This window comes from Dendropsophus ebraccatus, chromosome 8 (genome assembly GCF_027789765.1).
Source record: "Dendropsophus ebraccatus isolate aDenEbr1 chromosome 8, aDenEbr1.pat, whole genome shotgun sequence".
NCBI classification, from domain to species: domain Eukaryota; kingdom Metazoa; phylum Chordata; class Amphibia; order Anura; family Hylidae; genus Dendropsophus; species Dendropsophus ebraccatus.
The window spans coordinates 107488619-107632797 of record NC_091461.1 but is presented as its reverse complement, the minus strand read 5'-3'; the positions used below and the strand labels follow the sequence as shown (position 1 = coordinate 107632797).

Sequence of the window (144179 nt, the reverse complement as noted above, 5' to 3'; positions counted from 1 at the left end):
TAAGTTTCGTAGTAATCACGGCCGTTGTTGAAAATCGGCAACAACGTCCGTGATTACTATGGAACTTTCATTGTGCTGTACACACTCCGTCCGGGATCCCCAGCGGCGCCGCAAAAAACTGACATGTCAGTTTTCTGCGGCCGCCATTCATTGAATAGCGACCGCAGGAGACATGTCAGTGCACACAATGAAGCGTGCGCATCCGAATTCAGCAGCAGTGAAGATCATCCCGGCCGGTACTGCAGTACCGGCCGGGATGATCTTCTCTGACACCGGCTGTTCCATGACCCGGGCCTGCATGTGAACATGGCCTTAAGGTGAAAACCATTTGTTATCATCTATCTTCTATCCTGAGATATAATCATTTGAAGTTACAGGCCGAAAGCCTGAGGCTGCACTACTGAATCAAATGACAACGTGCCATCAGTCTGCTTTCTGGTAGATTCAAAGATGTCAACATCCACATCAATGTCCATACATATTTACCATTACTGAAACCAGTGTAAATGTGACGTTACATTGGGGGGGGGTCTCAGTAGTGCAGCCTCAGGGCTTTATTCTATACATTCAGCTGCTCATATGTCAGGAAGGACATGGTGAGATATTAAGATTTTTATTAAGACATTTTTAAAATGAACAAGAAACTACTAAGGTCCCTGATCTGAATGGTGGTCAGACATAAAAGTGGGGCAGCTTTTGGGGCCCTAGCTTATACATAATAAAGAGGTTCATCTGTAAGAATAGTCGGCATGCTGGGGTATCATATTACTAGTATTCAATGGACAAATACCACCATACTGTTACTGAATATAATCCTATACCATGCCAGGGCCAATGTTCCTCTATATGACCATATATTGGTAGATACTCAGCTCTACGCAGACTCTCTGCAGACTGTTTAGAACCACAGTGACTTACAGGGGTTGTCTTATCGAAATCGTTCACTTTTCTTTCTTTTTTTTCTTTTCCATCCGTCCTGGGCCACAATGTTTTTCTGTCCTCCATCTTCCAGAAAGCATATTAGGTTCATTGCTCCAGCACATATAATATTAGGTCTTCTTTGTGCCCCCACATAGTAATTAGGCCCCCTCTATACCCCCCAAATATTAGTTAGGTTCCCTCTGTGATTATATATAGTAATTAGGTCCCCACTGTGCTCCCATATAGTAAGTCACCTTTTTTCCCACATATAGAATTTTGGTCCCTCTGTGTCCCAGTAGAGTAGTAAGGCCAACTTTGTGCATCTGTATAGTAGTAGTCTGTGTCCCCATAACCCCATATAAGATCTGTAAATGGCGTGCCAGTGACTCTGCCTGAGCACTGAATGTGAGAGAGCGGCCTCTTCTGACTGCAACCAATGGCTCCTCACTCAGTCACTGCATGTAACTGTAGGAGGTCATTATAAGTGCTTATAGTTAGAGCACCCAGCTATCTATCTATCTATCTATCTATCTATCTATCTATCTATCTATCTATCTATCTATCTGTCTGTCTCCTATTTATCTAGCTCCTATCTATCTATCTCCTATCTATCTATCTATCATCGATTATCTAACTAGTTAAGGATATAGTTAAAGGGTTTATCCAGGAATGGAAAAACACAGCTCCACCCCTTTCCTCAGGTTGTGTGCGGTATTGCAACAGTTTCACTGCAGTGAATGGAGCCAAGTTGTAATAATAATATATAATAATAATTACAACAGATTCCTCAGCGCTTCTACTATGACACACAATCTGATTTCTGAATAGTTCAAGTCTCTAATTTTCCAGTTCCTGGATAACCCCTTTAAGCACAGAAGATAGAGGCAATATCCCTCAGTCCCTAATGATCACTATCCCGCAGAGCTTACACTCTACCCTACCGGGCCTATATAACCCCCCACGCTTCATCTCCATTAATTTATCTCATCATTACCGGTGCCTCCATTAACAACGCCACATTGGTGACAAGCAATCAATCGGGATCAGGCCGGCCCCAACGTCAGACAAGTCTTCCAATTCTGAAGACAGATCCATTCCTGCCCGCTCGGTTATTGCAGATATTCAGGTAGAGCCGGCGATGTGCTGATGACAACAGAATTGAAAAGAAAGACGGTAATAATTCTGAGCGGTTTTCACTGCTGGAGATATTGATTATTTGTGTGTGGTGAGAGATTTGGAAAATTCAATTAAAGAAGTTGTACAAAGGTTTCATAAATTTTCTGGGGGGAGCGTGTACACAGACATTGATGCGTATTAAATCAATGCAGCACTTCACAATATATTTCCTATGAAGCATAAAAATAAATAATATTTAAACAGTTCTGCTTACTACAGAAACAAATTTTATTTTCTCTGAAGCATTTAGTCATAGGACATCAGCGAGTCGTGCGCGCTCGGCAGCCGCAACAAATTTTATAGACCTTCTCCCCGGGAGACACATCTCGTGTACTATGAATTTCTAAATGAGCGAATGGTAAAGATGGGATGTCAGCAGTATAAAAATTGATCAGCGAAGAGATAGAGGCGTAAGGAAAGAGATTTGTATGGAAGCTCTAATAGGTTTTATTAAATAAAAATACTATAAAAGACAGTAATGAATAGACTGGAGGATTCTAGCCGAGGCTGAGGCGAGAAAAAAATTATTCTGACCCAGATTGGATTTATATTACCATAGACTTTTTATTGACGCGTCCTCTTTTTTTTTTTAAATAAAATGTTTTGGGGGGGTGGAGTGTCGGCCTGAGAATATTAGCTTGTTATAGCGGTTACAGGGTAGAGTTTGTCTTTGAGCTGCATTCATATTTCTGCAGGCTTCAGAGCAGCGCTCCTTGCTTGCTTAGGCCATGTTGACATGGCGTCAGACACCAGCCGTTCTGTGTTGCCGGTGTCAGAGAAGATCATCCCGGCCGGTACTGCAGCACTACGTAAGCTATATAGTAATCACGGCCATTGTTACAAATTAGCATTACGTAACTTACGTAGTGTGAACATAGCCTTAGTGTGTATAGCAGTTTTTTCTGAGTTGTCGCAAAACTAGTCCGATCGGATCTTGTGTTGGTTTTCTAGAGTGCAATAGGATGTTGCTTTAGATCGGGGGATTTTTTTAAGCTTCCTTAAAGGAGATGTCCCACAATTTGAAACGTTTTTCATCCAGGGGGAGGGGGGGGACATAACAAACAATCCAAACTTACCTCTCCGTGTCTCTCCAGCGCTGGATTGTTTCTCCAGGATCTCCTGCACAGCCGACTTCACAACCTGGTTGACTGACCGCCCGCTCAGCCGGCCAGTGATTGCTGCCTCATTCACAGATTGGCTGATCGTGCAATCCATCACCCGGGTCGGGGTCATGACGGAAAATGCCTTCTGGTGGGGTTCCCTCAGCCTGTGATTTGGGCTTCGCAGGTACAGGGTGAGGTAAGTAATGACGGTTTATTATGTTCTACCCACCCCCTGCCTACTGTGAAATTTTTCAAATCGAAGGAATTCTCCTTTTAGCCTCCTGGATTTGTCCTTGGCCATTTTTACGGTCAGGAAATACTGATCAGGAAACTTTTCAGGAGGCTTCAGGAAACTGTTAGCATTCCTTACTGTAAAAAAACTTACAGTTAAAAGCTCAGTGTCAGCACCCTTTGGCACTTGCCCAGGTGCTGAAGCTGGCCCGCTCTGGCTAGGAATGCATCCAGAATTCTGGCTAGATTCCTGATGTGCATCCAGAGCTGTCCAGAATTCCAGATGCTCCCATAGGGTTCTGCACAATTATTGGACATGTCCTATAATTTCCTGGTCTATTTTTCAGCACAGACACCCTTCAGGAAAAATCCTGAAGGGTGCCTATGCTTATAGAACCCTATGGGTCAGGAAGTCCATCCAGATATAAGAAATACGGATAGAATTTCCTGAGGCTGCCTTAAGGGGGTATAGCCATTTGAGATACTTATGGCATAGCCACAGGATTTGTTACTGTATAAATGTTCCCTAGATCTGGCTCCCACTTCTGGGGCCAGCATCTATCGTCAGATCATTGGCTTTCCGGCCTACTGATTCCAAAGAGTTACATAAGCATACATAAGCAGCATATCACACAAGCAACACTTTACACAGCTACAGGAGTAACACAAACAGCATAGCTAGCAGAGAAATGCCATTTGCGCAACTTCCATTAAAGTCAATGGGAGTTATACAAATTGTGTAACTTGTTGGACTGGACACTCACTCCTAGTTTTCTCTACAGATTACAGCTATGCCGGCTATCAGGGAATGCTGGGAGATGTGGTTCCACAATCAGAGGTGTTAGAATCCAGCTCCTAGATAAACATCCTTCTTATTGTTTTCCTTTCATCCTTTCGACTAATGTGGAACTACAACTCCCAGCATGCCCTGACTACTACCGTCCACCATGTTTTGTTTTTTATTACCTAATGCAAAAGCTTAAAGGAGTAGTCTATTCTTTAAATCTGAATCTTCAGCTCCCAGCATGTCCTATTACAGGAAATCAGGATATGCTGGGGGTTGTAGTTCCTTAACCAGAAGTATCAGAATCCATCTGGTTTCTCACTGACTGCCGTCACTGATACTGATTATCCTTTCAGCTAATGTAGTACTACAATTCTCAGCATGCACTGGCTGCCATAGGTTTACCTAATTCAAATCTATAAAATGAGTATATCCAAGTAACAACAACTGACAAGAAACTACAACTCCCAGCATGCCTTGACTGTCGCTTATTTTGATTACCTGTCTACCCTTTTAACTGATATGGAACTACAACTCCCAGCATAGTAGGTGCTAATAGATCAATATCCTCCATATTGTGTGCCTTTTACCACTTCAACTGATGTGGGACTACCACTCCCAGCATACCCACCAGCTGCTATTTTTGTTTTGATTACCTGATGCAATAATATATTAGTCTTTCCTTTCAACTTTTGTGGATCCACAACTGCCTTATAAAGTCAAAGCCTGATAAGAGTTGTAGTTCCATATAACAAGGTACCAGAATCTGTTTAGTTGTTGCATTTTTTGGCCTTTTTCTTTTTTAGATGATGAATATTCTCCATATTGTTCCTCACATCCCTTCAACTAATGTGGAGCTACAACTCCCATTCTTATTTTGGTTACCTAAGTGTATCCTTTCAGCTCATGTGGAACTACAACCCCCAACATGCCCCAGCTGCCATTTTATTTTTATACAACATGGGGGAGATTTATCAAACATGGTGTAAAGTGAAACTGGCTCAGTTGCCCCTAGCAACCAATCAGATTCCACCTTTCATTTTCCAAAGAGTCTGTGAGGAATGAAAGGTGGAATCTGATTGGTTGCTAGGGGCAACTGAGCCAGTTTCACTTTACACCATGTTTGATAAATCTCCTCCTATGAGTCTATCTTTCCAACCATTATGAAGCGGAAACTCCCAGCATGTTGGGAGTTGTAGTTCCACAGCCCAAGATGCCAGAATGCGTCTGGTTGCTGCAATGTAGCGACCGCCTTGTCTCGCCGATGATGATGAATCTCCTCCATATTGTCTTTTATAATGTCACCATCTCGCTGAACGCCCTTTAAGTGAGATAACATGAGGTACGGTTATTTGCTGTATCGGATTGTGTGAGTAAACACAGTAATTCAGATTTATTTAACTGGAAGCTTTGTTAGTGTTGTCTTATGATGGAGTGTTACGGAGGCGTCACGGATAAGGCCGAGCTCGCACACAATTGCGCCTTGTGTTTGTATAGCTCCAGGGTTCCCGTGTATTTCACAAGGATGCAGCGACTAATATTATCCCAGCTCTTCTTCTTCTTCTCGCTCCTCCTTCTCCTACGTGTGGTCTCCTTTATTGGATCGGTCACTTTCAGCTGTCGCTCAGCAGGTTCAAAAACATCAACTTTTCCCACAGTTACGGAATAAACCTGCAGAAATGGCTCCTGGTAAAACAACTGTTTTCCTATCTACATTAAAGGAGCCTTTGAGTCTGTGGGGCATTTAGAGGGCATCTGTCACCCGCCCCTTTAAGAGATCCTAATAGAGGTGAATTAGGGGACAATGAATTTTCACCCTCTAAGCAACCCTCAAAGTGTGAATTCTGGAGGTGCTGTAACACTATGGGAATAGGGGCCTCTATTGGGAGACGAGTAGAGACTCTTGGGAGGAGTTTGTCAATGCTTTACACTAGAAAGCTGAACGGCAAATTTCAAACGTTTTCCACACAAATTTGACATTTTTATGCCAGAATTCTGGTGTCATCATTGATTGCCCCCATCACTCTTTAAATTTTTCATACAAAAAACACCTGAAAATTTTGGTTGGTGTTTTGTAGCCATTTTTCCAAGTTAGATTTTTTTTTTTTTACAAACTTTTTTTTACAGCCCCCCAAAAAGTGCTATTGAAATGTAACTATATTTATTATATTATATATTATTTTTTATAGATCCTATCCTATTTTCATCTGGTATTCTGTCGTGGATGCCCCATAGAACCCAATGGGAGCACCCAAAATTCTGGACAGCTCTAGATGCGCACCCAGAAACTGGCCAGAATTCATGGCAGCCTGGGCTAGTGTTGTAGGGGGCTGATGCTGGCCCTTTAACTGTATGCATTCCTAATCAGTTAAATATGGCACTGTGTTTGACCAGCATCCATAAGAGTGACTGTGATTCATTCTTCTTGGTGGAGGCAGCATTATTCCTCCAGCCACAAGAGGCCGCTCTCTTCCCCCTAGCCCTGCAGCACATGAGTGACAGAAGACAGAGGGAGAAGCTGGCTGGGAGCACTACGGCATCTGTGCAATAAGTGAGTATGTATAATTTTTTTCTCCTCCATTTTTATGGTCACTGAGAGTAAAAATGGCCATCAAAATGTGCTGCTTATATTTATTTTATTTTTTTTTTCAATTTTTTTTTTCTCTACAGCCCGAAAAAGTGCTATTGAAATTTTTATTTATTTTTTGTAGATCCTATCCTATTTTCGTCTGGAATTCCGTCATGAATGCCCCATAGAACAATATCAGAGTGTCCAGAGTTCTGGACAGCTCTAGATGCACATCCAGAGACCATCTGGAATTCCGGACATGCTGCTAGCAAACCCAGGCCAGCACGTGTTGGCAGGTGCTGCGCTGACCCTTTACCTGTATGCTTTTCTAATCAGGAGCACACACAGTTAAATGGATTATCCAGTATTAGAAAAAAACACAACTACTTTCTTGCAAAAGCAGCGCCATCCCTGCCCTCAGGTTGTGTGTGGTATTACAATTCAGCTCCATTCACTTCAATAGAACTCACCTGTAAAACTACACCCAAACTGAGGGCTAGAGTGGTTCTGTTTTTCTGAGCCTGAATAGCCCCTTTAAATGGGGTGCTGTGTTTTACAGGGCAAGGAGCCATTGGCTCCCAGCCCCGTCAAACACTCTTTTGGACAAAGGCAGCATTATGCCTCTGGCCACAAGAAGCTGCACTCTGACGTCACTCATGCAATCACAGTGCAGGAAGGGGGAGGGAAAAGCCGGAGGTGAGCACCGCTGCAGCCAGGCAGAAGGTGAGTATGCTTGTTTTTTCTCTTTTCTCTTAAATATCTTACATTAAAGTAGCAGCAGTCATATACATATAGGCAGTGGCGTAGCTATAGGGGTCGCCATGGTCGCCATGGCGACCGGGCCCCTAGCTACAGGGGGCCCGCTGGGCTCCCTCGCCACTTCCTGCCTCTCCTGCTTACTGCTGCCTAACGCTGCAGTGTGGGGTCCCTGATTCCTCCCAATCACCTGCTTCCTGCTCTCCTCTGAAGTCGTGCAGGGAGGAGGGGGAGGGACGGGAGAGCATGGTCCGGCACCAGGAGGAAGAGGAGGGAGGAGGAGGGAGGCCAGGAGCTGCTGAAAAGTGGATTTTCCTTATAATAAGTAAGTGTTTCTGTGCTGTGTGTTTGGCTGCCTGGCTGTGCTTCCAGTATTTAGTATTGCACTTCCTGGCAAAACATCCTCCAGCAAGGTGGGTTTTTTTTATGAGCCTCTGTTGAGAGTTGTGGATTGTCTGCAGGGTTCTCACATGCATGGATTTTTATCAGGACTTTGACTTGGCCAATCAGGAATCTTTTTCTTTTTTCTAAGTTCCTTAATGAATCTCCTATCTTGGCTATAGTCATGTTGCAAATTGCATTTTTGCTGAACCTAAAAATCCAGTATCACCATGGTAGGGTCCAACACCCATTACTTCAATACTGTCTCTGACTATGGACATACTGTGCAAAAGTCACTATTCATATCTGAAAATGTTAAAATGTTCAGACCCTAACCAATCACTAGAAGTGGTGTTTCCTCATAATAAGTGTGTGTGTGTGCGTGCGTGCGTGCATGCGCACACCTGCATGTCTGTGTATGAGAACTGTGGATGTAAATGTGCAGTGTGCAAGTGTATATGTATAAAGTGTGTTTCTGTATGTAATGTGTATTGTATGTGTAAAGGATTTACAGTATGTGTGTATATGATGCATGTGCAGTATGGGTGTGTATATGATGCATGTATATGTGTATGCATGTACAGTATGTGTGTATATGATGCATGTGCAGTATGGGTGTGTATATGATGCATGTATATGTGTATGCATGTACAGTATGTGTGTAGGTGATACATGTGCAGTATGTATATGTGTAGTCTATATAACAGTGTGAACAGGATCCTATGTTGTACCTGGGTGTTGGGTGTGTTTCACTACAGCCGCTCCACAGTTTTCACAATCACGTATTCGTCCATAAAGAAACACATACAATACTTCTTTTCAAATGGGCAAATTTTCATTATTAGCAAATTCCAGCAGCACATACAGATGTACATTAGTAATAACATCCATGTATATCACCCAGTCCATACACCGCGGCTTCAGAGAACATCTATTCCTCCAAGTTCAGTCTCTGACATCTCAGGCGTTATTCACAGAGGTGAGATGATCCATGATACATGTGCAATGTTTAAAGCCTTGACAAAAAGAGTTTTTTCCCTTACTGTACATACTGTACATGCATACACATACATCATATACACACACTGTACATGCATACACATACATCATATACACACATACTGTACATGTATACACATACATCATATACACACACTGTACATGCATACACATACATCATACACACACACTGTACATGCATACACATACATCATATACACACACTGTACATGCATACACATACATCATATACACACATACTGTACATGTATACACATACATCATATACACACACTGTACATGCATACACATACATCATACACACACACTGTACATGCATACACATACATCATATACACACACTGTACATGCATACACATACATCATATACACACATACTGTACATGCATACACATACATCATATACACACACTGTACATGCATACACATACATCATATACACACATACTGTACATGTATACACACACATACGACGCAGCTTCAGAGAAAATCTATTCCTCCAAGTTCAGTCTCTGACATCTCAGGCGTTATTCACAGAGGTGAGATGATCCATGATACATGTGCAATGTTTCAAGGGAAAAAACTCTTTTTGTCAAGGCTTTAAACATTGCACATGTATCATGGATCATCTCACCTCTGTGAATAACGCCTGAGATGTCAGAGACTGAACTTGGAGGAATAGATTTTCTCTGAAGCTGCGTCGTATGTGTGTGTATACATGTACAGTATGTGTGTATATGATGTATGTGTATGCATGTACAGTGTGTGTATATGATGTATGTGTATGCATGTACAGTATGTGTGTATATGATGTATGTGTATGCATGTACAGTGTGTGTATATGATGTATGTGTATGCATGTACAGTGTGTGTATGATGTATGTGTATGCATGTACAGTGTGTGTATATGATGTATGTGTATACATGTACAGTATGTGTGTATATGATGTATGTGTATGCATGTACAGTGTGTGTATATGATGTATGTGTATGCATGTACAGTATGTGTGTATATGATGTATGTGTATGCATGTACAGTGTGTGTGTGTGCATGTACAGTATGTGTGTATATGATGTATGTAGGGGGGTCCAGTATACCTGTAGTGTAGTTGTAGTTTTCAGCTAGAGAGTCAAAGATTGGTACACAATGATTACAGAATGTCACAGTACAGTCCATTAACTATAGGGGACAGTGGTACAGTACATGAGGGGGAGGCAGTGGTACAGTACATGAGGGGGAGGCAGTGGTACGGTACATGAGGGGAAGGCAGTGGTACGGTACATGAGGGGGAGGCAGTGGTACAGTACATGAGGGGGAGGCAGTGGTACGGTACATGAGGGGGAGGCAGTGGTACGGTACATGAGGGGGAGGCAGTGGTACGGTACATGAGGGGGAGGCAGTGGTACGGTACATGAGGGGGAGGCAGTGGTACGGTACATGAGGGGGAGGCAGTGGTACGGTACATGAGGGGGAGGCAGTGGTACGGTACATGAGGAGGAGGCAGTGGTACGGTACATGAGGGGGAGGCAGTGGTACGGTACATGAGGGGGAGGCAGTGGTACGGTACATGAGGGGGAGGCAGTGGTACGGTACATGAGGGGAAGGCAGTGGTACGGTACATGAGGGGGAGGCAGTGGTACGGTACATGAGGGGGAGGCAGTGGTACGGTACATGAGGGGGAGGCAGTGGTACGGTACATGAGGGGGAGGCAGTGGTACGGTACATGAGGGGGAGGCAGTGGTACGGTACATGAGGGGGAGGCAGTGGTACGGTACATGAGGGGGAGGCAGTGGTACGGTACATGAGGGGGAGGCAGTGGTACAGTACATGAGGGGGAGGCAGTGGTACGGTACATGAGGGGAGGCAGTGGTACGGTACATGAGGGGGAGGCAGTGACAGATTATTAAGACACGGTAGCACATTAGAGGGTGTCACCTTAGAGTCATCTGATAGACCTTTTTTTGTTCTCTGACTGCGCTCATCTGATGGGTATGGGGGGGCCCAAGCTAAAATTTTGCACCAGGGCCCATCAGCCTTTAGCTACGCCCCTGCATATAGGGGTAGATTTATCAAACATGGTGTACAGTGAAACTGGCTCAGTTGGCCCTAGCAACCAATCAGATTCTACCTTTCATTCCTCACAGACTCTTTGGAAAATGAAAGGTGGAATCTGATTGGTTGCTAGGGGCAACTGAGCCAGTTTCACTTTACACCATGTTTGATAAATCTCCCCCATAGATTTTAAGTTCACACAGCAGGTACAGTATTTCCACAGAATTTAAAGGCATACCCCAGATTATGCTGCAGCTTTGAACACAGCTTATTCCATGCAATTGAGCAAATCTGCATCCTGGCTACCATAAGTGACATTTTATTTTTTCCCCTCAGGAATTTCTCTGGGAAAATACTTTTCTGCTGGATATGAATGTGCCCTGAAACTCATTCATGGAATTGCTGCTTTAGAAGTGGAGGGCACCTGCATGGGAGTCCTCTGAGAGAGGCTTTTGCACTATTGCCTATAGTATTTACCTCAAGCCAGCAGAATCGTTTAGTTACCTAAAGGGGTTTTAAAGGATTGGAAATACATGGCTGCTGTCTTCCAGAAACAGCTCCAACCCTTTGCATGAGTTATGGTATTGCAGCTTAGTTCCACTGAAGCAAATAGGGCCAAGTTGCAATACCACAGACAACCTGTGTATAGGAAATGCACTGCTTTTTGAAAGAAAAAACTGCCGGTAATTTGTCTGAGTGGGCACTTACTAGAGGAGCAGGGACTCCTGCCAAAATGACAGGAGTCCCTGCACTTTCGTCTGCAGTGTCTGTGAGTAGGCCCAGGTTAGGGTTTTCCGCTGTAGCCTTTAGTGCCCACAGATCATAGCATAATCTTGGCCATGTACATGAGCAGGGACTCCTGTTTGATAGGTTTCCCTGCTCCTGTATTACAGTAGCCCAAATTAATTAAAAAAATAGTTTTTTTTTTTTGCAAAATTCCAAATGAATTCACTTGCTGCAAACTTTTGGAAACTTTTTTGCTCTATGTTCTAGAATTACCAGATGCAATCAGTGTTCAGTAATCCACAGGACTGTGTCCTTCCACGGTCAGCCCCTTAAGGAGTTAACCCAGCATGGTGCCCTTTAAAGAGGATTCCTTGCAATGTCCTGACTACAAGCAGAATGCCTTCATAGTGTAAATATTATCTGTGTGCCGAGCACCTTCTGTGTTCGCAGCACTTCATGTGCACATGCTTCCTTGGCCCGCAATAACTTATTTCATTGACCATATTTTATATCAAACGGATCCGAGGAGAAAAAAAAAAACGAAGGGGGGGTCAGCGATCACTAGGACATAAAACCGCATCTGCCTCGATCATCTTAAAAGAGAAGTTTAAATGCTTGTAAATCTATCTGCCCGGCGAATACCAGTTCTGGATGGCTGCGAGCACTGGGCAGGTGTTTGGCTAGATTTAGTTTCTTGCGTCTAATTTAAACTTAACACTGTACTCAAGCAGCTAATCTCAATGTAAATAGCACATTTCAGAGATGTGAGGCCGCGAGGCCTGCGCCCATCCATACATCACATCTGGAGCGCTCTAGAATTGCGCACGGTCAACGGAAGATAGATACCCCATACATGTGGAATTTTTAGTCTGGCTAAGAGGCCATCTTGTCAGGTTAAAAGGACACTACATGACACTGTAAGGACACTTCTTCATCTGCTGTGCCGATGAGATTTATTTATTGTCCTCTGTTATCAGCCAGTTCAGGATTTGAGGGGGGGGAGGGGGGTTGATTGTAGTGTTCATTGATATGGAATTTTGCTGATCTTTAAAAGCAGACAGGCAGTGGAGGTACAGGTTGCCTTCAGAGCACTTCTCGTTAAAAAAAAAAATATATATATATATATTTATTTATTTTTTTCCAATGAGTAGCGCATGGTAGACTATATGTGTATATATATATATATATATATATATATATATATATATATATAATGTCATTCAACATGAAACATGAAATTGTATTATACAATTTTGCCAGGACAATCCCACTGATAAAGAGGAGGGAATTGTATAATCTAAGACTCCTCAGGGGCAGGGCTTATATTTCTTATATTTACTCATTTGTACTTTTAAAATATTTAGATTTGCTCTAGAGTCTCTCAAGCACAAAGACAACCAATATCTAGATAGATAGTCAATTTGGAGATGCTTAGGTGATCCCTTGGTCCTCCCTCTATTTAGACTAGCCTCATGATTATCCAATTATAGTCACAGATTGGCGACAGTGTTGCTGATGCAGCCAGTATTGTAGAAAAGGCTAAGCATCAGGAAATAGAACCACAGGTACTTGGAAGATGATCAAAAGGACAAGGCAGGCAAAAGCTGAGACAGCAGCAACACAGAGAAACAAGAGCAGGAGAAGGGGCCCTTCTGGACGGAGCAGATTTTAAAAAAGGTCAATTGTCATGCAAGCCAGGCTGCACAAACGATCACAGGATTGTTTGTGTGGCCCTATAATTTCCCAGTTGTAGGACACACATTCGCCATTTACACAGGTTGATGTGTGTCTAATACTGATGATTTTCTGCCATTTAAGATCAGCCATATCAACAGGCAAAGCATGGCAGGATGCTTCCCCTTATTAGACCACCAAGTCTGATGCCATCTTTGCCAGCCAATTGCCTACACATCAGGGCACCACTATAAATCCAGAGCAGCCGCCTCTGAAGTAGGAGCGGAAGAAGCATCCAGTTGCATAGCAGACAAACAAGGCCATTGGCAGGAGTAGTAAAGGCCATTAGAGTACTGGAACTTGTCTCTGGAACCTGGAGACTAACACGGTCCTTTAAGTTTTTTTTTCTACTGGATAGATGGTTCGGTGTTCTGGCCATGAAAGAACAATAAAAACCTGTTAAAGGGGGTGTTCACCCCAAAAAAATTTTTCTTTCAAATAAACTGGTGGCAGAAAGTGCCAAAAATTTGTAATTTACTTCTAAATAAAAAAAAAATCTTAAGTCTTCCAGTACTTAACAGCTGCTGTAGGTCCTGCAGGAAGTGGTGTATTCTCACCAGTCTGACACAGTGCTCTCTGCTGCCACCTCTGTCCATGTCAGGAACTATCCAGAGCAGTAGCAAATCCTCTCAGAAAACCTCTCCTGCTCTCCAGACTGGAAAGAATACATGACTTTCCGCAGGACATACAGCAGCTGATAAGTACTGGAAGACTTGAGATTTTTTTATAGAAGTAAATTACAAATCTCTGGCACCAGTTGATTTGAAACCATTTTTTTTTAATCTATCACAATTGTAAACAGAACCTAAGTTTCATCCTGTGCCTGTAGCCAGGGCTGCATCTGACATGAGGTGAGATGAGTATCTTGCCTCAGGTGGCAGATTGCAGTGTTCCAGAGGGGCAGCACTGATGCCTACAAAGTAAAGGACCAGAAGCACTTCATTGTTTGTCTCAGATGCATTATAATATGGGCAGTTTGAATGACTATTACATAGAGGTATACACTATAGAGGTATACAGTTCACTTTGCTGCTTTTGTTACATACTACACATTTTTTGTGCACGAACATTACATACAGGGGCAGAGAAGCTATTATAGTTATCAACTGCCAGGTGGGTGAAGCCTCAGATTTGGGCCCAGGAGCTTGACATTATACACCTGCAGGCAACTTTCACTTTTCCCTATGGTTCTGTTCTCTTGCTGTTCAGACCTGGCCTTCTCTGTGGTTACTGTGAGGTTTATCTCGGAGCAGCACTGGCTATCTCATATTCTCTCGGAGGTCATCACTGTCAGAGCAAGATAGGTTGGAAAACGCAGCCTTGTACAATGAGTGACATTGTCAAGGCATGCTGGGAGTTGTAGTTCTACAACAGCTGGAGAGCCTCCGCTTGGCAAACACTGATCTATAGAGTTAGCTAACGTCTGCATTCTCCATTAATTGGTTTTTGCAGCCATTACGGAGTGATACAGAATACGGTGGGCGGTAAGGTGCTCGCTGAGTGAGGAGCGCTGACACAGGCTCCATCTCCATGCTTGACCTTGCAGGTCACATGTAATACAGAAAGGTCACAGGCCCCATATAGCATATATCTGCTGTGTACATGGTGACAGGATAATGTTCCCAGTAATGTCCAGCTATTAGCGCACATCCCTATTTATCACATTTCCTTGTTAATATATTAATTTTAATTGATTTTTTTTTTTTTTTACCATGAAACGACTTTACATTTACAGCTGACAATGTGAGTTATGTTTCATAATGATTGGAAAGGAGTGACGCTGACAGATTATTAGCAAATGCTACACCAGTGGGTGCGGATTATCAGATAAGTCTGGATTATCAGGTTCTCACTGGTAAGGGAATAGAACAAGTAACACTGGCAAGATAGAATTACAAGACCCAGAACGGCCTCCGGGTCATAGGGCCCTATTCCACCGGACGATTATCGTTCGCATAATCGTTAACGATTAACGATCTCAAACGACTGCTATAGCGAAAGACCTGAAAACGTTCACTCATTTCCATGGAACGATAATCGTTACTTATGATCGTATTTGCGATCGTTTTTTCTTAGCTATTGCGCTCGTATCTACTGTGAATGACCGAACGACGTCTTACTCAATGCGAACGATTTGCGAACGAGCAACGATAAAAATAGGTCCAGGTCTTATAAAGCGATCAACGATTTCTCGTTCGGTCGTTAATCCTTAACTGCATTTCAATTGAACGATTATCGTTTAGATTCAAACAATTTAACGATAATCCGAACAATAATCGTCCGGTGGAATAGGGCCCTTAGTCTCATAGTAGTTATCAAATCCTATCCTAATCCTTACAATATACATTACAGGCTATGACTAGGCCCCCTGGTCATGCTAATTTTGCCAAAAACGATAACAGGACATTGAGTTGTTAGCTTTCTGCCGTCAGCCAATCAGGAGGCTCAGTTTACCAGTGACATCAGAACAGCCAGCAGGAACCGCAATGATGACGATATCCTTATATGCTAAATTATCTTGGTAGTGGTATCTTAAAAAAAAAAAAAAAAAGAAAGTTGCATGATGGCGCATTCAGTAGAAAAGATAGAGACCTGCTGAGGGTACTATTATAATAACTACACTACAGATGGAGATTTCCATTTATAAATGATCCAGATAAAAATAAAAACATGTCTCAAAATGCATTGGTCACATATTATCATTATTATTATTATTTAGTAGTGACACATTTAATAATTCCCATTGTTTTCAGATTCACATAGAATTTTTTTTTACAAAAACCAACATTGTGTGTATGCAGACTCAGAATACCGTACATGTGTGTTAGAACATAAATTTGCATGATGGCGCTTCCCATATAAATAATACAAAGGCCTTATAATAATACAAATCACTTTTATATTGTGTTGCAATTGGTAAATCCTAACCAAATAATGGTGATTTCCATATATAAGGCTGGGTTCACACTACGTTTTTGCAATCCCTTTTTTCATCCCTTTTTGTGCAAAAAAAACAAACAAAAAACGGATGAAAAAAACGGATGCGTTTTTTTCCATTGACTTCCATTATAAAAGAGACGTACACAACGAACACAAAAACGTTTTTGACCTCACTTTTTTGTTTGTTAAAAAAAAAACAACACTGATCCGTTTTTTTTTTTTAAAAGGGAGGTGGAAAAACGGATGAAAACGGGTGCACACAAATGCATCTGTTTATTTCATCTGTTTTTCATTCTTTTTTTCTCTCCAAAAAACAGATGAAAAAAACGGCTTGCAAAAAGCGTAGTGTGAACCCAGCCTAAGTGGAAGACAAAGAAGGAAGAGACTCAAAATACGAGTATCAGTCTTCATATACTTCTAGCCACATTTAGCAAATAGTCATACATTAGCTGGATCAGCATGTAATGGTTGATGGTGGGGTTCTTGTAAAAACATTGGTTCAAACCAATATAGATGTGTGTTGAGATGCACAAAGATGTATGATGACGCATTATATATATGAAGATGAAAAAAACTAACTTCACGAACCGAGAAACGATTTTTTTTTTTTGCAAAGTTCTTAACAAGTTTGTAAAGATGGTGGCTGCACAATGTAATACACATTTAAAAAAAGCCTATGCTTACCTGTACCTGTTGCTGTTGGAAACGAAAACATGTGATAAGGCTGTGATAAGTAAATATACACAAAACAAGCTGGCGTGCTAGAAAGCAATTGACATACACGTCTATGCAAAGTTAGCACACAGAAATAACTTATGCAATTGCTCAAAAGGGAACAGATTTGTCTAACCCGCTGATAGCCCCCTATTGCATAGGAGGGACAGAGGATGAAGGTATGCCTCTTACCTAATCCTCAGTGCCGTTCACGGGCAGTTATTCATTTGGTGTAGTAGGATCGTTTGGAGCACGGGGGCACAGTAGTGCCAACAGCCCCCATAGTGCCAATCCGTCTCATGGCCGTCTAGCCCCTTATAATGATTATCAATGGAGCGGGACTGATCGACGCTATGGGGGCGGGGCAGTGTTCCAAACAGTCTTACCTGACCGAGGAGTAAACTACTAACTGAAGGGAACAGTGCCGAGGATGGAGGTAAGACACATACCTTCATCCTCAGTGCCTCCTGCACAATAGTGAACTATCAGCAGGTTAGATTCTTATAGAAGAAAAGAGAAAACCGTCCTGGAATCACGTTTCCCGTAGTCAGACATCAGCAATAATCAGCCGGCTCAGCATTTCCATCATGTGACCATTGCTTTCAGACTCACATAGAAGTAAATGACAAAAACCATTGCCCATTGTTCCCCGTTTCGTCGTCTTTCTCCCTCGCTTGTTGTTTTGTATCATTTACAGTAAAGTTTATTATTTTACAAATCCTCCTCCGCCGCCAGTGAGTCAGGCCCAATTTCTCTATCTGTTGCATGGTACACAGGCACCCACACGTCCCCTGTGGAATAATGTCACCCATTGTAGATGAAAGACGGACAGTGGGAGCCCGGGCCGAAAGTGCTGAGGGTTTGTGGAACAGACATTTCTTTTCTGGACAACATGATGAAAACAAACGGGCCCTGATGTCTCCGAAAGGCCTGACTCTGAGATCACACAGCCCACGCTCGGGGGGTTTATGTACGCCCGACTACAAAACCCTCATTATTGCCGCAGATTAAACAATTGTCTTTATGCTCCTTGTGGTAACAATACGTCGGTTGTTGGACACCCGGAGGTGTCTGTACACAGGGGCTACCAGAAACATGAAACAGTTGACTTTAGTGGAAGCGCCCACCCGAAGGCCTGGAAGAAGAAGCCCTATGGAGCCACTCGGACCTTTCCAGGCTCCTGCTGATCTGGGAAATCATTCCCACCAGACGCTCACTAGTAGGTCCCATAAGTATTTGCATAGAAATTGTATCAACTTTTAATTAGATTTTTTGAATTTATTTGAAATAATTTTTCAGTTTATTTTTTACTGCTTTAGGGTGCGTTCACACCTACAGGATCTGCAGCAGATCTGCAGCAGATTTGATGCTGTGTTCAGTTATTTAAATGAAATCTGCTGCAGAAAATCAGCTGCAGATCCTGTAGGTGTGAACGCACCATTAAAATTATTTTTAATTTATATTTCATTACTTTTAACTTTTTTTTTATTTAATTTTAATAAATTTGAGTTAATATCTTTGTAGATACTTTTTTATTAGATATGTATGTGGGTAGACATCTATTAAAGCTGAGCAAGAGCTGAAATTTAAAGGGGTACTCTGGTAAAAAAAAAAAGTGTTTATAAATCAGCTGGTGTCATAAAGTTATACAGAATTGAAAATTACTGCTATTTAAAAATATCCAGTCTTCCAGTACTTATCAGCTGCTGTTTGTCCTGTAGAAAAAAAGGGCTCTGCTGCCACCTCTGTCCATGTCAGGAACTGTCCAGAGCAGGAGAGGTTTTCTATGGGGATTTGCTACTGCTCTGGTCAGTCCCTGTCACAGACAGAGGTGGCAGCAGAGAGCACCCTGTTGGCCTGGAAAGAAAACTCCTGCAGGACATACAGCAGTTGATAAGTACAGAAATACTTGAGAAATCAAAGTAATTGATTTAAAAACATTTTTTTCTCCGGAGTACCTCTTTAGAATTACGGGATTAACTGCCATGCACCCCTGTAGATCCCACAACAAACAGCACAAACCTTGGAGGACTCAGGATGTCCCTGTATGATATGATTACCCATTCATTAGATTAGGTGACCTACATTACCACAATTGTCCTACAGAGGTCACCGCAGAGCTTTGGCTGCCAAGTCAATAGCGATCATCTGATCAGTAGCTGGTCCAGATTCAGCACCAAACCCACAAGACATTAGTGAGGCTCCTTAGTACCAGTATTTGGGCCCCTACAGGCCTCTCGTCACAGGTATAAAATATTATTAGTGTAGTATAAAATAGCAATGCACCATCTCTGCCTCAGTTATAATATTAGTAACAATGTTTTTTTTTTTTTAAGTTCCATTTTTAGAAGCAAATCTAATTTTACAAGATGATATCTCGATGACACAATTACAATATTCTTAGTCACAATGTTTTTCGGCACTGCTCTGCTCCTTGAGACCTAAAATCATAAAACATCAAAGAAATGTGACACTAATTTCCACTTAAAGCAGGCCTGACGTATTGTGCTTCATGACCTTGGGTCCTAACGGCAGCTTTGTCCTTTTAAAATAGCCTCAAAACACTTTAGATCTGTGTTGGGCTATATAACACAAAGTTGCACGAGGGTGCATCCCATAGATTTTGTACAGACAACTCCCAGAGGGTTGTACCTGACTTTTTTCATTTGCTTTAATAGAAATATCCCAATAAAAACATGGGAGACAAGTGAGAAAAAAATATAACCTGACATGTAACACAAAGTTGCATGATGGTGCATTCCATAGAAATAATACAAAGTCGTTTTAGAGGACGGATAGGCAACCTTCAACCCTCCAGCTGCCTGGCCGTAATGGAAATTGTAGTTTTGCAACAGTCAGAGGAGAGCCGTAATGGAATTCTGGCTGTTACATTTTGCAGCAATGCCGAAAAGACATCTGGTTGCTATAGGTAACACCCTTATTTATGTATTTTTTGCTTTGCAGCAGTTTTCTGTCGCCATTTTTCAGCCTCAGTCACACTTTCTGTGAAATCCGTGCATTTTATTGGCAGCGGCGTATTGATATTGATAAGTACGTGGCGTTCGGACGCTGCCAGAAGATGATTAGATCAGCATGTGCCTCAATACACACACTAGTTATTACTAGAACGGCCTTGGAGACTTCAGACGTACAATACAGAGCCGCCATACTGGACGTGATAAATGGCCTTTTGTAAATTTATACCATTGACAATAGGAGAGGGAGCTCAGGATACAAGTGTAAATGAAGGTGATCTGTTCTTGAGAATCCAATGAATGTAAGGGAAGAAAAAATAAATAATAAATTGGACAAAATTTAAATAAAAAAATATCTTTAGCATTTGCTAATTCTGGACAGGGATTTACTTATGACAAAACAGTTGTAGTCTTTGAAGAAGTTTATCAGCAAGTGTTCAATTTTCCTGCAGCGCCACCGCAGGAGAGATAGGGAATTACAAAGGGGGAGATTTATCAAACATGGTGTAAAGTGAAACTGGCTCAGTTGCCCCTAGCAACCAGATTCCACCTTTCATTCCTCACAGACACTTTGGAAAATTAAAGGTGGAATCTGATTGGTTGCCGGGGGCAACTGGGCCAGTCTCACTTTACACCATGTTTGATAAATCTCCCCCAAAGTGTCCAATGAAATCAATGTCATGGACTGGCTGGATGCTCCAGAGAAAGGGAACGTTTACACAGAGAAATTTATCTGACAGATTTTTAAAGCCAAAGCCAGGAATGGATTTGAAAATTGGAGAAATCTCAATCTTTCCTTTGTGACCCGTTCTCAGTTTATAGTCTTGTCCTGGCTTTGGCTTCAAAAATCTGTCAGATAAATCTCTCTGTGTAAATGCACCATCAGGGTTCTATTACAAGGGCCGACTTCAGCCCAATCAGTTTAGTAAAGTGCCGATCTGCTAGACCGGCGTTTGTTTACTGGGCCTATTAGACGGCCTGATATTTGGGCAGTAAGGACTAAATGGACATCGTTAGCGATGTCCATGCAGCCTTTACCCAAACACCTGATATCTTACCTCTCCCCACTCCCGGTCTTCTCTCCTGTGCTCTGCAGCTTCCCAGTCCTGGCGGCTGCAGCGTCTAAGTAGGCCGCTCAGATGCTGCTGCCGTCAGAACCGGGAAGCTGCAGAGCACAGGAGAGAAGACCGGGAGTGGGGAGAGGGACCGCCCAAGTCCCTCTCCGCTAGGACCCTGAGAGCCCTTTTACACACACAGATTTATCTGACAGATTTTTGTAGCCAAAGCCAGAGAACAGGTCACAAAGGAAAAACTGAGATTTCTCTTCTTTACAAATCCATTCCTGGCTTTGGCTTTAATAATGTCAGATAATGTGTGTGTGTGTGTAAAAGAACCCTAACAGCTCTTTGTTACATTGATTTGGGTGCAAAACCAGCAGTATGGCCATTGAGGAGTGTATTATTTCTGTACCATATGACATGGCTATTAAAAACGCAATCCACAGTTCTTTAAATCCCTCCCCCCGCTGCTTGCTGGCACATATACTTCAATAGATCTGTAGAAAAAAGGGGGATCAGAAGAGCCATGAAGTCACCGACCGCGGGATATGAACAGAGATGTAGGACTGGACTGAAGCAGCGCCGTGGGACACCGATCATCATTGGTAAGTATATGGTGCAGCCTGCAGCCTGCAGCGGGGGGGGGGGGGGGGGGGGGGGGACAGATTAAAAAAAATGTGGACTGTTTCTTTAAGAAACACTGATAAATATGTATAAAATAGTCCTATGGTGTACCATAGTAGATGAATGATAAAAAAAAATACTTAATTTCAGCAACAAATCTGCCCCATGTGACTCCCCCAGCGCTTGTACATGATCAATATCCAATGTGAAGGTGGTCACACTACATTAGGATTTTCAATATGTTCCATTTCATTATGAGCAGCTCATTCCAGTGGAAGGTCTCTGCTATTCCTGCTGTAGATGAACAGTCCCAGGACCTTGTGAGGCCAAGTACTGGAGTCCCTGTGTTATCTATAACAACAATATCAATGCTTAGCAGCCAGCACACTGAGAAACAGCAAGAAACATATATGAAAGCAGGATACAGATGGACGACTCTTCCTCCTGGAGATTCTGGCTTGAGTTATATATGCCCGGTTGAGTTAAAAGTCTCTTAAGGGGTTAAAAATTGTTTTCAAATTAACTGGTGTCAGCAAGTTATACAGATTTGTAATTTAATTCTATTTAAAAATCTCCAGTCTTTCAGTACTTATCAGCTGCTGTATGTCCTGCAGGAAGTGGTGTACCAGTCTGACACAGTGCTCTCTGCTGCCACCTCTGTCCGTGTCAGGTACTGTCCAGAGCACCAGCAAATCCCCACTGCCTCCAATAGGTGGCAACAGAGAAACAGCTACTTTAAGAGCTACATTACATATATTCTTCCCAATAAAACAATGGACGACCTATGAGACTCTAGGCGCCTTTTTTGTGCCCTCCCCAAGGAAATCTTTAACCCTTTAGTTCCCTTTTTTAGCAGATTTAATGTTACTAAAAGAGTTGAGCGAACTCGAACTAAGATGGAGACAGCCACTAGGTCATAGGCTGTATCCCTGTTTTCCAGGCAGGACTCGGTTGGTCTCTACCTTCCCCGCGGAAAGAGAAGACAGCAGGATTCAATACATTGTACATGCTGAAAAAATGTGTATAAAGATTTTAGAAGTTTTTGAGCATCATTGTACAGAGTAAAGGCCTATTCGACGCTTGTTCCCAGCTAGCGGGTGAGTCCGGGGGCCGCCGCGGAGAGGCTGCCCGGGTGATCGCTAGATCATCCGGGCAGCCCATAGGGATAGCAGCGGTCTGCTGCTGACGCTCCTATTCCACGGAGCGACAGCAGCATATCGCTGCTATCCCAGTCGTTTGTCTTTCAACATGTTTGAAAGACAAACGACGCAACGATCAGCAGACATGATCGATGTTGGCTGATCGTTGCCTTCTATTCCACAGGACGATTATCGGCCTTGTTCCGTGGAATAGGGCCTTAACCTTCTCTGCTCATGCTTCTCTGCTTTAATACTTACACTGTCCTGTAGGTCTCCACGCCAGCCACTATCTATACTGAGGAAGAACGCCAGCTAGGTGCCACAAGGGTCCGCACCAGCTGGCTGTCACATATAACCACAATATTCTTAAATTCAACAAAATATTTTTATTTAAAAAATTCTTTTAAATTATACAAAACACAGCAATGGCTGAGCTCAGGGAGACCATCGACAAAAAAAATCAAATGGAGTACTCACTGAAGAGTCTCCACTGATGCATTGCCCCCTATAAATTTAAATATGCAAAAGAAGGGTCCGTGGAGTCTCAGTTACGAGTCTCAAAACTCCACACTGACGAGGGGCAACTACCCCGAAACGATCGTCTGTGGATGGATGCCTGCCTTGGTAAACCCTTGTCATGTCGCAATACTCGCCACAGAGTTAGACTTTGACGTAAAAGGGGCCATCCTGGTATTTCCCTATTTATGTTCCAATACTCGCAACCGAGTGGGGCTTAAGGGGCTACATATCAGGGTGGTTTGGTGATCTCCCCACTGGGAGGCACCCCCTTGGCAATAGGCTTCCCTCCACTGGAGGGATATCTGGCTATTCCAGTGTTTTGAGACTCGTAACTGAGACTCCACGGACTCTTCTTTTGCATATTTAAATTTATAGGGGGCAATGCATCAGTGGAGACTCTTCAGTGAGTACTCCATTTGATTTATTTGTCGCTGGTCTCCCTGAGCTCAGCGATTGCTGTGTTTTGTTGGTCTATTTTTCATTGCCCCGGTTAGCCAGAATCCTACTCCACACTGACGAGGGGCAAATACCCCGAAACGATAGTCTGTGGATGGATGCCTGCCTTGGTAAACCCTTGTCATGTCGCAATACTCGCCACAGAGTTAGACTTTGACGTAAAAGGGGCCACCCTGGTATGTTCCAATACTCGCAACCGAGTGGGACTTAGGCTGCATTCACACGTTCAGTGTTTTTCCCGATCCGTGATTGTGGTCTGGCAGCCACCTACGTGATCCGTGCAAAACAGTCCGTTTTTCATCCGTTTTGTAACCGTGTCCGTTTTTTCATGGATCTGTGTTAAAGCATTTTAAATTGCATTGATTACAACACATCCGTGTTTTTCACGGATGAACACGGATGTCACATCCGTGAAAAACACGGATCGCGTTGATTTCTATGGGGAATCCTTTCCGTGCATCCGTTCCGAGTAATGACATGTCCTATTTTTTAACGGAATGGATCACGGAACATCTGAATAGCCAAATAGAAAGCAATGGGCTGTAAAATTGTCCGTGCGCACGGACTTCCCGGAACGTGTGAATGCAGCCTAAGGAGCTACGAATCAGGGTGGTTTGGTGATCTCCCCACTGGGAGGCACCCCCTTGGCAATAGGCTTCCCTCCCCTGGAGTTTTACATTATACAAAAAAACATTTCACAGAAGAAATCCGCCCCTCACCGACCGAGTGCCGCACATTGTAGCAGCCTTTATGGCAGGTGCCGAAAACTAATGTTTTATTAAGCCAGTATAGCATCTGTCAGCGAGGTCGGGAAAGGTGGAGTATGAAGAGACCCCGCCATAGTTTTACCCTTATATAACGCCTTACCACGAGCCTCTTTTTACAGCCCTGTAATGTTTTCACACCGCTCCAATAAACTGTATAACACACTGTAAGGAATGTAAGGAACTTCAGATCAATTGCTGAAGGCACCGAGTCACATGGAAGTATAGGACTGTCATACCGAGAAGTAGAAGGCTATGTTCACACAGTGCCGTAATTTTTTTTTCCTTTTTATGCAACCTATTTGTTTCACTGATTTTATGGAACTCAGAAAATATTTTTTTTTGCCTGTAAAATTGCCGTCTCATGTTCAATAATTGTACCAAGCTCTGCCACCTGTAATAATTACATGTAAACTGTGCCTCATTTTTCCATTGAATTTAATAGTAAAAAAAAAAAATAACATATAAAGGCTATCTTCACACAAAATAACGTCCGTTGTTGCATTAAAAACCGCACTGAAATCAATGGATCATGGATATTATTTCTGTTGTCTATTGACTTCAAATGCAGCACATTTCTCTATGGCAAAAACAGCTGTTGTTTTAATTGACAACGGCCGTTCTTGTCATAAAAATAATGTTGTGTGAACCTAGCCAAAAACAAGATTTCGAGGGATAAAACGGACATTCTACACCTTAAAATACAGTGTGGTGCAAACTAGTCCTTTTATGGTTTCAGGGTAGCTTCACACGCAACGGAATCATAGTGGATTTCACGCTGCGAGTTTGCAGAGAAATCCACTGTGATTCCCCTCCTGTCACGTTCAATAGGATTACATATTTGCAGCGGAACCGTCATCCCGCTGTGAGTATGTGATGAGCAGCCCCCTTAATCCCCCACGGCCGGGTGCATACATCACCCAGAATCACAGAACTTCTGGCATCATGATTAATTAAGGTGCCCACAGCTCCGAATCAGTTTAAATCTTTAAGCTGCAGTACTGACTGTGCATGGAACATGTGAGCGCCCCCTTACAACTCAGCTGCAATACCACATACAAACTGAGAACACCAGTGGCGCTGTTTTACTAATCCTGGCAAGTCCCCTTAAGATGAGCTATTGTGCACCAAAATTCTAGTGCAATCCTAACTTTAGCTTATAGACAGTCTAAGCGTGCCAAAATTTAATAAACAACTTAAACCACCATGATAGATCTGGTGCATTCTTAGACTGTCTAATCCAAAGTGTCAAACCAGCAGCTCTTCAGCTGTTACAAAACTACAATTCCCATCATGCCTGGATAGCCAAAGCCAAGCGTCAGCTGTCCAGACATGATGGGGATTAAGACATTTCTACTTTACACCAGTTTAATAAATCTCCCCCTATGTGTATAACATCGCACACAAAGCTGCAAATAATAAACCTACCCCATGTGTGAACACAGCCTTACATTGACAGACGAGTACATTGCCAATATTTTTTCTCAAACATTTACATATAATAGTCAAATAAGATTTATTCCACAATGATGATTTTTCAAAGTATATTTTATATTTAAAAAAATTGCAAACTGTGAATGTACATACAAAAAAAGATATTCTCTGTTGGCGAATTACCAAACTATATTATATAAAAAAAAATAATAAATTTTTACATTCTTACAAAAATTATCCCTGAACAATGAACTGGAAAAAAAAAACCTCTAGGAATTTTTCTTCTTCTTTCTTTCATCCACTTTATCCCAAAGCTGAATGATACTGAAGTAGGAGAAGAACATTAGAAAGTGAATGCAGGAAACGGTAGATATCAGGACGGAGTAGAGGTCGGGGAGTGTGGGGGGAGGAGCCAAGGTGCAGCTTGCAGCTGTCAGCGCCGTCATTGCCAGCATGGAGGAGAAGAACTGCCAACGACAGAGCATCCAATCAGATTGTAGTGTTCTCCAACCTGCGGCCCTCCAGCTGTTCCACAACTACAATTCCCATCATGCCCTGACAGACAGTCAGGGCATGATGGGAATTATTGTTTTGCAAGAGTTGGCGAGCCGGTGAGTAGTTATAGAGTAATTAAACATTACAAATTAGATGACTAAATTAGGTTATGGACTGAAGGGGTTAAACCCGAGGCATTTACACATCACACATAGTTCTGACATAAATATATAGCACTCATGAGGCAGATTTAGCCGTCTCATGTGCCGTTCTCCAGTGACCTCCAAGCATTTCGCACATCATCCAAGAAGCATTTCAGGGGCCAAGATGATTTACCGAAGCATCTCGTCTTGTCAGATCACTGGATCTTAGACGCCGCGGGGAGGTTTTAAGATACAAGGAAATTGTAGAGTCAATGGCAAATGATACATAATAATCCGATGGGCTATACATGTGGCGTGTTACATAGGAATAATCAATGTACATAATCAAAGGTCAATTCCCAGCCAGCGCTCCGTGCATGACACCAGCCCGGGGTAATTAAGGGTCATGACGGGGTCATCAATACATGGGGGCTATATGTGCTTCCTCTCCCACCCAACAGCTTGTGGTGACATCAGTCCATACATATGACTATAGCATGGATATATACAGTAACTACAGGTCATCCTGGACTATGTGGTGCAGGTACAAATGACAGATGCCAAGGCCTATGTGCAACACAATGACAATGCCCTTCCATGCCCATTGCACACTGACTAACTATGATGACCTAAAAGCTTGCCATCTATCAGTCCAATGGGATCCCCAATATCGAAGGTCTATAGGACAAGACAGACCCCCTCTATAGGGATAGGGGTTGAAATACAACCTATCTGCCCTCACACCTGTGAACATATAGGAAAAGCACATGTCTGATGCGAAAACATCATTAAAGTAATGAAAAAGGAGAAGTCCGGGCTTTCTGAAAATCTGGCAACCAACAGGGGGCGGAATTTGATAACAAGTATAAACTTACCTCTTCCCGTGCCCCCGGCGAGTGGTGTGAACAGGGCTCCCCTGAGTTATGATGACGTTGCGACTCGGGGAAACTGCCTTTCCTGGCTGATGGACTGGCCGCTCAGCCAATCAGTGACTGGAGCAACGTCCAGTCCATCAGCCGGGTTGTGACGTGTACACCCCGGAGATCCCAGAGCCCGGCAGGGATCCCAAGGCTGGTCCCGCCGCTAACCACGGATATAGAGAGAGGGAAGTTTGTACTTGTTATCAAATTCCCCCCTGCCGGATTTTCAAAAAGGCCAGACTTTTCCTTTAAGAAAGAAACCACAAAACTATTTTGTGTATACAGCTCCTATGCAGACTCATGGGTTTCCATAGCTACAGACTACAAACAAAACCTGTGTAGTCTGAGTCTATAGTGAAGTGTTTTTCAGTCCCTCCACTTTTATTAGTGTCTAGAAGGAAAGGCAGAGGTAGTGGGCTGCAGGATCAGACTACAATGGTCTGTAACCATGGACACATAGGTCTGTACAGGTGCTGTATACGGAAAACAGCAAGAAATTTTTAACCAACATCTAGCAGTACTGGAGCATTAGCAGATAGAATTACGTACCAGCATCTTCACCAGTGATTCCTGAAGTCTAAACCAGGGAATGTATTTCCTTACAGAAGCGCAGAACGGCTTCATCTGAAGGCAATCCTCGGATGTCTTCTCGTGAAACGACAGGAAGGCTACGCTCCCCAAGAGAAACATTAGAGTTGTGATCACGTACGGCATCACTAAACCATCTTTCTGTAGAAGCGGCAGCATGCTGTACAGGGAAATATAGTAAGATGTCAGGAGACCTGTTGATAGTAAGACTCTGTTCACACTACAGTACAGCATTCCCTGATACACCCATACTAAGGCATACATCAGTCATTGGCCACAGTGTTAAAAACAGCATATTGTATGGCAGAATTCCCCAACCACTACAAAACTACAACTCCCAACATGCTCTTCTAGCTATAGACTGCATCTGTGATTGCTATCGGCATGCACTACAGCAATTCCCCAACTTGTGGCTATCCAGAAACTACAAAACTACAACTCCCAGCATGCCCTGACAACCAGCAGCTACAGCCTTTTGCACAAGCTAAAGGAACACAGATAGGAAATCACTGCTATAGACGGTACAGAGCTGATAAAGGCATGATGGGAGTTATAGTTCTGCAGTTGCTGGATAGACACAGGTTGGCATCCACTACTATCGAGGTTTCAGAGTTGATAGGGCATAATAGGAGTCAATGGAGGACCACAGGTTGGGAAAAACGTTGTGATATGTATACTACTGTACTCTTTTGGTCTTCAGGGGGTTAACAGGGATCTATGGCTATGTCTGGCATATACATATTCAGACTGTGTTTACGTGGCATGGTGTGAACAGAGCTTTACTACAGAAATTGTAGAACTTACCTGAATGTGGATGTGAGCAGAAACCAGGTCGCCATCAGAGGAAGCTCATTGAGGAGTAAACAGGCCGGCCTGTAATATAAGGAGTGTTATAGGGTCACCAGGTGAGGACGACTTCTCTATACACTGACAATGGACCTGACCATGAAACCTTCATCTCAGCCCTCTTATTCCTACAAGATCCTGGCTAGGAGAAGTTCGTAAGAGGCGGTGGGGGAGAAGGTGTCACGACATCAGTTAATGTCTATGGCAGGGATGGGGAACCTTTGGCCCTCCAGCTGTTGCCAAACTACAATTACCATCATGCCTGGACAGCCAAAGCGAAGCATGATGGGAATTGTAGTTTGGCAACAGCTGGAGGGCCAAAGGTTCCCCATTCTTGGTCCATCTACCAAAGTATACAGAAATATATGTATATTCTGCAAAACTAGGCGACAGTCACTGTGCAATCTATAATGGCCGCTAAATGGCTTGTCACCCAACTTTCCCAGGAGCAGATATAGCATGAAATATGACTGAACTAAAAACACGGTTAATTTCTTCCAGTAACAGCGCTGCTGTTGAATATGGAGGGTGTTTACTATGGTGTGTCAGCCTTATCTAAAAGAATAGGGCTGAACTGCAATACCTGACATAGCCTGTGGAAGATGGTGATAAGTATCTGATGTGTCAGGTGTAGCCACTGAAAACCCCACAATCACGAGAATAGGGGTCCTGTGACCCCCTTTTGTTAATGAAGCGATGGTTAATTAAAGTGTCCATTCACTTTCTATGGGACAGCAGTAAAGTGTATGCCTGACCCCCACTCGATTCATCTTAGGGGTCTCAGCTGGACCTGATACATCAGATACTTATTACCTATAACTTAGGGAAATCTCTACGTTAGTAAAAGTCTCTGTGTGTCATGCTGGTACCTGTAGTCCCACACCAGCCAGCTACGGATTACTAAGAAACTTCTGGCCAATTTCCTCGGCACAACAAAGCCAGGCGTCACTTCCTCCTGTGTTATCTGCGTGTAAGTAGCCCCTCTTTGTGGTAATCCGGCCTGTGAAGTGTTGTGTAAACAGGGCGACGCGGGCCGCGCTGCAGACAATTACCGCAGAATTACCACAGATTAGGCCGTTCACATCTCATTGATAACCAGTCAATGAAACTCAGCAGTGGTCTGCAAGAAAGCCCCCTCCCCGGCCGCCCCACACATCCTCACACCGCTCATTACAATGACAAACCTCTGAAAGGAGTGGAAAAATATTTGCAGAGCAGGTTTCCTGTGTAAGACAGTGAAGCCCCCTGACCCCCCTCTGGGTGAAGGCCGGACCCTCAGACACTTAACCTACGCTGACATTGTATGGTGTCTTGGATGGGACTGGGACCAGAACATGACAAGATGCTATATGTGTGTAGTGGGGGTCAGTGTCAGACAGGAGCTCCAGCATACATTATGGGATTTATCAAACTGGTGTGAGGTAGAATTGTCTTAGTTGCCCCTAGCAACCAATAAGATTCCATCTGTTATTTTTTAAAGAATCTGTGAGAAATAGAAAGTGGAATCTGATTGGTTGCTAGGGGCAACTGAGCCAGTTCTACTTTACACCTGTTTGATAAATCTCCCCCTATATGTATTTCTGTATAAGATATAGAGACAATCACTTACAAGGACGCAAGCAGGATGGATTTCTCATGGACTTGGAAGGAAAACAAGAAAAATGATAAAGCGCAGGTTACCTGGAAATAAGGAAACAGTATAAGTTATAAGGGTGGTCCCTGAATTATACCTGAATCTGTTAATGAGCTATGGAGCAAGGTCCTGAGTTTTGCGGTGATACTTGAGCTATATGGGAAATCCCTGAACTAAAGGGGTCATCCCCGAGCTATAAGGTATGGGGATAATTCCTGAACTATGGGGTGTCATTGTAGGGCTATGTGGTAGATGCCAGAGATATAAGGGTAAAGCAGCGAGAGTGTAGGTGAGAAGGAGATGCCCAAGTCTTTAATGTAAGGCCCCTTGAACACATCTGTGTTTATTTTGTTTACTCGCCGCACGTCCTGGACTGAAAACGTCTATATGAATTAAGATGAATTAAGCTCAGGAGCTGTTAGATGTTACTCTGAACCCATTGTATAGTATAGAATACATTATAATGCAGAGAGTCCTATTCACAGGGACAGAACACAGCAGTGTACAAGGGGGCTAAAAGTGTAAAAAAAAAAAAAGTAATAAAATGAAATAAAAAAAATTAGGTAATAGGTAAATAGGTAACAGCCATCATCAAATAATCCAAGACAGATTCCAGAACTTACCAAAGACAGTTTAAAGCCCCTGATGGTCGGCCGGGCGGTGAGCTGGATACAGGATGGTAACACACCCAGCACGGTGCAGGCAAAACTGAGAGGGAAAACAGGGAAGAAATGTTGCTATAAGAAGCTATGGAGCCCCTGACCCCTGCAAACTACTGTCATAGTTGAATAGGGCAGAATCCAAATCTAGAATTGTCAATAATTTTTTTTATAAAGCGCCCTAAATTCCAGAGCGCTAGCATTTAGTGATCAGCCTATGAACGGGTACTAGCTGGTCACAGAGACTTTTACACAGTCAGAATGTTAATTCTGATTATTTTCTTGTGTAGAAGGTCTGCAAATAATCTGTGCAATCCGGGATTAAAAGATAGCAGCTTTATTGCAGAAACAGCACCCCCCTTGTCCTTAGTTTGTATATGGTAATGCAGCTCAGTTTCACTGAAGTGATTGGAGATGGCTAGTAATACCAGACACAACCTGAGGACAGGGGTGGCGTTGTTTTTTGGAATCCTGGATCCCAAGACTATTAGCAGGTGATGATTATCTGATCAGTAGGGAACAGACCAATGGCACCCCATCAGTTACAAGCAAGGGGATCCCTCGCCTCCTGAAAGCACTCACGCTCAACCGCCACTTTATTTAGCCTTGTGAATGGGTGAGAGGTGTGTTCAGCCAACAGACGCATTTGGGAAAGAAGCGACCATCCTTCTGGTGATGAGAGATCCCAGAGGTCGGACCCCTATTATCCCCCTTTAGCAGGTGTCTATTGCCATTATGCTGATGAACCATTCACCTGAGCTGGAGCTGAGCCCCAGGAGACAAGACGTTCTTGACTTTGAACAGGACGCTGAGACTGCACCAGACATTGGCCACTTTATCCTGAAAGAAAAGGGGAATGTTCAGGGCATCAATATCTATGGTGAACCGATATACTGTGCGCTCTATTGCTCCCTGTTATCAGCCTTTAGAGGCTGAGGAAATGCTGACTGTAGTGTTTTCTATAGAAGTCAGTTATGTCCCCATAATCGCTATAGGTCACATATCTCCAGTGCTCAGAATCCAGGATACTTTCACCCCGATAGGTGTGATGACATCAGCAGCGCCTCTTATAACACTTCTGCACTATTATAAGGGATACCGGACCTTTAAAACGTCTATGGTCATAGTAAATTCATGGAGCTGTATTATAGGTGAATATTCGTGCTGAACCTGCAGAATTTCCCAGAAGTCTGAGCTGACACTTGCATAGCGCTGCTCAGCCGAGCTCCATTACAGTGTCACATACCCCCGGCGGTGAGGGGGTTAACAAGTCATAAATCAGGAGCGGTAAAGACATTAACAGTTGTGCTAGGATCGCTTTCAAAATTAAATTTGTAACCACAGCGATCGTGTTAGTGTAACCCATCCGCCGGCAGCTGCTAATTCACAGCTGTGTGGACGCGGGGAGCGAGCGGCCTCCACTACACACACATGGGCGCAAGCACACATCCTTGGCACACGAGGCACAAGAGGTGCTCACAAAGGAATTGCTTCCGTGAGACACAAAAGTTAAAGGCCCTTAAAGGAGTCACTACAAGCACTAGCAAAAGTCACAAAAGTTACTCATAGGAGAGCCCCAGGAGACGCTGCCCTAGAATACCAGGAGTCACCTGTGCGACAGGCGCTCGGGCAGGGGTCCAAGGGGACACTCATCCAAGAGCCCCGGAGAGGCGCCTGCTAAACAGCCCCCAAGAGGCGGAAGCACAAGAGCCCCCGAGAGTTGCCCGCTCAAGAGCCCCCCCCTGCCCCCCCCCCCAGAGGCGCCCGATCAAGAGCCCCCCCCCCCCCCCCCCGAGAGGCACCCGATCAAGAGCCCCCACAGGGGTCCAAGAGGATGCTCGCTACGTGCCTGCTCAAGAGACACCACAGGGGTCCAAGGGGACACTCGCTATGCGGCTGCTCAAGAGACACCATAAGGGGATGCTCGCTCAAGAGCCCGAAGAGGCGCCTGCTCAAGAGACACCATAGGGGTGTGCAGGAGTCTTATAAAGCGCTCACGCAAGAGTGCGCCCCCCTTAGTTCCGGCTGAGAACTGAGCTAATGTACCTTACATATAGCAGCTATTTAGGGCTTACAGTGGCCTTCCTACATTGGCACACTGTAACAAACCAAGCCAGCAGAAGAGATAGATAGGATTCCTTTAATCTGGCATCAATGGGACCTGATACTGGGCTATCACATGCCGGAGTCCAGGAATGTGAGTGAGAAGGTGTGTGAGTAAATCTTCCCAGCAGCCGGTTTTACAGCAGCCGCGTCCTCCCTGCCCCGCTCAGCCTCTCTCTCTTTACAGCCCTGACACTAGAAAGCAGATTTGCAGCCAAGACGGACAAGGAAAAAAAAAATGAAATTGCAAATCAATTTTTCTAGAAAATAATTGCGGCATTAAAGCAGCAGAATGATTCCGATAAAAAATAATTATGGCTTTAAAAGGCAAACAATTAGCATAGCACATTACAGGCCGAAGACAAGAGCGCGGCTAATGGCTGCTGCCTTTATGAGGCCTCGCTGGCACGCCGATTACTACCGGAGCTAGCTCACTGCAAAATATGGAAACGCAGCTTTTATGATGCCATAAGCAGAATATACTGGCACAATCCACAGTGCCAGGGGTTAAACACTAAGCAGAGGGCTGGCAAGTGACATCTGTGGGCCAGGGCCACTTATTATAACCCCCCCACCTTGCAGCCAAATCCCTAAAGGTCACTGGCAAGTGGATGTGAAACAGAACAGAGAACACTTCACCCACCTCAAAGAGTCCGCGGCCCACGGGGAAAAGTCTTCTGAGGACTTGCAGGATTTGTTCTATGTCTGTCAAGAAAGGGATCCAACAGAGGCTGAAGGCGGCAATTACCGTCACCCCGATCTTCAGCAGCAGCAGGAGCCTGCCAGGAGAGAGAGCGGACACTGTCAGATAAGTCGCAAACCTCTGGATATCTGAGCATTTCAGGTGACAAAACACGACGCGGTGTCAGGATTAAGTGGACGAGGAACAGTCGGAGACGCGCTCTGGGACGTGAAAACGAAGCAGGGGAGGAAGGGGGGAGATGTGAGGGCCCTGTGAGTGAGATCCTAGAGGGCTGAAAATAACATTGATGTGCGTTCACTGCCAGGACGTGGAGGGACAAAGAATCACACTCAAAATGTACTTTTTTAGGGTGCCTTCACATGTACCGTATCGATGCGTATTTATCGCTGCGTGTTTGGTGCGATTTTTACATGCAAGTTTTGATTTTCACATGAAAATCACGTAGAAATTAAAACTCACATGTAAAAATCGCACCAAACACGCAGCGATAAAAACGCAGCGATACGGTACGTGTGAAGCTACCCTTATAAGTAATAATTTTGATCAATTTTAAATTAAGAAAAAAAAAAAAAAACTGGCATTCTGATCATTTTTTATTTTGAATATATTATATATCTAAATGCCAATCAGATCAATAAATAAATAAATAAATAAATAAAAACAACCGCTGATCTGATCAGATCATTGAATAAAAATGGTTAGAAAAAAAAAAAAAAAGTAAAGTAAACACACGGAGTGCCTTGTTTGACCCTATTATATGGGGTGATTATTGTGGGAAATAATAGTTTTGTGTAATTGCAGGCAAAGACCAAATGACCAACGAGAAATTGTTCATGTGTCGTTGATCGGTGATTTTGTGCTGAAACCAAAATCATTGTTAGTCGTTTGCTAATCAGTGTAAGGCTGGGTTCACACGACGTATATTTCAGTCAGTATTGTGGTCCTCATATTGCAACCAAAACCAGGAGTGGATTAAAAACACAGAAAGGCTCTGTCCACACAATGTTGAAATTGAGTGGATGGCCACCATATAACAGTAAATAACGGCCATTGTTTCAATATAACAGCCGTTGTTTTAAAATAACAGCAAATATTTGCCATTAAATGGCGGCCATCCACTCAATTTCACCATTGTGTGAACAGATCCTTTCTGTGTTTTTAATCCACTCCTGGTTTTGGTTGCAATATGAGGACCACAATACTGACTGAAATATACGTAGTGTGAACCCAGCCTAATGGTGCGTTTACACAGACAGATTTATCTGACAGATTATTGAAGCCAAAGCCAGGAACAGATTATAAACAGAGAACAGGTCATAAAGGAAAGACTGAGATTTCTCCTCTTTTCAGATCCATTCCTGGCTTTGGCTTCAAGAATTTGTCAGATAAATCTGTCTGTGTAAACGCACCATTATTCCACATCGTTTCCTCTTTTGCTGGGATCAGATGGACTAAATGATCTAATTCTGTGTAATATGGTGAACGATTTCAGGCAGCTCTCGTTTGCGATCATTAAAAAAAAAAAAAAAAAAAAAAAAAAAAAAAAAAAAAAAAAAATCGATTTGTCTAATAGAGCCCTTAGTTATTACAAAGAGACAATGTTATAGTGGATGTACCAGACCTATGTGATACCAAGGGATATTTTATACTGCTAATAAAGGCCACATTAGGCCTCATGCACACTCTGCCTCTGCCCCCATTACCATAATACATTAGGATACAGGCTGAACATACTTACTTGTGCTCTATAGGGGAAGATTTCTTTAAAGGTATAAAATATAGACTGGTGTAGACTGCCCACAGCAACCAATCACAGCACCTTTTATTTTACCAGAGCTGAAAGCTGAGTTGTGATTGGCTGCTGTGGGCAGTTTACACCAGTCTATATGGGCCCTAATACATGGAGCGATAATCGGCTGATTATCGCTACGTGTAAGGGTCCATTTACACAGAAAGATTATCTAACAGATTATCTGCCAAAGATTTGAAGCCAAAGCCAGGAACAGACTATAAACAGAGATCAGGTCAAAAAGGAGAGCCTGAGATTTCTCCTCTTTTCAAATCCATTCCTGGCTTTGGCTTTAAATCTGTCAGATAATCTGTCAGATTATCTTCCTGTGTAAATGGACCCTAATAGAGACAACGATAAGCCGATGACAACGATCATCAGCTGATGGTTGGTTTAGGTTTGGACATAAAATAGTCGGGCGCTGTTCGCTCATCGCTACGCACGTCCGACAGCTAACAATTGTCCAAACACTTGACACCTTACCTCTCCCGGTCTTCTCTCCTGTGCTCAGCTTCCCAGTCCCGGCGGCCTGTCAGCCGCTCAGATGCTGTAGATCACAGGAGAGAAGACTGTGCTCCCGGGCAGTGGTAAGGGATCAGGTGTTTGGCCAAGGGCTGCAAGGACAAGGGATGTCCATGCAGCCCTTGCTGCCCGATAATTGGTCTAATAGGTCCAGTAAACGAGCGCCGATCTAGCATATCAGCACTCGTTTACTAAAGCGATCGGGCCATATTCAGCCCGTGTAATAGTGCCCTATCTTACACCCTTTGATAAATCTGGGCCTATGTTTGGTCTATGGTTTGGTTCATGGTGATTGGCAGCAAAAATGAGACATTGATGGGGCCTTAGTTATACTTAGGGCTGTGTGAGTGATACAGTGTAGCAAATTACCAGGACAGGAGAAAAATGAGTGCTGCAAAATAGGGTCTGATCGTGCTTTGTCACAATTATAGACAAACACAATGGGGGAGATCTAGCAAACATGGTGTAAAGTGAAACTGGCTCAGTTGCCCCTAGCAACCAATCAGATTCTAACTTTCATTTTCCAAAGTGTCTGTGAGGAATGATAGGTGGAATCTGATTGGTTGCTAGGGGCAACTGAGCCAGTTTCACTTTACACCATGTTTGAAAAATTTCCCCCAACGTAACTAAACTAATATCAATCAATATCAAACAGTATGTGAACCTGCTGAAATCCCCTTGATTTTTACATAGATTACTAATAAATTAAAATCTGATTGTTTTTTAAGTTACTGTTGTAGACAAACACAATATAATTAAACTAATAACACTTACACAGTTGTGCATTTCATGTCTTTCATTGAGCACACTGAGCAAACATCAACAGTGCAGGGAGAAATATGAAGTGAACCCTCTGTACCTGGATTTCAGCATTGATTACCAAGAAAACACATCCTTATTGGTCTCCATATCACAATTTTAGACAAACACAATGTAACTAAACTAATACCTCACAGACAGTTATGCACTGCATGTCTTTTGTTGAGTAAACATCCACAATTCAGGGGGAAAGTGAACAATGGTTATAGCAGATATAGCAGACAGGTTAACCATAGGATGCCCCATCCTCTATATAACAGTACACTCACTTACCCCCAGCCTGTGATGCCTTGCTTGAAGCATTTACCCAGGAGGAAGCAGAAGAACGGGAGTGAGTGGTAAAGTTCCATTTGTTTATAGTTAAGGGCGAGGCAAAATGCCAGTGACCCCAGAGCCTCGTAGCCACACGACAATGCGAGGATCCCCCATAGGGCGAAGCCAAGACTGACAGAGTTGTATGTGTGTCTGTGTTAAGTGAAACTTCATTATACTGTATGCATGTGGAAAAACAGAAGCCTGCAAGGGGCAGCACAGTCATGGCGCAGCAAGTGCACACCTTGTTTGGTGGCTATGGGAAGGCTCTACAGCTGCTTTAGAACTACAAATCTCAACTACAAGACACACCAAGGAGCAGGAGTGATCAGCACTGGTTTACAGAGCTCTTTCTGGCAATCAGCCGTCAGCTAAACATCTCCTATTACACGGGGAGACAGCCGACAGTGCAACTGACAGCCGATTTTTCATTATGTCAGAATGGCCCACAGATTGAGCTATACCCTAGCACCCTATTACACACGGCGACATAAACCTGTCTGTTGTAATATGGCACTAGGGCGATTCCTCTGGGATCCCAATGCATGCACCCTTGGTTTTTGATTGACAGTCTTATGTCGCCAAGCCCTTCTTAACCCTCGAGTGCATTTGGATCACAGAGGTGTAAGTTGGCACAGAACACCCTTAGCTCCTCCTCTTTGACGCTAGCATGGCTGGTATGAAAGCATTTTGTATGGAAATAAAGACACGCAGATGTGCATGCAAGATATAAAAGAGTAAAAAGGATATTGAAAATGTCCATAGTCAATCAGGATGAGCCCTGGATAAAGCAAAATGCAGGACAGAGACAGCGCCTAAAGGGATGAAACAAACATCAAAAAGCAACATGAGACAATGTAATGTGATAATGGAAGAGTTGTCCAGTCCAGAACCCGTTAATGGCGTCTATAGAAATACAAGTCATTATAGTAAGTACAGTATATAACGTATAGCGGTGGAGCTGCTGTACTACATGGCGCTCATTCTACTCTATGGAAAAACTTATGCATATTACATTAGGGGTTTGTTGTCCCAGTATCCCTCCCCCCACAGTTATCAGCTTATAACAAGTCTGTCTGATGTATTGGACATTAAATAGTCCTCTCCATTATGTGCATGAGCCCAGTAGTCCTGGATATTCATGAGAACGAGAAAACTCCGCCCACCCCCTGCTGATTGGCAGTTATCTATCCATGCTGTGTATAGGCAGTCACCTGCCAATCAGCAGCTGGAGGCGGGTGGAGAGATGTGGCAAGAATCCTATTCTCCTGCATATTAGAAGAACGGCTGAACAGAATGATGTAAGTAATACACCAATCTGTTCAGCATTTCTGTCACTAGTTTATGGTGCCCTCATTGAAGGCAGCATAAACCTAATGAAAACCAGTATCCCACAGATGCCTGTGATAGGACAGGCCCTTTAAAGGAACTACGTAAGCAAAACTGATTTGCTGTATTATGTCTAGGGTAGGGCCTGAGGGAGTGGCGCATGACACAGAAACGGCTGCTGTTGCTTATTCGACCCCTATGTCAAGACATAACACAGTGTATCAGTTCCACCTACAATGTTCCTTTAAACTACTGTTGGCCACGTTGTGGTTCTCTGGCTGTTACAAAACTACAACTCCCAGCATGTCAGTCAGCCTTAGGAAGATTTCATTTTTTACCTACAAAAACAGCACCACCCCTGTCCTCAGGTTGTAAGTGGGATTGTAATTTACCTTCATTTGCTGCAAAACCCACATCGAAATAGAGAACAAGAGCGGTGCTGTTTCTACAGGAAAGCGGCCATGTTTTTCTAAGCCTGGATAACTCCATTAACCCACCATGACATTGCAATATTCCATATTCACAATCCATCCTCAATTTTCAGCATGCAGTAAATCACATCCAAAGAATGCCTATTCCAGGCCGACTCTTACCTTTCTTTTTGCCGATGTTTCTTGCAGGTGTGAACAGTACAAGAGAACGGCGGGGATGTAAATGACCAGATCTGCAACTAAAACTACAAAGATGGCGCATATTAATATTGCATGGGCATCATCTGTATACACATATGCGCCCGCAGAAATTAATGGGGGGGGACGCGTCATCTGACAAGGAGTCACCTTAGAGGTTAAAAAGCTAAATGTACCCATAATTCATCAGGAATAATTGTTAGTCATCGGCCAACAGGCAGAGGGAAGACGTGTCAGGCAGATTCATAAAACCGTGAGTGATAGGAGAGTTCTTCCGGAATAAATCAAGTGCGAGAAATGTCCGAGATGTGATTGTTTTCTTAAAATAGAACTGACATGTACAGCCAAGGCATGATGTCAGGGCATGCTGGGAGTTGTAGTTCTGCAACAGCTGGAGACCAATGCTTAAAAGAGTATGGTGGGTCAGTGCATGCTGGGACTTGTAGTTTTGCAACAACTGGAGACCACAGATTGGGGAATACTGCTTTAGGGGGTGGAATGGGGTACTGATGGCTGTCAGGGCATGCTGGGAGTTGTAGTTTTTACAGCTGCTGGAGTTTATTCACTTTAAGAAAACTACACACTACGACCACAAACAGACTGAGAAATGCTGAGGGCTGTAGCTTGTACGGCAGTTCTGGGGATCTTCTTCGTGACAAACTGATACGCTGTTATTCCTAGCACAGGACCTGAGGGGCACAGCACGACACAGAGGTTCAAGCATCACAGATAAATCTTGTGTCATGCTCCGCCAACTTAGGAATAACACAGTGTATCACATTTACATAAGTGTTCCTTTAAAAGGGTTGTCCAGGATTAGAAAAAAACAAAAAAAACATGGCTGATTTCTAGCATGAACAGCTCCACTCCTGTCCATGGGTGGTACTGCAGCCATGCTCTATTTAAAGTGTCACTGTCATTTACAATTTTTTTTCCAGAAATCAATAGTACAGGCGATTTGAAGAAACTTTGTAATTGGGTTTATTAGCCGAAAAATGCATTTTTATCATGAAAAAGCAGTTTGAAGCTCTCCCCCTCTCTCCATAGTTCTCTTATGGAGAGGGGAGGGGTGGAAGGAGATGAGGCACCAAAACAGGACAACAAAGAGTTAATTTAAAGCTACATCCCCGGGCTCTCTCCTCTGAAGTCAGCACTGACCTCTCTGACCTCCGAATACCACTTTCACACAGGTCCCACTGTGTAAACCTTTGTTCTCTGCTGCCGACTAATCTCCCTCCTCCCCCTCTCCTCTCCATAGGTAACACAGGGCCCGACTGATGAAAAAGAGTCAAGATTTCCTGATAATGAGCAGTGGATGAGAGAGAGGAGGGAGGGGGGACCTGGGGAAAGTCTTTTTGAATGCAGATAATTGCATATTCGCCTAATAAACCAAATTACAAAATTTCTTAAAATCGCCTGTACTATTGATTTCTGCAAAAAAAAAAAAAAAATTAATAATAATAATAATAATAATAATAATAATTATACAACAGTGACACTTTAAGTAAACGCAACTGTAATATCACAAGCAACCTGCAGACAGGTGAGGCTCTGTTTTTGGCTAAAGGTAGATACGTTTGTCTAATGATGGACAACCCTTTTAAATCATCAGTCACAGTCTTCAATCTCAGAACTGGTAGGAGTACTACAATTTGCACCCCCTTTTTTAAAGATAAGAATACCCATGTAAGCAATCGTCTTGCATGTTCTGTAATGTACCTAGGACTGTGCGTAAATCTACTGCATTATATTAGCTGATGGAGGTAACTTCAGGTGCAACCTAGTTAAGAAAAACATGGCCGCTTTCTTTCAGAAACAGCAGCACTCGTCTCCTGTTTGGATGTGGAACTGCAGTCAATTCCATTGAATGGAGCCGAGTTGTAACACCACACACAACCTGAGGACAGGGGTGGTGCTGTTTTAGCAATAAAGTATCTATGTTTTTTCTAATCCTGGATAACCCCTTTAATAAACAGAATTCAGCCCTCTAAAACAGACAATATGATTTATACCAGTTCAATGTTAGTAACAGATAAAGACAATAGTATCACACAGGAATCACGTACCAGTCGCTCGCATGAACAGCTTGTGGTGATGGCTCTCGTATCCCCGCGACGAGTTCAGCACCACCCAGTCTGGATTGATCATGTGAGCTCTACAACGGAATACGCCACATGGTGAGTAATCACATACAGGGAAATTCTATTATTCCTATAGCCAATGGCGTGAAAGTTCCACTAATGCGGAATACAAAAAAAACATGTAAGCACACTGGGAAATGATGTCACACTTACACGTAACCGCAGAGAAGACTGTGATAGGCTGTCAGAGGGGGGTAGTCAAGACCCCAGTACAGAAGGTCATTGTCTGTGGAATTGAAGTACCTGGAAAACAAATTCTTTATTACCACTTAAAAGGGAAACTATCAGCAGGTTAGACTAATATAACCTGCTGATATGTCCCTATTGCGCACAGAGCACTGAGGATACAGGAAAGTTTCATCTTTGGCGCAGTATTACAAAATGACGGAATCCTGTGCCCAATAAGAGGAAAAGGAAGTACGGTAGTTGGGGTCCATGCACACCGTACGCCTTCCATTCCCTACCGCAACTTTGTCAGGGATGGAATTTTTAAATGTTTTTAAGGCCGAATCACACTACGTTTTTGCAATGAAAAACAGATGGTAAAAAAGGATGCATGTGTGCATCCATTTTGATCCGTTTTCCCATTGAATTCCATTATAAAAAAAAACGGACACAAAAATGAGGTCGCCTATGTTTTTATGTACGTTAAAAAAAACATCCGTTTTGATCCTTTTTTTTTTATAATAGAATTCAATGAAAAAACGGATGCACACCCATGCATCCATTTTTTCCATCCGTTTTTAAAAAAAAAAAAACAGATTGCAAAAACGTAGTGTGAACCCCGCCTTACTGGGTATGGGAATTGGTGTCCATTTTTTGCTTTTTGCAATTTTTTTCCCAATATTTCTTTTGATATTTTGTATTGTATTAATAAAGATTTGTTTATACTTGAAAATATAGTTTTTTGGGGTTTTTTTGGTGTGCGTTACGATACTATGACATACCCCTTTTTCTGGTTGTTTGTGTCAATAGGGACACATCAGCAGGTTGGAATTCCGCTAGTTTTGCTCAGTGGGAACGGGGCCATAGTTAGGAGACTCCCATCAGCATTAGCAGGGGGCCAATTCCACCAAATTTTATTTTTTTATTTTTTTTATTTACTGTTTAAGGTCAAAATAGTAAACCTGCCACCTGTGCAAAGTATCCATTATATGCACGCCCATAAGAATTCCCTAAGACTGTATACTCAATGCCAGGCAGCTGCTCTACTAGGAAGATGTGTAAAGGCCCTACTACACCAAGCGATAATCAGGCAGATTCGAACGATTATCACTCCGTGTATTAGAATCAACGATTAGTCGAAACGGCTGATCGTTGGTTTAGGTTTGGACCTAAAATCATCGGGCGCTGACCGCACATTGCTACGTGTAATAGTGATGTGTGGCTGATGGCTGAACATTGTCCAAACACCAGATACCTTACCTGTCCCCACTGTCCTGTCCTGTGATTGGCTGACAGGCTGCTCAGACCTTGCAGCCGCCGGGAAGCTGGGGAGCACAGGTAAGAAGACCGGGTGCGGGGAGAGGTGAGGTATCAGGTGTTTGGGCAAGAGCTGCATGGACATCGCTAACGATGTGCATGCCGCCCTTGCTGCCTGATTATCGGGCCGTCTAATAGGTCCAGTAAACAAATACCGATCTAGCATCTGATTGGGCCGTAGTCGGCCCGTGTAATAGGACCTTAGTTCTCTCCTGGAACCCCTATGGGTGCCATAAAGTAAATCAGACATGGTGGTGGTCCCATTGATGATAGTGGATCCCAGTGAATGATAGTGCTTGATCTCAGCCATACAATCGTTCAACATATCAGCCAAATATAATAAAAATAAATATTAAATTTTTTATATATATATTTTTTTTAAGTTTACAAAAACATTTTTTTCCAAAATTCTACAAACCATTGCTTCACTGGGAGACCGAGGGTTACTTCCTGCCAATGCCTCTGGGCTTCGTAGTCTCCGTACATCGGTGGTTTCCTGGCCCCTGTAATGATCAGAAATCCCTTTACGATAAGGTGGAACTGTCACTTAAAGGGCTAATCCAGCGCTACAAAAACACGGCCACTTTTCCCCCCTCTCTTGTCTCTAGATTGGGTGGGGTTTCAAACTCAGTTCCATTGAAGTAAATGGAGCTTAATTACAAACCGCACCTGAACTAGAGACAAGAGAGGGGGAAAAGTGGCCATGTTTTTGTAATACTGGATAACCCCTTTAAGCGATTGCTTCCTAGATTCCTTTAAGTATTGCAATTCCTAGCTAAGCAATCTCCTTCTATACTGAGCACATGACGTTACAATGTAACAGGATCACTAAATATGATGACACAGCTAAGAGGGAACATGACAACACCGCCGGGCCTCACTATTCTGGCTTGTGGTTATTCATGGAATATCTGGAAATTCTTCTGTGTTGTAAATCTGTCCAAAATTAACTCTTTCCTTTGGTGGGGCCCCCTCAGAAATAGTAACACAGCCCCCCCAGTGTGGCAGCTCTTAAGATGCATTGGGTGGTCTTAGGTTCGGCGGTCTGCAGATTTCCCCTAGAGGGTGCGTACATTGTGTGGTATCCCATTGACACAGTGAGAGTGTAACCTTTATAAGGCTCTCATGCCCCACCAGAGCCAGGCTAAAAATTTCAATTGCCCCGGCTGCAGTCAGCGGCCGTAAATCATGTATGGTGGGGGGGCTTGTCACATGCTGAGGGGGGCACAGGGGGCCGCACCTGTTCCAGCACAACATACATGTCCCTCTGACCACTAAGTAAAACACCACTAATAGGATTAACTTCCCCGTCCTTTCCTTTTTGTAAATGGATCGCGCCGTCCCAGAATAAATATTTACTATGTGGGCGGAGCCTGTGGAATCCTGAGATTGATACAAAGTAACTATAACTGCTGGTACTGCTCCTGACTGTAACAATGTATCCAGGGGCAAAACAAGAACAACACTGCCTAATTCTACGTATAAAACCTGTTCTTAATATAAGGCTGGGTTCACACTGAGGTTTTGCAAGGTTTTGAGTTTATTTTTTTTTCTTCAAAACTGGATTTAAAAAAACGGATGCAATTGTGTGAAACCGTTTTGATCCGTTTTTCTATTGACCTTCTTTATAAAAAAAAAAAAACGGAACAACGGACACAAAAACATAGTCAACCTCATTTTTGTGTCCATAAAAAAAAATGGATTCATTTTTGTGCTTTTTTTTATAATGGAAGTCATGGAAAAACTGATCAGAAGGGATGCACACAAATGCATCAGTTTTTTTCATCCGTTTTTTTTTTTTTTTAACAATTTCAAAATGCAGTGTGAACCCAGCCCTATAAAAGTTTTCTAACATACTATGTGTATCATTTGATCTCTTCTTAGGCTGGGTTCACACTACGTTTTTGCAATCCATGTTTTCATCTTTTTTTTTTTTTTTGCGGAAAGGGATAAAAAAAATGTATGCCTTTGTAAGCATCCGTTTTTCCATTGACTTCTATTATAAAAAGAAAAACAGATCTGTTTTTTATTTTAACGTACACAACGTAGTCAACCTCATTTTCATGTCTGTTAAAAAAAAAGTGGATCTGTTTTGATGCATTTTTTTAAATAATGGAAGTCAATGGAAAAATGAATCAAAACGGAGGCACACAAAGGCATATGTTTTTTTCATCCGTTTTTTTTTTTTGCAAAAAAAGGGTGAAAAAAAATGGATTGCAAAAGTATAGTGTGAACCCAGCCTTACAGTCATTCTCTCAGAACCTCCATGGCTTACTCTTTAGGGGCCCTTGCACACTACGGAAATAACTTGCCGCGGATTCCGTCTCTCGCCCCCCTGTGGTTGAAATTCCGTCTGTCCCATAGGCTCCATTCTATGGTCAGGTGGATTCCGTCATCCGTCTGAAGAAGTAACATGTGAATTCTTTCGGCAGCCGGCGGAATCCACCAGAGCCAAGAATGAAGTCTATGGGACGGCCAGGTGTTCAAGCTAGCGTGCACAGAATCCGCGGCAAGTAATCCGCATGATTTGTGGCGATCTGTGGCTTTCCATCTGTCAGTGCTTGGAGTCGTGGTTTCTCTGACAGATTGGGGAACACTGCTCTCAGGCACGAAATGGGGAGCCACAGATTGTCAGGGCATGCTGGGAGTTGTAGTTTTGCAGCTGCTGCAAAGCCACAGGTTGGAGATCACATATTTAAAGGGATTATCCAGTGTTAGAAAAACATGGCACTATCTTCCAGAGACATCACCACTCTTGTCTCCAGTTTGTGTGTGGGTTTTGCAGTTCTGTGAATGGAGCTATACTGTAATACCACACACAACCTGGGGACAGGGGTGGCACTGTTTTAGTAAAAAAAAAAGTTAATATGCTTTTTATTCTGGATAACCCCTTCAAGATCATGCTCTAGTCAAGTAATTAACATACAGTGAACAATGACGGTTCCTATTAAATGACAGCAAGCGGAGTTCTTGAAAACTGTAAGGAATCCATATAGAAAATTTATTGTAAAATTGTAGTGTATTCTTTCCAGTCTGACACTGTGCTCTCTGCTGCCACCTCTGTCCATGTCAGGAACTGTCCAGGGCTGCAGCAAATCCCCATAGAAAACCTCTCCTGCTCTGGAAGTTCCTGACATAGACAAAGGTGGCAGCAGAGAGCACTGTGTCATGGAAAGAATACACCACTTCCTGCAGCAGTTGATAAGTATGGGGCGACTTGAGATTTTTAAATAGAAGTAAATTACAAATCTATATAACTTTCTGAAACCAGTTATTATTAAAGAAAAAGGATTTTCACTGGCGTACCCCTTTAACGGCGCATAGGAAACTGATTGGAGTGCTAAAGGCCCCCCCTAGGTTAATTGTTACCCCCAAATGGACGGAATGCACTGTGTGTTTAGGCCAGCACTCCATTCATTTCATTGGGGGCCTTCAATCATTGCTGAGCGGCTGGAAGAATCCCTTTAAGAGGGATTTTTAATTTCACAATGACACACCCTGCAGCTTCTCACCACCTTCAGCACTCTCTGCTTGCTGTCATTGAATGGGGACATCAGAAGGCAAATAAAACTCTAACCTCCAGCATGCTGTGCATAGTGGGAGTTGTAGCTATGCAACAGCTGGGCATCCACAGGTTGGGGGGGGGGGTAAGCTGCTCCCATATAAGGAGACTGCAGGGCATGCTGGGAGTTGTAGTTTTGCAGCAGCTGGAAAGCACTGATGCACAGTATACTGGTGAAGTGCCCTGTATATGAATGGGAGGACTACTGCCGAGTATGATGGAGTGTTACCTGAGTACGGGTAGAGGGACACAGCCCAGCGCACAGTGACAGCCAGCAGGACACTCAGCGCTGTCATAGGACCCTCCATAGCCGCAGTGCAGCTCGGGAAATGCCAGCATGGAGTTGTTAGACGGAGGTGTGACGTCAGCAGTCACATGGTCAAGGTCATGTGACAAGCCTCTTGTGTGGGCGGGGCTATGCTCAGTCAGACCGTCTTCCCGGGCTTTTCTAGCAGCACAGGCGAGCATAATAGGGGATTACAGTGCGTGCTCCTGAGGTGGTAGCCACACTATGTTCTGCAGGGACAGGGGGCTGTGGCTGTACTTATATACAGTGTGCAGGAGGAGGGGGCTATGAGGGGCTTCAGGTCTGCATGTGGGATCAGGGGGTCCGAGTCTGGATTTAGAGGAGGAGGCGGGGCGGAGGGGTTACTATGAGGGGGTCCTGGCCTGGACTGGGGGAGGTTACTATCAGGGTGTCCAAGTCTGTATTGGGGTGGGATCAGGGGGTCCAAGTCTGTATTGGGGGGGGGGGGTTACTATCAGGGGGTCCAAGTCTGCATGGGGGGTCCAAGTCTGGATTGGGGGGGGGGGGGGGTTACTATCAGGGGGTCCAAGTCTGCATGTGTGTGGAATGAGGGGGCTGGAACCTAAACTCTTGGATATTATAGGTTTGGCTGTTATATTCACCTCATAGATGTTTTGGAGGAGAAGGAGAGCAGCACTGGTGTTCCTACTGCTTGAGGCCCCTTGCAGACTACAGAAATCACACGGATTCCGTTGCTCTCCCGCTTAAAGTTCCACCAGTCCCATGGGCTCCATTCTATGGTCAGGTGGATTCCGCCGTCTGCCCAAAGAATTGACATGTGAGCCTAGAATGAAGCTAGGCGTTATTTCCGTAGTGTGCAAGGACCCTTAAGGCCCTATTCCACGGAACAAATTATCGGCTGATAATCGTCCCGTGGAATAGAAGGCAACGATCGCGTTGCTTGTCTTTCAAACATGTTGAAAGACAAACGACACATACAGCATACGATCTGCTGCCGTCGCTCCGTGGAATAGGAGCAGCGTCAGCAGATCGCTGCTATCTGCTATGGGCTGCCCGGGCGATCTAGCAATCACTTAGGCAGGCCCCCCCCCCCCCCCCCCCCCTGCCGGACTCACCCGCTCGCTGCTGCCACCACGTGTAATATTGCTCGTTTGCTCCTCTTAGTCGGCCTGTGGAATAGGGGCTTTACAGAGAGCGGAATCTGATAGCTGTAAGTATGCACAAGCCTAGAAGCACCCATGGCTGGTATGAAAGCCTATCAGCTACATTAAAAACCATCAGACGTTAGTATATAATTTGATCAAACCATATTGCCTCATGTACCACATGCAGGTCTCTGATACACATGAGTCCCTACACTAAACGACACTGTAAGAATGATGTATGGAAGTTGTAGCTAGTCACTACATAAAAGGGGTTGTCCCATTGGAATGCTGCAAATGGTCATTAGAAAACCTTTCCTAAAGATGCAGCAAAACGCATTGCATCAGAAAAGCTGCATGGAATTGTCCCAGAGGGGGACGTTAAAAAAATTTACTTGACACAGCAACTTTCCCCAAGTTTAAATTACCCTTCTTTTCTATTTTAAAAATTATATATTGTAGCATGTATACTTGTCTGATCAAGTAAAATATAACAATATTATTCACACACTGTAAAACGTGTAAACAAAAATAAAAATCCAAACATTGGAGGTTTCTGGTCACATTATCCATCATAAATTAAAAAAAAAAAAAAAAAAGTCCCTTCTACACTAATGATTTTAATAAAAAGTAGAGGAAAAATGATGCCCCAACCAGCCCAGTAGGTGGAAAAATAAAAGCGCTATTGCTCTTGGAAGGCGGGAGGGGGAGGGGAGGGGGGAATTACAGTAATGAGCAGGTTATGTCAGATCATATGCTTGAAGCCATTCATGGGCACCAGAAATCGAAGATCAACATCTCTGGATAGATTTCTACTATTATTCCCATTTTAAGGTTATGCTAACCTTATATTCAGTTATATGAAGAAAATAAAATTAAAGCCCTCTGTCCACCCAAAACACCAGAAGAAGTGCTCGCAGTTTAGTAAACTCCTGCCTCGTATGGAATTTAAAGGTTTGTTGGTTTAATGGGACCTAAGGGGGTGTGACATCACCAGGCTTTATGTGGGGACATTGGTACATATGTGAAGTGATGTCATTTAAAGGAGTTTTTCAACGAAGGATCCTTATCGATAAGAGTTTCTATTCAGTGGGGGTCTGATTCATGGAGACCACGGAGATCACTACAAGTGGCATATTGTGTGCTCTGTTTGAAAGGAGAGGCGGTGGGACAGGTGTGCTGCCACTTCGCTGGGCCAGTTGAAGGTAGCTGAGCCCTGTACATGGCTATCTTCCTGCAATTGTCTAGCTTTGAAAATCCATTTTCACATAGGAAATGAGGGGAGATTCTCTTTTCAGGATCCTCATCTCACAGCTAGTGGGGAGAGAGGCTACAAAGAGGGTCTCTTCATGTGGTGGACCTGTCCTGCATTATACAGATACCCTATGAATGTGAATGGGCATTGTGTAATTCTTCATTCCCGCTGTGGTGGCGCTACAGAAACACTAAACACTGACTGCAATATTGTCCTATAGAATACAGCAACATTTAGGATCTCAACAGGGGGACACATGATCAGCTTATTGGCAAGAAAAGCTTCTAACAAATAGAGTTTTCCAAAGTTAAGAAAGTCTGCTGTTTCAAGGTGGGGTCTACCAAGGGACCCCATACTCTGGTTGGGTCAGAGGAGCCTTACCACCCTCTAACTGCAAGGCCCTTAGCCTATGGCTTCACATACAGCACTTTCTACTACTTTTACACCCACCCAGTACTATGTGGGAAGTGCCATTGACACCAGTATGTAAATAAGAGGGTGGGCACACATTCGCCTGCCTATAAATAACCCTTGAGCTGAGACCCTCGTAGGGTTAACAGTTAGTCATGTCAAGGTTGTCGGGTATGGCGTTGGGTGAAACTCCCCCGTCACTGAGTGCCAAGGAACGCACACAAGGGTCTCTACTGCACGTTCTAGGGTTTCGAGCCTTGTAAGCCACATAGTGTTCTCCGGGAAGACGTAAAAAAAAAGAGTGTACAATTTCAAAGAGCAAAATCCTGATATGACATCAAAGGCCACTAGAGATGACCCACACATACATAGCTCTAATAAACAACGCCAAACTCTGCCCACTGCTCCCTGTGAATGGGGATCGCTCTGCCCTCCGGAATAGTGGGATCAGGCTACGTGAAAAGTAGTTAGAGGGAGAGGAGAGGATGGGCACCGACGTTGCTGTCCTGGGTCACAGTAAGACTATTGCACCGTGTGAGAAGCAGCTATCTGCATTAACCACATTTACTAATGGCTGATCAATACAGGCTAAAAACCAATAACAGGCTGGCGAGCAATGCCACATAGGATGGGACGGCATGTAGGGGGGTGGTATAGGGGAATTTACGTGTAGTATGATGAAGGGCATATAAAGTGATGGTATAGGGGTATTCATATGTGTGATGATGGGCATGTAGGGGGGTGGTATAAGGGTATTCATATGTAGAGTGATGGTATAGGGGTATTCATATGTATGATGAAGGGCATGTAGGGGATGGTTTAAGAGTAATCATATGTAGGATGAAGGGCATGTAGGGGGATGGTATAGGGGCATGCATATGTAGTATGATGAAAGGCATATAGGGGCATGGCATAGGGGAACTTACATATCGTATAATGAATGGTATGTAGGGTGATGGTATTGGGGAAATTACATGTAGTATGATGAAGGGCGTGTAGGGTGATGGTATAGGGGCAGTCACATGTATAATGAATGGTATGTAGGGTGATGGTATATGTAGTATGATGAACAACATGTCTGTGTGGCAAATTCAACAATTTAGGCTTTGTTGGGATAAATGTGTTATTCTTTTTTTGTGATGCCAGACTATGGAAAATATTAGTATGATACCAGTATGGCTCATCAGTCAACGTAACATAAGAACTCTAGAAAGTGCGAAAAAAGACAGATTTTGGGTAGTGAAAAGTTCTAAAACTCTCTAATATACTCTATGATGGGAGTTGTAGAAGTAGGCAGCCTCAGGTTGGGGGTCACTGGATTATTAGAAAGTTGATGATCTGATTAATACATTTTATACTTAGAAAAGCCCCTTTTAAATTTAAAAATTAAAACTTATAGTGGGAGTTTTAGTTTTGCAACAACCGGGAAGCCACAGGTTTGAAAAGACTGCTATGGAAGGTGCAGAGCTGCCAGTGCATGATGGGAGTTGTAGTGTTGAAACATCTGTAGGGTCACAAGCTTGAGGAGACAGCTATGGAGGGTGCAGAGCTGCCAGTGCATGATGGGAGTTGTAGTTTAGTTGGAGGGTCCCAGGTTTGAGAACACTGCTATAGAGGGTGCGGTTTCACATAAACATTGGGAATCTGTCAGCTACTGTATTACAGTAGCTACAAACCAGTAACTACTATGGCATCCACCAAACACCAGATCGTACACAAAACAGTATGTCCCTATTGGCTCCTTGGGATCAAGTGACCTATCTATGGTGTGTTTCCTGTAGAGGAGCTTAATAGCACAGGACCATGCAGCATTAGCATCCACTGCTGACTTTTACTAGGGCATCTATGGGGAATGACAGCTATCAAAGTAAACCCCTACTTATCTTTTCTACTATTGGGGGAGGGTCCTCTTCTTGAATCTTTACCCATTGTAATCAAATGACAGCAGTGGACATCTAGTAACACCAATGGATGCCTGGTTTTGGAAATAGAGGATGGGTGCACCTTCTCCTAGTGGGCGCATATACCTTATCTTCAGGGGCGTAACTAGAAATGGCTGGGCCCCATAGCAAACTTTTGATTGCCCCCCCCCCCCCGACTGACCACTAAACGGTCAAGTGAAGTCATAACTACATAACTGCTAGCTCTGGTCAGGAGTGCTTGCAGTTAAAGGGACATTTGTAAAACCCAGGAGACCAGCAGGGCCACCCGGTGCTGCAAATGATGACGGCTCAGGGGTCCCAGAGTATTGCAGGAGCAGGCCATGGGGCCCCCTGATGCGGCGGGCCCCATAGCAGCCGCTATGGCTGCTATAGTGGTAGTTACGCCCCTGCTTATCTTTATTATTAGTAACATTCAATCATAATTGTAAAGTATTGCTTATGGTGTTAAAACTGTGTTGACAGACTGGTACCAAACGCATGTATCTCCGTAGGTGCCTCATAGATGGAATGGCTCCATCTATATTCAGACAGTGTATAGATATGCCTATTTCTTCCCCTACAACATGTGGAGATTAAATTGCCACATGGTGCCTATGAGGGTATATAGCACAGCTTGTTCCCCTATAGCGATACATCTTACATTCTGGAAACCCTTAGCTGCCAGAATTGTGCACATTGCATAACCATACGGAATTCATACAGAGCTTCTATATGGTGCCATAGCTTTATCTACAAGAAATGACACCACAGAAGTATAGTGCAATAATATGGAGCATGAAGTAGCGGATTATAATTGGTCTGTTTCGGGCTATGAAATACTGAGGGGCCCATGGCCCCCAAACAGACTTATGTTCAGCCATGATTTACATAAAAATTGCTGCTTTTTACCGCAATTTTGCACAAATCAGGGCAAAAATGCAGCCAGGAGACAATGCAGTAACATTAGAGAATATATTAAAGAACCTTATCATGAGACAATGATGTCACCACAGGTTCTTTACAAGCTGCATTATGTAGGAAAAAGACTTGTTAGTGCCACCATAGATACAGTGGGTTGGGGAGGCCCAAGCTTGGTGAACAGCCCAGGGCCCATAGTAAATTCATGCCCCTGGGAGCATGACTCTGCTCTTCACAAACATGGACAGTAGGGGCCTATAGTGGCATCATAGGCGCCATATGGCAGAACCTTGGGTGTCTGTTTTCTAGTCTTAAACCAAAGTGAATAGGAATGTAGATCTTGTAGTTTTAGATGGACGGTTACAGCCAAACACAATAGTGTTCCAATATGTAGCATTCATTGTTGCCTTTCCATTAGTCTGTTCACTAGAGGTCTGACCTACAGGCCCTCTCTATGATGCTAAACCCCAATGTGGTGACCCCCAGCTTGTAAGCAGCAGTGTCTGTTATTTACACCATAAAACACTACATGTTTATGGTCGTGAGGAGGCATTATTGCCATTGACCAAAATTATTCCGCAATTACCGATTGTATTTAGGGCCGTCTTTCCCATTGGGCAGAGTATGCAACTTTCTGTAGGCAGAGAGGGGCAACAACATGGCCTGTACATACTTAAAGTCAAAAGGCAAGAACATGGGTGGGGGGGGGGGGGGGGTCGGTTGGGTAGCTCATAGCCTGGGGTCCATAATGCTGTTAAGACGGCCCTGCAGATTTGCAATGGATATCACCCTGTTTCTTTGCAAATGAATGAGCCAGCGACAAATTCTAAAGACTTCCTGCTTTCCAGGAGAATTTTTTGAAAACTACTGCAGATTTTTAGATCCAGGAGCCAAGGCAAATCCATCACGTCTGAACAAAGCCTAACAGGCAGTAAAAGTGGGACTGCTGAAAGGTGAAAAATACATATACACTAATAATATACATCTTGGGGCTGGGTTCACACTATGTATATTTCAGTCAGTATTGTGGTCCTCATATTGCAACCAAAACCAGGAGTGGATTAAAAACACAGAAAGGATCTGTTCACACAATGTTATAATTGAGTGAATGGCCGCCATATAATGGCAAATATTTGCTGTTATTTTAGAACAATGGCTGTTATATTGAAATAATGGCCGTTATTTACTGTTATATGGCGGCCATCCACTCAATTTCACCATTGTGTGAACAGATCCTTTCTGTGTTTTTAATCCACTCCTGGTTTTGGTTGCAATATGAGGACCACAATACTGACTGAAATATACGTAGTGTGAACCCAGCCTAAAGATTCATGCTCTCTATGAAAAAAAAATTATATAACCACAGGTGCAATTGCAAAAAAATAAAAAATAAATTATAAAAGTAAAATTTTCAAAATTAAATTAGAAAAGTAAAAATCTCAAAATAAATGGTAGCAGCCATCAAGTATAAGCGTCTATGGTTTGTTAAAATTTAGTATTGAGCATTTTTTGACACCAAAATTTCACACTTTTGCCTCTTTTAGTAGTCTCAGCAAGTTCTGTTCTGTTCCGGACCCGCACGGTAAAATGTTTCTTGGCCCTTGGTATTTATTGAGACTTAATGTCATCCTGAACTCCGTTTGACATTAAGATGTAATATTTGGCATGTGATACTTTATTCATGAGTGAATTCCGTTAAAATGTCATACCACTGTCTCGGAGATAAGTTGCACAGGCGATGGCGTACAGAATTACACTGCCCGCGTGGAATCAGAATGACACTTCACCAGATGCCGTAACAACTTGTGCAGAGCATTAGCTAATGTTACGTGATCAAAGGCACAGACAGTTACACAAAAAATGTTAAATAATTTTTTTTTTTAATTTTAAAAATATATTTAGTGCAGTTATCAAGTGTTATTATTGCTTCTTCATTTATATTTACTTATTTCAAATTGTTTAATGGAAGTTTTTTTTTCTTTTTAGTTGGTGGTATAATTTTATTTGATTTTTTACTTATCATAGTAGCGTGGTAAGTCTCAGAAAGACGCAGGTCCTTCTTGTTCAACCATATGGGTTAGATTTGCTGCCAAAGATTTTACCAATCCACAGGGAAATTTGCGATTCCTGCAGTGCTCAAACTTTCAATCTACGACAGAAACTAAAAAAAAAATTGCATCGCTGCTTCAGCAGTATTTTCCAGTTTTTTTTACAGAAAAATTAGCAGCTTTTCTTCTCATGTGAGTTTACCCACAATTCCAAAAGAATGATCAAAAAGAAGTTGACATCAATTGACCTAGATGGACTTAGAGCAGGGTTACAATGATTCGGCGATCTATAGCAAAATGCCAATGGGAAATGGATCTTTCATCTGATCCCATTCATTTCAATGGGACAGTTCAAAGCACCCAGCGATTTAATTTTGCCACCGTATCACTGGACAGCCTATACGGTGGAACACGTCTTGAAGCTTCCTGCCATACGGCCCGATAACGAATGGAAAAAAGGATAGAACAAATGATGCATGTAAAAGAAGGATGCCAGACCACCTTTTGGCTAGGTTCACACACCGTCTTTTTTTTTGCCTCTTTGACGGACATCTTTTTTAATGTCTGTCATTTTTAAGCCAAGTAACATCTCTTATGACGTCCGTTATTTTGTAAATCAGGCATGTCATTGCAAAATAGCGGCTGTTTTTCGACCTCAAAATGATAGTCGTTCTAAAAGATGGTTGTCAAATAGCCAAAAAAAGATGGTGTGTGAACCTAGCCTATGAATGTAAACCTGGCCTTATATATTTTATTAATTCTACTCCGTGACTTGAGCTCTTTCCAGGGTAGATGCCAATTCTCATGTTAGGGGGAACAATTTCTTCCACTTGTGACAGTCCATGGAAATATCCACGGACTGCAGTGAAATCTCAATGTCTGTTTGACCTAATCATGAAATCTGGGCCCTCAAAAGTTGTAAAAGCTTTACCATGGAACTAGCTTACAAATCCCTTGTGCTACCTGCAGACTTTGTCACAGATTTTGCTATAGCCACGGATTTCACTTTGCACATTGCTATAAATTAAATCTGCAGCCCATTGATTAACTACATTAGGGCTCATCCATGCTGGCCCTAAGCCCATACAGCAGTGCACCAAGCCTGTTGGACATACAGCAGTGCACCAAGCCTGTTGGACATACAGCAGTGCACCAAGCCTGTTGGACATACAGCAGTGCACCAAGCCTGTTGGACATACAGCAGTGCACCAAGCCTGTTGGACATACAGCAGTGCACCAAGCCTGTTGGACATACAGCAGTGCACCAAGCCTGTTGGACATACAGCAGTGCACCAAGCCTGTTGGACATACAGCAGTGCACCAAGCCTATTGGACATACAGCAGTGCACCAAGCCTGTTGGACATACAGCAGTGCACCAAGCCTGTTGCACATACAGCAGTGCACCAAGCCTGTTGGACATACAGCAGTGCACCAAGCCTGTTGGACATACAGCAGAGTTCCATTGGATATGGGAGCATTTTTGTCCCATTCATGCAGTAGAGGCCTCATGCATTTCTATGGCTTATTTGCTGGGAATTTCCATGCATCAAACCTGCAGCATTTTCAGCAGCAGCTTCAGTAGCGTGATTGAAAAAAAATCTCATTTACTTTCTGTGGGGGATTGCACAACATTGACAAATTTTTTGATCTTCAGCTTATCAATTTCTGTGTTGCAAAGCCGTTTTTTTTTGCCACATTTTTTCCCTTCCGATTAGTCATACTCTGCAACAAATTTGCGATGTTGTGGATTTTGCTGCAGAAACTTATTTTTTTTAATTTGCATAACCTACACTTAAAACCTCGGCAAAAAATCTGCACGATTTGGTGCAAATTTTCTGCGACATGTTGGAAATTTGCATTGTTCCTGCTGCCTGTGGCTGTCCCACTATTACTCCATATAAAAAAGCCATATATGAGCGTAAGACCATACAGGGCTGTCATATCAAGCTGTATAAAATATAATGTCTAACTTTTTATATGTGTAGATGTGGGCATGATCTAAGAATGCTGGGATTTGTAGTTTTGCAATAACTGGAGAACCACAGGTTGGGGATCACTGCCTAGAAAAAATGACAGTTAAATATTTTTTTATATGTATTTTATATATTTTTTTTACCTTTTTTATTGTACTGACTTTTTACTTAATATGTTTAGCTTATTTGTAGGGTTTTTTATGATGCTTATTTCTGAGGTAATTTCCTGTAATTAAACACAAGCCGGGACCTCTGAGTGATTTTCTAGTAATTGTTAATCAATGCCGATTCATGTCATTTCAATAGGCTATTAAATGTGTAACGCTGACTTTATTATAGCAGCTCGGCCGTGGAGAACTACGGCCATGTCTAAGAAAGCAACAAGTAGTGTAAAAATATGAAAGATTTTAAAAAATCTCCATACAGGCTACTTAGTCTTTGTTTATTTGTTTTTTTAATCTGTTGATTTCTTGGTATAATTTTTAAATTATTTTATACAGAAAATTTTATATAAATGTAGTTAAAATAATTTTACAAAGTGTTATATATATATAAAGTAATATAATAAATAATTGACAGAGTACTTTTTTAGATGTATATATATATATATTTAAAGTTTAAGTAAAGTAGTTAATTAAAAGGCAAAGTGAAGGAGATCACCTTTGTATCACCAATATTGTAGAGGTGTATTATCTCTAATATAGAGGACTTCATTAGAACCTGTTGCTTCTAATGAATTGATGTGAATCTTTAAAAATAAATAATAATAATAAAAAAATATATATATATATAATTAATATATTATTAATAGCATAAAAGGAAAAATTAAAATGTAAAATTTCAGTTTACTGGTAAAAACCACAATGGTAACAAAAATAGAATAAAATATAAAAATAAAAGAAATTAAGCACTATTTTTTTTTTTTTTTAAATGATTCCTGTTTTTTTCCCCCAAGACTTTTTATTTCGGGCTGAGTCATAAGAACCAGGGACTGTGATTTATTATGTCACCAGAGGAAATGTGTACTTCTGAAAGTATTACCTCCTAATATGGTGAGAGATCTGGTGGGCCAAGGTGTAAAGCTAACTACCCTCTTGCCAGGAGACCATATAAGGATGCCACCTGGTCGGTAATTTGTGGGACTGGACGTGATGCGTATTAAGTGCCAACACTATTAATAGGCCCGAAAGCGATATATGGAGGACGACATTTTAATTTATTTATGCAAAAGTTGCCAATTGCAAGCCGGGAGATGTAGAGGACGAGTGATACAGTGGTGGCATATACTGAACTGTACATTGCACCGTATTAGTTTATCAGTCCAATTTCTGCTAACATGACTGGTAGGCATAATATACATATATTTTTTTGGCCGTACCATGCTTATAGATGTTATATCAGTGCAGGATCTATGTGTTGTCTATATTAATCAACCATATCATTAAAACCTAAACCTAATAATTGTGTGGCCGGGGCATTGTCATGCTGACCACTGCCATTAAGGTGGGTAATTGATGTGTACCAAGGTTAGGTAGGTGCCCCCACCATATTGTCTTCTCCCTATAGTGCATCCTGGTGCCATCTCTTCCCCGGGTAAGTGACGCACATGCACCCAGCTGCCCACATGATGTAGGACATGATTGCTCTCTGTGATCTGACTGCTTTGTTTGCTTTACAGCAGCTCTTCTTCAAAATTGGACCAGACAGGCTATTCTTAACCCCACACACATTAATGACCCTTGGTCCCCATGACCCTGTTCCTGCTCACCGGCCAAGGTGAGTTTATAATTTGGCATAATTCATAGTAAAATTACCATGTGTTCATCCTGCAGTCTCCTGTCTATTAGTTGTTGGAGGTGCTTGGAATGCAACTATATTACAACTAATCCATTGCTCTGGATCAGCTATCTGCACTGCCAGCCCTGGATAGTTTAGAATGGAGTTCCTATTGGTTAGTCTCTTTGAATATCCCGATCTATGCAGTTCTGTGAGAATTATAGTGTCTTTCTTGTAGTTTCTTGTTTCTTTGTATTATCATGTGTCTTGTATGTTGTAGTTGCTGCTGTTTCACTCAGTTTGTCTTGTTACAACTTTCAGTTTTTCAGGTTCTGATTATATCTTTGCGTCTCTGGGTCCTAAAGCCATCTTGTTATTTTTTATAAGTAAAGTTAGTTCAGGGTGTCTATAGGAACATTGCAGGGACAGTGAGGGCTAAAGTTCAGAGAATAGGTCAAAGCTTAGGGTTGGTCCTTTATCCCTCACTACCATTATCATCTTTTGTCACTTATCCATTCCATCATCTATAGTTGAGTTGCTACTCTTGTACATGTTACCTGTTAGGAGCCGGCCATCGCACTTGGCTCCCAACATCGCCGGAGCGTACGGCCGTCCCAGCCAGTTGCTAGGGACGGGGTGGCATCGCATTTGTTGTTCCTGCGGCCGGCGCTTCACCGTCCCCGGCCGATCGGCCCAGGTGTAATGTGTTTTCATTGACTGACTGGCGGCTTTGCATAAATATCCTCCCCTGTGTGTCCTTCCTTGCCTGTGATAGACCCTCCCTGTGAGAGAGACTAAGCTAGCGTTTATCCTGATTAAATTCCCTGGTCTCTTGATTCTGGTTTTTGGCTGCCCGACTTTCCCTTTGTCTTACGACTCTGTACCGCACCAACTGTCTGTTACCGACCTTGCTAATTGACCCTGTTTTTTTTGTGTATGTTCATTTTGTTCGCATTTTGTGTCTTCATCTACTCAGACTTGAGACTGTCTCCCAGTTATCTGCTGCCACTTAGGGCAGTTGAGGTAAGCAGGCAGGGATAGCGGGGCGGCTGCTAGTGCGAAAGCCTCACCTGTCTTGTGTGCTTCAGCCCCAAACCTGACATTACCTTCCAGTATTGATACGTGCTTTGTATGTTTTCTTACCATGTTGTAGTATTTGGCCCTACTGTAAGTCCTTGGGTTATCTGAGTACTGGGAACAACAGTTAGGACCCAGGAAAGGCGACTGCTATAGACAAAGCCCAGTTCTTGTGCCATAAAGCACCGTACACCAACTAGGTGAATAATTCCAATTTAATATGCAAATTTCATAGTCCTTTTTCCAGGCCGTGTCCCACTGGGCCAACGCTCAGCAACTCTGTGTGGTGTTCATTCATCCGTGGTCTGCTGAGATATTGGAAAACAATCAGGAAAGTTAAATATCCAAATAAATGGCTGTCCGCATGTAAATACAAGGACAATTAACACACGGCTCATCGGTCACTAAGTGCTCTTCTCCAGGTCTCGGGCAGTAGCAGCAACAATGGCCGCCTTTTAGTGTTACACAGGTTTTGTTGCTTAGGGGCTATTACTCCTTTGCTGTAGGTAAAGCCTGAAGGTGGCAGTTTAGTTAATTCATGGGTACACTTAATGATCCATTGCGGAGCACCGGGATATTACTGTGTGCCACCTCACCGGCATACGCCATAGGCCCATAATGTTCATGAACCTGACAAGCCCTCCCCGCTGCACCCGGACCGTCTCATCTTGCTTACTGAATCCGGAATAAAATTAAGCGAAGTTTACTTACTTGTTTAAATAAGAATAAATGTCAAATTTCAGAGAGAAGGAGAGAATTCTGCCTGCCGCTGACCTATTTTCCCTCTGTGATTTCGGAAAAGGCGAGATTAGCATGGATATTGCATTTTCAAGGACCTCGCCACTATTAAATAGACTGTTAAGTGCATTTTATGGCTTGAGAGTCTGTTCCCTGCTCAGTACAGGAGACGCGCTAAGTTCATCTCTAGCTGCTACATTGAACATTCAGTGAATAAAAATCCTTCCCTGGGAGGTTAATACCTGGTGTAGCCCAAGTACATAATGCAGATCACCTTAACCCTTCCAACGCCGTGGCATTCCGTTTTGGGGACGCAATAGTGATTCGGGATGGTGGGTACTAATAGCACTTTCTCTGCCATCTGTTGATGCACATCAGGTTTTGGTAGGAGATGAGGATCTACAATGTGGCCGCTATGGTGTCCATGCTTCCTCGGTTCCTCTATGGGTGGGTTCACATTGAGGAATTCTCGCGGATAAACTCTGCGGAATTCCGCCGGCTGTACGCGCTCACGGACGCGCGCCTTTTCGCCGGCTCCATAAACACCATTCTATGGGCCGGCTGATTCCGCATTCCGCCAAAAGAATTGACATGTCAGTTCTTTCGGCGGAATGTGGAATCAGCCGGCCCATAGAATGGTGTCTATGGAGCCGGCGGAAAGGCGCGCATCCATGAGCGCATACAGCCGCCGGAATTCCGCTGAGTTTATCCGCGAGAATTCCTCAGTGTGAACCCACCCTCAGGGTGTAGATAGAGGACTCAGCAAACAAAAGGGTGAAAAAGTTTTGGATGTCGCAAAAAAATGCCAGGACGTTCTGTCTGGGGTGGCCCAATGGAGCAAAGAGCGACAATTCTGTACTTTTTAGAAGTGACAGTGGATGAGGGTGAAGGATGTGGGTGAACAAGGGGGTTAAAGGGATTATCCAGCGAAAATCTTTTTCTTTCAAATCAACTGGTTTCAGAAAGTTATACAGATTTGTAATTTACTTCTATTTAAAAATATCCAGTCTTTCCATACCTATCAGCTGCTTTATGTCCTGAAGGAAATGTTGTTTTCTTTTCAGTCTGACACAGTGCTCTTTGCTGACATCTATGGCCAAGAAAGGAACTGTTCAGAGCGGGAGAGGTTTTCTACTGCTCTAGACATGGATAAGAGGGGAGCTGTGTTGTATAATGGATTATATAGGCCCCTTGGCATTGCTCATCAGTGGGGATGTGGGGTTTATTTTTGTTAGGCTATGTTCACACAAAGTATTTCCGTCAGTCTTTTTTCAACCAAAATTAGATGTGGAACTGACAGGGCAAAGCTACAATGGAAAAATTTGTCCAGTTTCTGTGTTTTCAACCCAATCCTGGTTTTGGTTGAGAAAGACTGACCAAAAGACTGATATACTATGTGTGATCATAGCCTTATACTTGACTAATGGTGGATTGCTCTTATGTAGTAATTTAATGGTAAGGGCAGCACGGTGGCTCAGTGGTTAGCACTGTAGCCTTGACGTGCTGGGGTTCTGGGTTCAAATCCCACCAAGGGCAACATCTGCAAAGAGTTTGTGTTTGCGTGGGTTTCCTCTGGGTACTCCGGTTTCTTCCCACACCCAAAACATACAGATAGGTGGATTTAGATTGTGAGCCCTAATGGGGACAGGGACAAATAATTGGCAAAAGTGTAAAGTGCTGCGGAATCTGTGTTTGCTATACAAATAAAAGCATTATTATTATTATTATTATTATTATTATTATTATTATTATTATTATTATTATTATTATTATTATTATTATTATTATCATCCTAGGGCTAGGTTCACACTATGTAAAAATGATGTCCGTTTTTTTATAACAATGGCTGTCATTGAGCAAATAATGTCTGTTATTTACACAAAGACAACATTATTTATGCAATGACGGACGTTGTTATGAAAGATGGACGTCATTTTTACACAGTGTGAACCTAGCCTAGTAGTGGCAGACAACATAAACTTCTGTATAACATACATGTTGCCTTGTAGGAAAGGAGGGGGACTCTGCAATCATTGGTGTGATTCTCTAGAGAACTGTATAGGTTTCTGTACGACATAGCATACCCTGGGTGAGGCCAGCAGCTGCATGTGCTGCTTGTTTACACTGTCACACGTATAGGCTGTATGTCGGGAGAAGTACCTGATGTATACCGCAGATAACCTGTAAGAAATTGCATCAGCCATTTTATACATTTATACATATATTGGGGTGGGCTGGCTTCTATATAAGAGACCAATTGGAGGGCTGGCTACTATATCAGACACTTGGGAGGACTGGCTACTATATAGGACACTATAAGGTGGGCTGGCTACTATATAAGACACTATCGGGAGGGCTGGGTACTATATAAGACACTATTGGGAGAGCTGGGTACTATATAAGAGACCATTTGGAGGGCTGGCTACTATATCAGACACTTGGGAGGGCTGGCTACTATATAAGAGACTATTTAGAGGGCTGGCTACTATATAAGAGACTATTTAGAGGGCTGGCTACTTTATCAGACACTTGGGAGGACTTGCTACTATAAAAGACACTATTGGGAGAGCTGGGTACTATATCAGACACTATTGGGAGGGCTGGCTACTATATAAGACACTATTGGGAGGGCTGGCCACTATATAGGACACTATCGGGAGGGCTGGCTACTATATAAGAGACTATGGGGGGCTGGCTACTATATCAGACACTATTGGGAGGGCTGGCTACTATATAGGACACTATCGGGAGGGCTGGCTACTATATAAGAGACTATGGGGGGCTGGCTACTATATAAGACACTATTGGGAAGGCTGACTATTATATTGGGCACTATTAGGTGTGCTGGCTACTATATGGGTCACTTTTGGGAGGACTAACTACTATGTGGGGCTCTAATAGTATGCCTGGCTAATATGTGGGACACTATTAGGGGGGGCTTCTACATGGGGTACAATTATGGGATTACCTACTGCTTGAGGGATAGAATGGGTAACTACCATGTGGGGACAATTACTTTAGGATAGACAGGATAGGCAGTGCCAGGAACGGAAGGTTGGTCCACGACTTTGTATAATTTTATTAATTTTGGCCCACTTTTTTCAGGGCTGATATCTCCCAGCATTACCTGCTTGTTCAGTGTCAGCACAGAGCTTACTCTAGTTATCGTTATTCTGGGTGGTGTCCTCTTTACTCCAGACAGTGTAGAGTCATATGATTCTGCTAAGCTGCTAGGAACATATCTGTTGGCAAAGTTGTTAACTCCACTATCAGAACGAACGGTGAATGCAGCTCTGAAGTATATTAAAGATTGTAGCACAGAATGAGGATACGATAAGTAATGTAATGTATAGCGAGCAGAATAGCAGAATAGCGAGTGCAGCTCTGGAGTATAATACAGGATGTAACTCAGGATCAGTACAGGATAAGTAATGTAATGTATGTACACAGTGACCCCACCAGCAGAATAGTGAGTGCAGCTCTGAGGTATAAGCCTATGTTCACACAACGTATTTTTTTGTATTTATAAGGCCGTTGTTGCCGATTGCAACAATGGCCGTATAAATACGAAAAAATTTGTTGGCTGGGTGTCTATGGGATCCCGGCTGGAGTGTATACACTTAGTATACGCTCCGGCCGGGACCCCTAGCAGCAAACAACTGACATGTCAGTTTTCTGCGGCCGCTATTCAGTGAATTTCGGCCGTAAGAAACCATGTCAGTGCACACTGTGAAGAGAGCGGCCGCAGCATAATGTGCTGTGGGGAGTTCTGATGCGGGCGCATGCTGATGCGCCCACATCAGAACTCTGCGGCGGTAAAGATCATCCGGCTGGTACTGCAGTACCGGCCAGGATGATCTTTGCAGAGATCGGCCGCTCCGTGACCCGCCGTGTAAACATATCCTAATACAGGATGTAACTTAGGATGGGTATGTACACAGTGACCCCACCAGCAGAATAGTGAGTGCAGTTCTGGAGTATAAGACTTCGTTCCCACTGAGCAAAACTAACGGAATTGTCCGCCGCGGAATGCCGTTAGCCTCCCTCTCATAATGGGAGTCTATGGGAGGCGCGGGCTCCTGCTCTGTCCGCACTGAAGAATGAACATGTTGCGCTGCGGAATTCCGCTAGTTTTGCTCAGTGGGAACAAAGCGTAATACAGGATCAGTACAGGATCAGTAATGTAATGTATGTACACAGTGACTCCACCAGCAGAATAGTGAGTGCAGCTCTGGAGTATAATGCAGGATGTAATTCAGGATCAGTACAGGATCAGTAAAGCTGATTATTACCAATGCTGCTGTTTCTATGTTCTACAGATGTATTCCTCTATAGCCTGCTAGGGCCAAAACACAGCTCAGATCTCCTTCTTTATACATTGCAGCTGAAGCCCCCTCTCTGGCATTTCCCATCATCAAACATTGGATTTATCATATCCAACAAAACTGTTACTCCTTCCAATTTATATTTTGGAGACAAATGTTAAATTGAATGGACTGTATTGGTCATAGCCAGTAGTCATGGGGAAATAGCTTATAAAATATAAATCCCTATATTACAATGAGTCACAGTGAGTAGGAGGGTGCGGAGGAGAGGGCGCTCATAGATCAGCCCGCCACCTTACATACGCCCTACAAAACTTTAGGCCTTCTGCCATCCTTCACTTGTATATTGTCGTCATAGGGAGAAGGATTCGGCCCGGCCGGCTGACATTCCGTATAAATAGTGGATATTCCTGTGATTACACATCCGCTGTATATTATAAAGACATGAAATATTCAGGGAACAGCATTGTATATTTCATGTATTTTCACTCCCGGACTCCGGTAATATCAGATTCTGTGCATTTCCATATAATTGATTTAACCCTACCGCGGATTCTACACAGGCTCATTGCCCATAGTTTTGTCATAAATCTTCATGAACGCATATGTTATTTATTTAAAGTGATAGTAAGCCTATCTATAACATTTAATGCATAATTCTATCCATAGACTCCATGGTCAGTGGACACTGGTATCTGTGCTACATCCACAATGCAAACAGAGCCTAAAGCACTGAATAATAGATGGGAATATAAAGTAAAACTGGCTCAGTTGCCCCTAGCAACCAATCAGATTCCACCTTTCATTCCTCATAGATCCTTTGGAAAATAAAAGGGGGCATTTGATTGGTTGCTAGGGGCAACAAAGCCAATTCTACCTTACACCATGTTTGATAAATCTCCCCCTACGGGGGAGATTTATCAGACATGGTGTAAGGTAGAATTGGCTTAGTTGCCCCATGGGGGAGATTTATCAAACATGGTATAAGGTATAAGGCCCCTAGCAACCAATCAGATAGCACCTTTCATTTTCCAAAGGATCTATGAGAAATGAAAGGTGGAATCTGGTTGGTTGCTAGGGGCAACTGAGCCAGTTCTGCTTTACACCATGTTTGATAAATCACTTCATTCTTTTCACCTTTACATTTCAAATTTTTACCATTTTTGGGGTATTTCCATTGCACTACATTAGAGTTGTGGTCTGGGGAGCCCTGTTATCTTGGCTATAGCACTTTATCCTTTGTGCACTTTGTGATATTGTTTGTATGGTATTTTTACTGTGGCTGCCACTTGGACATGTGCATTAGTGGGTCAGGGATCACTAGGCCGCATAATGGTCAGTGAGAGGTCATACCTGTTTTGTAATGTTTTTATATGTCTATCCCCATCATTTATGTTAATAAATTCATACTTTTTGATTAAAGGGGTACTCTAGTGAAAATCTTTTTCTTTTAAATCAACTGGTTTCTGGAAGTTATATATATTTGTAATTTCTTTCTATTTAAATTTAAATTAAATGTCAAGTCTTCTGGTACTGATCAGCTGCTGTATGTCCTGCAGGAAAATTGTGTTTTCTTTCCAGTCTGACACAGTGCTCTCTACTGCCACCTCTGTCCATGTCAGGAACTGTTAAGAGCAGCAATTCCCCACAGAAAACCTTTCCTGCTCTGGACAGTTCCTGACATGGACAGAGGTGGCAGGAGAGAGCACTGTGTCGGACTAGAAAAATAACACCATTTCCTGCAGGACATACAGCAACTGATAAGTACTGGAATACTTACAATTTTTAAATAAAAGTAAATTACAAAAAAAGTTAATGAAACCAGTTGATTTGAAAGAAAAATATTTTTGCTGGAGTACCCCTTTAAGTTATATTTGTGAGGTGCAGCCCATTTTTTTAAAACTCGGGTATTGGTTTGTGTTTCTGTTTGCTATTGTGCCATAAAGCACCATGTCCCTGTCTGTTTGGCAGTAGGTCTCCATAGTGTATAACAATGTATGAATTGTCACGCGTTTCAAACCGGCTCCAGTGTCCACCTATAGCTTTCAATGGATCCTGTCTTCAGAATCCATGTGATCCATCCTGCTTATGGCCATGTGTATGATCTATTCAATCTAATACAGTCTTACCCAACCTGTGGCTTTTCAGCTGTTGCAAAACTATAACTCTCATCATGCCTGCCCCCCCCCCCCTATGCAGTTCACACCACTATATATACTTCTCACTCTTGCACCACCACCTTGCTGTAATACATATATTCTGGTGTGGATATCCAGCCAACACCTTTTGCACTCTGGCCCATGAAAGTTCACTGAGATGTGTACAGTGTACAGTAGTTTTTATATATAGGTAGATATTAGTTTTTCCAAAGCCAAGCGTGCGTCATTAAAGGAGTATTTTACTCAAATATAACTTTTTTTGTTGTTGGTAAGTCTATGTTTATTAAAAGTTTTCAATTTTGGCAAGAAAGGAATATAGCATGAAAATATAGACACTACAAGAACACAAAAACAGGTTGCATCACTTATACATACGCAAATATGAAAAGTAGCATTGTTTCATAATAACCGCTCTAACAGCATCGGTCAATGGGTACAGCTCAATAAAGGGTGAGGCTGAATGCGTTAAGAAGCCAAAAATAAAGTATGCATGCAGAAAATACAAGAATCAGACTTCCTACCAGGTAGTTCGCTAGGCCTCTCCATCATGAGAAATAGCCGATATTATCTTTAAAGCAATATTAATAAATGCAAAGACATAACTAAGGCGTCCATTATGCGCCAAAACAACAGAGAACAACAAACGTTCTTGTGCTGACAGGCAAAGAAAAGAATCAGAAAAAGTCAGGAAAGTAGTAAGAAGAGAGAAATTAAAAGAAAAGGAGAAAAACAAAGGAGCAGGAGAGTAGACCCATGGGGGCTACTATATCATAGTTAGGGGCCTATTCCATGGAGAGATAATCGGCCGAATTGGCCCGATTCGGACGATTATCGCTCCATGGAATAGAGAGAACGATCAGCCGATGATCGTGTTATCGACTGATCGTTCATTTAGGTTCAACCCTTCAGCCTTCTCTGTCACTTCAAAGATGGGTCCCAAAACGGTATCAAGACTAGACAGCTCCACCAGTTTTTTTACCTTTGAGTGAACCCATCTCTCTCTCGCACCTCCAACAGGTATCAGAGACTTTAGGGTAGCATCGGTGCAGAAATTGTGGATATCTGTACCACCGAGATAGAATTTTAAAATTCTTCTCCTGTGCTTAGCAAGCTACCAGCATCTTAGGTGTCAGCAAGAAATTTTTTTGCTTGTCCAAATCAGAGAACTTAACATTTAGCTCATTTTCCCAAGCAGCAATATATGAAGGCTCCGAATCCGCATCGGCATCTAAAAGGATGCAATATAGTTGGGATAGCACTCGTGTTGGGGAAGAAGACTCCAAGAGGAGCAATCTCAGCTCTGTAGGCGAGGTGGCGGGGATACCTGGTGGAAAGCTGTCAGCCAGAAAGGCTTTTAGCTGGCCATATTCCAGCCATGATAAGGTCTTATCCGGGCAGGCTTCTTGTAGCTCAGTCAACTGAGCAAGGGTTGTTCCTGCACCTAGGACCTGGCACACCCTGACCCCCTTGGACCAGGACCACCCCAGAAAATGCTCTCTCCCACATGCCGGCTGGACGCTGGGTTATCAAACAAAGGACTCATAATCCCAATCCGATGTGAAACGGTGAGAAAGAGTAGTAATCTATCCCACAGTGGCAGAAAACATCTGGTTAGATAGGTAAAAGTGTCCAGCTGAGGGTGGTAGACTGGAAGAATCCATGGTAAAGATTTTAAGGCAATAGGCGACTATTCGCCCTTGATCGTAACCCACTGCTTACTGTCAGCATAGTGGAACCAGTCCACCACTCTCAGCAGAACAGAAGCTTTGTGATATAAGGAAAAGTCCGGCAACCCAGCACCTCCAGCAAACCTGTTCCGAGGGAATGTCTGTAATGCGCGGTCGAATTGGACCCCACACAAATTTCCTCAACACACTCTTCAATTGTTTAAAGAAGGCAACAGGGACAGATATAAGGAGCGCCTGAAAGAGCTTTGCTGGATCCAAGAATCTGGGTGTGTTGCATCTGGTGTTTTATGGTGTTCCTTATAATAGAATGGGGTAGAGTCCAGCACAACATCTCAGGAGGAGAGAAAACTGCTAAGAATCGCCAAACATATATAAACCCACTATTACAGAACCCTATGGAAGCCATAATACTGCTCCATACTACTAATACAGCTGTGTATGAGCCCATATATCTTATATAGGACATTGATGAACCTATAAAGGGTTATTCCCTCATTGATATATACACTTTTCATTAGTGGTCCCCAGGCAGTGGCTTGGGAGCCATATTGTGCGTTTAAACCGCATGTTGTGTGTCTTCCCATAGGAGTCCTGTGTTATGGTCATAAGTACTGACATAACCTATCCACCAAACAGTGTCAAATACAGGATATAATACTACTAATTCAATTTGTATTGCCACACTCTAGAAATTCTTGATTTTATAGATCTATCTATCTATCTATCTATCTATCTATCTATCTATCTATCTATTTATCTCTATCTACTATCTATCTATCTCCTATCTGTCTGTCTGTCTATCTATCTATTATCTATCTCTCTCTCTGTTTCTTCTATCTATCTATCTATCTATCTATCTATCTATCTATCTATCTATCTATCTATCTATAGTGGTAAACTCCACAGCACTCAGGTTCAAGTTGAACAAAAAGGTGAATTTATTTGTGCATAAGTACAGCAATACTTGCAATTGCTGTACTTATGCACAAATAAATTCACCTTTTTGTTCAACTTGAACCTGAGTGCTGTGGAGTTTACCACTATATATATCGTTGGAATCCTTGGTCAGGACCCTCCGCTGGCACCGCCGACATCTACTGCTGTGCTGCTCAATTTGCTTCTTTATCTATCTATCTATCTATTTATCTCTCTATCTCCTATCTATCTATCTATCTATCTATCTATCTATCTATCTCCTATCTATCTATCTATCTATCTATCTCTATTATCTATCTATCTCTCTATTATCTATCTATCTATCTATCAATATCTATTTATCTCTCTCTCTATCTCCTATCTATCTATCTATCTATCTATCTATCTATCTCTCTCTCTCTCTCTCTCTCTCTCTCTATCTTTTATCTATCTATCTATTATCTATTTATCTCTCTATCATCTATCTATCTATTTATCTCTCTATCTCCTATCTATTATCTATCTATCTATCTATCTCTCTCTATCTATCTATCTATCTATCTATCTATCTATCTATCTGTCTATCTATCTATATATCTCAGTTGCACAGTTGCAGTTTTGATACAATTTATCCACAATGAATGATTGAAATCTCAGAATTGAATGTATATTAAGAATCCACTTCTTTGCTTTGATTTTTGCCTTTCATTTCAATTATTCATCCTAAAGTTTTGTAAGTAAAGTTCTATTTGTGTCATACTGTGCACATATACATTACTTACCTGCAGTGTAACCAGACCTGATGCAGGTTTATAGCTTAGATAGGGAATCCTGAGCGCCTAGTCTTTTAGATCTGCAGCCACACACAGAGGTGACAATATGGCGGCACATGATAAGGTGACATGGAGGCAGCTGACTGATCCACTTTCAGACAGGCTCTTATTGTACACCTATGTGTTGGTTTTTGTACACCTTATTGTACACCTATTATTGTACACCTATGCTCTTATTGTACACCTATGTGTAGGGCTCTTATTGTACACCTATGTGTTGGTTTTTGTACACCTTATTGTACACCTATTATTGTACACCTATGCTCTTATTGTACACCTATGTGTTGGGCTCTTATTGTACACCTATGTGTTGGGCTCTTATTGTACACCTATGTGTTGGGCTCTTATTGTACACCTATGTGTTGGGCTCTTATTGTACACCTATGTGTTGGGCTCTTATTGTACACCTATGTGTTGCAGCCTGTGTGAAGCATAACAGATTCTCTATGATCCAGAGCCAATGTAGGGAATCTATAGGCACCACGCTACCACCTCAAGCTCAGAAAAAGTTGAAGAATGGACACATAGGGGGAGATTTATGAAAGGGTGTAAATATACATCTGGTGTAAACTGTCCACAGCAACCAATCACAGCTCAGCTTTCAGCTCTGGGAAAATATAGTGCACAATGCCCAAACTACAATAGAAAGCTTCACAATAATTTTATAATTATAATATATATATATATATATATATATATATATATATATATATATATATATATTTATCTATTTTATATCTCTCATATCTATTTGGTTATTGTAGCTATCTATATATCCACTGATTTCACTGTTCTCCCTGAGTTCAGTGATTGTTGTGTTTTGTTGGTCTATCTATATATCCATCCATCCACTATATAGCTCTTTATTTGATATTCATGTATTTTTTATCTGTCTTCTATCAATCTATCTCCTATCTATCTATCTATCTATCTATATTGTATCTAGTTCACTATCTATACATGCAAAAAACTTAATTTTTTATTCGTATTGTATAACGTTTTCAGTTGAAAATTTTCCACTCGTACATCTTATAATTACACGCAACCACACACCCTGAACAATCGACTGAACTATTCAATGTTATTAATAATAATAATAATAATAATAATAATAAAACACAAATACACTTTATTTTCTTTATTTTTCCCATCTATAATTTTGGCACGTTCCCATACCATGCCTCCCCTGCCGGCTGTTGCTCTCTGTTATCAGGCGGTGCACCCTGGCTGCTGCTGCTGGGCTTTGCTGTGTTCTGGGGAGGGCACAGGATACTTTTTCCATTGTTGTAAATCACCAGTGAAGTGTTGGCCCTGGATGATCGTCCAGCAACTGTTCAGGGCAGAGCCTGGTCATTTCCCCAATGTTTAGGATCCGGTTACGTCTAATACCCCCACAGGACAAGCTGCTCTGCTTTATCCTAATAGACATCTGTCACTACCGGCTCAGCTTCTCCCATGTGTGACAAATAGTTTATTGAAGCTGAGAGAAAAGCACAAAACCGTCCGGGGTGACACGGAGGAGGCTGCACTTGTACCTGACATTAGCAGCCTAAGCCCTGCCCTGCCTGCTCCAGCCAAAGCCATTACAGGGAGTAGGGGCCAGTGGCCAACATTGCAGGGCAGCACAGCAAGAACTGAGACAGAATCATTCCTTAACAAAATGTCTTCTTTATCTTTTTATGCTATTAATGCACTTTTTTATGACGTATAATTTTATTAGAATACATATGCATTTCATATGCTATATGTTTTTTTCTCAAAAAGACTAAATGTGTTAAGTGTTTACTATAAAGATTACATATATAAGTAGTAATAATAATAATAAAAAAATAACAATAGATAGATAACAATCTATATATATATATATTTCTATCTAACTCATATCTATTTATCTATCTATCTTCTATCTATCTATCTATCTTCTATCTATCTGGCTATGTTCACACATAGTATTTCTATCAGCCTTTTTTTTCACCCAAATCAGGAGTGGGTTTCACTCCTGATTTTGGTGGAAAAAATATTGACTGAAAAGCTGACAGAAATTATATATATAAATCAGATAGATAGATAGATAATAAATAGATAGGTAGATAGATACATATCTGTATGTACTAATATAATGTATAACAATAACTCCAATGTCCATTGTACAACAAATGTCACCAGTACTTACGAAAAGTTAAACAAAGCACTGGAAAACGGTAACAATTATCCTGAAAGATTAATTATTTTTTTTAGAATTTGGTTAGAATAAAAAAAACCTTGTGAACTGGTTACAGAGGAAGCGATTACTAAGGATGACAAATCCCAGTTTGCAGCATTGCTGCTCTGCCACCTACAGGACAGCGCTGGTACTACAAAAGACCCCACAAGTGACAATGAGATGATGTGCTACTGTACCTCTTTACTGGTGGGTTTCTTCTTCCTTTTTTATAACAATATTTTATTTGCTTCGATATCATGTCACAAGATAGTTACAAATTGCTAAAATATCCAAGTTTCTTAAGACATTGTATATTATATTTTTTCTGCGTCTTGCGGTAAACTTTGAGGGAAAGCATCATAGATATAGCATAAGAAGCTTTTTCTAATATCTTAAATATGACAAGTATATCATTATAAATATATATCTATATATATTAACATATTTAACAACTCTTTAACCACAACTATTGTACGTCTGAAGTTTGAAATGGGACTCTCTTTCCAATCTTCATTGGTTATTAAGTTATATACTTTACATATAACTTTCAGAATTTAAATTTTTACATTTGTTCAAAACCAGTATTATTTGTTTTCTTCATTACTTGGTCTAGATATCTGATAGGGATCATTTTTTTTATTTTTCTTTCCAATTAAATCATCAAAAGGTCCCAGCTTTTCCACTATTGCAAAGTTACGGATTGATGGCTTTCAAAAATTTAAAACTTGACAGTACTGGTAAAAAAAAAATGTTTAATATATTGTATTTCACTCGGATGTTGTTAGTATTTTACCTACTGTTGCGTTACGAGCCCTCCCACCATCTCTAACCCTCCCCCCCCCCCCCCCCCCCCTTTCTGCAAATGTTTTTCTGTGTTGTCTTGGTTTAAATAGGGTAAAAAATTTTGAGAGTCAATAGGAAAGCTGAAATAATTTCCTTACTGCTTTCCATGTAGCCATGGTATGCTTGGTTATGGGGCAGTTTTTGACTTAATGTGGGAGGAGACTCATTTTGGTGTGTAATAAAGCCCCAAGATGATACCAAATTCTTTTCTTATGATATTTTTGAAAAAGAGGATGTTTCCAGACATCAGTCTCTTACATGTCTCCATAATAAGGCTAAGTTATATAAACTTATATTAGGGAATGGCGCCCCACCATTCTTTCTGGCAAGGGAATTCCTGGACGTTCTCCTTTCCAAATGAATTTTATGAAAGCAGATTGTAGCCTTTTATGTTGCAGTAATAGAGGAATGGTCGGCATTGGGTATAATAATTTGGAGAAGGACAGCATTTTTATTAAATGTATTCTACCCATCAATGATAATGGAGATCCATCTCTCAAGTTCTGAAATATTTTAGGAAATTAGAGGGATATCATTTAATTTATATAAGGAGTTGGACGACCTTCCAATTTTATGCCTCGATAAGTAAAATGGTGGGGTGCAGTTGTTACTTTAGATGTAGAGGGGATAGATGACCCTGATGGTTTAAGAAATAGATACGTTCTACCTTACATCCAAAGATCCAAAATGTTGAAACGTGTCTAATACCTGTTGTAAGTGTAAGTGTAAATCTGGCAAATCTAGAAATAATAAAGTGTCGTCTGCAAAACATTGAAGTTCTTTACCTACTTTTATATCTTTAAAGGTATCTAAAGATTTTAAAGAAGAGGGAAAAGAAAAAAAAATGGGGGGGGGGGGGGTAAAATTTGGGAAGGAGGAGGATAAAAATTAAGTAAAAAAAAATGGAGGGGGAGGGGTTATGAAGTAATGGAGGAGCATTAAATCATAATAAAGTAATATTTCATTATATAGAAATTAACAGAAAGTGAGTCTCAGTATATCAGGAGTAGATATTATAGGAGGAGTTGATATTATATTTTTTTCTACTAAATAACTTTTACATAATGTATTAATTCCTGAGTTTTTATTGGAGTGTCCATTTCCTCTTGTACTGCTTATGGGCTAGTGGTCCTACCGCATTTGCATTTTTCTCCTTGTGTAGCCTCTGTAATTTTGAGAGAGTCAATCAATTTTTTTTGCGGATTCTGGCATATGGTATACTTTCACAGAGCCATCAGATTTAAATACGTGTAAAAACGCTGAAAATTTTTATTTTATTTTTCACAAGAAAAGAGCAAATCTCTGAAAATTCACACCTTTTCTTTGCCACCTCAGCAACTTTTTAAAAGCTTGAACAAAATTTTAAAATTAAAATTTTTAAAATTTTGCTATGGTGTGACGTGGTTTTTGGAATAATCTTTTATCTTGAGTAGAGGTGTAATTCTGTGGAGGTCTCAGCCTATGTGGGCGTTCCACAGTGCAGCTCCTTGTAAGCCTAAAGCTTGTGGTAAATCGGTTGCAGCAAATCTGAAGCTGCTTTCTCAGGAGGACCCGAAATGCGTAGGTTATTATGGCGCCACCTATTTTCCAGGTCATCTGTTTTTTCTTTAAGCGCATTATTTTCAGTCACAACTTTTGATAAAGTCATTTTTTGTCAAATCTCCCATCTCCCACCTCTTGTCTCTGTGAGGTACGTGTGAGAACCTCTTGTTGTATTTGTGACTATGCAATGGATGCTGTACTGTCCGGTGAGGCTATTATATCTGGAGCTATTATTTTAGCCAAGTCTAAAGCCAGTGTTTTACATGACAAATGAAGTCCAGGAATAATTTGGTCTCCTTGCTGAGACTCACTCCAGTTTCCCCTTCATTGTGAGAGAGGTTCAGAGTAATATCACTGTTGTCGGGATTCCCCTCAGACGCCATGTTTATATTTTCTCCTCACACTTAGTTGCCCTGTGGATTATATTGTGGATTATATTGTCTCCTAAAACCCCTTGCTATGTAGGGAGGGTTTGGGAAGTTTTTATTTTGGAGGGGTCTGGTGAATAAACTGAGCTTGGGGAACACTGTTTAATGGAAGGAGCTGCTTCACCTTCGTGGGCTGAAACCGGAAGTCGTCGTCTTCTTCCTTTGACACCATAATAGCAAAGATACAGCTGTCCAAACTCTCCTAACCCTGTTATATTCCTATGGCCAGAGCTGTCATCTGCTCATTATATGTTTTATACATATCGATAGATTTATAGATTGGTTATGGACAAACTGGCTTGGCTTGAACAAAACAAATGGAAAATTCCTAAATTCTATTAAAACTGTATTCTTTTTTTTTGTCTTTGATGTAAAAAACAAAAAAAAAGAAATTATAAATGATTTACAAAAATAATAAAAATATACAGAAATAAATAAATTTTTATAAAATCTAAATCCTGAAAGTGTCATTTAAAAGTCTAAATAAAAAAAAAATGCAAGAAATGTAAGAAAATGTAATTCAAATTTAAGTTAGTAAATTTTAAGTAGTAAGGTAAATATTTTTTTTTTTTTTTAAAGTAGATGCAAAAATTTTTTTTTAAAATTTTATATATATATTATAATTTTAATATATATATATATATATCTATATATATGATAAATAAAATACAGCAGGCACTTAGAATATCACTGTAATACAAATAAGATTATCCAAAATGATCCAGTAAGGCAATAATAATATAAAATTATAATTATATACTAATAAAATATTAATAAAACAATAAGAAAATAAAACAAATAAGTCTAAAGTACTAATAGTAATGTAAAAAAATAATAATAATGTTCTGAGAATACGATACAACTTTTACTAGAGTAGTCATGGGTAACCGCAAAATCGTAACAGTATAAAATAATAATACTAAAATTTGAGTATAATAAAGTGCTAAAATATTATAATAATATTAGTAGTAATAATCATAATAAATAAAATGATAGATAAGTATATAGAAATATAAATGATATTAAGTAATAAAATTCATAATTATAAATGTATGTTATTATGATGATTATGATGATGATTGTTATTATTATTATTATAATATTTGGCCTCTTCTTTTGCCTGCTGTGTGCCCTGTTCCAGTCCTGGTTTGCAGCCCTCTCCTCCTCCCAGGGTGAATGGCCTGAGCCAGCTCCTGTCAGCCTGAGGTATTACTGCTATGTACTGAGATATGAAGAAGTAATTTTATAAGTAACAAAGGATCAGGACTGGAATGAGACCCTGTTATCCAATGCCATTTAGAAGCATCGGATCAGCAGCTTCTTGAGCCTAAAAGTGAATTCAAGAAGACAAGTCCTTTCCCTTTTTCCCAGGGGGATCTGCTATATTTAGTCCTAACCTCCCTCTTGTACAAATGAAGGACCATTTGCTGTTTACTCAGAACCGATTAACCAGACACAACTGTGAAGCGAGTTTTATCACCGCAGCAGCCGCAGCCACGGCCGCACATGGAGGAGCCGTGTAATGTGCCCTGTGCTCTATGTGATACCTAATCCCCCCTGTATTCAGGTGACTCCTCTTATTTATAAACTCCCTGCTCTCTCATCGGCTTTTATTCCCATATATTTATACAGGAGCATAAATGTTTACTCAGTGCAGGGATAATATTACCCCAGCCCTAAAAGTCACACTCAGCCCTGCTCCAAATATCCTCCTCCTCCTCCTTAGGAGGACACCCGAGCCGCTGCCACCACTGCCCGTCCTGTCTCATACACTAGAATTATCCATGGGCAGGAAAAAGGGATTCTTTCTTATCTTATTAATATGTGTTAATTAGGGTAAACCAGAAGAGAACAGGGGGAGGAGATTAGAAAAGAGACGAATAGCAAATATGTTTTTAGGAATATATTTAAATACTTCTTAATGAATTTATTCTTTATATATATCTCTATCTATCTGATATTTATATGTTTATAAAAGCAACGAAAAATTATAATTATTGTTATTATTTCTTTGTCATTAAGAATAAAACTAACAATATAGTAAATATGATTGATAGATAGATAGATGATAGATAGATAGATAGATAGATAGGAGATAAATAGATAGATAGGAGATAGAAGAGAGAGAGAGAATACATGATATCAAAACTGATATCAAATAATTATAGATACATACTTACTAGTTATTAGATGAATGGCCAGATAGATACTGTAGTTAAAAAATAATACATATATATATATATATATATATATATATATATATATATATATATATATTTGTATAGATATGAGATGTTTTGAGGGATTGTTCAATAAATAAAAGTAGGAAATAGATAGATAGGAGATAGATGATAGATAGATAGATAGATAGATAGATTGATAGATGATAGATAGGAGATAGATAGATAGATAGATAGATAGACATATAAGATGGATGAATAAATAGGTGTGAAATAAACACAAGATATATAATAGATATTATAGATAATTAGAATACAGGTACATAGAGAGAAGTGCAGAGATTATATATATGAAAGAAGGAGATGGATAAATTACATAAAAATAAATAAATACATATGAGATAGAATAGATATTAGTTAGGTCAGCATAATCGGAAACAGACAAATGAATGGATGGATAGATAATAGATATTCCTATAGAAGAAATGTATGTACAGTATATGCATACGTAGGGAGACATGCAAGTCACATATAGGATATAATAAACCAACATCAATCGAGTCTATAATTATAGACAGTGGGATCTGCAGAGTCCGGTCACGCTCGGTACATCACGAGCTCGCGCTCTCGGCCGGTACAGAACCCCTGACAATTCCAGAATAACAGAAACATTCGGAGACAATGTAACATTTAAAAAAAAATTTATTTACAAAATAGTGAACAACACGAAAGGTTAACGCTTAGATACATAGAATCTTCATTCATATAGAAACAGACTTCTTTTTTTTTAGAGATTCGCCTTTTTTGTACAATTGTCTTGAAAATGTATTATTTAAAATTTTCCTTTTTTTTTTAAAGTTTTCATAAAGTAAGTGAACCTTCAACAAAAATGAAAGCTCAGTGCTCTAAATCTACAATTTTCTTACAAAAATAAAAACCCCAAGAAAGGAAAAATCAATCAAATATAAGTATTTCTTGTCTTTTTTCTGATACAAATATTTACAAATAATCTATAGGTTGTTACCTGTACACAATGCATTCCAGGGATGTACAGATACAATACAGCAGTTCCCTTCTTAACGTTTTTTTGTTTTTTTTTGCGGTTCGTTCAGTCTTTTTGCGCTTGCCCGGGATTATTGCGCTGGCCATTTGGCTACTGTTGTGGCTGTGGGCAGAAACTGTCCTGATAGGAGATTTGTGGGGACGCTTAGTATTGGGGTGATTGTGGCAGCGCTTCTGCTGAGTGACAGGGGCTGGTGGCTCATCAGGGCTGATTGTACAGTCACTGGGGGTCTCAGGAAAGTTTGTGCCCCTGCAGAGGAGGCCGCTGACACCCCAATAATGTTCTCTATGCTGAAGGAAGGTCTGCTGCTGGGCTCTGACTTTATGATAGACGCTGCAGTGCTCAGACTGTTCAGCTGCAACTGGAGGCTGGGACTGAGCTGGGAGTTGAAGGTTTTCCTGCTGAGTTCAGTGGAAGGCAATAGGGGGACAGCTGGGGGCAGCATGGGCCCTACAGGGGGTATATAGGGGTATTGCAATGCAGCTGGGTGATGGTAGGCTGCAGGGTGAAGTCCATAGGGTCTGCCATAGGGACTGGCTAGGCTGTAAGCCCCAAAACTCTGCATCATAAGTGCAGTCTGGTCCCTCAAGTTGTCGGGTTGGTGTCTTTTAAACCTTTTCCTTCTCCGCAAGAAGCTGCCGTTGTCAAACATGTCTTCAGATTGGGGGTCCAGGGTCCAGTAGTTTCCCTTGCCCGGGTTGCCAGGTTCTCTGGGGATCTTGACGAAGCAGTCGTTGAGGGACAGGTTGTGTCGGATAGAGTTTTGCCAGGCTGGGAACTTCTCTCTGTAGTAAGGGAAGCGATTGCTGATGAACTCACAGATCCCACTGAGGGTCAGCTTCTTCTGGGGGCTCTGCAGGATAGCCATGGTGATGAGGGCAATGTAGGAGTAGGGGGGCTTCACCAGGCTGCTCTTGGGTTTGCTCTGGATGCTTGCATTGCCCTCCTGGAGGTCTCCTTTGCCCTCTGCTTCATTGGCGCTGTCGGAGGGGCTTCTTAGCAGTTCCTTCCCCCCCAGATCCTCCACGTCCTCCATATGTTCATGGTGGCTCTCACAGTCACTATCCTTGTCCAGGGACTCGTCTCCTTCTCCCACCACATCAATGTCCACATCTTCAGCGGTCAGCACAGTCTGGCCGGACATGTCACTGGCACTGCTGCCTCCAGATAGGGTCATCACAGCTTTTGGGCCCGGCTGACCTGCTAGGAACGCAGTGCAAAGGCAACAAATGACTGCAAAAAGGCTAGCAAATCTCCAAAAAGTCCTCAGTGGAGTCTTCAGGCCACCCAACTTGCATGGAGCGAGTCAGCCAGCCAGTGCTGAGATCCTCCTGTGCACTCAGACACAGCCTTGTGCTGATCTCCTCTAGTGCTCCTGTGCCCCCTCCCTCTCTCTCGCTCTCGCTCTCTCTTTTCAGTCTTGGAGGTAGCGGATTGTCCAGGGGATTGGGAGGGGAATGTAGCAGTGTCCAGAGTAGACACTATCTGAGGGTCCAGTGAAAGGCTGGAGCTAGGACAGTGTCCACACAGTAGCAGGGGGTGGTGTCCAGGTGATAGCTGGCTTAGCCACACAGCCACTTTTAAAGTCCCCTTTGCAAAGACTGCCTGATAGATTACTTTCCAGTTAAAGATATACTAGCAGGGGGGTCACATGACCACCTGACGCCACCCCCCCTTGCCTGCCTCCCCCCTCCAGCTAAACCATGCACAACTCAAGTTGTTTCATGAAATTGTCAACAAAGAGACATCAGTAGCACTGACTCCCATCATCTGCAAGAATGAGGACAGCCTGGCATCACCCTGGCACAGGAGCTACCACCCTCACCATGCCTACCATTGGCAGTGCATGCACCCTGGCTGTAAACCCTTACTGCATGTTACCTGGGCAGGGTGTAGGATAAGGGGTCATAAGGGACAGGTAGCATAATCTCTGCAGAAGACAGCAGCACAGAGTATTTTTGGGGCATGAATTGTAGTGTTTGGGTAAATTAGGAATGGATCCAAATTCCCACCAGCTACCTGAGACAGGTGATAGGAAGGCAATGGGTGGGCAGGGGCACCCAGCAGCTGGGAAGGGAGCTGAGAAAACATCTATTGATGACTGTATTAGATGTAAAGAAGTCATCACAACAAAGGCACTAGAGATGTATAGAAGTGGAGCGCAGGGTGATAACGAGGCAATCATGGCGCTCTTAGCATATGAAAGCCGAGGAAATGAGGCGCAAGGACGCAAGGAGCTCCGAAATCTCCATTTATATTCACAGCAAGAAGGCAGGATCGGAAACCGAGATGTACAGGTTAATTGTTCCTGAGCCCATTGTGTAATATCAACCCGAGGATTCCAAATGAACTGCAAATGATCCGTCTACCTATTTACTATCTATCTATCTATCTATCTATCTATCTATCTATCTATCTATCTATCTATCTATCATCTATCTCTCTCTCTCTCTCTATTTATATATATATATATATATATATATATAGATAATCTATCTCCTATCTATCTATCCATCTATCTATCTTTTTCCTATTTATCTATCTATCTATCTATCTATCTATCGCATATCTATGTATCTATTATCTGTCTATCATCTCTATAACTCCTATCTATCCATCTCTCTATCATCTATCCATCTCCTATCTATCTATCTATCTATCTATCTATCTATCTATCTATCTATCTATCTATCTATCTATCTATCTATCTATCTCCTATCTATGTAGCTATCATCTATTTATCTATCTATCCCCTATCAATCTATCTATCTCCTATCTATCTATCTATCTATCTATCGATTTTTCAACTTTCTTTCGTTTGTCTACCTATTTTTTTTGCCATGTACTAAATAGACTCATTACCCCCCCCCCCCCCTTCTATCTCTTTCCCCCCTTTTGCATTGATGCTAATATCCACACTTGACACCCGGATCAATTCCTTTCTCCACATCTGTGTTAACAAGTAACAGCTAAGTGTGAATGTGTGTAAATAATCCTGTAACTCTCATCATCATCATCATCACAAAGCATGGTCCTCACCCCCACCATAGTGTGTGGTATTATTGGTGTATCTCATCACACTGCTGGTGTTACACACCCATTAATAAATTTTAGCTTCCATAGAATTATCAGATCTTTCTATCCTTATATTTCGTTATTTCCCTTCACTCCACTGCTTTATTTTGCTATTGTTTTTCCACCTGTTTGTGTTATTTTATGTGTGACAAATATTCGCATTAGAGCGACAATTGTGTAGCAAACAGTAGCCGGAATCTGTCTAAATAATTATCACATCTCTAATTGGTCTCTTTATTAATTGTCTGTCAGCTTCTTGTAGGCGATGATCCCGGTCACCGTCACCCGTTTAGGGTGTAGGGTCACCTGACTTGTGTTTTTTTTTTTTTTTTTGGGGGGGGGGGGGGCAGATTCATGGATTCGTTTGTTGCTGTTTTTGTGAACACAATAAAAGTCAAATTAATTGATTCATATCATTAATTACGCTGCTTGGTGTGAACAGGAGCCTTTCACGTCTATTAGGGAATCTTTGTGGATGAATCCGTGTAATCTCTTGTTCAATCAGTCAAGCGGCTCCTCAGGATACAACACTGGACACCAAAGCCGGCACTACACCCAGGGGTTAACCCCTGACCTGACATATGTAGCAGAGCTGAAAGTGTTTTTTTATATTTTTCTATAGGGCAACGAAGATATCGGTGGAAGTTTGCCTGCAGTCCCATGTAAAGACCTGATATCCACTTTACCTATTATCTAATTATCCATTCCATTTTCACATTTAATATCTATCTATCTATCTATCTATCTATCTATCTATCTATCTATCTATCTCCGTCCTATCTATATTTATCTATCTATCTATCTATCTATCTATCTCCTATCTATCTATCTATCTATCTATCCATCTATCTATCTATTATCTATCTCCTATCTATCTATCTATCTCCTATCTATCTATCTATCTATCTATCCATCTATCTATCTATTATCTATCCCTACCTATTTTATGTTTGTTATTTATATATCACTTTATTTCTTTCATATCTATTATTCTCTTTCCGCTATTTCTATTTATTCATTCATTCATTCATTCATTCATTCATTCATTCTTTCTTTCATTCTTTCTTTCTTTCTTTCTTTCTTTCTTTCTTTCTTTCTTTCTCTTTTCCTCTTTTATATCTGTTTAACCATTTAAAAAAAACAACAATATATCTATCTTATCTCTATATCTATCTATTTCGTTTCTCTGTATTTTTCTAGCTATCCGTCTAATATTTAAGATTTTTTTCCAATCACTCCCATTAGAGAGTAATACACAAATTCTTGTATTTCTGAGCAGACCTGTAAGTGTATATTGCTGTACATGGCGGTGGTGTGTGGAGTCAGCTGGGGCTCTGGGGGGAGGCATTCATGGACTTGTTGTGTTTGCTCTGTAAAGATTTGCTTTGCTCTCTTGTCCATCTGACTGGGATCTGGTGTTAGGTAAATCCTGCTCTAAACCTAATTGCAATTGGCTATAAAACTCCCAAGTATTTAATCAGAAGTGCACAGAGGCTCTCTCTCCATAATAGGATCAGGAGCTCAGAGGAGACTGAGTATCAAAGCGAGGAAATGTCTATATGTCATGTGTGCACTGCAACCAAGTGGGTGTCTTATGTATCAGTGTACAACTAAATGTCTGTATAGCAGAGCTGAGGGTGTCACTTGGCTCAGTTCATGCTGGGTGTGCATTGACTTACACTTACACCTTATACTGTACCTTAACCCAGTGATGATATGATTTGAGGTCAAAATTTATCTATCTATATATATATATATATATATATATATATATATATATATATATATATATATATAATTGAGCATTGGCTATTACATATTAATTTATTCTACTCTCTTTTTCTAGTCTCTCTTTTACTATATTCTATCTATGTTCTCTCTTTCTTCCTCATATCTATTTATCTATCCATCCGTCTTCTATCCATTTATTTATCCATCTATCCGCCTTCTATCTATCTATCTATCTATCTATCTCATATCTATCTATTATCTATCTATCTATTTATCTATCTATCTATCTTTCTATCTATCTATCCATCTATCTATCATCTATCTATCTTCTATTTATCTATCTATTTATCTATCTATCTATCTATTTATCTACTATCTATCTGTCTTTTATCTATCTATCTATCTATCTATCTATCTATCTATCTATCTATCTATCTATCTCCTATCTGTCTATCTACAGACAGTGGGATTATAGGGATTGCAGGAATCAGGGGAATCAGTGATGTCCGCTTTTAACCCTATAATCTTATTACTTTCACCAGTGAATGATCCTAATCCTATGAGCTTTGATGCAATAATCTTTATTTGCCCTGTGTATACAGGATTCTCCCTCTCTACATATATCCTATGTATACCATGTTCCTAATACTGATCAGAATCAATTCTTTTCCAGGTTAACTCTTTCTAAATCTCTCAGCCCAGATTAACCCTTCTAGTGCTGATCTGCATATTCTCTTCTGCTGCTCTAGTACATCTATTGTTCTAGTGGTGACTAGGTCGAGTTGGCTGGAAGCAAAAATCGAACTAGATCCTTTTTCTATGTATATTATCATTCTATTATCTTCTTAATATTCCGATGAAATGCTTAATATTAGTCTAGTTTTTATTCCGTTGTCTTCTATTGCTGCACGCATTACTCACGTGCTGCTGCTGTTATTATTATTAGATATTTCACTCTTATTATGCCCTGTATTATTATAATGGTGATCATCCCCATCATCACATTTCCTGCTCTCTATTATATTTTTCTATTATCATCATGATTTGCGCGGTGCAGATAATGAATGGCGGACACCTCCAGACTCCTCCAGGTCCCTTCTCTTCCTTCCATCCATCCAGGATTTGTGGGATTTATTTTTGCTGGAATGGCGCACACATCCATCGCGCAGGAGGCCCCAGGTTTAATGGACGATGAGAGAGCATTTAGGGGCAGTGAGACAGTAACACTCCATGATATATTTATGGCCTTGTTAGCGTGCATTTAATTACAGCTATTATGTTAATTATTGCACATTAGTATGGAGTGATCTGCATGTCAGCTTTCATCACAACCAGCTGAATGCAGGGAGAGAAGAGGAGGAGGAGGAGGCTGCTGCTCATGGAGGCTCCTCATCCCTCCAGGCTGCAGCTTACAAGGGAGAATCCAGCATTGTTACCCCCTCTGGAGAAGCTGCTTTATCATCCTGGATCATTCTGTCAAACACTATGATGGGAGTCATTTTTATCCCCCCCCCCCCCCCCCCCCCTCACCTCTGTGCACATTTACAGGACAGGGAGGGTGTTCTGGCCAAGCTCATCCCTTCTCCTGTACTGTGACTGGAGCTCACACCTTGCTCTATGCCCATAACCCCTCCTGCATCCCCTCTCCCCACCTATGGCTTCAGGTATTGAGGAGGCACACTATAGAATAAAGAATACAGCCCCAGAGCTAAAGGGTTAATGATTGGACACCATCCTGGGGCCCTTGTCTTATGTTGCTCTAGAGCTGAGTGAGCAAATGGCGCAATTTTTACAGTATGTTCTTGTTTAACATGGTGCAATCTACAAAGTATATATAAAGTGTTGGTGTCCTATGTGCTAACTAGAAAGAGTCTTTACTATTATATTTATTTGTAATAATATTTGTTTATTCTTTAATTTATATAATGGAGACACAATTCTAGTTAAGGGGGAAGGTGGAAACAAAAGCTGAAAATCCTCAAAAACAACAATGCAAAAATGTAAAATAATAATAATAATAATGTCCTATTATATACATTTTAATAAATGGATACTTAATTAGTAAATTTATTCCAGTGTCGGTGTGTGTGGCTAGAAAAATGTAGCAAAATTTATGAATCCATTTCCGCCAATTTTCAATCTGTTATTGATAGCACGGGCTTTGATATATTTATTGAAGTAATTAATGTATTTTTATAATTATTTTATTTAGTTTGGTAATTCTATTCAAATAATTTTTGGATCAGATTTATCCCCCATTTATCAGATTTATCCCCCATTTTTCCTCTTCTCATTAGATTTATCCCCCATTTATCAGATTTATTCCCCATTTCCCCTTTTCTCATTGATTGATCCCCTCTCCATTTCCCATTTTCTCATCTTATTTATCCCCCTTTCCCCTTCTAAATAGATTTATCCCCCTTTATTTCTCCTCTACTCATCAGATCCCCCCCTCCCTCCATTTCCCATTTTCTCATTAGATTTATCCCCCTTTATTTCCCCTTCTTCTCATCAGATTTATTCCCCATTTCCCATTTTCTCATACCCCCTCCATTTAATTGTTTCTCATCAGATTTTGCTTCCTTTTCCAGTTTCCTCATCAGATTTATCCCCCGTTATTTCCTATTTTCCCATCAGATTTATCCCCCATTCTTTCCTATTTTCCCATCAGATTTATCCCCCATTGTTTCCTATTTTCCCATCAGATTTATACCCCGTTATTTCGTATTTTCCCATCAGATTTATCCCCCATTATTTCCTATTTTCCCATCAGATTTATCCCCATTTCCTATTTTCCCATCAGATTTACCCCTCCTCATTTCCCCACTTCTCTCTGACTAAACAATATATTCAACAGGCCAGACTATCCACTCAGAATTGGATCCAACAAGCTTAATGGGGCCATCAGAATGGAATAAAATACGCAGTACATAGACCCTCACAACATTATCAACAATGTCCATGTTCCTTTAAGTCTCTGCCATTAGGTTCCAATTTATTCCAAAGTCTCTCTCTTTAATGCATCCCATAGCAACCACTGATCTTCATCCCATAGAAGCCCAGGTCAATGTCATTTCAATGACTGCAGTACATAGACTCTATTAGGTTATGTGCACATAGTTCCACACATAGCAGTGGGATCAATAAAGTATATTTTATAATAATCTCCTATTTCAGAGCGCTAGCTATAGTGGAGCAGCCTGCACAGAGTTCTGCTCTCTCACATATAACGCTTGAGTGCAGTCTGTTTTGGCATAGGCCAGCGCACCAGATTGTGGGTTTATGACTGGCCAGGGGTACCGGATCCAATGGAAGCCTAAATAACTTAGCCAAAATATTTGTTGTTGGAATTCTATACAAACAAGCTGGTCTTCTGTCCAGTCTGGCTACCCAGGAGAAGGTTGGCAGTGCCCGACTTGGAAGTAATTTCATTGGATTCTAGGCCCGAAATACATAGCGCCTTCTGCTTGTATGAAATCTGCTATGTCTATATATCGGTGTCTTTGCTGCACTTTTTGTGAACACATCAGAAGTATAACATTTTAAACTTTGTAAAATTTTTCTAGGGAGCAAATGGCTCCTTCCCCGATGTCCAGTAGCCTGTAGTTCCCTTCTCCCTGCAGAATATCTGTAAATGTTATGCCTCCATAACTCTGCTGTAGTATTACTATAGTTATAACACAAGAGCTGGGTGTAGTGTATGAACACAGACCAGACTTTAAGGCTGCTTACTTTATTCCATGCAGGTTAGGCGAGTTAACACATTACTTTCCAACATACTACAATGGGGAGAGGAGGGGGATGCAGCTGCAGTTTTGTACCTATGAGATTTAATGCTGTGAGAGGGGGAGCATTGCAGACATTACACAAGGAGGTGCCTTTCTATTAAAGAAAGAATGTGTTTTCAAAGGGGGATAGAAGGATCCCGCAAAACATTATATACACAATATCTGGCTGCACTACCTCCCATATACATCTACAGCTGCCTAGGCCTAGATTGCAGTTTTCCTACTATTACATTTGCCTCCTTACAATCACCCAGTGATCTGTCTCAATTACTTTTGCTTTTCCCAGATAGGGTTGCTTAGAGATAGTAAGATGAATCTTGCATGATGGGTTCATCATCATAGAAGCCATATTGGCCCGCCAAGCCTAGAAGGGTCAGTGGCTGTTACATTGAGTAAGATGTAAAACCACACATGAGTTCTGGTATTACCGGCTAAATAATGACCAGCTAGTCTAACAACCTATAAACGTGCAATAAAATATTTACTTATATTCTTACTTGTTGGAAATGAACCTTATCCAACCTATGTGCTGAACTGTAAATCAAATATGTTGTGCCAATGCCTAATGTCTATACAGTGAACTCGGTTATTAAACTGAGTAGCCACCTTTTAACACCATGTCACTTTGGGTTTAGTATTCTGTGCTGATAAGTTTTAATTTCTAGTGTTTGAAACTGTAATGATAAAATTCTGTTTACCAGCAGCCACCACTAGGGGAGCTCATGAGGTTACTGCATACTGTCTATACACTGAACGATAAAACAGTATGCAGTAATCTACTCCTAATATCTATCTATCTATCTATCTATCTATCTATCTATCTATCTATCTCCAATGTTTCGGCTCCACTTTAGGGTTCTAATATGCAGCTGAAATGTCAGTTTTTTTTGTAAATAAAACACCACACTTGAGTGCTGTGGTTCCTTGTTATCTATCTCCTATCTATCTCCTATCTATCTATCTATCTCCTATCTATCTATCTATCTATCTATCTATCTCCTATCTATCTATCTCCTATCTATCTATCTATCTATCTATCTATCTATCTATCTCCTATCTATCTATCTATCTATCTATCTATCTATCTATCTATCTATCTATCTATCTCCTATCTATCTATCTATCTCCTATCTATCTATCTATCTATCTATCTATCTATCTCCTATCTATCTATCTATCTATCTATCTATTTTAGTAAAAAATAAACAAATGTGGTTGAAATAGCTTTGCGCACATGTCTGGTACTCGACGTCATAAATACTTTATAGGTGGTAGTGCTTCATAAATATATTTTCCACCTGTATCTGTTTTTCCGTGTAGGATGGATAGATAGATAAATGGAAAGATCAAACATGAATTAATTTTACATTTTTTTATTTCTTTTCAAACACAGTAAAAAAGAAAACCACAAAAACCCACAAAGCAAAGTAAAAAAAAACAAGAAATATTTGTTGGTGATGGAGTAAAGCGCTAAGAATGATTGTACAATAAACGTATTAAAATACTTTCTCCATTTTCGGCTCCTACAAGGCTGCGTCCTGTTAATTTACAGCAGAATAACACAATTGTTTATATAGAGGTCCTAAAAAATAAAAAACAGATCATGTCACCGAACTGGCAGTGTATCCGGCGAAGTTACAATCACGTAAATCTCGGCTGGAGGCGAGCGTCCTTGAGCAGAACGCTATGTCAGGCCTCCTCTTCTTCAGGCTCGGACACTCGGATTACTCCTTCCAGTACAGAAATGCTCTGCTGATTTCTCTTTTCATTGTCCTGTCACTCGGGTTGGGTGCAATATGGCCTTATAGTAGCCACCACAATATGGTCGTAAATCCATGGATTGAAACTTTGTGGAAGTTACCTTTAATGTTTTTTATTTATTTATTTTATTTATTTTTACATAACATTGGAAAGTTTTTGAATGTTTTTATATAGCTGTGGCATTGACCATAGATGTATTATTTTTTTTTTTCAAAAGAACCAGAAAGTGCCAGAGACTTTTTATTTTGCTTCCAGTACTTATCAGCTGCTGTATGTCCTGCAGGAAGTGGTGTATTCTTTCCAGTCTGACACAGTGCTCTCTGCTGCCACCCCTGTCCATGTCAGGAACTGTCCAGAGCAGGAGCAAATCCCCATAGGAAACCTCTCCTGCTCTCCAGACTGGAGAGAATACACCACTCCCTGCAGGACATACAGCAGCTGATAACTACTGGAAGGCTTAATGTTTTTGAATAGAAGTAAAATACAAATCTCAGGCTCTTTCTGACACCAGATGTTTTTTGCTGAACTACCCCTTAAACCTAACAGCTACAGTGTCAGCACTTTGGAGCATGAATTGCAGCTGACAGATCGGGTTTAATGTCACATGTGTAACATTGTTGCCACAAAAAATCAATCCCCTCCCTTCTGTCACTGATGGCTTCCAGCCATGATGTGCTGCCTTTTTGCAGGATTATGGCTGCTGATGGGGCAGTGGTGTAACTACCGGGGTCGCAGCGGTCGCCGCTGCGACCCGGCCCGCGCTGATGTGCGGATGCCGGGGGTGTCTGGTCCTATCCCCGCCAGCGCGCGCATCTGAACTCCCTGTGCCGCCTGGGGCCCTGACTTCCGGTACAGAGAGCGTCTTGCTTCCTGTGCTGGAAGTCCCAGCCCCGGCATACAAGGAGTTCAGATGCGCGCTGCCGGGGATAGGACCGGACACCCCCGGCAGCTGCACATCAGCCGGGGGGAAGACGGAAGCTGCAGGAGGAGCGAGGATCGACGGGGAGCGGGTTGTAGGGTGAGTTGTATGTTTTTGTTGTTTTTTTTAATCTGTCTGCACTGAGGGGGGCATCTATAGAGAGGGGGCTATGAGGGGAGAGGGGATTATCTATAGAGAGGGGGGAGAGAGGGCTATCTATGAGGGGAGAGGGGGGCATCTATTAAGAGGGGGCTATCTATTAGGGGAAAGGGGGTTATCTATAGAGGGGGAGAGGGGCTATCTATAGAGGGGGGAGGGGGGGCTATCTATGGGGGGGAGAGGGGGCTATCTTTAGAGGGGGAGAGGGGGCCATCTATAGAAAGGGGGCTATCTATGAGGGGAGAGGGGGGCATCTATAAAGGGGGGGAGAGGGGGCATCTATAGGGGGCTATCTGTAAGGGTGAAAGGGGGCCATCTATGAATGGGAGAGGGGGCCATCTAGAGGGGGGCATCTATAAGGGGGGAGAACATGTGGGGATCTATAAGGGGGACAACATAGGTGGCCATTTATAAGGGGGACAACATAGGTGGCCATTTATAAGGGGGACAAGATGGGGGGGCTTCTATGAGGGGGACAACACAGGGGGGGCATCTATGAGAGGGAATACACGGGGGGGCATATACTATATGGGATACACAGAGGGGGACCATCTATACGGAGGCTACACAGAGGGGCATATACTATAAGGGGGTCACAGAGTCAGCCTACCCACTAAATGAGGGTGTAAAGGGGCCAGCACAGATGTGCAGTGTGTATAGTGATGAATATGGTGCCAGAGTGAGAAGCCTAATATGACTGTCTGGCAGTGGCTCGGAGAAGTTCTCATAACGGCCCAGGACAGATGGAGAAGATGAAAAGGGAAGAACTCCGATCAGAGAAGACGTCCCCTGTGAGTCACCTGATGTAACTGCACTGTAATGTATATGGTTTATACAACCTGTGTAGAGCTGGGTCTGCCTCTATTTGCCTGGATGAGGTGATGGTGATCTGTGTACTGTGGATCTTGCAGTGGATGCAGTAGCAGCGGTGGTGGTATCAGTCAGTATGTGGTAATGTTAGTATGTGGTGATGTTTGTTACTTGTAATCTGGTACTGTGTTTTATTGGATTTAGTATACTGGATTTGGTCAGTAACAATATGGTGGTGATGGTAGTGGTTGTGGTGTGGCAGTAACATTCCCTTCCTATATACTGGTAATATTGGTCTCAGTGTACAGTATTTGGTCAGTAACAGTATGGTGGTAATATGTATGGTGATAATATTTTCTCTTCCTATATGCAGGTGTTATTGGTAATATCTGTCTTGGTGTGTGTGTATATAAAATTATATATATATATATATATATATATATATATATATATATATAATACCAATAGCATCACTTGGTTGTGAAAGGGGGGGGGGGGGGGGAAGCTGACCTCTCGCACCAGGGCCCAGGAGACATTAGCTACACCCCTGGGCAGTGGTGACACATGACCCTCTTTGACGTCACTGTACCGAGAATGGGGCCACAAGTCATTGTAGCAAAAGTTGCAGGAAAACAGAGAAATACAAAAGTTACAGACACGGGATTCAATATCACATCTCATATACGATAGGTGTATACAGTGTTATTATACAGGTCAGTGTATGCAATAGGCGTAAGAGCTCCCCTAGTGGTCACCGTAAACAGCAAGAAATCTATCATTTACTGGGAATTGAACGGCAGGGCTGTAGTCCCGCCCCTCGTGCACAGAACTGCCTTACTAACATAATAAAATGAAGGACTTAATTAAAACAGCGCTGAGGGTGAAGGTAAGAAAAGTTAAAGTTGGTCTAAAATTAGAGTGTTAGTGGTATTCATATTCACAAATGGGTTGTCTGGATTTAAAAAAAAAAATTGCTTTCTTTCTATATACAGCGCCACTTTTGTCTATAGATTGTATCAGGTATTACAGCCTAGTACCATTCACTTGAATGATGGTGAGTTGCAATACCAGACACAGCCACACACCGGAGCGGCACTGTTTCAAAGCAGTGAAAGATTATTTGTAACATTTTGTACACTAGTCTTGAGATGAACATGGGGTATATTGTAGTGCAGTGTATAAAGGTAAAGGCTTTAACAATTGATCAACCATTGTATGGGCCACACCACTGCTACAAGGCTGTTTCATTGTAGCACATATGTGAACACAGCCTAAAGTCATTGGAAGCTATAAAAGGGAAGGCCCCATCACCCAGAGCATAATGCAAGAGATATTATTGCTGCACTGATTTATACGCTGTATTCACACTCAGAAAATGAGTTGAAGAAATTTTGGTGGCTGAAGTTCTATTTAAAACGGCTGAATGGGATTGTTTCTGCAGCAGGTGCAAAATTTTAGCATATTATTTTTTGTATTCTTTTCTCTAGAACAAGAAGGAATTAAAAACACCGGTGCATTCCTCAAAGATAACACTAGGGGGAGCAGTGCACAGCTGCCTGTAGACTTCTACTAACCTCGACACATGAGTTAATTCTTTCCCTTTGTTTATATTTGCATTATAATGTCCGGACTTTATTGATATCAATGTAATATACTCCAAAGACAGAAATACCCAGCAACTTGAAGAAAGGTAAGCAAACATACGTGAATCTCTTGAATTTTAAGGGAAAAACAGAAACAACAGGTTAGAATTAATGTAATTGTTATAAGCCATTTATATTGGAAATACATTTTTTCATAGTGATAATATATAATAATTATAGTAATAGAAAAATAAATAAAAAACAAGAATAAAATAATAATAATGATAATAATAATATGACCTTTAAACTTCCAAAACAGTATAAATTTAGTGTATTACTAGTATTGTTCAGGAAAAGTGTGAACTATCATATTTATTTGTCTCAGATCTATTTCTTTTCCTATCTATTTCCATTTACGTTTCAGGAGGGATTTCAGATATGCCGTCTGTGTGGATTTTTTGCCATGTGAACGGGCTCCTAAATGGTCATCGACGTTTCGAACACCTTTCCTCCATCTGATGTTATATGTCTATGTTATATGTAAAATATTTTAAAATCACTTTGTTTACCAAAAATGATTGCTTAGTCCAGAAAAACAGTTCCACAATCTTGACAATTAGGTGTATCAGGTCTCTGCAATGTGCTGGTCACTTCCTGTTGTTGGGGAAATTCTGTCTCTGGTAACAAAGAGACAAAGATAGAACACAATAGGTAGGGCTTAGCTACTGCTTTGTGCAGGAGGGAGAAAGCAATAGTACCTGTAAGCCTTTGCGTCCATTAAAGATAAACCAAGGCTTTCTTTTCATCTTAGCAGCTACAGCAGTTAAAGGAGAAGTACGGGGCTGCTATAATTTTTGGAAAAAGGGGCGGGGGGGACACATAATAAATAACACTACTCACCCGTTCCTGCGCCTGTCCAATGCCAAATCGTTGCTCCAAGACTTCCGCCGGCCTGATGCACAGCCAGTCAGTGACTGGGGCAGGATGCTGGTCCAGTCACTGATTGGATGAGCGAGCTATCCATCAGCCTGATCAGGACCTTCCGGCGTTGGGGCCCGAGGTTGGTCGGCAGCGCATTGTGGGCATAAGGAGAAATCAATCACAGTCATTTTCTCCCCTGCCCCTGCCGCTTGACAAAAGTTTGTTTTGGCTGGACTTCTCCTTTAAGTGCTTTATTTCTTCAACCATAGCACCTCGTATAGCTAGTGCATCAATAACCCTTCTCCCTATAGTAGTGTACTGTAAATCATCACCCAGCACAGTGCAGCCTATACAGTCCAGTGCACTGTCATCAGCACATGGTATAGCTGCGCTGTGATTGGCCAGACAACTAAGGGAAAGGTAACTCTGTGTGTGTGTGTGTGTGTGTGTGTGTGTGTGTACTACTGATAAAGTCTAACCCTGATGCTGCCCCCTGAAATGGAGGGAATAGGAAATAGCTGTGTATTAGGGTAGCTTTACACGTACCGTATCCACAGCGAATTTCACAATGAGATTGCAGCAAAATCATTCGCCAGTATGTGACCCGGTCCCTTTAAGCCCCCGCAGCCCCCCACCCGAAGCATACATAACCTGCTCAGCGCCCCTTGCTCCCCATCAGCCAATCAGTGCACGGCAGCACTAATTGGCTGATGGGGAGCCTGGAGCCTCACACAGTCGCGACTCCAAGTAGGTAATGTATGCTTCGGGCCGGGGGCTGCGGGGGGTTAAAGGGGAAAACAACATTTATACTTAAAGGGGTTGAAGGAGTAAACAACATTTATACTTTATTGTTTTTTTTTTAAAACCAGGAATACAACTTTATAATATATTTTATTTTATTTTTATATCTAATATTAGTAGCATAACCATAAGGCTGGGTTCACCCAGTGTAATTATAGCAATTTTTTTTGGATGCTTTAAATAGGTGAAATGTTTCACTTGTTACTGTCAGTAACCATGTTGAAAACCACAGAGATTTATGGTTATCAAAGCATGCAAAAGGAATGCATAAATATGTACATTAATAGTATTAACAGCAATAATAATTATAATAGTCATAAGGATAATAGCAGTAATAGTAATAGCAGTAATAAAAGTAATAGTAAGGGGTTGTCCAAAGTTAAAAAAACATGACTGCTTTCATCCAGAAACAGCACCTCTTGGTACTGTACTTAGTGTGGGTGTGAGGTTTTGCAGCTCAGTTCCATTGAAGTGAATAGAGCTGCATTGCAATACCGCAAACAACCTGAGGACAAGGGTGGCACTGTTTTTGCAAGTAAGTAGCTGTGCTTTTTGAAATCCTGGATAAACATCCAGCATACAGTAACGTTCCTTTATTCTTTTTATGTGTTTTTTTTTTCTTCTTCTTCAGCTGATGAACTTCAAAGTTCCTCAGGAATCTTAAAGACTTTGGTCACAAAGGTAAAGTGTGGAGAGGCAAAAAGACGGCGATACTAATAAAGAAAGCTTGAAATGGAAACCTATTCTGTGCGAGTAATAATCCCATCACAAGACGGTATTACAAGGCATTTAAAGCCCAGCTGGAAACACTGTGGGCCTAAGGCAGCTCTTAAAGACTTTAACCTAGCCGGGGAATTAACTGAGGGATTATCTGCCTATCTCTCCGGGAGATGACACTCTCCTAGTGCATCGCCAAATCTTCTTATTAATTGATTTTGTTAAATATTTCAATTTTTTAAAAATATTTTGGTATTTGCAGTAATATAGCGATGAATTAACTTGCTCGATGTATTTTTTTTTACATATCAATAATGAAAGTATATAACTCATGGAGTCATCCAAGCCAGACAATTTCTGTGGGTTCCGTATCTATCGCTGGGGGGTTGCACCCATTAAATCAATGGGTATTAAGGTGAGAGAATTGTTCAGATTATCGTTAAATCGTTCGAATCTAAACGATAATCGCTTGGTTGAAATGCAGTTAACGATTAACGACCGAACGAGAAATCGTTGATCGCTTTATAAGACCTGGACCTATTTTTATCGTTGCTCGTTCGCAAAATGTTCGCAAATCATTCACATTGAATAAGACGTCGTTCGCAGTAGATACGAACGCAATAGCGAAGAAATAGGGAAAAAAAACGATTGCAAATACGATCATAAATAACGATTATCAGTTCTATGGAAATGAGTGAACGTTTTCAGGTCTTTTGTAATAGCGGTCGTTTGAGATTGTTAATCGTTAACGATTATGCGAAGGATAATCGTCCGGTGGAATAGGGCCCTTAGTCTCATTAAAGAATATGTGACGGTAGGGATGCCCACATTGGCGATGTACCCATTGTGGGCATATGGAAAGTGGGTATTACCCCTCGCCACAAAATGATGTTGCAGGAACGCCATGTAAAGCAGGTAGTTCCTGGAACGTCATGTTGTCCCTGCCTCCCCCCACTGTCCCTAGAGGCAATCAGGCAGCGGAAGTAGGCTGTCTCACACAGGCGCACTCCCCCTTCAGGCAGCTAACCCTATAGGCGCCCCAGTCCATGGGACTGCAGCATCTATAGGGGATCCGGAGGGAGATCCGCTCCCTCTGACCCCTCCCCTTCACCCCGGAGCCGCACGAATGATCGCACGGCTTCGGGGGGGGGGGGGTACCCATAGCAACCCAGATGCTGCCCATTGGGTCTGGGCTGCTATGGTTGCAACGATCAGGCCCCTGCACTGAGGCAGGAGTCTGATCGTTTGAATGAGCTGTCAGCTGTAATGCTGACAGCTCATTCACTATATAATACATTACAGCACAGATCATGAGCTGTAATGTATTGTATATGTATCTGAAAAAGTGAGTTAAAAACACACACAAATACATCAATCAATAAATAAATAAGTTAAATAAACAAAAAATAAATGAATAAATATGCACATTCCCTATCCCCCTTTATAAATGATCGCCTATAGATAAAATACACATATTTGGTATAGCCGCGTCCGTAATGATCCCGTCTATTAACCCGTTATAATAATTATCCCGCCCGATTAAAATTATAAATAAAAAAACAAATAAAAAACTTACCAAACTGACATTCTTTTGTTAATCCCGCCTCCTAAAAAATAAAGAAAAAAAGCAAAAACATCAAAACAAAACATCACATGTATCCAAAAGGTGTACCGCTAAAAACGTCAGCAAAAAAAGCCCTCCCATAACGTTGATGAAAAAATAAAAATATTACTGCTCTTACAATGTGCAAGACACAAACAGTATTTATAGTATAAATACCATAAACTATACCAAAAGCTATATAAAATGGATATTACTGTAATCGTACCGACCTGACGAATAACGATAACATCTTATATGTAACGTATAGTAAACGGCGCCCAAAAAAAATGATGAAAAACAGCTGCTAAATTGTTTTTTTTATTCGTACCACCTCATAAAAAATTAAATAAAAAATTATCAGGGTGTCACATGTCCCCCAGAATGGTACAGACGGAAACATCAACCTGACTTACACAAATATTTTGGCAACGCAAGGCCTCTGTGACATGGTATAATGGCAAAAAAAAACCTAAATAAAAGAAAAGGTCTCAAAATTCACCAGGTCTCTGACATGTCTGAGGCCTGTGGTTTAGTCATGTGACGCACTGCAGCCACATATGGGGGATTTCTTAAAACATTGGAATAAGGAGAATCAATAGCGAGTGGTATTTCTCAGTTAGTATTTGCTGTGTTAGAGGAAAAAATGCATTAAAATGGAAAATCTGCCCAAAAAATGAAAATGTTAAGTTTCCCCTTTAACTTGTATAGATTTCTGTGAAACGCCTAAAGGGTTAATAAACTTATGAAATGTTACTTTAAATACTTTGAGGGGTGCAGTTTTTACAGTGGATGGATTTATGGGGGTAACTAACATACAGGCCCCACAAATCCACTTCAGAACTGAACTGGTCCCTAATAAAATCAGAATTTAAAAATTTTCCCGAAAGTTTGAAAAATCGCTGCAAAATTTTAAAGCCCTCTAACATCCTAACAAGTAAAAAGATGTTCACCAAATGACGTCACCATAAAGTCGACATGTTGTAGATGTTGCAGTAATAATTAGTTCATGTGGCATGACTATCTTTCTTAGGAAAAGAAAATTTTGAATATGAAGAAACGTAAACTTTTCAAATTTTTTTAAGCAAATGTGTTGTTTACAAAAAACTACTGAATGTATCAACCAAAGTATACCACAAACATAAAGAGGAATATGTCACAAAAAAATAAATCTCAGAATAACCTCAATAGTTAAAAGCACCGCAGAGTTATCACTACATTAAGAGAGACAGGTCTGATTTGAAAAATAGGCCCTGGGCATTAAGGCCAAAACAGGCTGCGGAGGCAAGGGGTTAAAGGAGGATACTTATCTGAAGAAGTTATGCCCTATCCTATCCAAAATGGATCCTGCAGCTGGGGACCCCCGCTACCTCGAGGCCAGGGACCCCAAAATCCCCACTGAAGGAAGCTGTGGCCCGTGCATGTGCGTTACTTCTCCATTCATTCTCTACTGAGCCACCAGATAGAGACAAATGCAGCTTTTTCTTAAAATGGTAATACTCCCTTATGGTTGACATACTTAGTTTAAATTATAAGTCCTGTAAATAGATATCATTGGAGAAGAGGAAGTTAATGCACCCAAGAGTCAGCATAGTAGGGCCACACTAACGCATTCGTTGACATGCCGGTAGCCATGGACCACAGATGTGCATCCAAAGCTATCCACAGCCTGTCCGAAAGGGAACAGACCTCTTCTTGAAGATACGGAATCCGTGTTGCAAATTCAAATGTGTGTGTGTGTATGGGGACAAAGAAATTAAGAGGGAGTTCTCTATACAAAAAATCAAAATGGTGCTCCCTTCCCGGTGCTGGTTTGTGGCATTTACCTATCTTTGGTCTCTCTACCACCCTTTCTAAATATTACCCATTCCCTTCCAAGGTTCACACCACTCAAGGTACTAGCTGTAGCTTGGCTGTATCCATGATTTCTAGACAGCCATAGGGCTGGATCCAGCTTCTTAAGCCACCGGTAATCAAATGCCACACGCTTGGGTTCGGACGTCCCTAAGTCCACTTGAGGTTCTCTCATCTCTAATCATAACATAAGAATTGTCTTCATCGGAAAGTGACTAAAATGAAGTCGGCGGTGACGTAGTTTTACCATCGCACAGCTTGCAGCGTATATAAGTATGTTTACACCGCTCAGCATCGCGTACAACCCATCAGGGCTGTCGGCTGATAACCATTCTGAGACCAAGATCACGGTTTATAGATTTCGGCTCCTTATCCAAATTGTACTCCACAATCTGCCATTTAATTTGCTAGATCGCATTTTGGATGGCTTCACGCGTGCTGAAAGGAAGGAAAAAATAGCCCTGGTACAGAAGAAATATCTTAATATTGCGCGAATATTTACTGACTGGGTGATTATACTGAACAAATAATAAGCCGGAGTTAATTCTAAGAAATATATTTGTGTTACCGGCGTATGGAAGTATCCGACAGGGTACGTTGCTGCCACTTCCTACACCTTGGCTTGGATCCACCATCGTCAGGCTAGATAGTCATCAATATCGGGCTGAGTTTTCTCAAAGGTGTTGAATTAAACATGCAAGAGTCTAAATATTGCAGATGGTCCAATTTTTGCCAAGAAAAAGCCATCTGCACTATGTGTTTGTTAGAATAAAAATGAACTTAATGGAGCAACCGGAATGACTCCCCTTGGCAGATCTTGAGTGAATCTCCAGAAATCCTTATCAATCATTACAAGATCAGAGGTTCTGCACGTTCTACCGGTGCAGTAAACTTCAGTGAAGGATATCCGCCACGTAGTGCTAATGTAAGGTCAAAAAACGTTGACAGCGGGGATTGTGATGGCAAGCTGCTAATGTGTTGTATTTACAGGATAATTGTTGTTGAGGGTGTTCATTATTTTAGTGCAGATCAATGCTACATCTGGCAGTAAATACATCGCCATCCGGAAAGGGGATTCGTGAAATTTTCAAGGAAAGTTTGTCCTGAATACAAAAATTGTTTTCCCGATTTAATTATGCAACAATTTTTGTTTGCACGTTTCGCCAAATTCGATCAAACTTGGGATGATTTAGGATTTCATGGAGGGTTTTCCGCAGAAGTGATTAAAAAAAAAAAACATCTGTTTTTTTTTTTTTAAAAGACTGAAATAAAGTCAACTGGTGACCATGACTGGTGTGAACAATGGCTAAGTACACCAGTAGACATATCATTGCAGTCATTAGTTGTCTATGGGGCTGCCACATGCTCAAAAGAGAACAAAATCTTTGGATTTTTCTTGTCCCTTCTCTGGCATCTATCTTTCCTACAGCTGTATATTCAGCTGAGAAGAATATGGTAGTCTGAAGTCTTGGCGAAAGCTTAGTTGTCTGATAACTATTCCTGCTGATCGCCACATACAGAAAAACGCTTAGCAGGCAGAGTAAGTTGACGCCAGACGCCTTTGTTGGTGGATTATCTCCCTGAAAACAAACGTATTGGGTCCAACATGCCTGACATTTCTCTCTCCAAACATCTGCCATTGAGGCAGAGTAAATCCTCAATGGCAGCCGATCTTTCACAAAATGGTGGGACTGGCAGACATAACCTTTGGCAGGTTCAGCTGACTGTCTAAGGTGTATGGAGGCCTTTCAACCCCCTACAGATTATGTTGGTGGGGAGAAGGGTCAGGCTTGTTGGACCACCCGACTCTATTATTGTGAGAGGGATAAGCAGTTGCCAGTGATGTCCGGCTGTGACTTACCACTCTCCTTTCCATGCCAAATGTTCATGTGAATAGGGAGGTCAGGGTAGTAGAGATGAGTGAACCTGGAGCATGATCGAGTCGATCCGAACCCGAACTTTCGGCATTCGATTAGCGGTGGCTGCCGAAGTTGGATAAAGCCCTAAGGCTATGTGGAAAACATGGATATAGTCATTGGCTGTATCCATGTTTTCCAGACAACCTTAGAGCAGCCCCCACTAATCAAATGCCCAACGTTCAGGTTCGGATCGACTCGAACCCTAACCCGGTTCGCTCATCTCTACAGGAGAGCCAGTGGTTTCACCGACAATTATTGAAAAAATAATTGAGTGTGGTGGCACAAAAAAAGGTCACTGAGTTTTGCTACCCAACACAGAGGGGTCTTGTGTTTATGCAAATGTTTCATTTCCAAACATTGCCTCCACAGGAGAAATAAAGTATTACACAATTCCTATAAAAATCAATGGGCTGCCCAAGTAAAGCATGAACATGCCGTGTCCTCCAGTATGAAACATTCTTTGTACCCCATGAATCCTGAGTAGACGACTTAAAATCCCATAACAGTGTATGTAAGTAAAAAAAAAATCAGGTGTTTTATAACCAGCATTGTAACCTTCAACAACAAACATTTTTGCACTATATAGACAGCAAAACCAAACAATTGCATATGTAGTCTGAAGGCATACAGAGGAAAATCAATATTTGACATCTCTGCAACTGGCTCTTTGGAGCGCCGCTCAATAGTCGCTATTCATTATACACTTATATCTCTTTCAAATCTTCCTTTGTCACCAGAAAGCCATTTTTTTTCTTCCTCTGACTTCTACATAACTTCTTTGCCCTGCACTTTTACAGATGCCTCCCAGCTATAAATACTGATGACATTTCTTTGCTTAATTCAATTTTGCTGGTACACTCGCAGTTATGACCCAACTTTCCCACGAGAGAGGCTGATTGAACATTCTAGAACCTTATGGAGAGGAGCAAACATTCTCGAGAAGTGGACGGACAATTTCCATAATTATAGAATTCACAGCCTAATGACCTTAAAAAACAATAAAAAAAGATCCCGGCTTTAATTCCATTCCTGCCGCTGACATTCAGAATATTTAATTCCACTCCGAGACAACAAATTTACTTTTTTTAATTTTTTTTCCATATCGGCTCTCTAACCGTAGATTACATTTTCAGGGTAAAAAAAAAATTCCATTGAATATTTAGCATTTCGTTGTCTTTTAAAAGTTAGAATATTTACGATCCTTAAAATGCTGTGACTGATTTATGGCAGTCAATTAGATTCGTGCTTTTTCAAATGGCCCTTTTAAAAATGAAGTATAGAATGATTAAAAAGATCACAAGTCCTCCCCTGCATATCATTATTTCATTATTTCATTACATTGCAGAAACAGTTTTTGCTGAGTGGGGACATTTTTAATTGAGAGAAATCTATAATATTGTAAGGTAGAACGCGGCGCTCCTGATGGAAACCTGCTCACTGCAATTTGTATTCCGGGCAAGAATCGTCTAAGATTCCAGGTGATGGCAGAAGATCTCAGGCTTTATCACTTATGCTTTTAATAAAAAAAAAAAGTTCAATGGGAAAGGTAACTCCCCAAAGCAGATAATTCCCCTCAGGGGCGTACACTATGGTGGGAGGTCCTTACCACCAGTTATGTTGTGTACATTTTCCATGAAAGAATCATTTATACATCTGGGCAATAGTAGGAAATGAAAGGCTTTATACTTGTCTCATGTCTGACACTGTGCCTATAATAATAATAATAATAATAATAAAAAGTTTAAAGAGAAGGGTAACTCCTACAGCATGCAATTCCCCTTATGGGCGTACACTATGGTGGGAGGTCCTTACCATTAATCAGTGTCGGACTGGCCTACCAGAGAACCAGAGGATCCTCCGGTGGGCCCCCAGCTTTAGAACCTGCACTAACACTGACTGACATGTCGTTTCTCACTGGTTCTTCATTGGTGGGCCCCCAGGATCATTTCCTCTGGTGGACCCCAGATACCCCCGTCTGACACTGTCATTAGTTATGTTGAGTATGTATTCTGTGTAGAAATCATCTACAGATCTAGGCAGTGGTAGTGAATTACAGGCTTTATACTTGTCTTATGTCTGACACTGTGCCTTTAAATAAAAAAAGTTTCTTGAAAAAAGTTAACTCATACAGCATGCAATTCTCCTCGGGGGCATACACTATGGTGGAAGGTCCTTACCATTAGTTATGTTGAGTATGTATTCTGTGTAAGGATCATCTACAGATCTAGGCAATGGTCGTGAATGTAGCAACGAAAAAGAAAAAAGTCCAGCTTGAGGGACTCCCAGAAATTGCAGAGCAGTTGGAGGAATGAACAGGGCCTTATACTGACAATAGATGTAAAAAAGGAGGTTTCCACAGCTCCATGCAGTAAAACAGTACAGGAAACTTTATTTCATATCATTAAAAAAATGTGTACAAAAGGATAAAAAAGCACAGGCGTATTTCGGAATAACAATTCCTTAATCATGGGATGGTAGTAAATCACAGGCTTTACAATTGTCTTATGTTTGAAAAAAGTTTCATGAAAAGAGTTAACTCGTACACCAGGCAATTCCCCTCAGGGGTGTACACTGTGGTGGTAGGTCCTAAATTCTGTGTAAAGGCCCTATTACACAAAACGATTATCGGCCGTATTCAGCCCCGATATGTGTCTTGTGTAATAGAAGGCAACGATCAGCCAACATGAACGATGTCGGCTGATCGTTGCTGTCGTTTGTCTTTCAACACAGCAGCGGCGGCAGCAGACTGGCGCTATCTGCTATGGGCTGCTCAGACGATTTAGCGATCACCTGGGCAGCGTGTAATAGGGGCTTGACCATCATCTACAGATCTACGCAATAGTAGGAGATCACAGGCTTTAAACTTGTCTTATGTCTCACATTGTGCTTTTAAAAAGAAATAGTACCTGTAAGCCAATTCAATGCTGCCCCCCTTTTATCTCACCTGGACACATATCAGTGGTGTATTCTTCCTTTATGGTATGAGAAAGGTAGATCCCCTGCCAGCAAAGCAGACAATTCCCCTCGGGCGTACTCTATGGTGGTCTTTATACTATAAATAATAATATATTTGGCTACCTCCTAGCAAGCAGAAGCCGTGTCCTGCCTAAGCTCCCCAGCAGCTTCTTGTACCCCTACAATATCAATGCAATGGGGGATGCCCCCAGTTCTCATACCTGGCCCCACACCAGTGGTACGCAATTTGAATACTGCTCAATAATTGTCTAGAATTCTAGGCAATAATAGAAGATCTCAAACTTCATACATGTCTTTGTACAACATAAAAAAAGCCTGAGACAAGTTGTTCTGCCCCCAAAGCAGATAATTCCCTTCAGGGGCGTACACTATACTGGGAGGTCCCTATAGCAAAATGAATATTGCTGCATCTTTGACCTTATAAAACCAATGCGTTAGGGGTTACAGCTCAGTGCTGCCCCCATTCCCTCTCGTGGTCTGACACCAGTAGTGTGTTCTGCCTCTATGGTAGCAAAACAGATCGTATGTGGGAGAGGTAGCTCCACCCCCAGAGCAGATCATTCCCCTCAGGGGCGTACACTATAAGGTCTTTATAGCAGAATATACTGTATATCAATATTTCTACTTCTTAGTCAAACACCTACAAAGCAATAACACTGGGAGATAGGGGCACAATATAGCGCTATGCTATATTCTCTCACCTGGCCCTATCTCAGTGGGGTATTCTGCTCTGCGGTGAGTGTTGGCTTCTGCATCTGTATTGATAGTGACTACGTCCCGGACATCTTGGCCTGTCCTCCTTCATGCTTGCAGACATAAGGCCGCTTTACAAAGTGGATAGTGGGGGAGCAGGATATGAGTTAGTTTGGTAACGGATGAAGTGTGTGTAACAACCTTGCGTCTGATTAATGTTTGCTATGAGAAGGCGGAAGAAACGTCATCCCTCTTATGCTCGCTTACTCCGCGCTGATAAATGACCCCGAGGAACCCGTTCGCCACTGCAGAGAAAAATACACATATAGTCATATTACTCCTTGGGTTACATGGAATTAAGTATGGGGAACGGCGAAAAGCCATTTTTCCCCCTTTAGTGGATAGCGCCATATATCACTGTGCTGGGCTGAGCCATCCATATACAATACTGAGGGCAACATCACACAAAGACTCTTAATATATAGTGCAGGGTCGTTCTGCTGGGTCAAGGGATTCTATCGCATTATATGAAATTGATGTAAGATATTATACAAGTATACATTATAATGCTGCCCCTCCATTGTAAATGATGAAAATATTAGTCACAGAGGAGTCATGTGATCATAGAAAAGCATAAAGCTACAGACAGTGGCAGGGGCGTAGCTAATGTCTCCTGGGCCCTGGTGCGAGAGGCCAACTTGGGCCCCCCCTCCCCCTCCTTTCACGACCAAGTGATGCTATTGGTGTGTGTATATATATATATATATATATATATATATACACACACACACCAAGACAGATATTACCAATAACACCAGCATATTGGAAGAGAAAGTATTATCACCGTACATATTACCGCCATACTGTTACCGACCAAATCCTGTATACTGAGACCAATATTACCAGTAATACCAGTATATAGGAAGGAAACATTACTGCCACACCACAACCCCAACCATCACCACCATATTGTTACTGACCAAATCCAGTATACTAAATCACCTCATCCAGTCATATAGAGGTGGCCCCAGCTCTACACAGGCTCTATACACCATATACATTACAGTGCAGTTATATCAGGTGACTCACAGGGGCCGTCTTCTCTGATCGGAGTTCTTTCCTTTCCATCTTCTCCATCCGTCCTGGGCCGTTATGAGAACTTCTCCGAGCCACGAATCCACAGAATCTGCCAGACAGACATATTAGTCTCCTTACACTGGCACCATCCTCATCTCTATACACACTGCGTATCTGTATTGGCCCCTTTACGCCCTCATTTAGTGGGTAGCCCTGACTCTATGTGACCCCCTAATAATATATGCCACCCTCTGTGTATTCCCTCCCCCCCTATGTTGCCCCCCCCCCAAATAGATGGCCCCTCTCCACCCATGTTGCCCTCCTTATAGATGGCCCCATCTCCCCCCACCCCCCCTTATAGATGGTCCCCTTTCCCCCCCTTATAGATGGTCCCCTTCCCCCCCTCCCTCATAGATGGTCCCTCTTTCCCCCCCACCCTCATAGATTGCTCCCTCTTTCCCCCCACCCTCATAGATGGTCCCCTCCCCCCCCCCACCCTCATAGATGGTCCCATCTTTCCCCCCCACCCTCATAGATGGCCCCATCTTTCCCCCCACCCTCATAGATGGCTCCTCTTTCCCCCCACCCTCATAGATGCCCCCCTCTTTCCCCCCACCGTCATAGATGCCCCCCTCTTTCCCCCCACCCACATAGAGGCCCCCCCTCTTTCCCCCCACCCTCATAGATGCCCCCCTCTTTCCCCCCACACTCATAGATGCCCCCCCTCTTTACCCCCACCCTCATAGATGCCCCTCTCTTCCCCCCACCCTCATAGATGGCCCTCTTTCCCCCCACCCTCATAGATGCCCCCCTCTTTCCCCCCACCCTCATAGATGGTCCCCTTTCCCTCCACCCACATAGATGCCCATCCCCTTTCCCCCCACCCTCATAGATGCCCCCCCTCTTTCCCCCCACCCTCATAGATGCCCCCCTCCTTTCCCCCCACCCTGCAGGCTGATAAGAAACAAAACTTAACTCACCTGACAACGCGCTCCCACGTTGATCCTCACTCGTTCGGTCTGTCCCCGGCTGATGCGTGGCTGCCGGGGGTGTCATGTCTTATCCCCGACAGCGTGCGAATCCCAGAGCTCCCTGTGCGCCGGAACCGGAAGTCAGGGCCCAAGGCGCGCAGGGAGCTCTGGGATGCGCGCGCTGCCGGGGATAAGACGTGACACCCCCGACAGCCGCGCAGCAGCCAGGGGAAGACGGAGCCGGACTCTTGTGACCGCAAGCAAAACAATGCTTGCGGTCACAAGAGTGATTGATCGGGAGGGCCTCGCGGGGCCCTGGGGTAGTTACGCCACTGGACAGTGGTCATAGACACAGGTCACAAGACTCCAGGGTGACATAAGATGTTTTATAGGAGAGGGTTTGCTATTTGCTTCAATACACACATCAGCTCAGCTGCTACAGAACCTCTTTTGAAGAATAAAGTGAAGATTTCTTTCCATTAACTGAAATGAAAAAAAAAAATTCTGCAGCAGCTGAGGTGTGTATTATGATGTTTTGCATTATGACTCTTCCTGGAATGCTCAGCACATCCAAATATTATGCCCAAAATATACTTTATTACATATTAACTTGTAAAAAAAACAACAAAAAGTCTGTATACAGCATTAAAAACTAACTCCGAAGAGGGAGACCAAAATAAGTCTACCCCCCCAACCGAGATCCTCCACATGAATCTAGCATGTTTAGAAAGTCTAATATCCCTCACTAATAGTAATATATAAGTGTACAATACTGTACATGCATAAATACAGATAAACAGTGAAATAACATATGAAGATCAAACATTCACAAAGTAACTGAACAAATGCAGGATCGTACAAACCAAAGGATGTAAAATGTGGAGGGATGAGAGTGACCCCGGTGTATACCCTGCCCCACTGCAAGACGCTGACTTTATCAGGGGTCTGTGCCTATACCTACACAACGAGACATTTTATACTATAACAATTAATGGGTCAACCAATTACAAACCAGATCCGGCAGTCCTCACAGGTGAAAACATCAACCACGCACGCCGGCGTCCAACATGGAGTGTCTGCCGGAAGCAACAAGCCGCAACTTCCTGGTGATGCCCCCTCCATGCCTACATATAGAGTATAGGCCCCATCTGTGCCCCCATTTGGTAGTCATGTGCCTCCATGTAGCAGACAGGCATTCTATGTGCCCCCATATAGAAGTTAGGCCCCTCTGTGCCCTCATATAGTAGTAAGGCCCTTCATCTCCATATAGTAGTTATACCCCTATCTCCCCCATATAGTAGTTAGGCCTCACTGTGCTCCCATATAGTAGTTAGCCCCCCGTCACCATATAGTAGTTATACCCCTGTGCCCCCCATATAGAAATTAGGCCCCTCTGTGCCCACATATAGTAGCTAGGCCCCCCATCTCCATATAGTAGTTACACCCCTGTGCCCCCATATAGAAGTTAGGTCTCTCTGTGCTCCCATTTAGTAGTTAGGGCCCTCTATACCTATTTATATTATAGGCACTCTCTGTGTCCTCTCCTCATATAGTAATAAGGTCCCTCTGTTTCCATATAGTATTTACGCTTCTCTGTGCCCCCTTACATTTTTCATATCTCCCTCTGTGTATCTATATAGTAGGTAGGTAGGAATCCCCTTGTAGGTAACCCGCCCCCCCATAGTAAGCCTGCCAGTATGTAGTATTCCCTGTGTAGGCTTCCCTCTGTAGTTCTGTAGGTAATCCCTTCTGATGGTTATCCTTCCTATGTCTCAACCACCCCTGTAGGTAGTTTTTCCTGGTAGTTATCCCCCTTATGCCCCCCACCCCATAGGCATTCCCCTGTAGATAATTCCTTTGGTAGTTAGCCCCTCAATAGATAGTATCCCCCAATTCAGGTATCCCTTAAAGGTAGTCCCCCTGTGAGTTAACCCCCCAGTATGTTACATAGTAACATAGTAAATAAGGTTGAAAGAAGACAAGAGTCCATCAGGTTCAACCTAGGAAAATCCTACTGTGTTGATCCAGGAAGGCGAAAAACCCCTATGGGGCAGAAGACAAACGCCCCACCACAGGGAGAAACTCCCCCCCCCCCTCCCCCGACTGCAATGGCAACCAGAACAATCCCCGGATCAACGTATCACCAGAAATCCCTAAATGTATTAGGCATCCCACTGTAAGTCATTCCACTGTTAGTTATCCCCCTCAGCAGACAGTATCCCCATGTAGGCATCCCCCAGGTTTTTTAGCCCCTTGCCAATGTAGGCATTACCACTGGTATCCCCGTATGTTAAAAAAACAAAACAAAACAACACCCATACTAACCTAGCTGCAGTGCAGCACTCATCCAGCGCCTCCTCTTCCTGCTCTGAGTGCTCAAGTGACATCAAACGTGTATTGGAGCAGGGTGGGATGCCCTTTTGAGGCTGGAGACATAATGTTGTCTTCTGCCACAAGAGTAGTGACAGGAAGGGGATCCAATGGCTCCTCGTTCTGTCAGTGACTCTTAGTGCTGCATTTAACTGTGAGTACTCATCGGGGCTGACGCTGGCTTGGGGGGAGCAGGACACATATGTTGTGATGTTCTGCAGCATCTGTGGTATATTTTATAATGGTCTGTATCATGTTTTTTGTTACATTATATGATATTATATTATACTCCCATTTTTCCATCTCTCTCTGTGTATATAACGCTTTGAGCTCTAGACACATCACCCATTGGTACGAAAGCCAGAGAATTATAATTAACTTAATGGCAATCTTCGGATGTACGACTTTACCGTCTTCATTTCGCCATTCTCATTACGGATATACGATGGCGCTTATCACACAGATTATCCCGGGAATGGGCCGCATGAAATGAATTTTGTAATAATTATTCCACATAAAAAAGGCTGATGGCCTGTAAAGCGAGGAAAATATTTGGAAACCGCAGCATATGAGAGGCGAAGGTAGTAAATAATCGATAAGTGTATGATATTAAGAGAATTATAATATGATATAAGAGTTATTGGTAGTTGTGACCAGAAGCAGACCCTGTAACGTGTGAGGTGCGGACTCCACAAAAGACTGGCCACTCTGTAGATGCTCTCACACAGTTGTCAATACATAACTATTTGGCCCTTGAAAAAAATTCTTTCAAATCAACTGGTTTCAGAAAGTATTGATTTGTAATTTACTTCTATTTAAATATCTCAAATCTTCCAGTACTTATCAGCGGCTGTATGTCCTGCAGGAAGTGGTGTATTCTTCTCAGTCTGACACAGTGCTCTCTGCTGCCACCTCTGTCCATGTCAGGAATTGTCCAGTGCAAGATAGGTTTTCTATTTGGGATTTGCTACTACTTTGGGCAGTTCCTGACATAGACAGAGGTGGCAGCAAAGAGCACTGTGTCAGCCTAGAAAGAATACACCACTTCCTCCAAGACATAAAGCAGCTGATAAGTACTGGAAGATTTGAGATATTTAAATAGAAGTAAATTACAAATCAATACTTTCTGAAACCAGTTGGTTTGAAAGAATTTTTTCCCCCCCAACAGGGGCCATTGTCACCAGAAAGTCCATGTTATCACTTAACCTGTCAGTGTTTTATTCTTATGGCTGATTGGTAAATATTTCAATAAATCTGACGATATATATATATATAAACTTGATGATATATAGAGAAGAAAAGAACACAATAGGCGCTGGATGTGCTCTGTGGTGAGAGATTAAAATTAAAAAAAATTCCACTGAAATGCACACTCACCTGTAGTGGTCGTACATTAGGCACAATGCTATTAAGAGGTTGATGTATTATAGGGAAGCCGCTTCCACCAGCCAGGGATATCCCAAAGAGAGTGAAGAACAGTTGATGTCATCGGCACTATTCCCCCAGAATAGGCATATCATTCAATTTCTCCAGAAATCACAAGAGAATGACTCCATCATATCAATGGCTGGTTAAAGGGGTACTCCAGCAAAAAACAACTGGTGCCAGAAGGTGCCAATTATAATTTTTTTCTATTACCAACAAAAAAAACCTCAAGTTTTCCAGTACTTATCAGCTGCTGTATGTCCTGCAGGAAGTGGTGTATTCTTTCCAGTCAGGAAAACAAGGGAGGTTTTCTATGGGGATTTGCTACTGATCTCAACAGTTCCTGTTATGCACAAAGGTTGCAGCAGAGAGCACTGTGTCAGATTGGAAAGAATACAGCACTTTGTGTAGGACATACAGCAGTAGATAAGTACTGGAAGGCTGAAGATTTTTTAATAGAAGTAAAATACAAATCTTGATTTAAAAGAATTTTTTTTCCCACTGGAGTATCCCTTTAATTAGACAAAGGCAACATATTTTGGGGGCCTTGCTATCCTTTTCATCAGGCATACTTATCACAATGGTTTCACAATGCTTCATTTTACAATAAAAACAAATTGCTGACCTAAAAGGACAATCAAGGTCACAGGGCCCAAATGACGCGTAAAGTTCAATTAAAAACATTATTAATACCTAAGTATTTGTACAAAAACCTGTGTTAAAACTTATCAATAGATAAATATTTTCAATTAAGAAGATGATCTGTTACATAAAACAACAGAATTGAAAATAATTTGGGTCCATTTACACAGAAAGATTATCTGACAGATTATCTGACAAAGATTTGAAGCCAAAGCCAGAAACAGACTATAAACAGAGATCAGGTCATAAAGGAAAGCCTGAGATTTTTCCTCTTTTCAAATGCATTCCTGGCTTTGGCTTCAAACCTTTGGCAGATAATCTGTCAGATAATCTTTCTGTGTAAATGGGCCCTAACATATTGTGGTTCGTAATGTTTTAAAATTCCTTTGTTTTATGCAACAGATCATCTTAATTAAATATATTTCTATATTTTTATAAACAATGAAACAGGCAAAACTCCAATGTGGTAAAAAAAAATGAAGGCTTGTTTATTTTTTTTATCGATGTTTATTCACTTGTCATTTGTGCAACGTTTCGATTCCACATTGGAATGGAGTGTGGAATGAAACGTTGCACGTATGATGGGTGAATAAACAAGCCTTCATTTTTTCACCACATTGGAGTGCCGCCTATTTCATTGTTTATTGACTGGCCCGGCTACCCAGGGGTTGTGCACCCAGAAGCTAGAAGCCATTGAGGCTACAAACCTATACGCTACAGAGGTTAGGCCCCAGCTGCCATGTATTCCCTCTGCAGCACAAGGGTCCCAATCATCGGCTCTCCTGATAAATGCAATATTTACTGTGCTGTACATCATAGAACATTAGCGGGAAACAAAATGGACCGAGTCTTCCCGAGTTTAAGAGTGGGGCCAAGATGGAGCAGATTATATGAAGGTTCCTAGTCCTTCATGAGCCTTAGGGTGCTATTACACGAATCGATTTTTAACGATAAACGATCACAAACTAGATTGTTTATCGTTAACCTGAAATGGTTCACCATATTACACAAATCGATAATCGTTAGATATGATCGTTATTGCGATTGTTACTATGATCGTTTATTCCTTGGACAATGTGCAATTACACTGAAAAAAAGCAGAACTTAAGCGAATGAATGTGGAATTACAGCGAACGATTAACGATTATTTTAGGTTCAGATCTAAATCAACGATCAACGACATACGAACGATTTTTCGATTGTTGTCTGCAATTGCACTGAACGATTATCGTTTAAATTGGAACGATATAAAGATTTTTCGCATGATAATCGCCCCGTGTAATAGGGCCCTCACGGCCTCGTTAAAAGTGCTGACTATGGGCAATGAGCATTGCTAGGTTGTCAACGATCAGACGAGGAGCAGGAAAACGCCTGCTGGTCGGCTGATCGCTTCTTTTGAACAGGCCAATAAATTGTGTGTAAACAGGAGATGTGCGGCCGATAGCCATGTAAATGGCTGCAAATACTATACTGGGATTGTTTGTGTGGCCCGATAGCTTAATTAGTTGAGCCTTGTAAAGACATTGCAATCGAGCGCCGATCTTGCCGATTGGCGCTCATTTGCTTCCCTATATGGCCCCATAGCCGGCCATCTGAAAGGACCCTTACTGGTGCAACAGGTTGATGACTAGCTAATAAGAGGTAACCAGGCCTTGGTGTGTATGTACAATGAGTTGCCCATAGCAACCAATCAGACTACTACTTATGTATAAGGAACGCTCTCCATGTGATCGCCATATGGCCTGGGATCCCCATTGAAATAGATGGAACAATCACTTTACAAATAGGGAATTGTGTAAATTGACGAATGAAGATCACAGGACCCTTGCAGTCCTGATAAGTAAGGGTCTAACCTATACTGCAGTGCTTCCCAACCTTTTCCACCTCGGGGCACCCCTTGGAAAAAAAAAATTCCTCAAGGCACCCCTACTAAATAATGTTCCACAAAATAAGAAAACCGTCATACAGTGACTCACAGGTGACGTCTTCTTTGATCTGAGGCGTCACTTTCCCTTTTCCTCTCCATCCCGTCCAGTCCTCCAAGATGATTCCTTCCAGATACGTTTCATCTCTTCAGAACCTGCGAGACAAACAATTTAGGCTCCGCACATTTCTAGCAACTTCCTTTCCTTTCTCCCTCCTGTCGGCTCCCAAAGTAACTGCGCTGTTTGGTGTTATGTGCAGTAAAGCGAGTAGGAATGTGGGATGCCCCCTGTATGTAGGATCCCCCACTGTGCCCCCATGAACTAATAATGCCCCCAGAGGTGCCCCCATATACTAATAATGCCCCCAGAGGTGCCCCCATATACTAATAATGCCCTCAGAGGTGCCCCCATGAACTAATAATGCCCCCAGAGGTGCCCCCATGAGCTAATAATGCCCCCAGAGGTGCCCCCCATAAACTAATAATGCCCCCAGAGGTGCCCCCCATGAACTAATAATGCCCCCAGAGGTGCCCCCATGAGCTAATAATGCCCCCAGAGATGCCCCCATGAACTAATAATGCCCCCATGAACTAATAATGCCCCCATGAACTAATAATGCCCCCAGAGGTGCCCCCATGAACTAATAATGCCCCCAGAGGTGCCCCCATGAACTAATAATGCCCCCAGAGGTGCCCCCATGAACTAATAATGCCCCCAGAGGTGCCCCCATATACTAATAATGCCCCCAGAGGTGCCCCTATATACTAATAATGCCCCCAGAGGTGCCCTCATGAACTAATAATGCCCCCATGAACTAATAATGCCCCCTGCCCTGCCCCTAAAAAAAAACAAACATCCTACTCACCTAATCCGCGCTGTATGGCTGCAGGCAGCAGCTCTTCCACCTCTTCTGGCTCCATCTTGTGAGCCGCAGGGGCGGGACCTCCGGCAGGCGTGATGACGTCACATCATCACGCCTGCCGGAGAGGTCACGTCCCGGCCTCCCATAGGCTGCTGGCATGAAGTGCCGGCAGCCTATGGGAGTGAATGTAGGAGCAGGATGCCGACACTCCTGCTCCTGCATTCTGCTCACTTTAACATCAAGTGTTCATCATTAGAAATGCCACTGAAACATTTTCTTCATGCTGAACATTGCACAGGTCCTTAACGATCCAGCCCAAGTGCCGGGCTAAACAGGTGGGGAATAGGAGGCAATCTGCCTGGAGCATTCCTAATGATGAGGAGGGTGGGGAGGAAGGACGGAGGGTTGGTGCAAGGTTAGGGCACAGATACTCCCGTTTGGCATGGGGCTTCAAGTTTAAAAGTATTTTTTTAGGACAATAACTGCATCACCTGCCGAACGGACCACAGGACAGATCTTGGATTAAAAGCAGCTAAAAGCAGCTTTAATTTATTGAAAATGTATTTTTAATGGTTGTATTCTAGTAATAAGCACAAATCACGTATCAACATATTTATTATCAAGGTGTGCGTAATGATGCTGGCATTAAAAATATAACATGATTAAACCCGCTTGGTGACAGCAGGAAATGTAAAATTAAAAAATTCTGATTTTGCCATTTTTCGCCAAAAAATTATATGGATAAAGTACAATATGTCACGAGAAAACAGTTTCAGAATCACATGGATAAGTTAAAGCATCACAGAGCCATAACCGCATAAAGTGGGACTGGTCCGATTTCAAAAATGATCTCTGGTCCTTGAAGTGGTACTTTTTTTTTCTCTTTCAAATCAACTGGTTTCAACTGATTTTTAAATTACTTCTATTTAAAAATGTCCAGTCTTCCAGTACTTATCAGCACTTAAATTCCAGTACTTATCAGTACTTAAATTCCAAATCTATATAACTTTCTGAAACTGGTTCGTTTGAAAGAAAAATATTTTCGCCAAAGAATCCCTTTAAGGTCAAAATCAGCCCGCTTCTGAAGGGGTTGATGTTTGTATTCTAGTAATAAACACAAATTAGCGTTCTTCCTGTTTGGTTGACTCCGGACACCTGCTTTACTGAATCCTTGGGAAATACCAAGTGGTGATCGGATGCCTGGAGCTGTTTGTCCTAGGTTTCTCATCAATGAACGACCTATAATAAGGCCGCGTACATATCCCCGGGATATTTGCATCAATGTCATGTGATCTTTTCTTTGTACTTTTGTCTATTCCAGTTATGGTTCTATATGGGTGAATCTGGATTTCCTGTTAAGCGGTGTATTTCACACTGCTCATCTCGCTAGTTGGTAATGATAATGACTCTGCACAAAGAAAGTGATTTACGGCCCAACTTGTCCTTGACGTGAGATTTATGTGACCAAGCCGGCTGCGACACAAGCGTTAGCTGCTGCAGCACATGAGGCTTATTAGGAATGCGGCCTCCAATATGTCACCCAGTCCGAAAATACCACATGATGCCAAGAAGGGCGTTATGTCATCTTCAAAAATATTCTCAAAATTTACCAATGTAATATAAAAGGTATTAAAGGGCATTTCACTATAAAATAAAAAAACAAAAATAAAAACATATTCAACATTATATATAAGCACTGTCCACCTTGTCAAGAAGTTTGAAATTGTACTTATCTGTATCAGAGAAAGCTGGGTGACAACCAATATATCAGCCAAGAGTTGTTACTCCTGTATTATACTCCAGAGCTGCACTCACTATTCTGCTGGTGGAGTCACTGTGTACATACATTACATTACCTATCCTGTACTGATCCTGAGTTACATCCTGTATTATTCTCCAGAGCTGCACTCACTATTCTGTTGGTGGGGTCACTGTGTACATACATTACATTACTTATCCTGTACTGATCCTGAGTTACATCCTGTATTATACCCCAGAGCTGCACTCACTATTCTGCTGGTGGAGTCACTGTGTACATACATTACATTACTTATCCTGTACTGATCCTGAGTTACATCCTGTATTAGGCTATGTTCACAGGCTGTGAACAACTGGCCATTCCGTGACCCCAGCTGGGTTATGGAACGACTGAACTCTGCCCGGATCATACCGGCCGGTACTTAAGATGATCTTTCCGGCCACAGGGCTCTGATGCGGGCGCATCAGCGCGCGCCTGCATCAGAACTCCCCATAGCACACAATGAAGCGAGTGTCCGGAGCCGCTCGCTTCATTGTGTGAACTGACAGGGTTTCCTACGGCCGCAATTCATTGAATTGCGGCCACAGAAAACTGACATGTCAGTTCTTTGCGCCGCCGCACGGGATCCTGGCCGGAGCGTATACGATGTGTATAAGCTCCGGCCGGGATCCCATAGAGCAGTGGTTCTCAAACTTTTTCTACTGGAGCCTCACCCAACAGACCAAGGCAATGCCTGGGCCTCACCAGACTGACCAAGGGGGTGCTTGGGCCTCACTATCTGTGGTGAAAGTCCATTTAAAAGCTGAAAATAATGCTAGGACTACCTTTCACCTGTCTCCCAAGCTCTATATACTAATAAAGCAAGTACAAAATAAATTAATAATGTGGCTAAAATGGAGATTTTTGCCAACAGTAAAAAGAACTGTGCAGATCATAGTTACTTTGTGAAAACTGGCTTCCCAGCTGGCAACAACGGCCGTACTTTTATGTAGTGTGAACATAGCCTTATACTCCAGAGCTGCACTCACTATTCTGTTGGTGAGGTCACTGTGTACATACATTACATTGCTTATCCTGTACTGATCCTGAGTTACATGCTGTATTATACTCCAGAGCTGCACTCACTATTCTGCTGGTGAGGTCACTGTGTACATACATTACATTACTTATCCTGTACTGATCCTGAGTTACATCCTGTATTATACTGCAGAGCTGCACTCACTATTCTGCTGGTGAGGTCACTGTGTACATACATTACATTGTTTATCCTGTACTGATCCTGAGTTACATCCTGTATTATACTCCAGATCTGCATTCACTATTCTGCTGGTGAGGTCACTGTGTACATACATTACATTACTTATCCTGTACTGATCCTGAGTTACATTATGTATTATACTTCAGAGCTGCACTCACTATTCTGCTGGTGAGGTCACTGTGTACATACATTACATTGCTTATCCTGTACTGATCCTGAGTTACATCCTGTATTATACTCCAGATCTGCATTCACTATTCTGCCAGTAGAATCACTAGGTACATATATTATCTCCTATCTCCAGTATCATCTTTTCAAAGATTTTACATCTCTGCTTTCTCGTTGCTGTAGACTTTTTGCATGAAAAAAAAATCTCAGCAGAATTACAAGTGACTGTCCCCGGAGATAGTGGGACATCTGTCCCCTTATTGCCCCCCTTGTTTAGTGGTGTAGTGGTCTGTAACAATCATCTATGTCTACATGTGCCTGAACATAACCACCAACCCTAGACCACAGTTCACACCTACAAGAACATATGTGACAGTACCCACCATGGAGCATATATAAAAGTACCAGCAGTGGGGTGTGTTTAGTTGTGGATCCTATTTTTTTTTTTAATAAAGTTTGAAGGTTTTATCATGTAAAGTTACATGATTACTTTAAGAGCTTTGATACATTGTGACACTTATGCGCCAAATTTGTTGAAGATGCCTGAATCCCTTAATAAATTTCAAGCATTATACTTGAAGGGAACCTGTCACTAAGACAATGCTATCTAATCTATCGGCATCGTGTTATAGAGCAGGAAGAGCTGAGCAGATTGATATATATCTTTGTGAGAAAAGATTCTGTATAACTTGTAACATGTTGATTGAAATATTTGCTCATTCTGTGATAAGGAGTCCAGTGGGCGGTGACACTCAATGGACTGGACTCTTTAGCATGAAAACATCAGAGATTTCAATCAATCCATTACAAGTTATACTGAATCTTTTTCTATAAAGATATATATCAATTCGCTCAGCTCCTTCTGCTCTATAACATGATGCTGATAGATTAGGTAGCATTTTCATTGTGATGGGTTCCCTCCTATGGGGCCCTGGTAATAGTAGTCCTAGTTTCGTACTGAAATGGTAGAAAATGTATTGGGCTGCAGGAAGCCACACCTCTGCCGATAAGCTCCACCTACCTTTAAACAACCGCATGAAAGCAGTAAGCAGTAATTTTTGAAGGAATATATACAGTAAGGGAACATTTATTAAGTCCGGCGTTTTCTGCGCCAGGCTTAAAAATGTCCAGCAGCGCTGACAGTGCGCTGATTTATGTAGAGGCGCATTGCCTCTGCATAAATCCCGTGCGCATTAGTGTGTGCGCTGAGGAAACCTACGTCAGCTTAGAGCTGGTGTAGGTTTCCTTATTTTTCAGCGACAAAAATAATAAATTAAGCGGACCCAGAGGGGGGTATAATGGAATTGATCAGGTCTGGTGTGGCGGTGTTATCCAGTCACAGTATGGCGGTATTGGTCAGGTCTGGTGTGGCGGTGTTATCCAGTCACAGTATGGCGGTATTGGTCAGGTCTGGTGTGGCGGTGTTATCCAGTCACAGTATGGCAGTATTGGTCAGGTCTTGTATGGCAGTGTTATTCAGTCACAGTATGGTGGTATTGGTCAGGTCTGGTGTGGCGGTGTTATACAATCACAGTATGGCGGTATTGGTCAGGTGTGATATGGCAGAGTTATCCAGTCACAGTGTGGCGGTATTGGTCAGGTCTGTTGTGGTGCTGTTAACCAGTCACAGTATGGTGGTATAGGTCAGGTCTGGTATGGCCCTGTTATCCAGTCACAGTGTGGCGGGAATTGGTCAGGTCTGGTAAGGGGGTGTTATCCAGTCACAGTGTGGCGGTATTGGTCAGGTCTGGTATGGGGATGTTATCCAGTCACAATATGGCGGTATTGCTCAGGTTTTGTGTGGTGGTGTTATCCAGTCACAATATGGCGGTATTGGTCAGGTCTGGTGTGGTGGTGTTATCCAGTCACAGTGTGTCGGTATTGGTCAGGTCTGGTATGGAGTTGTTATCCAGTCACAGTATGGTGGTATTGGTCAGGTCTGGTATGGCAATGTTATCCAGTCACAGTATGGCGGTATTGGTCAGGTCTTGTATGGCAGTGTTATTCAGTCACAGTATGGTGGTATTGGTCAGGTCTGGTGTGGCGGTGTTATACAATCACAAAATGGCGGTATTGGTCAGGTCTGGTATGGAGGTGTTATCCAGTCACAGTATGGCGGTATTGGTCAGGTCTGGTATGGGGGTGTTATACAGTCACAGTATGGTGGTATAAGGTTTGGTATGGCGCTGTTATACTCATAGTATGCCTAGTACCTACCAATCTACCAATCCTGTGGTGAGAATTCCCTCAGACAATATGCAGACGGCTCTAATCATTGATTCAATGTGGAAATTTATGTATTAAGCAGATAAATACCATGAAAAACACGATTCAGACAATGTTTCTACATGTAGAGAAATGCATGTGGCCAAAACCAGTCCGCCATCTCTCCCCCAGTAGTCATGTGCTGTTAGCAGGATTATTGGCCATACGGCTATTGGTTACCACATGAGGGTCTGGCATCTGCTGCATGTGGTGACGTACAGTCAATGTGGGAACACGGCCTAAGACTGATCAGATATCAATATGATGTTCAGAAACTAGAAAATCCTGATACTAATTGGTGAGTGAGGATGGGGTGTCTGCAGGTTTAGTGCCCAGGGCAGCAGCAGCCAGGGCAGGACGTGGTATTCTTTCCAGTCTGGAGAGCAGGAGAGGTTTTCTATGGGGATTTGCTACTGCTCTGGACAGTTCCTGACATGGACAGAGGTGGCAGCGGAGAGCACTGTGTGAGACTGGAACGAATACACCACTTCCTGCAGAGCATACAGCAGCTGATAAGTACTGGAAGACGTGAGGTTTTGAATAGAAGTAATTTACAAATCTGTACAAATCTGCTAGTTCTGGCCCTCAGACATTGTGCTCACGTGTTTATGATAGGATCAGCTCCTCAAAGCTTCTTCTTCCATTTTTATTTTTGCACAGAAGCCTCTCAGTAGGATTTTCCCATAACTTTATTAGTTACATCATGTAGGACGACTTACAACAATTGGGTTAGTGTGACTACGTAACCAAGGATCCAAGTAAGAGGTCATCTATGAATTCCTGTGACCTGAAGACATGTGATTGTACTCTGCAGATAGTAACATTTCACACTTGCTACATTTGTAACTTTTTTTTATACAATAATCTGGTTACAATGTATTAGTGCTGTCTCCTGTCTCTGAGAGAGTTGGGTATGACCTCCATTACAGCCCCGACGACTGTATGGGCCCTATTCCACGGGACGATTAGTGTTTAAAAAATCGTCAGATTGTTCGTAATTGAACGATAATCGTTTTGTGTAATAGCAGACAGCGATTAAACGACCAAAGAGAAATCGTTGATCGTTTGATAGAATTTGGACCTATTTTTATCGTTGATCATTTCAAATCGCTTGCGCATTGTTCGGTGTAATAAGACGTGGTTTGGTCGTTAGCAGTAGTGACGAAAGGACGACCTTAAAACGATAATAAGTAATGATCATCGTTCCATGTAATTGGGTGGATGATGGTCGTTCGCCATAGCAGTCCTTTGAAACCGTTTATTGTTAATCATCGAAAAATCGTTTTGTGGAATGGGACTCTTAGGGTCCTATTACTCGGCCTGTCTATGGCCGGATTATTTTAGTGAACGAGCGCCGATCTGCTTTACTGGACCTATAAGATGGCCTGATAATCGGGCAGTAAGGGCTGCATGGACATCGTGAGTGAAGTCCATGCATCCCTTGCCCAAACATCTCATACATTACCTCTTCTCGCTCCTGGTGCTCTCTCCTGTGCTCTGCAGGAAGCTGCGGAGCACAGCAGAGAAGACCCGGAGCGGGGAGAGGTAAGGTATCAGGTGTTTGGTCAATCGTCAGTAATCGGCCGTGCATTGCTATTAAGCGTAGCAATACACGGTTGGCGCACAGCGATTTTAGGTCCAAACCTAAACCAACGATCAAACAATTATCGTATCATCGGCTGAATGTTGTCTGTATTTCACTCCGTTTAATAGGGCCCTTACGACCGCTAGTGATGGTGTAAGCTGCACCAGGGAGCGCCGTCTAAGGGGTCGCTAGTCTGCACCAGATCCCGCCGCAAGGTGGGTTGGATATGCTGCGGCAGACTACCTCCAGTTTGCTACCCCTAGCTTGGCTTGCTAGTGGTGTCAAGTGAGGTGCAGCTGCAGAGATGTAGGCAGGACTGTAGCAGGACTCACCGCTGAAACCACAGGCGGGTACTACAGGCAGAAGTCATGGGCAGGAGAGCTGGGTCCCGGAAACATAAGCTCCAACATGGGGGAACTCAACATGTGCAACATTTATCGGGAGGGTGCTTGGTGCATAACTTATCAGGAGTGTACTGCCCCTTTAAACCCTGCAGGTTTGAAGGAATGGCAGCGGCGGGCTTCTGCACGTGGGCTCCGGTGTCTGCGGGAACAGAGAGCAGGGGGAACGGATGTGGTGGTGGCCCGGAATCCTACCGCACTAGTGACATCATCAGAACTCTTGTAAAGTTGGGTGCAGGCCCTTGTGGGCATTAAAGTGGTACACCAGTGATTTTTCTTTCAAATGAACTGGTGTCAGTAAATTATATAGATTTGTACTTTACTTCTATTTACAAATTTCAAGTCTTCCAGTGCTTATCAGCTGCTGTATGCCCTGCAGGAAGTGGAGTTATTTTCCCAGTCTGACACAGTGCTCTCTGCTGTCACCTCTGTCCATGCCAGGAACTGTCCAGAGCAGCAGCAAATCCCCATAGAAAATCTCTCCTGCTCTGGACAGTTCATGACATGGACAGAGGTGGCAGCAGAGAGCACTATGCCAGACTGGAAAGAAAACACCACTTCCTACAGAACATACAGCAGCTGATAAGTACTGGAAGACTGAAGATCTTTAAATAGAAGTAAATTACAAATCTATATAATTTACTGAAGCCAGTTCATTTAAAAGGAAAACAATGTCACCGGAGTACCTCTTTCATATGGAGGCCTTGGATTCACACAGGTTTTCTATAAATTGAACTAAGGGTATGTGCACGCTATGGAATCCAAGGCGTATCACCCGCCACAGATTTTGCAGGTCCTCCCCAGCTCGAGCGGGCGCATTCTTTGGGCGGACGGCGGAATCTGGCAAACCATAGAATGAAGCCTATGGGACCAGCGGAGAAGCGCACAGCAGCAAGCGTCTGTGAGCTGCGGAATCCGTGGTGAGTGCTGCTCTTGGATTCCGTAGTGTGCAAATACCCTAAGAAAGGAGATAAAAGATGACTTTAGGATTTGAGGGGCAAGTACCTTTGAGGGCATTTTATATAGGAACGATAATCCATACTACAATCGTCGCTGTTTTTTAGTGTTTGTTTTTAGCACATGCGTCCTACAGAAGAAACTTCCGGATCGACCCTGGCGAGGGAACAGTTTGCAGAAACAATTAATACGTACGTTAAAAGTAAGCTGTAAAAGAAAAAAATTAAATGGATATTTACACAAACACTTGTATTCCCACTCTGGGAAAATTAACACAACCCTATGTAATTGCTTCTCGACAATTTCCTATTCTGTAGATGTTAATATTTAATCACCGGCAGAGTCATTGAGTTTAAGTGCATTAATGAAACAAACAAAAATCTAAATCCAAAAAGAGGAAAAAATTCTAAAGTAAAAAGAAAAAAAAAATTCAAAATAAAATTTGAATTAGTTATTAGCTATGGGCTTAAAGGGGAGGAGGGGGGTCTTGTACTGGCACCCATAGAGCTCACGCTGATCTGTTGTAAATCTAATTACTTAAGAGAATTATCCGGGGAATATCTAATGAGCTCGATGGAGTGAATGGAGAAAGAAATTCTTTTGTAACGCAGAATTAGCCATCTTACGTCTTCCAATTAGTCGACGACCACATGAACGTAATTATATTTATCTAAAATGTGACTTGTGTTTGTGCTGCTTCATTTCATGTTGTGCCCGTCCTTTGGTCACATGTAAATAGTCACAATCGTTTTCTTTGGCCATTAGGGATGAGGACGGGCCTTGGGTCAGATGAAGTCACATTCTACTTATTTCCCTCCAGATTCGTAGAAACAACAAACACTTCGGAGGAAAGGTTACGCAACGGGCAGAATTAACAAATGTCATCAGAGAAGATAAGCAAAAGATTAGGCTTTAATTGAAAATTTGTGTTTTTCATCTCTTTGAGATGTTATGTATGAAGCTTAAGTCCCATAGAGATGGATGAGAGCCGGGCTGAGTCTGGTGGAGGCATCCGAAACTGGAAAAACTTCAAGAGTAAGGGTCCTATTACAGGAAGGGATAGTCGGCCAAATCGGCCCAATTATGGCTCTGTGTAATAGAGACAACGATCAGCTGATGAAATGATTGCTATGTGTAATAGCGATGTATAGCCGATGACTAACAATTGCCCAAACACCTCATACCTTACTTCTCCCAGCTCTCGGTCTTCTCTCCTGTTCTCTGCAGCTTCCCAGTCCCAGACAGCTGACAGGGTGCTTAGCCAATCACAGGCCACGGCGGTCCCAGCCTGTGATTAGCTGAGCGGCCCATCAGCTGACAGTACGCTCAGACGCTGCTGCCGTCGGGAGCATAGGAGGGAAGACCGGAAGCGGAGAAGGGTAAGGTATCAGGAGTTTGGGCAAGGGCTGCATGGACATTGCTACCAATGTTCATGCAGCCCATACTACCCGAATGTCGGGCCGTCTAATAGGCCCAGTAAACAAGCGTCGATCTAACAAATTGGCGCTCATTTACTTAAATGATCGGGCGGTAGTCAGCCCGTGTAATAGGACCCTAAGGGTCCTATTCCACAAAATGATTTTTCGACAATTAACGATTTTAAACAACCGCTATGGCGAATGACCTGAAATCATCCACCCAATTACACGGAACGATGATCGTTACTTATGATCGTTATGCAGTCGTCCTTTCATCACTTTTTTTCCATTTTTTCATTGTGGCTAGCACTCGTGCTTTGTAAGACCCATGTGATCCAAATTAGCAGGAAGCACCTGTGTACATAAGGGGAGGATCTCCTAGTATTCTCCCATTCTACCTGCAGAGGAATGGAGAGAGGTAAGAACTTGTTCACACTTGTGTTGCTTGGCGTCCACTTTTTCCGCCGGTGGCGCCTGCAGGGTCTGGGGGGGCCTTTAGGGTCTGGTCCTGTGACAATGGGGTTGCAGGGCCATTCCGTGGCCCCCCTTCTCTGCTTGCGCACGTATTGCGGGGATTGTGGTTGCTGACCGGCACAGTGATGTTGTGTTGGTTAGGGACTTATGTGTATCAGAAGACCTGCACGTGGTACATGAGGCAATATGGTTTGGCCAAATTATATACTAACTTCTGATGTTGGTTTTAAACGTAGCTGAATAAGCTTTCGTGTCAGCCATGGGTGCGATGTGCAGCCATTTCTGTCTTTTTGGCTTGTGCAACTTTCATCACTACTGCGATCGACCAAACCACGTCTTATTACACCAAACAATGCGCAACCGATTTGCAACCGATCAACGATAAAAATATGTCCAAATTCTATCAAGGGATCAACGATTTCTCTTTGGTCGTTCAATCATTGTCTGCTATTACACAAAACAATTATTGTTCAATTATGAACGATCTAATGTTTTTTCGAACACTAATCGTCCCAGGAATAGGGCCCATACAGTCGTCTGGGCTATAATGGAGGTCATACCCAACTCTCAGAGACAGGAGACAGCACTAATACATAGTAACCAGATTCGTGTAATAAAAAAAAAATTACATAGCAAGTGTGAAATGTTACTATCTGCAGAGGTGCAAACACCTCATACCTTAGTTCTCCCAGCTTCCTGTCTTCTCTCCTGTGCTCTGCAGCTTCCCGATCCCGGTCAGCTGACAGAGTGCTCAGCCAATCAAAGGCCATGGCGGTCCCAGGCTCTAATTGGCTAAGCGGCCCATCAGCTGACAGGCCACTCAGACGCTGCTGCCGCCGGGAGCGCAGGAGGGAAGACCAGGAGCTGGGAGAGGGGAGGTATGAGGTGTTTGGGTAAGGGCTGCATGGACATTACTAATGATGTCCATGCAGCCCATACTGCCCGATTATTGGGCCATCTAATAGGCCCAGTAAACAAGTGCCGATGTAAAAGATTGGCGCTCATCTACTAAAATGATCGGGCTGTAGTCGGCCCATGTAATAGAACCCTAATTCCATCTGTATATGATGGGGATACACATGGCCTACCAGAGTAAGCACCTGAAAAGTCTTAATTCAATGTCAAAAAGGGGATATATATATATATATATATATATATATATATATATATATATATATTTATTTAATGGTTTTTGTGAATGCATGGGAAGTCATTTTTATTCTATTTTTTGTGAAACAGGAAAGAAAATACAGCAATTCTCACCATGTGGGATAAATAATGTGTTATTTTCATGGCATGGTCATTATTTATTGCTGGAAAACAGGTTTCATTTTAATTTCATTTAGTGTACTTTAATTTTTTTACATTGTTTTTGGTCCTACTAGTGGATTTGACCATATGATCAGTTGATGTACTGAAGTGTATTATGCCTGTCAGCCTTAAAGGGGTAGTGCGGCGGTAAAAAATTATTCACAGAATAACACACATTACAAAGTTATACAACTTTGTAATGTATGTTATGTCTGTGAATGGCCCCCTTCCCCGTGTCCCTCCGATTTTCCCGAGTGCCGGCCGCGTCACCAGCTGCTCAGCCGCGATTGGCTGAGCATAACTGTGCTCGGCCAATCGCGGCTCAGCGGCTGATGACGCGGCCGGCACTCGGGAAGATCGAAGGTGTTCGGGCCGGCCGGCCGAAGATGACGTTTGTCACAAGATGGCGGACGCGTGTCGGCACAGATCAGGTATGTATAATGCACTACACTTCCGGGTACACGGGTGGGGGTGGTGGGACACGGGGAAGGGGGCCATTCACAGACATAACATACATTACAAAGTTGTATAACTTTGTAATGTGTGTTATTCTCTGAATAATTTTTTACCCCCGCACTACCCCTTTAAGTAGCCAAAGAAGCCATCAGGGCTAAGACGATGAGTAGGCAGGTAGGCTCCTCCCTACAGCGTTTCTGCCTATTTTGCTCAGGGAACACAACTGCTGGTCGTTGCACTTGCCCCAGATCTCCATGCAAGCAAGGACAGCTTGTATAGACATCATTAGGCCGGGTTCACACAGCGTAAGACACCGGCAAGTTCTGTGACCTGTCCGTTTCACAGTACAGCCAGTGTCAGTGAAGTTTATCCCAGCCGGTACTGCAGTACCGGCTGGATAAACTTCATTTATATTGAATTGGGATGTGGGCGCATTTGTGTGCACCCACATCCCAATTCACTATAGCACACAATGAAAAGTGCGTCCAGAGCCGCACTCGTCATTGTGTGCACTGTCAGGGTTGTTCGGCCGCTATTCCATGAATAGCCGCCGCACAAAACTGGCAAGTCAACTTTCGCTGCGGCCGATTGCAATCCCAGCCAGAGCGTATACTATGTGTATACACTCCGGCCGAGATCCCATTGTCTGCAGCACAATGTTAATTATCAATTAATCACGGCCGTTGTTACAAATTGCAACAACTGCCGTGATTAATTGATAATTTACGTTGTGTGAACTTAGCCTTGGAATGCGCATACAGTTGAAAGATGTGATTGAACAAGGAACCTTCAGCTCCTTGTTCAGTCACTCTTGCAGACTGCAGGCTGCTTTAGATTCGTGCCCGACATGAGGCAGAAGTCGCGCATTAGTTCTGCATTGTGGTACAGATACATACAGTGGCATCAGCAGAGTGAAGGAGAAAGAAAAGAAAACCTTGGTGCTTGACTTGGGAGCAGAGAGACGGTGATGTTTTTTTTCTTTCTTATCTTTTTATTAGGTTGGCACCAAGGGGGAAATATTAATGGGGAGGGGGGACCTACCTCCTGGAGGATATACCTACTCAATAGGGAAATTTACTGCATACTCAGAGAACCTACCTAATGAGGAACCAACCTACTTACTGGAGGAAACCCGTCTAGAACTGAGGTGTACCTACCAAATGGGGGACGTACCTACCTACTGGAGGAAACCTGTCTAGTAGGGAGGTGTACCTACCTAATGAGGAACCAACCTACTTACTGGAGGAAACCCGTCTAATCCAGAGGTGCACCTATCAAATGGGGGACCTACCTACTTACTGGAGGAAACTTATCTAGTACAGAGGTGTACCTACCAAATGGGGGACCTACCTACTTACTGGAGGAAACTTATCTAGTACAGAGGTGTACCTACCAAATGGAGGACCTACCTACTAACTGGAGGAAACTTGTCTAGTACGAAAGTTTACCTACCAAATGGGGGACCTACCTATTTACTGGAAGAAACATGTCTAGTACAGAGGTGTAACTACCAAATGGGGGACCTACCTTCTTACTGGGATACCTACCTACTGGAAATAATCTTATGTGGGATCTTATATAGACCCACGCACAGGAAAAAGCCTTAACTGTCCCTAATCTTTCCCTAGGTCTTCCCCTAAACTAATGTCTAGTACAGAGGTGTAACTACCAAATGGGGGACCTACCTTCTTACTGGGATACCTACCTACTGGAAATAATCTTATGTGGGATCTTATATAGACCCACGCACAGGAAAAAGCCTTATCTGTCCCTAATCTTTCCCTAGGTCTTCCCCTAAACTAAACTGACAAAGAAACTAGCCTCACTACACTGTAATAGCCCTAGACTAAACCAAACAAAAAGAAAGACACAGAAGAACACAAAAGGGAGAGAGACTCTGAAAATGCAGAAGAAACATCATGGATTAGACTCTAAAACTTCCATATACCAGAATTAGGATAACAGATAACACAGTCAGGAATTACACACCCTGGATCTTTTTAAGGCTAACTAATGAAATTGTGCCCAAACAATCCAGGCTCAAGCAATCGAGGATTACCCGATTCTATGCTCTGGAATCAGACAATAGAGTTAGCTGTCTGGCAGCTGTCCCATATTGTGAGAAGATTCCTGCTTTCTGTAACATATAAAGATCGTCCGGGTGGCCCATGGAAGAGAGTGGTGGTCTGCAGACCGTTGCTGTCGGGATCATGATTTTGGGTCATGTTTTAAAACAATTAGCCAACATGGTGCATGTCGGCTAATTGTTGCCTTTCAACACAAGCTATTGCACAAAATGATTGTCGGACGGCAATCGGCCGAGTGCAACTGATAATCGCATCATGTGATAGATGTGACCCTAAATCATCCTGATTCCATCCTCCATTTTTAGAGACTCTGGGGACTGGAGGGTATCGTGGTGGAGCCAAATGTGGTGTAATATAGAACACAGAGATCCATCATGGGGATTCATGTTTGTTGTCTGTCAGCCTTGAAATGAACTATAGAGCCTTCCAAGCTGCCTTGGTAGTTGCTCAGAGGATCTCATTGCATCTCATATGGTCTTAAAGCGATACTGTATTCACCTAAACCTCCCCTTCCCAAACTGGAGGTTCCGTTCATCTGCTCAGCCTTCCGTGGCATGTTTTCTATAATCTTGCTGGTGACAAGATTTGCCTAAAAAATTACTTTATTCCACATCAGCGAATCAATGAGGCACGGCCTAGGGCGTCCATGCCCTAGGCTAGGTACACCTCTTCTTCCACCCTTCTCTGCCCTCATCATCTTGACGCTCCCTTCGAGTAGTTAGCAGCATCACCCTCTTTGTGCATGCGCCGTGGTGTCCGAAGTGGTGCAGGTGCACTGCTGCGCCCAAGCCTCTTGTTCTAGACTGCCCTCTCAGTGTGCCTGCACCATCTTAACCCAGCGTCGGGAATTCTCATTCACACGGCACAAGCATGGTGAGAATTACAGGCTACACTTTTCAGCCACTCTCACTGCGCTTGTGACATGTGAATGAGAAGTCCCAAACGCTGGGTGAAGAAAGCGCAGGCGCATTGACAGTGTGGCCTAGAACAATGGGCTTGAATGCAGCACTTCGGATGCCATGGCACATGTGCGAAGAGTGTGGTGCCAATAACTACTTGATGGGGGCATGCCAGATGAATACGGTATCACTTTAATATTGGCCCAACAAAAACTAGTCTGTGTTGGTTAAATGTTTACATTTTTCGAAAAATGTCTTCTATCACCACGTGGCCAGTTTCAGCTGCACCTTCTATGATTCCTTCAACTCAGGACCTATGGTCAGTTTGGGACAATGGACCTATGATCAGATTGGGAATTTAGACCCATGGGTCTAAATTCGGATGCAAAAATGTGGCTTTATGTGGCTGGAATTACACATGCACTTTTTTGTAACAATTTTTCAGGTGTAGAGAAAAATCTTGTAGGTTTCCTTTCGTATCTTCATCAAAGACTCTATATGCCATTCCAGCCCTAAGGAAAAATGTTTTTTTACTTTTAGCATCCAATATTCACATGTATAATTCCCATAGAGCCTTTGCCCAAAGGCTCAGCTTTTTGTAAATCCTATTTATTAAATTAAGTTTATTGTAATGCTATTATAAACCGCGTCCTCGCTTCCTCTCTAAATCCACCTCCTCCGATAGACACTCTATTGAAAAAATGCAAAAATTTCAATGTCCCCTCAAAGAGGAAAAAAAAATTCCTCGACTGAAATTATTCCAATGTTAAATATTAGGGGGAAAGGGCTCCTTGCCTTGACAGAGTGTGTCTTACCAAAGTCAACAGTTCAGAAAGTCTTTTGTTCCAGTAAGAGACTCTTTAATTTTTCAAGCTCGCCCTCGCTTTGGTATGCATGAGCTTAAGTAAAATTAGCCGACATGTATATAATAGGATTTAATAGATTATCATCCGCATTTTCCAAAGTTGTCAGCCTCTCCCGGCTCTGACGGAGTAGCACTTAATGTAAATTTAATTTGAAGTGATGTATGAGAGGCTGGAGGTGATTCTCTCCGATTCCCTAACTGAGCGGACAAGCTTCTACCGTACCATCTGCATCGAGATGAGACACATGCCTACCAGCATCTCCTAACTAGGATTAATGAGGTGGCCTGCTCAGCGCCCGTCCAAAGGAGGTAAGGTACATTGACTCCCAACAATGCCAGTGGGAGGGACGCGGCCTCTTCTTGTAGGGTACATTGTTCACCGGGGGATAGACTGATTTTATTACAGACACGATAAATAGGATCCTATTGACCGGCCTTTTCATTAGGCCAATGTAATTGTTAGAATATTGTGTATACTCGGGTTAATGAATTTAGAAAACGCAGAAGTGGAGGCTGAAAATACAGAGAAAATGCAACATTTCACATGGGGGGTCTTAGGAAGCGGGGTGCTCCTCATGGGGGACGCCTTCATTTCCCTTTACTGATAGCTAAATACATAGATAGGATAGACAGAATAGATAGATAGATAGATAGATAGATATTAGATGGATAGATAGTAGATAGATAGATATTTATTAGATGGATAGATATATATATATTAGATGGATAGATAGATAGATAAATAGATAGATAGATAGATAAAAATGGATAGATAGATAGTAGATAGATAGATAGATAGATAGATAGATAGATATTAGATGGATAGATAGATATTAGATAGATAGATAGATAGATAGATAGATAGATAGATAGATAGATAGGAGATAGATAGAAGATGGATAGATAGATAGATAGATAGATAGATAGGAGATAGATAGAAGATGGATAGATAGATAGATAGATAGATAGATAGATAGATAGATAGATAGATAGATAGGAGGTATATAGATAGATAGAAAGATAGATACATAGGAGATAGATAGAAGATGGATGGATAGATAGATAGATAGATAGATAGGAGGTAGATAGATATGCAAAAAAGGGTCCGTGGAGCCTCAGTTACGAGTCTCAAAACACGGGAATAGCCAGATATCCCTCTCTCCAGAGAAGGAAGCCCATTGCCAAGGGGTGCCTCCCAGTGGGGAGAGCACCATTCCACCCTGATACGTAGTCCCTCAGGTCCTCACTCTGTTATGAGCTTTGGGACCTAAATAGGGAAACACCAGGGTGGCCCCTGTAAGTCAAAGTCTAACTCTGTGGCGAGTATAATGACATAAGACAAGGGTTACCAAGGCTAGGCATCCATCCACAGACTGCAGTTTCGGGGTATTTGCCCCTCGTCAGTGTGGAGCAGGATTCTGGCTACTGAGGCAATGATAAATTGCCCCCAGATAGGAGATAGATAGATAGATAGATAGATAGGAGATAGATAGAAGATGGATGGATAGATAGATAGAAAGTAGATGATAGATAGAGAGAGAGAGAGAGAGAGAGAGAGAGCGAGAGAGAGAATAAAGTTTGCATTGTTTTACTCCACCTGTACCTATATGCAGATGGAGCAAAAAGTTAACATTTTTCAAGAGATTGTCCATGGTTAGGAAAAGAGAGCCTATTTTTTCCCCTAGATTTTTTGGTATTGCAGGTCATCCTTAGACAGGTGTAAAATGTACAAATTTTATAACTTTTTACAACACATGATAAACAGATGGGGAAAATTCAGAACAATTAAAATTTTTTTAATTTGCTGTGTAGAATAAGATTCTGCCTTTTTGTTTTCCAGAAACAGCGCCACCTCTGTTCATAGGGTGTAACTGAATTTGCAGTACCATTCCAGAAAGGGCGTAATATGTAATTATTATTATTTTTTTTTTTATAGTCTAGCTGTACACATAGGGGGAGATTTATCAAACATGGTGTAAAGTTAAACTGGCCCAATTTCCCCTAGCAACCAATCAGATTCCCCCTTTCATTTTTAAAAGAGTCTGTGAGGAATGAAAGGTGGAATCTGATTGGTTGCTAGGGGAAACTGAGACAGTTTCACTTTACATCATGTTTCATAAATTTCCCCCAAAAAGTAAATTTTTTTTCCAAAGGGATCTATGATCAGGCAAAAAGACTGCTGTTTCAAGAAGGAGCACCACATTGGCTGTGTATGCTATTGGGTTATCCAGGATTAAAAGAAACGGCGCCATTCTTGTTCTCAGTATATGAAGGGAATAGAGCTAAGTTGTACCACACACAAGCCGAGGACAAGTGTCTTGCTGTTTTTGGAAGAAAGCAACTAGGCTTTTCTTATTTTTATAATCTTTTTTTTTAAAGGGCCTAGATAGAGCAGAAACTGGCAGCTTTCAAGATGGCAGATGGATTGGACAGATTCGCTAATGTTAAAGTGTTTGTCCAACATTACAAAAACCTAATCAAAAATCTCTACAATTTTATTAAAAGTTTTGACTAATAATTTTGTCTTTTTAATGTCTGGTTGGATAGTACATGGGGGGGGGGGGGTGATTAATATCAACTGGTGGTATGAAACAAATGAATACTGCGCCACCACTGCGACATTGAGACTGCTCATTCCAATATTAAAGGGGTTACCCCAAGATAAGAACAAATTACCCATCCACACAATGGGTGTATAAATATCAGTAATGGGAGCCTGACCCCTGGTCTCTTATCCCCCTGAGGGATGGAGTGGCTATTTGTATGTTGGGCCCACAGCTCTATAGATTCTCTCTTGGATAGTTGAAGGTAGCAAGCGAAGAGAACCGTGTTTCACTCCATTCAATCAAGAGGGAATTCACTTCCATTCTCATGATTGGTGGGGGTCTCGGCAGTCGGACCTCCACCTTTCAGATACTTATGGGTAGATGATAACTCATAGTCTGTTGTCTCTTGTTGCCAGCGCTGGATAAACCATGGCAGATACCTTCAACAACTAAACTTTGGGAGGATGAACCTGACTCCAGACAAAGGTGGTGTAGGCAAGCATTGTCAAGGGGCCAAACACAAGGTTATCCACAATTCTTACAGGGTTGTTCCTGACTTCTCACTCACCTGATCTGAGAAGGGTCTTTAGAACTTTAGCTCTTGAAATTGTACATTTTTGGAAATTTTCATGAGCATTGACCATGATCCAACCATTCCATAACTAAACCCCATTTGTCCACCAATCAGAGTAGGAGCCGACTAGCTAAATGATTCTCCAATATGTTGAATAATCGTTTTGACAGACTGAAGATCCAAACAGATGTCATCAATGTGTGCGATCATCTGCGGCCATCGACAAGCGTCATAAATCAATCTCCAGAAACATCTCACTATTGTTCCTTTACTTCATTGTTACCATCACATAACTCATCCCCCTTTAGTAAGAGATCGGACTACCTCACATGTCACCATACAGTGCCCCCAATGTGATAACAACTGTCAACTAAAGTTTATTTTTGTTTATCCAACTTTTTTTTTTTTTGGTAACAGATGCTTCTACATAATCATCATTGTTCACACAGAATTATGTGTTGGTATGAAGAGAAGTTGCCTCATGATCACAATGATGGATTGCATCTATATTAGAACTGAAGAGTGTGCCCATTGGCAAACTGTCATAGAAGAAAAGGTATTCTATCCATCTCCTATCTATCTATCTATCCATCTCCTATCTATCTATCTATCTATCTATCATTATCTACTATCTATAATCTATCTTCTATCTATCTATCTATCTATCCATCCTCTATCTATCTATCTATCTATCTATCTATCTATCTATCTATCTATCTATCCATCCTCTATCTATCTATCTATCTATCTATCTATCTATCTATCTATCTATCATCTATCTATCTATCTATCTATCTATCATTATCTACTATCTATAATCTATCTTCTATCTATCTATCTATCTATCATTATCTACTATCTATAATCTATCTTCTATCTATCTATTATCTATCTATCTCCTATCTATCTGCCTATCTATCTACTATCTATCTATCTATCTATTATCTATCTATCTATATATCTATCTTCTATCTATCTATCTATCTATCTATCTATTATCTATCTATCCATCTATCTATCTATCTCCTATCTATCTATCTATCCATCCATTATCTATCTATCTATCTATCTATCTATCATTATCTACTATCTATAATCTATCTTCTATCTATCTATCTATCTATCTATCTATCTATCATCTATCTATCTCCTATCTATCTGCCTATCTATCTACTATCTATCTATCTATCTATTATCTATCTATCTATCTATCTATCTATCTATCCATCATCTTCTATCTATCTATCATTATCTACTATCTATAATCTATCTTCTATCTATCTATCTCCTATCTATCTATCTATCTATCTATCTATCTATCTATCTATCTCCTATCTATCTATCTATCTATTCATCTATCTATCTATCTATCTATCTATCTATCTCCTATCTATCTATCTATCTATCTATCTATCTATCTATTATCTATCTATCTATCTATCATTATCTACTATCTATAATCTATCTCCTATCTGTCTATCTATCTATCTATCTATCTATCCATTGTCTATCTATTTATCTATCTCCTATCTATCTGCCTATCTATCTCCTATCTATCTATCTATCTATCTATCAATTATCTATCCATCCATCCATTATCTATCTATCTATGTAAAGTAGCTTGGCCGCACTCCAGATGAGGTGAAAAAAAAGGGTTTACATTTATTCACAAAGTGCACAGCACAGCATATCTCCTATCTATCTATCTATCTATCTATCTATCTATCTATCTATCTATCTATCTCCTATCTATCTATCTATCTATCTATCTATCTATCTATTATCTATCTATCTAATAAATATCTATCTATCTACTATCTATCTATTTATCTATCTATCTATCTATCTATCTATCTATCTATCTATCTCCTTCCCTCCCTACCTAACCCATATATATATATATATATATATATATATATATATATATATATATATATTTCTGTATTTCTGATTCCTTAAATGTTTAATTGGCCAATATCCTAATCTCTTCCTCCTCTTCTTGCCCCGCCACTGATACCCCCAACCTCACAATATTCCGCTGTCCAGTTTGATTTAACAATCGGACAGCTCGTGTTGTCCTGCAGTGTCGCCACATCAAAAAAAAGGGGAAAGAAAAAAAATCTCGGCTAATTTCAAATTCCCGTCGCCCTGATGGTTTTGAGCCAAAAAGCCTGTAATAAATGGTCAGGGAATGAGTTGTGGCTGAATGAATAGTGAGCGGTATTCATCAGCTAAACCTGGAATCTAGATCCAATTATATGTATTCATTAAGTGATAATGATATCATGGTCTTTAACTAGGAAGAAAAGACTCTAATTGAATAATAACAGTTGCCTCAATCCCCGAGGAACACACTTCCCATCCCAGCACCGCGACCCTCGGGGATGAGACACGATTGATGACTTTCTATTAGAGTGTGATAGATTTATTATGAAGGACTGAGTAGATTTGCTTCTACACTTTGTCACTTACTAATCAGGATCGTAAGGCCTCGAGCGTAAGGCCCATTGTATCCCTTTAACAAAGACAAGGTTAGGGGAGAATGACAGACTCTCAGCCCTTTACAAACATGCTCAGCGCCACAATGAGATGGACCAGATGAGCTCGGCACAGGGACTGAATTTTAATTTGTTTATCAATGGTTCCTATGTGAAGCACCATACGGGTATTTGTCAGAGGATTTAACAGCTACAGAAATTCTTTTGTTTGGCAAGTGCCACATAGGAAAATATTTACTGAACTGTAAAAAGAGAGAGAGGGAAGGAAAGAAAACACCAGGAGAACGGGGGCTGTATACATTGATTGCCGGATTAAAGACTCGCCTTCTTTATATTGAAGGATGAAATGTTAGAGCAATACTTAGTTGCAGTGTGAACTCTCACGGAAGGTTAAAGAAGGAGTCCCCAACTTATAATCAGACCTAAAAAACAAAATTCTTGTCGAATTCTTTTTTAATTTTTTCAAAATGTAGAGGGAGGAAATTTTGTTGAAATTTTGTTAAATTGTGGACTCTCATAGAAGGTTAAAGGAGTCCCAACTTATAATCAGACCTAAAAAACAAAATTCTTGTCGAATTCTTTTTTAATTTTTTCAAAATGTAGAGGGAGGAAATTTTGTTGAAATTTTGTTAAATTGTGGACTCTCATAGAAGGTTAAAGGAGTCCCAACTTATAATCAGACCTAAAAAAAAAAACAAAATTCTTGTAGAATTCCTTTTTTATTTTTTCAAAATGTAGAGGGATAAAATTTTGGTGAAATTTAGTTGCAGTGTGGACTCCAAGGATTCTTAATTTAGAAACAGAATCGCCAAAGTTCTAATATAATTTCATTTATAATTTTTATTTTTTTAAATGATGAGGGATGAAATGTTAGTTGAAATATAGTTGCAGTGTGGACTCTTATGGATGGCTGAAGAATGAGTCCCGGTTTATTTATTAGAATTAACAAACAGAATTCTTTTAGAAATTGTTGAAGAAAATTCAAAACCACCAAAGAATTTATAATAAGAATTACAAAATAAAATCCTTGAAAAATTTTACATTAGTGTGAACACTCTTCAAAGAGAGAAGAATAAGTCACGATTTATTAAAAAGAATTAACACACATTTAACTTTGAGAGTTTTTTAAAATGATCTTTAAATGTTGAGGGTCACCACATGGCTATAACTAAGAGTTCCAACATACCACATAATTACAAAAACAAAATTCTATTTTATTATTAATTAATTAATTATATTATTAATATAAATATAGATGTTGAAGGATTAAATATTGGATTAAATGTAGTTGCGGTATGGACTCTTTTACAATTTTTTCTTTATAAAAAGTATTTTCAAATACAATTTAAGTAGTAGTGTCCAATCACTGTAAACCATAGACATGGGATTGTTGGTGCCACCAGCTGGGATCGTTGGAATTCACAATTGAAAAATGGTGTTTGGTTTTACCATGCGATGTCAATGGTATCTTATTGGTTTTGCTTCTTATAACGGTGCAAAATCAATGCTGTTGATGATCTACTTGCTCCTGAAGTATATAGCCTGTTGTATGACAGTAGATACCAACAAACTGCTATCCATCCATGTTGAAGGAGTATCATCTCAAAACTCAATCCTATCGGTGAGAGAAAGAATATTTATATGAGAAAAGAAAGAAACAAGGGCAACTACTGCACTGGTAGCCATGAATATTGCTGTCCTGCACCCTGCTCTTGGGAACTGTAGAGCACAAAAATATATAAAATAAAGGTGGACAACAAGGAGCCAACCCATGAAGATACCTTCCCATCAGTATGAGAGATGAGCAGACCTTGAGCACAGGTTTGTCCCAAGCCATTTGACCAGCATTTGATTACCAGTGGCTGAAGAAGTTGGATGCAGCCCTAGGAAGTCCTGGAAAACTTAAATATAGCGTATGGCCTACAGCTGTGTCCATGTTATCGAGGCAGCCTTAGGGCTACATCCATGTTCTTCAGCCACCAGTAATCAAATTCTGCACAATGGATTTGGTCGCCCCAACGGATCTGTGCCCCCAAAAGACCCTCTAAACCTGTCTACAAAAGCTTCCAGGGGGATTGTTACCCTAAAACTAAAGTCTGTGTGAACTTCTAATATCCTGTGCCTTAAGAGACTGTACCCTGCAGAATTCCAGTTATTGTTTAAGTTCACCACTGTGTCGTGTCCCAATGGTGAGAGACTATCCCTACAGACTTCCATTGATAAAACTTGTTGAAGCCATGGGGAGGGTTCCCAGGGTTTAGCTACTAGCATCCTTATCAGAAGAACTACAACTTCCAGATCTATCTATCTATATTGTTGAGAAACTTATCTATCCATCTCCTATCTATTTATCTCTCTTTTATCTATCATCTATCTATCTATCTATCTATCTATCTATCTATCTATCTATCTATCTATCTCCTATCTATCTGTCTGTCTTTCTATCTATCTATCTGTCTATCTATCTTATCAGATGCCAGATTAAAAAATAAGCATTAAGGCATTATTGCCAAGTTTTTCATTTGGAGATGTATTGTCCCGGTGATATATGGTGTATAGTGACTAGTGATTAGTAACGTCCTTTATTTTTTCTCCCCTGATGAACTGCAAACACTAGTATAGGGAAACGCGTCGGGAGGGGAGGTCAGTTAGCCACATTTTTCTATAGGTTGAATTGTGACTTTTTATAGACATACCTCTTTATTGGACTATATACAATCATTTTTTTGTGAATTGCCCTATTTCTTTGAATAAGGAGGGAGATTTATCTTCATACATTTTTTTTGTTGTCTTTTAGCCCTTAACACCTGTGATATTGCTAAGAAACCTGAAGAACCAAACACAAGACAGGTGGAAGTCATCTGGATGATGAATACTAACGATGATACTGGTAATAATAATGATACAAATACACACATAATAATTAATCACCAACATATAAAACCTCGCAAACATCCCCGTCTATGGGTTGCTGCTGGTTATGGCCCCTTTTTCTCCGCCGTGAGTCCAGCACCAGATTTTCTTTCTTCCAGATTTATTTTCAGATGGAAAACTGATCATTTTGCATCTCTCAATCAGAATGTGTGTGACCCGAGACTCTCTGGAGACCTTCTTGGCCTGAACTCAAACATGATGTAATCGGATTTCCTGCCGGGAGCCGTCACCCCCCCTTCTGTAATCTTGTTCGGAGGATCCAGCACAGTAGTTGGCGTCTGTGACAATGATTGACTTTAATAAGTACATGGCGAATGTGCATTGTGTATTGTAGTTCCCATCAATCATCGTCTTCACTGCTGGGATGGAAATCCTCAAGACTGGCGAGAGAGATGACATTTGTAAGATGTTGTATGAAAGATTCATATGCATCTACAATATGAGGTGTAAGAGCTTAGTAGGCTGGAAATGCTGTACATTGCATCACTAAAGGCATTTACATACATTTACATAACCAGTGATGTCATAGTAGGCGGAGCCTGTGAGTAGATTACACAAGTAGTGACATATATAGAAGAGAAGATTAAAGGGTTCCCATCATGGTGTAGGTTTTGCTCCCGAATGTTGGTTCCCCCCTCTACCCTTCTCTTGACCCTCATACTCTTCTTTGCTAACATTGCAACCCCTCGGGGGTGGAGAGCCATGAAGGTTCTTGTCACCCAAAAAGCATATGGGACCAATCAGAAGCAAGCTCCTTCTACCATGAGCCCTATAGCAAACACCTGGTTAAATTTTGAATTTAATCACCAATAATCACTAATAATTTTTGAGTTTCTATTAAAGGCCCCCATACACCTTCAATAACTGACAGAGAAACGATCGTCCAGCTGTCAGCTATGTCACCCGTCCTCCACCCGTTTTTCTCCATACACTGCACTTATTCCTTTTTAACATTATCGGTCAGTGGATGATTGGGGGTCGGGGCCGTACACCAAAGAATGATGGCCGAATTCGCAGCGAGTGGCAGGTTAGGCCTACATAACACTAAGGTGTATGGACACTTTAACTTTGGACCAATGCCAGACCAAGATTTTCCTTCTTCAAATTTTTATATTTTTGTATTGTTATTTAATATGCCAATGACTCTCGAATTTCCTTCTGTTGTATATTCATTTTAGAGACTTAGGTTAGGATTAGTGTTTAGTGATCATCAGAAAATTGTCCATTCAATGTGGATGCTGCCCTAAGGCTGCCAGAAAAACATGGATATAGTGCATGGCTACATCCATGGTTTCCAGGACTTCCTAGGGCGACATGCAAAGCAGAAGTAAAATGCCAAGCGTTCGGGTTTGGCCATGTGGTGGACAATCTGATGTTTGCTTAACACTAGTTAGGATCATCTATTCTTTTTCAGGGCATAAAGTTAAAATGATTGCCTCCAAAAGACTGTTCTATTTACCCTATTAGGCCATACGAACTTCATAGTAGGGTGTCTCCCACCTAAAGCCACCCTCTATCGGTAACACTCTGCTAAGAAAGAGTTGTGCACACCAGGGGCTGACACAGACCGCATAGGGCCTGGGTCCCCCCATAAGCAAACCATGCCACCACATTCCTGGCTACCCCCCCTAGGCCCACACACTACCCATCCTAGCTGACCCCTATCCCCACACACTACCGTTGCTGGCTGACCCCGATCCCCACATACAATACTCCACCTGACCTCCCAGTGGTCCTTCAGGTCATCAAGATGCCGTGATCGCCAATGTATGACTGCCAGGTAAGGTGACGTCCCGAGGCAGGAGTTGCTGCGCTTGGGGCCGCAGGTAGCAGGACATCTAATCAGGTACCTGGTTCACGGACAATATATATCACCTATGCGGTGGGGCCATGGAGGGGCCCGCTAGGCTGAGGCTCAGAGTTAAAGCCAGAAAGGCCCCTCTGTTCGCCTGGGCCCCTGTGCAGCTGAACCGGCGGCACAAGTGATATGTCCACCACTGGTGTACACTCTGGAGGACTCAGCTCAGCATGGTTATCTATTAATCTGAATGCGTGCCATGAAATTCCTGTAGTGGCCGCTGAAGCTAAAATGTATCAGAGGCAACAAATGCTTCACATAAAGCAGATTGCTCGGGGTTTCAGAAGCCAAATACATAGACATCAACTCAATACTGGGGCAGATATAATGTTAAAATAAACCCTTTAAAGTCAAGGTGCACCTTAGCGTGAATGATCTTTGGGGTTGTCTGATTATAGACCCCATGGTGAACACCGATTTACCATAGGTCCTACTCCCAATACTCTCAGCAGTATGCTAAATATGCTATGAGAAATTGCTGTTGGCTCCTCATTTGCCCTACAGTGGCCACTAGAGGTGAGATGCAGTATTACATGCAACCTCTGAAATGAATGGTCCACCAGAGCTCCAGTGGGTGCTTAGTGGCTCTGGACAGGGGAGCTCCGCTTTGACACATAGAAAAGGCGTGTAAATATAAAACAACCACCCCAGTGGTAATTATTACACGTCGTCATGTTGAGTCTATGGCTCCGGATCCGTCATCCTGCCTTGTTTTTTCGTCTCTGACTGCCTTAATCTTGTAGCTTGCTTGGTTTACAGAAATCCGATGTGACAATTGACTGTTCCCTTCCAATAAATAAATGCCGCAGGATTTTGTAAATACTTCCAGTGCCGGCCAATCGTCGGGAAAACCGCGAATGATCTCATGAATAATTAAGTGAAGTTCATTAGCTGTAGCGCAAATCCGACACTCCAAACAAGGTGAGTATACACAGCACAGACGATCAACCATAAACATTAATGGATTTTTATTAAATTTAAAGCAGGAGCGTCGGTGGGTTTACTCAGGATACCTGTCGGCGGATCAGAGCCCGGCTGTCATTTAGCTGCGGGGAGGTTGTGTTCCGACTCGGCTATTAATCTGTTTCAAAATGCCATAACATTTCTATGAGGATCTTCCTAATTTTTTTTTTCTGGAAATTAAATGTCTGTTTAAAGTTCATTGCCTCCTGCTGCCACTAATTGAAATGAGATTTGGTTTGTCTTTATGACATGGAAATGGGGATGAGTTTGATAATAATAACAATAATGGTTCGTCTGTATTTTAGGACTAATAATTACAGTAATAGGCCGGGATGATAGAATCGGAGAAAAGGAACAACATTCCATTAGTAACGCCGGTATTAGAAGTCTATTCCTGGCCTAGGCCCTATTCAGTCTGCGTACCATTTATGTAAATGGATCAAAATGGCGTCTATAGGAGAGCTATAGGATATTTTATAATCGTGCTATGGCTGGCGAAAATGTCCAACAATAATTTTGTTCAAAAATATAGGGCAGAATTTGAATAGATTTGGCACAGGACATACACTAGACTGTGTAGATGGACGGCAATTCTAATGTCCTGCACTACTAGAGTCTGGAGCGTACTTTCCTCAATGAAGCAAATGTGTATGATGAAGTCACTGTGTGTACGTGCGCCCCAATGGAAGAGATGCTCCAGGTCTCTAGTGGCAGGTAGCTGCCTTAGACCAAAAAGATGGAAAAAAAATGTTGGCGAGGGAACCATGATGAGGTGGGTATTATTCGGAGGGTTATATTTATATATATTTTTATATTGGTGAGGGAGCCTATCTACAAGGGGAATCTGTCCACTGGGAAACTATTTGCGGGGAAATCTACCTACTGGGAGCCTATCTATAGCAGGGAACCGATCTTCTAGGAGGGCCTGTATATGGGCAACCTATCTATTAGGGGGGCTATCTACAGGGGGAACCTACCTACTGGGGGGCTATCTACAGGGGGAACCTACCTACCAGGGACATATCTACAAGGGCAACACTCCTACAAGGGGCCTATCTATATGGGTGACCTATCTCCTGGGGGTCTATCTAAAGGGGGAACCTATCTACTGGGAGGCCTATATACAGGGGGAATCTGCCTACTATGAAGGCTTATCCACAAGGGCAACATACCTACTGGGGCCTATCTAGAAGGGCAACCTATCTACTGGGCCTATCTACAGGACATAGCAGGAAACTACCTACAAGGGGCCTGGATAATAAGAAACATTAGGGCCTATGTACTGGCAAACCTACCTACTGGAGTATCTATGAACTGGGGAAAAAACGTACTCAGGCACCTATTAATATACTGGGGAAACAACCTACTGGGTCACCTGTATTTTGCTGAAAATACATACTGGGGAGACCTGTCTACATATTGGAATGACCTACCTACCTACCTAGTCGGAAGACCTACCTTTACCTTTCCCCTAATCCAATTACCTACCAACTTTACTGTGCAGGAAACCAAGGGGCATTATTACTGTCTGGATCACTATAGATGGGTGATAGGTAAGGAGGGTGCAGGAAAGGTTAGAGCCTTAGAGATGAGTTGACTACTGAACTGGTATTTACCTGTGTATCACTGGATGTAACTGTACTGTTATTGCTTATATGGTCTTCAGAAACTGCCATCTGCCACTATATGCGGGGGGGAGGGGGGGGGGGGCTATTGGTCTGTGGATAGTCTTGGTTAAATATGTGGTTATGATGAGGTGGGATTATTATTTTATTTACCCCCTCATCCGTCACAGATTCCATTCAAATAACCTGACAATGGAGTCAGCAGTACTTTTTTGTCTAGTTAGAATGCAGTGAAATGATGGACACCAGCCTAACACCTAAAGGACCCTAATAAGGACCCCATTTTTGAATGGTACCATTTTACCATACAGTGTGCTGAGACACTTAAAAAAAATGCTTGTGGGGTGAAATGTATCCAACTGAAATCGCACCCTAACTTTTTTTTTCCATCTACAGAGATTTAGGAGGGCTCGTTTTTTGAGGTGCGCACTGCAGTTTATATTAATATTATACAAATGTTTGGGGTACATATAACTTTTTGATCACTTTTTATTTTATTGTTGTCGAAGGCAAAAACAGCAGTTCTAAGATGGTGTCCCACTTCAGTAACTATAGCTGAGCAGAAACTGCACAAGCCAATCCCAAGCACAGTAAGTGCCAAGAGGTGGTGGTGTGAGTCCGGGAGGTAAGTATAAGTACCCCCTCCCAACAGGAATCAATATAAAAAGAGTTGGTAGGTCGGAAAAGCCCTGTAATGTCAAATTATCTTTCCAGTATCTTTCCAGTATGCAAGGCAGACATTTACACTTGTTGTATCTATGATTCACCCTATTGGTCTATTAATGCTGTACCACTGGTGGTGTGTGCAGAAGTATCATTATTGAGACACTCTGGGTGACAAATTAAGAATGGCGTACGCCACAGAAAGGTAAGATTCTGCAGATTAGTGTACACCAGGGGCACGTTAGTAAATCTGCCCCTATATGGCAATATTATCTGTATGACACTATATGGCCACATTATTTATGCAATTACCAAAGTAACTTTCTTTCTGTTTTCTGTTAAAGCTGGGTAACAACCAACATGGTGGCCCTTATTGTACTAACAGGGTATACCCAGCTTATATCTGAGCGGAGAATTAGAGAGGAGAGCAACTCAAGCATTCTCAAATCTGATCGTTCTGTATTTGAATACCGGTGGTTGAAGAAGTTGGATGCAGCACTAGGGAGTCCGGGAAAGCCTTTGACTGTATCCATATTTTCCAGAACTCCCTAGGGCTGCATCCAACTTCTTCAGCCACTGGTATACAAAGCCAAACGATTGGTCTCGAGCATGCTTGAGTTGCCGTCGTCTCTAGTGAAGAACTTGGCCCATATTTCCATAATTTAAAACAATAGTCCACTCCCAGGCAAAATCTAGACTCCACAATCTAAAGATCTCCATGGGACCAAGAATTTAGAGTAATGGAATTCAGTAAAACATTGAAATCATAGGTCGAAATTTAGGCCAGTCGATCTTGGTTGACTTATTGCCTACACCATGGGTCTCTAAACTGCGGCCCTCCAGCTGTTGCGAAACTAAAACTCCCATCATGCCTGGACAGCTAAAGCTTTGGATTTGGCTGTCCAGGCATGATGGGAAATGTAGTTTTGCAACAACTGGAGGGCCGCAGTTTGGAGACCCATGGCCTACACCCTAGGACATGGGCTCCCAACATTTGTGGGCAAACGTACACTGTTTTCTCCTGGGCCTTAGCCATAAATAGTTACCCAGCAGGGGATGGCATAGAAATATGCATTTAGTATGAAGTCCTGGGAATGGGGACGTTGGAGGTTTGAGCTCCCCTGGCTGGCACGGAAGGGGTTACCTTGTAATAATCTATTCCTGTCACACCGTTACGTGTTGTGAGAGGCGAATTCATTTCCCACTAGAACGTATCTCATCTACTTCTTGTAGCAGATTGTCCTTGTGATTCCTGAAATGACAGAGCTCAGACAGTGTAGGCATTGGACATGCTCTCCGTACACATCCAGATGACTTTGTTTAGCAATGCGTGGCCCGAGAACACTCAATGAAATTACATTTACAATCTCCTTTAGTAACATATGTTGACATTGGAAGAGGACAGCTCTGCAGTCATATACATAGCATTAAAAATAAGCTGATGAATTTTTTCATAACTGCACAATTTAAAGGAATTGTCCACTCCTTGCTTCATGTATTTAATTTGTAATAACCTGGGGAAAAAAAAGAAAAACAAAAAAAAAACAGTGACCATGTCCTTGAGATGTCCTATGCA

The 144179-nt window shown here is 42.0% G+C and overlaps 2 protein-coding genes and 1 long non-coding RNA gene across 3 annotated transcripts; 1 reads left to right on the top strand and 2 right to left on the bottom strand.

The window, feature by feature from the left end:
- Window positions 1-26173: 26173 nt before the first annotated feature.
- On the bottom strand, window positions 26174-47094 carry ALG6 (ALG6 alpha-1,3-glucosyltransferase). The gene is made up of 14 exons (XM_069979408.1): window positions 46982-47094; window positions 43609-43693; window positions 41862-41951; window positions 41634-41722; window positions 39532-39614; window positions 38360-38424; window positions 37571-37756; window positions 34108-34243; window positions 32116-32201; window positions 31326-31410; window positions 30679-30749; window positions 29028-29096; window positions 28185-28383; window positions 26174-26544 (listed from the first exon to the last, which is right to left on the bottom strand). Exons 1-14 carry the CDS (start codon window positions 47058-47060, stop codon window positions 26347-26349), a joined length of 1521 nt encoding a protein of 506 aa, XP_069835509.1. The 5' UTR covers window positions 47061-47094; the 3' UTR covers window positions 26174-26346.
- Window positions 47095-48177: 1083 nt separating this feature from the next.
- Window positions 48178-92388, top strand: LOC138798807 (uncharacterized). Its single transcript, XR_011364174.1, has 4 exons — window positions 48178-48230; window positions 58369-58466; window positions 72451-72611; window positions 92191-92388. It is a non-coding gene; the product is annotated as an uncharacterized lncRNA (long non-coding RNA).
- On the bottom strand, window positions 78307-79856 carry FOXD3 (forkhead box D3). Its single transcript, XM_069979407.1, has one exon. It carries the CDS (start codon window positions 79635-79637, stop codon window positions 78531-78533), a length of 1107 nt encoding a protein of 368 aa, XP_069835508.1. The 5' UTR covers window positions 79638-79856; the 3' UTR covers window positions 78307-78530.
- Window positions 92389-144179: the final 51791 nt, after the last annotated feature.

Bases quoted from the DNA above. Each gene is read 5' to 3' on its own strand.
- ALG6 (XM_069979408.1), bottom strand. From the start codon at position 47,060: ATGGAGGGTCCTATGACAGCGCTGAGTGTCCTGCTGGCTGTCACTGTG. The intron at 38,425-39,531 runs GTAAGAGTCGGC...TCATCCCTTTAG, and splicing joins AAACATCGGCAAAAAGAAAG to GCGCTGTCTCTGTCCTGCAT. The intron at 26,545-28,184 runs GTACGTAATTCT...TGTCGTTGGCAG, and splicing joins AATCACTGGTGAAGATGCTG to TTCTTCTCCTCCATGCTGGC.
- FOXD3 (XM_069979407.1), bottom strand. From the start codon at position 79,637: ATGACCCTATCTGGAGGCAGCAGTGCCAGTGACATGTCCGGCCAGACT.